Source organism: Lutjanus erythropterus, chromosome 3, assembly GCF_056507025.1.
Source record: "Lutjanus erythropterus isolate fLutEry1 chromosome 3, fLutEry1.hap2, whole genome shotgun sequence".
NCBI classification, from domain to species: domain Eukaryota; kingdom Metazoa; phylum Chordata; class Actinopteri; order Lutjaniformes; family Lutjanidae; genus Lutjanus; species Lutjanus erythropterus.
Window position 1 is genome coordinate 47,816,196 of NC_139319.1, and position 130,327 is coordinate 47,946,522.

Sequence of the window (130,327 nt, forward strand, 5' to 3'; positions counted from 1 at the left end):
AGAGTAACAAAGACAGTCCACTGATCAGGAAGACATGGTGGCTGAGTGATTTAAGCATAGAACTACCACCCTGGTAACTTCTTTTTTTTCCTGGCTTTCAACAGCAAAATTTCTTTGTAGTTCTTTAGTGGAGCTCCAAACTGATATTAGGTTTTTATGTGCACATTGTAGAGAAAGAAAAATGTCACTATTGCAAATCAAATATATAAAATATGGTTGTGAAAAAGCTCACTTTTGAACCAGTTCTGAACGTCTTTTCATTGGTGACATGCTTTCAACTAGAGAAATCCTTGAACATCCATTCTTGAGAACTGAGACAAATCATGTCCTACCAAAGAAAACTGAAAATTATTATATTATAAACTACTAATACCAACACTCTAATTCCATTTTTTAAAGTTATTTTTTAAGGATTTATATATATGAAATATAACAAATTTATAAAATGCATAGTTTGCTTTCATTTATTTAATTTCTAAACTTGCACAACTTCAGACTTTAAAAAATGTGTTTAAAGCCTTCAAAATTGAACAATAATAATATAATGATAATAATCATGGGCGGCACTGTGGTGCAGTGGTTAACACTGCCGCCTCACAGCAAGAAGGTCCTGAGTTCAATCCCCCAGCTCCCCGGCTGGGTCAGGGCCTTTCTGTGTGGAGTTTGCATGTTCTCCCCGTGTCTGCGTGGGTTCTCTTCGGGTTCTCCGGCTTCCTCTCACAGTCCAAAGACATGCATGCTAGGTTAATTGGTGACTCTAAATTGCCCATAGGTGTGAATGTGAGTGTGAGTGGTTGTCTGTCTATGTGTCAGCCCTGCGATGAACTGGCGACTTGTCCAGGGTGAACCCCGCCTCTCGCCCAGTGTCAGCTGGGATAGACTCCAGCAGCCCGCGACCCTTACGGAATAAGCGGTTACAGAAAATGAATGAATGATAATTATCATCATAGTAATAACAACAACAACAACAACAACAACAACAATAATAATAATAATAATAATAAATGATAACATAGATGTAAAAATGTATTATTATAATCATCTTTGTAATTTTTTGATGGAAATGCTGGCTCTTTAACGTTGTGTCCCATTTAATTAGGCATAAAACGTTTAACTAGGGACCCTGTCTTATTTCCTGGTTTACAGTAGGTGGGAATATTGCTCAAACACTGGTAAACTTTCTAATTTTCATCCATCCATCCATCCAGCCATTGTCTTCCGCTTATCCGGGGCCGGGTCGCGGGGGCAGCTGTCTGAGCAGGGACACCCAGACTTCCCTCTCCCTGGACACTTCCTCCAGGTGTTTCGGTGGGACCCCAAGGCATTCCCAAGCCAGCCAAGTGACATAGTCACTCCAGCGTGTCCTGGGTCTTCCCCGGGGCCTCCTCCCAGTGGGGCATGCTTGGAACACCTCCCCAGGGAGGCGCCCGGGAGGCATCTATTTTTCAATAAATTCATTAAATAATATTGCCACTTAAAAAAAATAAAATGGCTACTCACTGTGACTGCTGTCAAATGAAAAAAAAATCAACATTTTGTCAACTCTGTCAGTCTACATTCAAAGAAAAAAAAACAATCACTAAGAAGTTGGCAGTTTAATAGCTAAGAGATTGATCTTTAAAATATATTTCCCCTTCATAATTGAAAAGTAAAAATCAAAACTCCCTCAAAATACAATTTGTACCAGTTCTCAAGAATGAGTGATAAATAATAATAAAATTAAATTTATGGTGGAGTGCTGAGGATTAATTGAAGAGTCTCACAGCCTGAGAAAAGAAGCTATTCAGAAACTGTGGTACGGCAGTGGATACTTCTGTATCTCTTGCCAGATGGCAGCAGGGTGAATAGGCTGCATGTGAGGTGGGTATTCTCTTTCACTATCCTCCCAGGTAGCTTTGCTTCACTTTTCAACAGCCTGTACACTACGCTAAACATTTTGTTTGTGCCAGATGGCTGCTGTCTTCCTGAATCATTTCAGCAGATGCGCAGTAAGATCATGGAATAGTCCAAGTTAGTGAGGAGGCCCTGAGACTTTAAACTTTATTAACTATACATTTATGAGATATTTTATGGGGCTCTCAGGGCTTCAGGCAATTGCTGACCTTTGCCTAATGATAAGTCCTACAGTTTGCAGTACCTTCATTGAACTCTTTTGAGGACAATTTGTTAAGAGCAGTTCTGAGAGAAAGCCCACTATTTTTCAAGCTGTCTATAAAACTGAACGCTCTGAAATAAGTCATCAAGTCACTGCCATTTATAAAGCACATCAAACCCATTAATGAACCAGTCACACCTTCGTGACATCTGATGATACACTGGGTTTATCATCTGTCTCTGCAGGCACATTTTTACCCCACCCCCTCCTTTCATTACTCCTATAACATACAAAGGGCACGCCACTGCTTTTTGCATTTGCTTTTTTGGAGTAGTAGACTGGGAACATTCACAATAACTTTTGTTATTCTGAACAGAAACATGCTAGAGTGATGGCACTCATACTGCACATGCTCAGTTAGACCCTCTTCCCACTTCCCAATATCTGTTGCTGCATCCATTGAATGAAAGGTGGTATGAAAGTATTTTTTTTTTTCATATATAAGCTGTATTTTTGTCAATCTGTCTTAACCTTTTGTGTGAATGAATCAAAACTGTTTCAATCATTGCTTCATTGACTACTAAGTGACATCGTTAGTATGTGTCAAGGTCAGTGTGTCTAGTTAGCACTTGATGTTCTGTCATGGCTGTTAGGGTTGGGATGATTGCAACACATTGCTGAAACTGTCCCCAAGCTAAGCAGCCATAATGTTATTGTGAAATAATACATATTTCCAGATGCTTATTGAGATAAAAAGAAAAAAGTTAATGTATTTTAACATGTTGCAGCTGTCTCCTGATCATGTTGCAGCTGTTCCCAGGGTTGGGGTCAATTGCAACATCTGACTTCTTCCATTCAAATAAATATTATGAACAATATATCACACGCAATCACCTTTAACTCACATAGGTAATTAGCAGCTATGTGTACATTTAATATATAAAGATTTGGTTGGTCTAGTCTATATAGTTTCTGAGTAACCCAGAGGAAGGTGTGTTATGGCTGTCCCCAGTCTACCCTTACAGCAGGAAATACAGTGGTTAAGACTCTGGTCACTCAAGGATTGAAAAAGGAAGAAAAACTTCTTGTCCAGAAGTTAAGTGAATGAAAGAGAAAAATGATTATATTACTTGTCAAACTGAGATTACGTAATAGCCTAAATATGTGATTTGGTTAAAGAGATAGTGCAGAGGCACAGTATCGGGGTGTTTTACTGTTTTTACCACTTTCACAGAGTCAGGAACTAAAAATACCTTTGGATAGACCTTTTTTCTGTATTTGGCATAGTCTCAAGTTATGTAATCAACAATATTAGGCAATCTTGGCACATTTCTTGAATGTCTGTGGGGTCAAATAGCATAATCATGATCCCATAGATATCCAGGAATGGAGAGAAACTAAGTTGTACCAGGTTTTGTCTGAGAGGAGGCCCATAGTCACAGACTTTGAAAACCCCCGTGCTAGTCTGTTGAGATATCAGGAACTGTTGCAAATGCAGATCCGGACTGATCACATAAAAGCAATCTCTATGCAGTTTACATGTGCGAGGAAGTGTGCAAAGGCTAAACACGGTCCTCAGTATGAAAGAAGATGAGTCTAAAGGAAATCACTGATTATGTAGAGAAGCCAGTTTCTCCATAATTTGACTTGACTCCCTTTGAATAGCTCTGATTGCTTCGTGTGTAGTCTATAAAGTGGAGCTAGACTTCATAAACACTCAAAGCACAACAGTCACTAACAAAATTATTTTAATGGTGCTGAATAATTCATTGATTTCAGATTATGCATGGTGTGTTTTGATTGGACAGCACCAAATGATCGTGTAAGAAAAAGAAAAAGTGCATTGCATTACAGAGCTGTGTGGGTGAAAATGGAGAAATGCTTAGAATATTCTCCTGGGTGTCATAAAACAAGCCATAATGGCAAGACTTGGCTCAGTGCTAACCTTGGCTTGACTGTGTACTTGGCAGCATTCAAAGACATTAAAAGACAGCCAATTCTAAGCTGAGGTCAGCATTGGTTAGCAGTATTCAGAGTTCCTTTAGATAGTGTTTTACATAACTTTTTATTGGTGGTTGGCATGGGTGTGGATATGCCAACACACCCACTTATAGTGGAGCTACAGTATGTTCGCAGGAAGACAATAGCTGTTGCTTATCACTGACACAGAAAAGCAAAACTAGTCCCATCAGGTAGACAGTTCCACTTCTTGAAATGAACTTTCCTGAGTCCCACCCCTTCTGAAACCTTGGTCAAACCATTCCTGTTTCCTGTGCTTAGATATGCTTTATCATAGGTCTTCAACAAAGGGTCCATGGTCTCTAGGCGGTCCTCAGTGTTACTGTAGGGGGACTGAAACATTTCTGTTTTTCTGTTTTGTTTTGTTTTTTTGTTTTTGTTTTTTGTATTATTATTATGATGATTATGAAATACATCTGAAATTACACATTAACATGAATCCAACTTATTATTAGCAAAGATAATATCACACCAGGCCAACAAAGGAGGACTCAGATGCAGGACTCAATCACAGGGTTTTTAATTGAAAAAGAGAGCAGGCAAAAACAGGAACAAAAGGCAAAATCTGGTCCAAAAGTAGGAGATCTCTAGAAAACTGGAGAACTTGAGCACACTCACAAACAAAGAGACGAACTGGCACAGACAAAGGGTGGCACAAGGACTAAATACACAAGGGAGGAGGGGTAATGAGGGACAAGTGAAACCAATCAGGGTGGGGCCGGCGATCACACAGGAGGGAAACACACAGGGGCAGGAAGTAAAGTGCCTGAAACTAGAGACAAGCGTGAGTACCAAAATAAAACAGGAAAAACTGACAAAAACTGAAAACAAGGAAAACATGACCTTATAGGAACCTCAGGATGTGACAGTTAATATGGTTTACTTGTAAAGAGAGAAAAAAGAAAGAGAGAAAAAAACATTTAAATTACACAACATTGACAAAAGGCTACCCATGAACTCCTCTGTATACATGTGAACTAGCTAACATACTAAATAACTGCATGGCACCTATTAGAATGCTGAACTACCTCTTATTAAAACTTTGTCCAATTACCTGTTTTAGTATCCCAAATCTACAGACATTCTTGTGTGCCATTAACTGTTTTGTAGCTTCAAAAGCAAGAGACTCTGACATGCCCTCACCGTCAGAAACCACTGCTAATGCATCTAACATCAGCCATGCTACAACTGCTGCTGACTAAGCAGCTATGGGTAAGTGCAAACAAGAGAACCCGAAAATAGTCAATGCAATGTAGTAGGGGTCCCCGCTCCATCTCTATAAGCTAAGCGGTTCATGACTTGAAAAATGTTGAAGACCCCTGTGCTATAATTGCTCGTTTTGGTTTAAAGATGTTGCTGTTCAACATGTAGCACATGTAGAAAGTGACATAAACATCTAAAGATAGCTAATATTTGAAAAAACAAAACCTAGTTGACTAGCTAGCTAATCTGCATTAACTAGATAGCTAGTGTTTTGCTTTGTAGCAAGTAGTTAAGTTTGTAAAATTTGGTTTTAAAATCATGAAAGAATTGAGCAGTTTTTTCTTTGTTGAACTGGGACATGTCTGCTCCACTGTCTCAGTGTCAAACACCACTAGGACCTGAAAATGACCTCAAACATGGACACTCCTGGCAGCTTTGTTTTTTTTTGGACACGCCTAACATGTTTGAGCTGCCAGAGGACAGTGACAGGAATTTTTTCTTCTTCTGTTGGATTTTTGGAACTGAAGTGAGCTGGCTGACTTATCGCAGAGGGTACATTCATAATTCATCATTAGGGAGTCTCAGGGGAGGAAGATGCTGTGTTTTTCACATGTATAATGTCTTTAGCTTTTGTCCTTTACACAGATTTCGACTATCTTCAAAATTTGGTTTTCTTTTGAACACAGACAATCCTAGCAAGGAAATTAAAAAAGGGATGTTACATCACAATAGAACATTCTGTGCTCTGCTTGGTGTCTTTGGCACTAGCTCTACTGAGCCCTTTGGGAGATGCATGGAGACACACACTTTATAACCCAAGTAAAAAATAATGCTTTATAGTGATGTTATTACCCTGCTTGCACAGAGTAAAAAGGGGGCAACATTTAGGAAGGATCAATAGCATGACATTTGTCTGCATTTTCTGACATTCTGTTTGGCTAAACAAAACTGTGTAACATTGGCAGCATCAGTACAAAACTTTGTGTCAATGCTTTAATGACATGGTATATCATGGCATGACAACATGGCAACAGCTGAGAAAATCCAGAGTCATGTTCTTGGTTCTTGTCAGAATGGTGACCCTCCTCCGTCTTTGTCCACTGCTGCATCCTCATCTCCGCCTCCACCTCCACCCCAGCCTCTGCCTTTTGTCTTCTTCTTTTTCTTCCTCTCATCTTCCACCTTGTACTTCAGTCTCCTCACAGGGTCACTCCAGCTGCGCATGGACTTATGCTCAAAGTCCTCGCTGATCATGAAGTTCCTGTCGATGAGCTCTGCTGCCTCCTGCCAGTTGCGGTAGCAGCCTGGGCCCAGGTCGACTATTTCCCCCACCGCATTAGGGATGAGAATAGAGCAGTCGGGCCGCAGCACCACCACTGTGGGCAGCTCCTCCACATTAAACATGGCCTCCAGCTCCCTGTGGACACACACACATACACACTGGTGCACACATCGGCATAGAGCTAATGTATTTACACAGCTAGGTGTATTTACATTACAGTTATCCACCAGCAGGTTGTGCACACAACCAACTGGGCAATCCCATGCACCTCCTGTAGGGGTCCTCGTAGGCCAGGAACAGGCTCTTTTTGGGCAGCTCTTTGAGGAAGCTTTCTTGCTGTTCCTCTGACTGGTCCAAACTGAAGGATGAAAAAAGGAAGATGTTGCTGGGAGATATGGACAGATGAAAAACCTATTCAAGTGTTTATTTTTTGTGTATTACTATCCTTATGAGGACATTTGCTGCTCACAAAAATAGTAATAAATGACTCGGCATTGACTAAGAAAGAGAGATACTATGAAAATCGTCCAATCTGAGGATATTTTACTGATTCTTCCTGTTGCCAAGAGATACTATGAGATTAATATAGGGTTACAGCCTATGCTGCATGGAGGTAAAGGAGAGGAGGTATGGTATGGTTAAAGTCTGTGGAAAGAAAAATGTTTTTTTTTTTCTTCTAATCACATTATATATGTTAGAAACTAGTTGCTGAAAACATGTGAAAAGACTGAGAACTTAGACTGTTAAACTGTTGTTCATGATTTCTGTATTCAGGAGTTTTTGGGCGGACCTGAAATATGGCTTGGACATGTGCTGGAGCCATGGTCCTCCATGAACAACACCAGCCTCCCACCCTTCACCCTTCTTAATGGTCACTTACAAACATACCTATCTCAGTCCACATCAATCCAGCAGTTCACTTCAACTAACTTCAGTTCCAACAACCCAACACAGAAGAAAAAAATACCATCCTCTCACCGTCCTCTGGCTCTGGTGGTTCAAATATACCTGTACATGTCCAGTAAAGCTGATAGATGTTTACTTGGTGTGTGTGTGTGTGTGTGTGCATGTGTGTGTTGTACCTAATATACAGGAGAACCAGCTGAGCCGAACGATCCACGTAGGATTCATCCGTCAAGCGTCTGAAGAAGTCAGCGAGAGTGGGAGCAAACTGCTGGCAGCTCTCACATGCAGCAGATGCAAAGAAGAGCATCAGGATGCGGTTCTGCAGGCGCATGACGATCTCACGTTCTGTGTCCAGCTCATCCTGGTCCCTGTTGTTTTTCACCAGGACCCGGTCGACAAACAGGTCCACCATGATGAAACAGGACAGGAGGGGGGGACTTTTAGGAAGATAGAGGGACAGATAAAAACAAACACTTTTCTTTACATTTAGCAGGGGAAGCATCATTGGACAACATACTGCAGTATAGAGTGAAAGGTACTAGTGAGAGTTTCCACATGTATATCAGTGCCGAACATGAGGAAAGCACACACTGCCATCATACACACAGGCTTGAGGATTATTAGCAGGAATACAGTTTAGAAACACAAAACACTATAGTCTTACACAATACCATGCTGGTCTCAGTGAAACCAGTTATTCTTAATTCATTATCATGGCCTCTAGTGGGAAAAAAAAAGCTTCACTAGGTGGAAATTTCAACATTATTTTGTCTTAAAATTAGAAAAGAGGAACAACATCACAGAACAGTAACAGTTCAGCCTTCAGCTGTGAAAATACTGTCATCATCCAGGAGCTCACCATCTAATTTAAACAAACATTTACTGGTAAGACCAAACATTAACATTAGCTACACAAGCCAACTGCTAATGTTAGCTACACAGACCAACCGCTAACATTAGCTACACAGGGTAATTGCTAAAGTTAGTTACAAATGCCAACTGCTAACATTAGCTACACAAACTAACCACTAATGTTAGCTACACAGACCAACCGCTAACATTCACCTCATGGACCAACTGCTAATTTTAGCTACACTGCTAAAATTAGCTAAATTAAATCCAGTTACCTAAGGTAACTAACCCTGTCTACTACTACTGCTACTAATGAAAAATATTTTGGGGCTGTAGGTGGTGATGCAGGTGACCAGGACAGTGTGTGGATAACAACACATGCCCTTGAATAAGTTAATGGAAGTTTATTTTAAGATTGAGTGTCAAGTGTAACTATCATACTTAACAAAGTACATTTAAACATGTACTGCTATCAATCTAAAGGTACATTTATGCATAGCAAAGGAAATTATAGCTTGACAAACAATGAATAAACTTAACAACAAACTTTAAACTTTATATTACACTAAAGAATTTGAACATATTTGCTATCAAGGTAACCCAAAAGTAATGGAAGGTAATCAAGTTACATTACTATAATACTGTCATACTTGGGTGCTGACTACATTTTTAACAGGTAATATGTAACTGTATTGGAGTACATTTTTAAAGTAACCCTACCAACCCTGCATACACAAGACAATATTTGACAATAGTTTGTAATTTGTAGAGTTTTACTTTTACATATGGTGTGATTTCATGTCTCTGCCCTATAAATTAGACTGTAGTCAGACTAACGAACCTCTCATTAATCATATGAGCCCATCTTGCTTGCTGTTAAATCGGATAATCCTCACAGTTGCTTACCTCTTACAAATATTATCTCCCCTTGAGGCCGCAAATCCGAAAAGAAAACAGCCTTCAAAATATCACTTTTTTTTTTTTTTTATCTTTTCAACTCTTCCTGCCTCGTACTTGAATCGGTTCCCAACCTGTCAGTTCATATCATGTTCACTCATTGACTGTTTCTCCTTCACCTTGATGACTATAACTGCTCACTCCCTCTTCCTTTGTGCCTCTGCGCTCCACCCTCCCCTCCCCTGTCTGGACGGGAGGGATTGAGAGACAAGGTGACAGAGGGACAAGGGACATGAAGTGCTCACAGTAATTGTGTATGTGTGAGTATGTATGTGCGTGAAAGTAGTGACTTAGTGAGAAAGCATGAAAATTACAGAATGAGAGACATGCTTAAAAAAATAAAAAAAGACTTTAATGAAGTGAGCCACAGTGAGACCTTTATTATTCAGTAACTAATGGAAGAGCAGAACCACAGGGAATATGTGGGTAGTGATAGTCTGATTCACTCCACTGGGAACAACACAATATGGCCCCTGATGCCACAGCACAGACATACAGACACAGTCTGTGTGAGTAGAACAGAAAATGTATTGTTTTTTAGATCAATACAACTTTACTATGTAATAAAATAAAAATTATCTCATGAGACACAACAAGGAATTGCAAAATAATGCTAAAATCAAAAAATAATGTATATAGCATTTGAAAAAATATTAATTTCGATTTTAATACACCAGTAGGCACCAGCACCTAAATGTGCTTTATGTGGTTCTATTTTTATTTATTTGTATATTTATTTGGCCAAAAAACACCCCAGACATTACATATCAGTCCCTCCAGGAAGCTGTAATGTTGTGATCACAACAGTTCCGGCAAATTCAACCAATCTCTGTAAATTTTGTACAACCTTGCAATTCTGGCCATTCACCACACCTTTTTGGCAAATTTGACCAATCATCATATGCTTCCTGCAAGTTCCACCAATCATAGCAGTTTTCCATGCGAACATCATACATGCACATCTCAGTGAACCGAATCATTGTTTTATTATTTACTATTCTTTCTTTTTTGTCTTGGTGACATGGTGACTGATAAGAACACAAGACTTGTCATTGTTGTTGGCATTCATCAGTGCTCTGTGCACTTTTATATTTTATGATTTTGTGCTTGCTGTTTTTGAGTTTGAGCTCCAAAAAGACTGTCTCTTTGTGGAAGCCCTCCCAGGAACACTTCGTGTACAAATAAAGCATGTTTTATTACATTTTTTTGTAATCTTGATGCTTTTTTGTAAGGTTACTTAGAACACTCAGAACAGAGTGTTGTTTCATTCTCCCCAGAACAAGTTGTCCTTGATTTTTTAATGAATTATACTTATTTTTAAGTTGCCTTTTTCTTGTTTGCAATTTTTCTTTCTTCCTTTCTTCCTTTCTTTTCTCTTTTCTTTCTTTCTTTTTTTTCCTTTTTTTTCTCAGAAAAGCTGCCATGAAATCAGGCATTTTAGGCCACAACAATCCCAAAAAAGCCTGAGAAATCCTGGAAAGACTGACATATTATCACCATGTATTAAAAACATTTGGTTTTTACCCATTATTAGTAACATTAAATAATAGTAGCATTGTTATTCATATGAAGTAGTGTTTCTGGCCTCCTGATTAATTTAAGTCCAATATTCACTCTGCTTTTAGCTCTGCTCTGGTCTCCACCAACTCTTGAGAACAATATGTAGGTCACTAGCTGCAAGACTGAAAACATGAGGCTAAAAGAGGTGAAAAAAGAGCTGCATGGTTTAGTATGTCAGTAAGACTAACCCTTTCCTTACTACAGTGTAAGCATGTGCAGTATGCACAATATTGTTTTGTGGAACTTTAAATTGGAATTGTCGGGCTCAGTGTTTATATAGGACAAAAAATTATTTGAGGCATGTTTTGTATACATGCACACATTTCTGTTTGAAAACTGTGTGTTTGATGGTTCAAAAATTACAATTAAATTAAATTATGTTACTATTTTACCTTAAAATATACACTGCATGCTGCACTTTCTGGTATTGCAGCTGTATTTTCTTTAGTTTGTCATTGCATCATTCTGTTTTCTGTTGTACCCATGTGCATGTAAACACACAAATTTCAATGTTTTTGTGTGTATTGTCCAGTTGTATGTTTAATTACAGTCGAACAGTTATGGCATCACATAGCAGTACCCTATTGCTGCAGTTGTTTTCACATATGATGCAAACTGTTCCAGAGTACACATAAACTGTACTCGAGACCACTTTTTCGAGTTGACCAAGGTATGGTTTGTTGATCCGTGCCCAGGTATGATAGACAGTGTTCACAGTAATCAGACTAACTGGACTTTGGGGTGCATGTGCATCATCACGGTGGCATTAATGCTACACTTACTTGTAAATAGGGTGAATGGCAGAGCTAGATATGGTTTAAAAAACCCTGACAGTGATTCCAATACCAAAGGAGTACTTCATTCAATACCTTGTTTACTAGCAGTGCGCAAAACCATATAAATAGTCTTTTTTTTTTTTTTTTTGATTGAATGCTTAATGCAAGTTTCAATACTGCTTGGTACTGGATTATTTCAATTGATACCTTAAAGGTATTGAGTACTGATACCCAGCTACAGTGAATGTTGCTACTGTCGTTCACACTCTGCACACCAAATGTCTGTTATCACAGTAAGTTTGGTGTCCTTTGATGTAACTTTGGTGTCCTCCAGCTTCTTCGCCTGAACTCTGATTTACAGAGTTTTCTATTGAACAGTAAAGTAAACACTAACTGCTGCTTAACTTAGCTACCATTAGCTTGTTAGCTCATTTAGCCAGATTGGGAGCTCACTGGGGCACCTGGGGAGTGTTGGTGTTTACCCCTCTAGCACAGGAGCATTGGACCGCCAGGAGGAGGATGTTTTCAGGCCCAGGGAGGGGGTGAATGTTGACAGGGAGTGGCGCTTAAATGGGCGCAACAACTGTAGCTGAGCAAGCGGACACATAACCTGGCTGAGCAGCCTCAGTGGACATCATGGCAGAGGTGAAGAGACTGAAGAGGGCAGTGATCGAGTAGCCAAAATGGTCAAATCAAAGGCTGCAAGACAGACACCGATCTGGCCTTCTTACTGGTGAACTAGTAGTGTGTTAACAAAGTCGTTTACTCTCTAGTTTTTGATCATGAGTAATATAATCATAACAAATGCATAGGTATATGTTCGTGTAAGCTAATTGTACTCTGAAGGTGGAGACACTAAAGCGCAAAAAAATAACAGATTTTACATAATGTTGCCTTAACTTCTTGTACTTGGTTATTTCACTTATTAGTTTACAAAGTAATACAACTAGGGTGGATCATAAATTGTAAATAATAACAATATAATATTTAATACAATATAAGAAAAAGTATAGGTAACAGAAGTAACAGTAGTCATATCATATTATTTCTTAAGATAGAACAACTCTTATTTCTTTCTTTTCAAAGTTTTATGTGATCTGTGCAGGGAGGCACAGTTATGTTACACTACTACATGCCAAGACACTTTACCTCTGCCAACATAACAATAGATTTTTAAAAAATCTACTGTACCTGTTATAGCAGGCAGACAAAATTTTAAGAGCCTGTAAAAAGGCTGCGGCATCAGTAACCATGAATTAAATATCGATGAGGCTGGACGTGCTATAAGACAATCAACACAAAAGGCGTTGCCATTTATATATATGTATATTTATGTATATATTTTAATTTTCATCTCCACCATGTTCCTCCCTCCTTTCTCTTTGTATCCCACATTCCATCTTTCTCCTCCTCTTCTTCATTTCCTTCCTTGCCCTTCCCCCATATCTTCCACCATTTATTTTTCCTCTTGTCATCCTCTGTCTTGTACTTGAGTCTCTTCACGGGGTCAGTGACGGTACGCATATTTAGGTTGTCAAACTCCTCGTTGAGCATGAAGGTCCTCTCAATGAGTTCTGCTGATTCCTGCCAGTCTCGGAAACAGTCAGTACCAAAACGACAGATGTCCTGCACAGCATTTGGAGAAAGGACGGAGCCATCAGGGCGAAGGACCACTACTGTTGGCACGTCCTTCACCTTAAACATGCCCTGCAGTTCTCTGGAAAACAGAAGAACACACACTCAGGTATGGCAATTCCATTCATGTATAATCGGTTATAATGAAATGTCAGGATTTGGAGTTGAGTTTTTATGTATACATTCACATGGCTTTAGAAACATACACTCAAAAAGGTTAAACATACAAATATATTTACAAAAACAAAACATGAATAGACAAACTCTATTTTCTCCATCCACCTACTTCCTGTATGGGTCCTCAAAGGCCAAAAACAGAACCTTTTTGTGGAGCTCTTTGAGGACTCTCTCCTGCTGCTCCTCTGATTGGTCCAAGCTGGAGAGAGAAGATGGAAATGGAAATCTTATGAATGATAAAGCAGTGTGAATGCGAGTTTATGCAATCACATGTGTGCATCAGAGAGATAAAAGAGAGGAAAAGATAGAGACCTGACATAGATGAGTGCGAGCAGTTTGGGGTATTCAATGTACGCTGGATCTTTCAGTCTCTTAAAAAAGTCATTCAGGACAGGCAGGAACTCCTGGCACTTGTCACATTTTGCAGATGCGAAAAACAGCGCAACAATGCGGTTTTCGAGGATCCCGATGATCTCGCGCTCTGTGTTGAGTTCATCCTGGTCCCAGTTGTTCTCCACCAGAACTCGGTTCAGGAACAGGTCCACCATGATGAAGGAAAGGGATAGGAAAGGCCGTCTGTGGAGAGGACATGGTGAAATACAGATATATTTACATATGTGTCACAATGTGCATGTGTGATGCACCATATCATGGCATAGTGCATCTCATTGCATGCAGTGAAAAGCTACTCTTAACACTGCTGGTTGTCATTTAGAGATTGCCTGGGAATGAGAAAGAATGTGAAGTTGTTGCACACAGATGTGATTTACACATACATTTGGGAAGAGAATGTGGCAATAACACTGTTGTAGCACAGATTTTTTTCCTAAACTGTAAAAAATGCACATTGTGGCTGTGTTAAAGTTTGTGTAAAGCAACGATAATGTGTGTTGTGAGAAACACACCACAGAAACATGTGTCAGTAACCACAACCAAGTTGATGGATTACAAAAAGTATATAAAATTAGGTCTAAAAATCATGAAAAAAATTAGCATTTTTCTCAGCTCTGAAACACTATGGGGACATGTCCATTCCACTGTCTCAGTGTCAAACACCACTATGACCTGAAAACCACCTGAATCATGGACGCTCCATCTAGCAGCTTTATTGGACATGTTCAGACATGTTTGAGCCACCAGAACCAGGGGACGGTGACAGGTTGGTATATTTTTCCCTTCCATGTTGGAGAGGTCAGAATTGAAGTAAGCTGAAGTAAACTGCTGGACTGATTTGGACTGAGAGAATCAAAGGTACGTTCATAAATGACTGTTACGGACGGTGAGAAAGGGGGAGGCCATGTTGTTTGTGTGTTGGTTCAGAGGGCTTAGATAGTGTTGGGGGACCATGGCTCCATAAAGTCACAGAGTCATGTTTGAGATCCATACGAAAAAACCTGAACACAGAAATCATACACAACAGCTTAACAGTCTAACGCCATTAGTCAGTCCTCCATAGTTCTCTTGCTTACATGTTTCCTGCAAAACAGGCAGCTAGGCGTTTACAGTAGCCAATAGCACTGTGCGTTATGCCCCTTGTCTTGCAACCAAAGTCATCCATGGGTGTAGCAAGAGGAGCAGTTGCATTACCTGACTCCCAGTGACCACGGCCAGACTGTGACTAAGACAGCCTCAGAGATCAACATAGGCCAGTTAGATGATAGGGAATACACTACAGTACTGAGGTGGTGTTCTTGCTGGGTTAGACTAGAGAAAGTCATGCCTAACCAAACTAATGGCAGTCAGGGCTTAGCTTAAGTACTTTAGCAACAAGTAAAGTTATCTATCCCTCAGAAAACGCAGTAAATGGCTTAGGAAATGTATTTCCTGTTGGTCCTGGAGACTTAGTGAACAGGCTGAGCCTGGTTCTGTTGCCCACTAATGGCAGCTTGTCTACTTTCGCAACAAATAAGCTAAAGCTATCTGTCCATCAGGAAACTCTGCAATTAAAGTTGAAGAGAGTTGAAGCTGAGCAGCCACAGGACATCAGAGGGAAACCAAAAACATTTTCTCCATAAAATAGTTTTGACTTAAATCAGTGACAAAGTTATAAAGTTGCGTTTTTGTACAGTGCCCCCCCCCCAGAAACACTGCAGCCCATTCAGATGAACTGAAATATTCTCCTTCCATGGTACATTGCATCATAAGCAAGAAAATAATTAATTGGATGCAAAGTTAGCATACGCCTCTGAGTGTAGGATGAGTCAACAGTTTTTTTTAAGTGTTTTGCAAGAAAAGAAAAACTCTGAAATACCTTTAAAAAGACCCTAGAGTATGTTTTTGTTATTTTGGGCCATATACTGGTGTATAGGTGAAATATTTTGTAATATATATATAATAAAAACACTTAAACATGTTTTTCTTGAGACTTCATGGGAAATTTAAAGGGCCAGATGCATCACCCTCCCCTTTTGAGTGTATGGCTAGAAACTATGGTGGGCATGAAACCCAGCTGCCCTTTATAGAGCCACTACTGTGGAAACATGGTGTTACAACATGGTAGCCTCTGTGCAAGAGGAGCTGCCCCCCCTGTAGATATAAACGGCTCATTGTAAGATAAGGAACACAGCTATATTTATTTTCATTTGATTATACACTAATGAAAACATACTAGCATTCCATTCTTGCCATATCCTACCAATAAATACATCTAAATCTTACAGACTGGACCTTTAAATTGTGGTCAATTAGCCCTTGAATCATGGTTTAAGATCTTGGGTAGTGCACTCTAGAATTACATGCTTATGTAATAACTGTAGAGCAGCTTCTTCTCTCAGGCTGTGAGCCAAACCACTCAATCAATCAAAGAGGGAACTATGTTGAAATCTCATAACACAGTCTTGTTGTAAATGAAATTTCCTTGTATCTTGTATCCTTATGACTAAATCAAAGGAAAGAATCCAAATAAAACATCTTTGTCTATTACTTATAAGGTTTGGCTTCATCAGGACTGTGTGGGTGCAGTTGGATCAGATATGATTTACAGAGCCAGCACAAGTAAACAAAACCCTTCGACTGTCATGATTGTAATTCAAATGTTGCTTTTAAAAAAACAGTTCTGAAAGATTCTCATGTAGGAGTTCATCACTCAGGACTCAGTCTGTTTTTATCCAGAACAAAGTGCTTTTGTTTTGAAACAGATCATTTTAGGTGCAGCAGAGGAAGCTCTTCATAGATATTCAGAACAAAAGTAGCTTTCATAAACTTGCTGTGAGTTGAATCACTGTTAGTCATTACAGGTAGAATCAGTAGGATTTGTCTGAGCATTTCGAAAATTCACCTGGAAGATACCAGAATGTCAGATACCCAGGTTCTGGGTCGGTAAAGTGTCCTAAGCACAGCAAAATAATGAGAAAAATAAGAAAATGCAGGCAGAGAGCAGGGATACAGACACCACCACACACTAGGTGGTCATAAGTGATGATAGGTTATTAAAGTTCATATGGGAGTGCCCTTGTAGCTCAGTTGGTAGAGCATTCGCCCCATGTACTGAGGCTGTTGGTCCTCTGCAATGGCCACCGGCTCGACTCCCACCTGCAGCCCATTTGCTGCGTGTCATTCCCTCTCTCTCTTCCCTCTTTCCTGTCATATCTTCAGCTGTCTCTATCAAATAAAGGCAAAATTGCCCAAAAAATAATCTTTACATTATTTTTTAGACAAATAATGCATATTATACATTTAACTAGTGATAATATGAAAATACATGACGAGCATTAATTCCATTTAAGAATAAACATCTCTCTGCCACCACCATCTTTGATTACAACACATCAATGCAAAATAGAGACTCTAGAAATTAATCAGTGATCATTTCCTGCAAAGATACAATGTCAAACAATTTACATGTAGCCTGTTGGTTGCTTTGTTTTTTGCCGATGTGTGAACAGATTGTGATGTAGCTTAAAAAATAAGACCACATTTTGATTTTCTCAGTTGTCTAAAACAGCCTGTGGACTGATTTGTATGCAAAAGACTATGGATGATTTTTGCAGGACAATCCAAAGAACGTGTGCGTTCCTGAATGCCTCACCTCTCTGCGGCTCCCTTACAGCACCAACAACACCAGCTGACACTGTCGCCACACAAACGCAGTCCAAGATAAAGTTCATGTAGGTACAAAAAAACCCACCAACATGGCGCTGGTCAGTCACCTTCAGCGTCACGTCTCTGTTTTTGGCTGATGCCGAGGATGCTCACTCATGCCTTTGGCAACAGAGATTAAAACAATGTGCCAAGTTAAAATCCTCTCTTCTCTGCTCTTCTCATTTCTATTACAGCCCATAATTTTTGTTATTGTTTGCCAATTTGACATTAATTAGAGTTCATATTAATCCTGAATGTTCGCCAAAGAGTTAGTGTCGGTTTCTGAGTTCTAACAAATGATTAATGATCTTGTAGAAGGAGTAGATATTTATTACTGTTAAACTGAGCAATATTTTAATGGAGTCTGGCAGGCAGTGAGACAGGCAGTCACTCAACTCAAATTCGAGACTGTGTATTTTATTTTCAGAGCAGTGGGATTATTTTGTTATTATTTTGTTTTCAGGATAACAGGCTGAATTTGGCTTTATTGACAGCCAACTAACAATTATGAACAGCTGATCAACTCACTATGTAGAAGTCATAGTCGCTAATTATTGTCAGATTATAATGTTGCGCTCGTCTTGTGCTCCTGCAGCCTGTCTGAGCTTCCTTGAGTCAACCGAAGACTGTTTATTAAATAGGGACTCAAACTATTTAATAGCATAGTGTCTATGGCTCCAACTTGCTATTTGGACTGCAGTACTCATTTTTGGATGCATAGTTGTCATTGCTCCTTCAAATGGAGGGAAAACATAATTTTAATTCCCCTGCAGATGCAAGTCTGCAAACTATGTAAAATGGTGTCGATGTGGCTGTAATGGTGACATTATTTGGACTCAGTTGTCTACAGAGGGACAAAGTAATCCGCATGCTTTTTAGGCAAACTGATCTGGATACTAGTACACTTGATCCACAGACTGTGCAGACAGATATCTGTCTGTCATATCATTTGTTTTTAATATATGTACCCAGGACTCCTGTACTGATACTGAGAGGATTACCTTGGTGAAATAACGTAAATTGTTGGAGGTGTTATCTAAAGCAACGGTAGAAACGAGTGAGAAAATAGGCCCAAAGGTGTTAAAGGACCAGTCTGTATAATTTAGATGAATCTATTCAGGATTTAACAATATATTGCAATAAAAAAAATGTCTAAATACTGCACTGGACTTTGATACTATCTATCATGCTATTACATGGTTAGTTATTTTTAATTATTTTATTCATTTTATAAAAAACTGCTACTGAATGGTCACTTATTTTGTTATATTAAAGAAGTTCAACAGAAAAGTGAATTTTATGTGACTTGTTTCATGGACTTTTTTATCGTGGTATTATTGGACTGTGCAGTTGCGGTATTATTACATATCTGGCATTTAACAATGATATTGCAGATTGCGACTAACTGAATTCTGGGTGTTTCACCCTCCCCTTCCATGCGCGTAAGAGAAACTATGAAACTTGCAAAAAAAAGTTAAACATCCTATCTTGAGTCAGTTTTTAGGTTGTCCCCTCTGGTCTACTGTAAAAACACAGCAGTTCAACATAGTGAACCAGCTCCCTCTGCAGATATAAACAGCTGATTATACACTAAGGAAAATATGAATATTATGCTCCATTTCTGCCATATTCTGCTAACTGATCTGCCTAAATCTTACACACTGGACCTAAAAAAGTAACAGCGCTTTTGGGTGGTGGTGTTGCTGCTCATTGACTTCCTGATGTTCATTTTTGTGTTGCAGCCTACTTAAGAACATCCAGTCTATAAGCTACACTAGTTTTTCGGGGATGAAAGTCATCATAATCTAAATACAACACAACAGCCCAGCCAGGATCAGCTGGCCAGGATGAATCAGCTGTTTATGGGGCGTTTTCCAAGAGCAGACTTATGGCTCAGAACAAAAAAACCACATAAGAAATAAATTTCAGATATAGAAATAAAGTTCAGGCCTAACAGCTCAGAAATATGCTTTATCTGTCTCGGCCAGCCTGTATTTCACTGTCGCAGCAGTCGCTGCAGGCTGTGAATTGACAGCGATAACCTCACAAATTAGATTTGGCTCTCTGGCTCTGAGCTGTGCCAGATCCATTTGAGACTACAGCTCTGGACTGAAACTTCCAAGGCTGATGTAGAAGAAATATGTTTGAAATTGAGCAGCGTTGCACCTTACCTGGGAAAAAAAAAAGAGGATTTACTTAGACTTAGAAAGGTCAGAGCTTAAATCCTACATTTGGAAAAGGTATTTCACAATCATCCGGTTCCCTTTTTTGAAGCTGATCGATCGCTGCTGATATATACCAGCGACACTGCCTTGTTTTGTTAGTAGCAAATTTAATAGGCCATCAATCTTTGTATGCACTGTGGCAGCTGCATATACCACACGTAATTTACCTCACCTTGAAACTCCTCGACTCCTACAAGGAAAGAAATATATCCAGTTTCTCCCTCCTTTCAAGCCATTGAATTCTTTCTTTGATTTGCTTTCTTTCTGCCTTTAAATCCTGTGAAGTTTGTTATTGTAGTGACACCTCTCAGTGCCTCTTCACCCCTCTGTCTGTAATTTCTCCAGCCTGCACTCTGTGGTCTGCCGAGGAGATTACAGATAGCTGGAGGTGTGGCAGTGCTGTAATTCAGAGTCAGAGGTTGCTTCTGTGTGTGTGTGTGTGTGTGTGTGTGTGTGTGTGTGTGTGTGTGTGTGTGTGTGTGTGTGTGTGTGTGGGCCCTAAAACTCCAGCTCAACAGTAGCAATCTTATTACTTAAAGAGAAGAAGGGAGGGAGGAAAGGAAGGATGAAGAAACAGGACAAATTGGATTACAAGGAGAGAACTGACCTGACGTGGGTTAAATGGTGGACAGAAAGACAGACAGGAAACAAAGTTAAAACAAACAGACATGTTATATTTTGAACTGCTCCACACCTTTGCCTCCTGGCCAAACTGTGCCAGTTGTGATCTTACTTATTACTGATGTCGCTCATTTACAGGCTTGGGGGGTAACAGATGACATGCAATGGGAATACATAATCTGTAAATTAACTGTAAAAGACAGACGCAATCAGATTACAGATACATTTAGTAAAAATGTAAAATGTTTATTAGCAATATAGTATTTTGCACAGGGCACACACAGTTGCCAATTCATTATCATGACCTCTAGTAAATTTTTTGTCTTTAAATCAATCAGTCAATCAATCAATCAATAGATTGCACAAAACAAGGAAGGAAGGAACAGCTGAACAAACAAATAAACCAAACCATGAACAGATAACACTTACAGCTGCAACAATCAATCAATTATTAATCGACTATTAGATTAATCTGTATCTGTTTTGAGTCATTTAAAAATAAATCTGTGATTTTAGCTTCTTAAATGTGAATATTTTCTGTTTTCCTTATTCCTCTTGGACAGTAAAGTGAAAGAGTTTGAACTGTGAACAAAACAAAACACTTCAGGATGTGATCTTGGACTTTGATCGACATTTTTCACCATTTTATGATCAAACAAGTCGTCAGTTAGTTGAGAAAATAGTCAACAGGTTGACCAATAATGAAAATAATCATTATGGGGAAGACTTGAAAAATAGGTCCAAACATGTGGGGGACATGGACGTACCTCCACACAAACCTGTCCGTGTGCTCCACGTTTGGACCTATTTTTTGAGTGACGAGCTTGTGACAGGATTAACCACTCGAGTATTTCTTTTGAGTTACTTTTAATACAAAAAAGTCAAAATTCTCTGATATCAGCTTCTTAAGTGTGAACAGTTTCTGGTTTATTTACTTCTCTCTGGCAGTAAACTGAATATTCTTGAGTTGTGGACAAAACAAGACATCTGAGGACGTTATCTTGAGCTTTGATAAACATTTTCACCATTTTCTGACATTTCATGGACCAAACAACTAATCACTTAATTAAGAAAATAATCGATAAACCGATTAATTGACAGTGTAAACAATCATTAGTGTAGCCCTAAATGCACTATATTAGGCTGAACAATTTCACCATATTTTATATTGAGGTCATTTTCTATTATGATACTTGGATTACATTACTACCTACACTTTTTAACAGGTAATTGGTTACTGTATTGGAATAGATTTTTAAAGTAACCCTCCCACCCCGCTCATTAACCCTTCAGAGCTTCCTGATGATTCTTTAGCATCCTGTTGTCAAGGTGATTTAATAGCCAGGATGTGGAGCATGGAAGAAATTAACTGAAGCAGTCGATAGTTTTGAGTCCAGTCTGGTTCTAGTAAAACCCCAGCAGGTCCTACTGTAAAAAAGTGGCTATTGATCTGCAGAGGCACTTGCAGAAAATACCCGGCTTAATCTCGGAGAGGGGTGAGGTAAATATAGAGGTGGGGAGGGAGAGCGATCTAATAGGATTTGTCTGAGTCACACAGGCGTGTGCCAATGCATGTGCATGCACATCCATGAACACAGGTCCTCCCATGGTATGAGAAACATAAACATACTGCAGACATGTGAGCCAACACACACGCTAATGCTCTTTACCCATGCGAGCTACATGTCGGCCAATACAACTCTTCTGTTGAGACAGAACGTCTGCCTGTGTTCTCCTCTGGAGGAATGTGTTCATTCTAGTCATCTGTTCGCCAGCACTATCATTAGGTTGAAATTTCAATTTGTCTGCCTGAAAAACTAATAACATTCCCATCACCCTCAGCTAGGGTTGCCACCTGTCCTGTAAAATACAGGATTGTCCTGTATTGAAAAATAAAAATGCACCATCCCTTACTGAATCAATGCAGGACACAATTTGTCCCTTATTTTCATGCACACTCTACTCTGATACTGGGGGTATTTTAACGCCACACTGTGAAATTTGTGGTGCCTCTGTATCTGTATCTGTATATGTTTAACCAACAAAGTAATCTGCCATATCTGTATTCAAATAGAAGACCAGAAGTGCTTTATTCCCCTATGACAGTAAAATGAATATATTTGGGTCGTGGACAAAACATGATATTTGAAGATCTCACCTTAGCCTTCTGGAAACACTTACATTTTTCACCATTTTCTGACATTTTAGAGACCACACAATCGACAGGTTAACCAACAATAAAAATAATCAGCAGGTGCAACCCTACATGAAATATATATAATTTTCACCTACCTTTATCTCTATTTTCAGTTTGAGTTTTCTGAACTGTCTGCCCACCACCACCTCCCCTTTAACTGGGGGGTTATGAAAAAGCAGAAATTGTTTTACTCTATTTTTATAAATATAAATATTATAATTATATCCCTCAGTTGAAGGGAATAATGTCGGTACATTAAATCAGTGATTGATGGCCTTTCTTAAGTCTGACGAGGTAATCATGGAGCTGACATTTTCCAGAATGATAATGAGCAACTTCAGACAGAAGGAACATCAGTTTCCATCTCGTTATTCGTGCTTTCCTGAATGACCTATTCATGTACATTCCTAACTTTTGAATGACATCACAGAGGCTCCGTCCAGTGCTTATTATACTGTCTATGGCATAAATAGCGCTTCACAGAGTGGCTTTAGACTTCTGTTCTGTTAAACGGGCCACAGCAGAACTGGTGTCATGTGGACCGCAAGGACATCATGGAAATTAGAAAATCTAGCAGAGAGTCAAAAGCATTTTGCTTACCATTAAACTGTTATCAGACCTTTATTTTGAAAATGGTCAGTGCAGTATTTATTGGTAATGATAATGAACTGTATCTTTATACACTCAGTGCTGCACATCCATGTTGTTTATGTTGTTCTTCTACTACTTTTACTGCTACTAGCATTGCAACCTGTATGCGGCATACATGGTTCACTGTAACACATCATGTTTTGGACATTGCCAACAAAATATTAGCCCACAATTCATCACATGGCAATTCAGAAACGGTACCAACAGTAAGAGCTTCCAATATAGAACACTTCTGACTATTCTGTTATTAGAGATTTGGACATTATTAGGACAGGCAGCCTGATCAATCATGTGCCCCCCCCCCCCCCAATGAAAAAAACACAGTCCTTGTATGCCGTCCTTCCTGTATGGAGAATAAACACACCAGTCATGTTTACTGAAGTCATTTCAAGTGTTAAGCATAATATGTACTGAAATCTTGTTTTTCTGACTTAATAACAACATTTCTGAATTATAGAGAAGCAGTCAGTACAGCAGGGTTGTGCTTCACAGGTTAACAGTAAATGAGGGATCGTCTGTGTAAACACAGTGAGGGTGGAGGAGTAATGGTGGCCTCTGCAGCCCAAACTGACCATTATGGACTGGCAGGGCAGGCAAACACCAGCTGGCACTAATTAAAAGAAATGTCACAACGGTTGTGGGACTTCATGCTGAAATAAAAGTGCCATGTGCCAAAAAAATGAAGGCAGCACAGGCAGCGTTTTGATGTTTCAACCACTGTAGCTTGGACTATAAATGAACCCGCAATTTGTCAGTGCTACCATGTACTTTTAACTGAGCTGAGGGGCCTGATGCTCGAGTATATCTCCTTATAGTCTGAACTAAATTCAGTACGACACAACCAAACGGGCCTTTCATTATTAAAGTTTTTATTCATTCTGGTTTAAAAAAAAGACAATCTGTAAACATAGAGGAGAGACAAAACATGAAAAGTTACTAAAAAAAAAAAGATTCATTCTTTTTTTTTTTTCAATTTTCAACAAACAAAATGCAAAAGCTGCTAATTTTGGTAAAAACTGCAATATGTAGTGAGCGGAAAACACCGAAACACTAAACCAATACATTGTGGCTGTCAAACTAAACTAAAAAGGACTGAAAGCAAACAAAAGAAAACATTCATGATACACTGATCATTGATTGATACATTCATGAGTGAAGAAATGGTAAGGTTATTAACAACCTTTTAAAACTTATTTAAATACAAGAAGAAGAAGAAAAACAGTGGTTCCCAAATTGGGAATCAGTTCTCAAGATAAATGTAAGACATTAAAAGATGATTTCCTCAATGCAAACTTTTGCATCTTTTCTTTGCACTTCATCACAGCCAGTACACAAATGCAACTGGTGACTGAGGGTTATGAGCAGACATTGTTTCTTTTGAAGTGGTCAAAGGCCAAACGGGTTGGGAACCACTGAGAGTACAGCAGGGTATAGCACTGTATAGAAGAAAAAACAAAAACAAAGTAACAATCTTTATTTAGGTTTAAGAGGCTCCCAACATACTGCAGCTTTAATGTGTAATTACTTTAAGTTTTGTGTCAGTGATGCATAGTTGCTAAAATGTTGCTAGATGTCATTTAGAGACATTTTAGAGTTGGGCTACAAACTGCATGTTCTTCCAATTATTTTTGTGTTTCTGCTACACAAAGGGGGAGTTTGGTATTAAAGGGATAGTTTGGATTTATTAAGTGGGGGTGAATGAGGCACTCATCAATAGTCATTGAGTTACCTACAGCAGATGTCAGTCCACACAGCCTAACTTTGGAGAAGTCATTTTACCTCACTGAATATGGGAGTTGCTGGTCCACCGATGCCTCGGTCATTTAGTCTGTTTGTGTTATAGCATGACTTTGATATTTTAAAAGGACAGTTCTGGGTTTTGGTTTTGTGTTTTTTGTGTACCTTTTCTGACCTTTTTATCATTATACCTTGCTAACAGAGAGCATTGGAATACCACCATTATACCACCATTTTATAAGCCAAACCAACCAAACTCCATAGGCGAAATCAGTCATTTCACCTCGCAGAATGGGGGAGTTGTTGGTGTACCACTGCTTTGATCATGTAGTTTGTCTGACTTCAGTGATTTGAAAGGACAGTTTGTATTCACCAAAATCACACAATAGCATAAACAAACTAACTAACTGAGGGAGTGGTTAAACAGCAACATCTGTGCTCTGCGAGGTAATTACTGATTTCGTCAAAGGGGTCTCGTTGAGTGGGAGATAAATATATTTGGCTTACATAATGTCAGTTTCCCATCAGAAGAGTCTGTCTGATTCTAAATATAGTGTCAACTTAAACACCAACCCTGATCTTTTAAGGAGGGCCTGATTTTAAAGTGGCTAAAATACCTGTTGTTGCTGACCCTGTCCAGAGCAGTTCTTTGCTTAGCTCCTGTGCTGGTGCCCCACTCTGCTTCCACATACTGGGGGTGTGCTGACCACCACCTAATGTAACTAAAATACCAATTACCAAAGATAACCTCATACAACCTCCTCTTCAAATAATCCAAACTGTCCCTTTAAATCTGAGCAAACTATTCCTTAAAACATGGAACTATTACAAGACTAGACTGTGGTCAAGGAATGCGTGTTTGATGCAATAAATAAAACAAAAGCTGCTAGCTGACTCTTCAAGAGTTAACTCTACATCTAACCTCCTCTCTTCAGAGAAAGATCAAAGAGTAGGGAGAGAAATGTACAAGGAAAAACATTTGTCACTCATTTACTCTGCCTGTCCTTCTCCTCCTGCGCTGGGTTATGTTCCCTCCATCTTACCCCCTGCCCCCCAACTATCAGAGCTTTGTTCTATCGCCCTCATCCTTATCTCTGTATGCCAGAGTTCTCTCCCATTTCTCCTCCTTGTGCCCACTCCTCTTCATCACAGCTCGTCCCGTGCGCTCCAGTTCTCCAGTTCAGACTGCAGTACGTCAGAGTTCTGGGCCTCAAAGCTCAGCTCCCCCTGCTCCTGGGTTTTCCTCGACTTGGCTCGGTCCCAGTCGGTTTTGACCATCTCATTGTCCCAGACCACCGATGTTTCCGTGTCGCTGATGTAGCCCTGGTCTCCTGTGTAATGGGTTGGATACACCAGAAGCGGCTCAGCAGAAAATGCGCGCAGGTCGCGAGTCTCAAAGTGGTCCATGTAGTCCGAGCTGACGAGTGAGAGGAGCGAGGACATGATTTGATTAACAAGCTCCAAAAGAAGGGACAGGCAAGAGGAACAGACAGGGGATGAAGGGACAGATAAATTGTACTCACATTGGATGTTTGTTGTACATGACAGGGAGGAACTCGTCGACAGGAAGCATCTTTGTCAGAGGTTCGGCCCTGAGGAGCTTCTGGGCTCCCTGTAATGACAACATGTAGCCGAGTGTCCAGTAGGAGTAGTCTGCCTCCACCAGATTGTGGATGTTTGGTACAGACGTCTCAGGATGGTCCACCTGCATTCGCTTCCGCCCGATGTAACTGTGTTTAAGATCAGAGTGACAAAATATATCACAGCACTGAACATGGAGCCCACTTACACTAGCATTTACAATAGAGACATTTCAGACATTAACACAAGAACAGCATTATATATATATATATATATACATATACATATATATATATATATATATATATATATATATATAAATATATACATATACATATATATATATATATATATATATATATATATATATATATATATGTATACATATGTCACACTGACTACACAGAAATTTGCACTCTTATATTATCACCTTTTGTACAAACAAAGATGCATCTTGGTTGCTTATCAACTATCACTGTCTCTGTCAATAAAACTTCACAAATGGTACTTAATTAGACTCAATTAAAAGTAAGTAAGAGACACCAGGAGCGCTTTAACACTTTTTGTCTCGGCACAAATTAAAGCTCTCCAATTTTGAAAACAAAGCACTTATTTCTAACTTTTTTGGTTTTATTTTTGTACTTGTTTCCAGCCTTTTGTCATTGGTTATGATTATTTTTTGTGATGGTTCTAGGTGGAAACTGGTCATTATTCATGTTCAAATAAAATGTTTATAATCTTATACAATAGGTTTGTTTCTCGCTCTGAGTAATTCTAGATTAATCTAAACTTTAAATCAGATCACTGATGGTTATCATCCTACAGAAAAATTAATGCATTAATCTTGCAGTTTATCATAAGAGATAATAGAGTGTGGAAGTCAAGGGTCAAAATGACCACTTAAAGATTACCATTCTAGTGCTTATGGAATTCTGGCATGTGTCTGAGTGAGTAATGGGGCCAGAAATTTTTGGAATTGATTCAGTTTGGAGAGCGCTGCAGCTGGTTGAAGTGAAACTAAGGGTGTTTTCACATTGGTACCATGTCTGATTACAACTCCCCTGCTGTTAAACTTTCACATTAGCAGTGTTGTTTTGTAACAAAGGGCACTTGCATCATCATCTACACAGCATTAGTTTATGTTGTTGCTGTGGTGTAGAAAAGCTGGTGTAGCTTTCACACCTAAATGTACTTGAATACACATGAACCATACTTAAACCACCAATGTCAAGGACTTTACCCTACAAAAAAAATTAATTTTGTTTTATGAAAGAATTCTACAGAAGGGAGACAAATAAATGATAAACACAAAAAAGTTTTATGTTTCTAAATGTGTCGCCTGTCTGTAAGTAGACTTCATCCTACATAACCCGGCTGAGCTGATGAAAAACAATCACTCAGATAATCACTAGACGAGTGACTTCAATTTCAAGAAAATCCTGTCTTTTTCCTTTTTTCGTTTTTCGCTCATTGAAACAGCACCCTCCCGGCGTGTTGTCATCTGTTAGCCTCCCACTCACTGTTCAATCAGAGGGCGCACATCAGCAAAGACCGACAGATCACACTAAGTGGCACATGCAGAGTGGCAAGCGAGACTCAAGTGGAGTTGTCTTCATTTTGTGTGAAAGGCAAAGGCAACTAGGCTCTCTGACTTATTTTATTTCTTTATCTCAAAAGCAAACTATTGAGTCAGAGAGAGATTTATTGTTAAAGTAATGCAATTACAATTTCAAGCAGTTTCATTGATTTACATTATCCAAAAACCAAGCACTTTTCAAACCTTGTAAACACTACATTAAAATTCAAGTGTTTTTAAGGATCTCAAGCACCAATAATAACCTTGTATGTTAAATATATGTTAAACTATGGTCCAGCTAGTAACCATCACCATCAGAGCTGTTGTCCTCTAATCCAGTTATTACAGTTACAATGTGAGAGGAAATTATTCAATATAGAAACACCGGAGTCCTGTGGATGACGTTAGGATACTATAAGGTTAGGTTATGGCCATTTTGTTTTTGTCTTTTAATTCAGTTTGGTACGTTGGATATAATTTCCATGAGCCTTCACTACTGTCCTGTTGCCATGGAAAAGATGCAAAGAGGAAAATCGCTCATACAGTCACACACACTTCAGCTGGGAACAAAACACAGGGCCATGGTTGATGAATTCATACAACTTTTTACTTAAAACCCTAAAGTGGACTGACTTAAACTTGAATATTTTAAGCTCAGTGATTGGGCGTTTCACATGTTTATGTACCTTTATATGAAAAAAACATAGGTAACAGTTTATAGTAAGGGTACATGAATTATCGTGAATTTGTGACTTTTTATGCATGAAAAAGCAGGAATTAATTTGTATAGTATTTCAAAACTATCATGAATGTACAAGGATTAACAGTATCTCATGCAAGACTTAACAGAAGAAAAATGCAACAAATACAAAGGATTTCAATCATCATGATTTCTGAGTTATTAATGATGGTCCTGTCTTCTTCACGCGCAAGTCTCTAGTTAAAGGGACAAAGCAGAAAACAGTGACTATTCACAGCAGTGCACTACATTATTCATTAAATGTTTGTGGCCCTTTAGATAAAGTGGCGACCTGTCTATCTTTAACACTGAAGAATAACATAATGATACATATAACTAATGAAGAAGTAGATGTATGAATTCATGATAATTCATCTGCTCTTACTACTGTGTACAGTGTTACCAGAACACATTTTCCACTGCAGGTAGTCTCATTTTTGTATAAACGACTCAGCTGTGAGAGTTTCATGCCCACACAAGCCCTGGAGGTGCTGTCAGTTACCTGATGTTGTCTATGCAGAAAATTAACGGTACTTTTATTTTTGGAAATAACTCATCCCAGTTTGCTACTGAATGACACTGATCGATGTCTGTCAGTGTGAAAATGCTGGAGCAGCTCAGCAGTGTGACACTACGATACATTATTCCCACAAGTGTTCTCTGCATCTGATCACTGGTGTCTGAGATATCATGTGTGACAGATGGGCGGATTTCACTGTAGGGGGACGATAATCCTCTCTGTTTACTACATCATGCTTTCCTTCTGCTCGCTGAAGCGTCACTTACATGAGGTCCCAGTCCAGCTTGTGTGTCGTCACCTCCTGCAGCAGCGTCTGCAGACGCCGCTTGAAGAACACCTCGAAGCGGAGGTCGTCCTCAATGACCAGGGACGTCCGCAGGCCGCGATCTATGATCTGTGCACGAATACACACACATATACATAACTTTAGAGCAGTAAAGTGATGCTGAGATGATGGTGAGCTGGAATTAACATTACTGTAAAGTTTATTAAATCCTTTAATGGTATAAATATGGGGTTGCTGCAGTGAACATTAACACTTTTTAAGAGCATTATGAAAGCAATTTCACAACCATAATGGAAAAAATACAAATCAGAATTCAACATTCAGCTGAACATGACTACACGTGTACAAATAATGTTAAATTATAGTTTTGAATAGAAGAATCTGAAAATAAATAGAAGAATCCAAAATGGATTTAAAAACACCTCTTACGCAGTATCTTCCTACAGTAAGTAACATTTATTTTCTGATATGATGTTGAACTGTGGATATGATGGGGATGGGAAACTCTCTTTATTCCAATTCAGAGGGCTCCGATGTGATGATAAAACGATTACTGATGCATCTTAAAGCATCAGAAATCTTCTGCTTTTAACTCAGGGGTTTGCCGGTCAGATTATATCCATCTGCAGCTGCTCACCAAACCTCAAGACATAACCCAGTTTAGAAGTAAACACAACGCACAGGTCACATTTAATCTTTTTGTCTGATTTGACACAACTTTCAGTCTCTTGCTCCAGTTTCGCTGAAATACAATATGATACTGGCAGTCAACTGGCAATGAAATGTTCTGCCCCCTTTTTATTTTAAAAAGTTAACAATTTGAAAGCATCCTACAATCTCCCATCTTTAGTGGAACAATGCTGTGTTGTTATTAAAGTCGTGTTTCCAACGGTGGAGAGCAGCCTCTCTGCTGCACCAGAGCGGGCACAGTGACTTCTGAGGTGAAACCATAGGTGTAAAATAAAGAACTAGATAGTTTACGCAAGATGGTGCACATTCAGTCCAATGAGAGTTGCTTGCCTGGTGCATAAGCCAAAAAGGTTTTCTAACTTCTGGGTTGGCTTCCTGGTTATATGTCCCACTGAACATGCACAGACGTGTTTCCCCACTTGCCCCTGGCTGCAAGTTTCCACCCTGCCAATAGACTTTATATTCTGGAGATGTCACAGATTTTTAATAGCTAAAAGATAAGTTTACAAATATAAAAACTCCACGGGTAAAAAAAAAAGTTTTACAGACATCTCTTTTCCTATGGCGGAAAATGCTGTTTGTGTCAGTGTGGAATTGTTCGCTGCAATACTGCAAGTGGCCACTGGGAAACGTTAGTGGCAATGACAGGGCATCACCACTAACAAGCAGACCCTTTTACAGTTTGTAAACAATGAGCAAGCTGCGTGCACAGTTTGGCAACGGAAGTATGGCAGACCACAACAGCTTATCAATGGGTGCTGCAGTCTCAAGCAGTTTGGATCGTGTCCTCAGTCCAGCTGACACATTTAATAGCTTGCAGCCGTAGACGCTGCAGATCACTCTGAAACCGTTGTGATCCTGTCAGAATGTAGAGCTGTACAGCTTAAGTCAGCCAGTGGAATATTGATTCTGACGTATTGTATGTGTAACAACCAGGCATTTTGATGATTGATTCAACATTTGCAGCTTGATAACTTGTGACTGGGGGAGACCACTACTTCTGTTGCTGAAATACAGCTTTTCGATGATGTAGGCTGTAAAAGGTTCTGTTCTATTACAAGTCTATGAGTGAAACAGACTGAGCAGAGGGTGATTTTCCTCTCCACAGATTTGGCTGAAGTTTAATACTGCATTGTGTATCATTCAGCTGTTCTTATTTGTTACAGCTGATTGCTGCTTCCCTCTGTTAACGTCTTCTGAAGGTAACACGTATTTCCAATCCTCTTCATGTTCATCTAACAAAATACAATTTATCACTATCATTATTATTTTTAAAACATGATAGCAATCCCTGCCTGTTGTGAATATGAGGTTAATCTCACTGTTACAACATAACTCTGGCGTGTGCTCACTGTCGACTGTCCGGTGCTGCATCGCCCTCGCAGCTGAGTTCCAGCTTTTTCGCTCCGATGACATCACATTGTTAACTAACATTTAGAAAATCTATTTTTGACATTTATGAATCGAATCCAAATCTTTCCCATCCACATCGGAATGCATAGAAGAATCAAGTATTTCCGCCACTCCTAGGATATGAAAACATATAAACCATTGACAGGTTTTGACAAGTAGCTCATAAACCTTAAATCATAAAGGCAGTATGTTTATAGAAACATAAATCAAACAAACTTATTATTCCTGCCAAGCTGCCTTTCCTTACATAAACTGAGTTACTCGGTCTTACAGTAATTAATGTTATCTACCATGTGCAGACAGGCCCAGAGGCCTGAGGCCTGTCCGAGCATCTCACCTCCTTCCAGATGTTGTAATGAGAGAGGAAGCAGCCCAGTTCCCCCTTGGTGAGAGGTCGACCGTGATAAGGGTCTTTGTATCCCGGCAGCATCTTAATCCCCATAGATTCTACATCAGTCTTGTTCAGAGCTCTGAGAGAAAGAGAGATAAACAAAGAGATTAGACATGGAAAAAATTGAATAAAAATGCACAATATAATTATAAGAAAAGTAGTGCAGGTATTATGACATGTTTTAATAGCAGAAACAAATACATAAAAGATGAAGCATCCTCATGACTGGGCAGTCTAAGTGAAAATTACAGCTATATTTACCTCACAGACGAGCTAAAACAGTGTTCAGAGAATCTTTAAATGTCAGCATGCACCCACTTCTCTTCACCTGGTTGTTTGTCTCAGCACAGCTTCCCTACATCAATCTACACTGCATGTTGCAGAGGCACAAATCAGGAACACAGTGGCAGTGGGGGAAGAAGAAGATGAGAAACGTACTTGCCATCCACAGCAGCAACAACCTTACAGCTGAGCTCCTGCTCGTACAGAGTTCTTAGCATTCGCTCACGACGGTCAGATCGCCGCACCAGATTTATCATAAACACCTGGGTGCACACAGATGCAGAGCCTCACACACATGCATAGACTATTGTGTGGGTGTTTGTGTGTGTGTGTGTGTGTGTGTGGTTGAGTGTGTGTACCTCATCAAAGCCCATCTTGTTAGGCTGCTTGGGAGGAAGAGACAGGAAGCTGGAGGGCTCCACAGGAGGATTTTTCACTTTCAAAGAGAAAAAGTAGGGGGGTAGGTTACAAAGAGAATGAGTAATGTGTTCAAACAGGGGTTTCCCAAACTGTGGTCCAGGGATGCTCGGGGGATTTTCAAGGAGCTCCCACAACGCAATCACAGTTTAACTTTTGCTTTGATTTTACACACTAGAATTTAGCACAACATGTATATGTATGATGATTACTGTTTTATTATTGGTAGTTTTCATTATGTAGCTTTCACAGCCCATCATTTTTTGGAAGACAGGTCTGGACTGCAGTCAGGCTGCACTTTTACTACGAAGCCACGCTGTTCTAACACATCTCTGAAAGAGACATGTCTGGATGGCAGCATATGTTGCTCCAAAACCTGTATGTACCCTTCAGCATTAATGGGGCCTTCACAAATGTGACAGTTACCCATGATGCTATGCCATACCATCGCAAAAAGTGGCTTTTGAAGTTAGCACTGGTAACAACCTGGCTGGTCCTTTTCCTCTTTGGAGGCCAGGATGTCCATGATTTCTGAAAACAATCTGAAATTTGGACTTGTCAGACCACAGCACACATTTCCACTTTGCATCAGTCTTAGATGAGCTCAGACTTTCACTTTGTGTCTTACCTTGCATTTGGAGATGCAGCAACAAGGCAGTTTTCTGAAGTGTTCCAGAGCCCATGTAGTATCCTTTATACAATTATGTTGGTTTCTAATGCAGTATTTGATGCAGTGCTGCCTGAGGGGTCAAAGGTCACAGGCATTCAATGTTGGTTTTTGGTCTTGCCACTTATGTGCAGAGATTTGTCTGGATTCTCTGAATCTTTTGATGCTATTATCGATTGTAGATGCTGAAGTTTTTTTAAACTGTGTTGAGAAACATTGTTCTTGACTGTTGGACTATTTGCCTTTGCAGTTTTTCACAAAACGGTCAACCTCACCCCATCTGACTGAGGCTTTTGAGGATGCTCCTTTAACCCAGTCATGATACTGTCATCTGTTACCAAGTAACCCGTTTACCTGTGGAATGATCCAAACAGGTGTTTTTGTACTGTATTCAATCAAATAAAAGTAGAAAACAATTTGCAAATCACTGCATTCTGTTTTTATTGAGGTTTTACACAGCCTCCCAACTTTAGCATAGAATATGAACTATGATGTTGTTTCAGTAAGACCCACCCTTATTTCTGATACCATGGGATCTATTTTGGGAGTCTGTGAATCATAGGGACTTATGCTATCACTGTACTTCCTTTGCATTTTAAATGGGCTTATTAGCGCACATTCTGTTTCCTCTCCTGCTGTACTGAATCATCTGAACAGCTGTCCACACATCACTGCCAATGTCTTACACAGAAAAAAAAACTGGCTGCAGATACATTTTTAACCGGAAAAAATTCTCATGTGTGAAAAGGCAGACTAATTCTAACAAAGGATGCAGTTTTTAGGCAGAAGCATACAGTATATTGAACTGTATGGTCACTCTATAACTCAATAGGTTTGGTGACTGGACAAATATATTGGCTGAGTCGTGTTTTTATGGTTTTTTTGTTTGTTTTTTTGTCATCTTGGTTTGCTAATTTATTGGCCTGGTTCTGAAGAACGAGCGAGAGCCGCTGCAGGCAGACTCTAATTCAGCAGCACAGCACACAACCACTGAGCAAGAGAGAAGTGAGAGGACAACAACCTGTAGCACCAGAATATTTACACAATTAAGGATTTATTTTAACTAAGGCTACAAGTAAAAACAAAATTATACTGCAATTATTTTGTCAGATATAGCAATTGCAATATGATGCGTGATTAGAGGGAATGATCATTTTTGCATTACTTTTTTTTCACTAAAAATCTATTAACATCATGATAATGTGACAAACCAGTTTTCTACATCCAGAGAGTAACAGTTATAGGTCAAGGCATCTCTGCAGCACCACAGAGCTTCATTATAATGCTGATTTCTCACATATTTTTCCTTCCCTCTATCAAATATTTGCTGCTTCATCAAACTGGCAATTTTGATAACATTTTAAGCAACTGTGGATCCCTAACTTTAACCAAACCAAAGCTGGTGGTTGTTTGAACAGTGAAAAGACTGACCAAAACCATTTTAGTGAGTTTGAATGTCACAGTGGTAAAAGAGAGAAACGTTGATTAAGAGGGCAGCAAACGTGTGAAACATACTTAACACAACAAACTCGCCAGTTGTACATATGACATACCTGCACAAATATATTGGCAATGGCTGACTGCTGGGCTGACGGCAGCCATTAGGACTGAGTATCATTTAAAAACCAATACCAGTACATTTAAAGTGATGCACTTAATTTGGTAGCCTTTTCTTCTGCTTCATTTGGCACCCATTATGTGAATAAATTCCTGAAACAATCCTTTTTATTTTTATCAAATGCCTAAGGTGTGTAGTATAGCCATACTTTACAATGTTTTGGTGGCAGCTCGATGGACAGTTTGGGTTGTAGCTAATAGATGAACTACTTGGAACTACTTACTAGACTACTTGGTATTAATACCTTATAGATATTGAGTACTGATACTCAGACCTTAGAAAATTTTACCACATCGCCCAACTCTGTAACTCAGTATAACTTTTTGCTGCTTCCACAAAACTGGCTTGCTTTTTGACAATGGGTACAGCAAAAAAAGACAGGACAAACAACATGACATTGCAAATGAAAGGTAAGTTTGGAGTAGCACCAGGTCAGTTCATTTGAAACCAACACACTCACCCATGACCTCAAGCTGGGTATGCAAAAAGCTCTCGGCCTCATCCTGCAAGGTCGCATGGGAACGCATTGGGACCGGGAAATACCCGTAGGTTTCCTTGTTGCACACGTACATTTGTACATCTGAGAAGGTAAAAGAGAGGATAAACATGCTTACAAATATGTTTACAACGTGCCTGGAAAGGCCATTTAACCAGGCCTCTGTTGCATGTGTCTCACCTGCCATACGAGCGGAGTAGGCAAAGACAATGACATCATCCAGGGCCCAGCTGTACTCTGGGTGTGGTGGATAAAAAGCCAGCTGACGGGAGGCCTCTTTTTGTAGGTCGACTAGGTAGGTAGAGTGGACCATCGGCACAGCAAAGCAGCCACGCCGTTCCTGCTTGCGAATAGGCATGTAGGCTGGTGTACGCTTGTAGTAACCCTGCAGGAAGTGCACACAAATACTGTACTGTGACACTGAATTTACTGCATCCATCTTGTTTCCTCATGAAATAAAAAGCAGAGGAAGACAGAAAATGTCAGGGGAAACCTCATCTAAAACTGAGACTTGACTGAGAAAATTGGCTGCCTACAGTCTGTGAGTTACATCTACGTGACAGCTGAAAAAACTTAAGTAAAAAAAGAAAAAAAACAAAGACATGTTACCAAAAAACCAAAGTGAAACTCTAGCATGGACTAGAAAAAACATGAAACGTATTTTAGCCACTTAAACAAGTCCACCTAAAACTAAAAAAAATAAATAAAAATCAATATCAGTTCAAGTGTATACTATATTTGGAATATTCACCCCTTTACCTTGCAGTTAGATAGCTTTTTCTTGCAGAAAATCACCCTTATATCAGCTAAAAATCACTCTCTCCAAACCAACCAAACTCCATTGGTAAAATCACTCATTTTATCTTGCAGAAAAAAAAAGAGTTGCTGCTTCAGTCAGTCTGTCTCATTATATGACTTTTGTCAGGATAGTTCAGATTCACTGAAGTCACACAACACATGAACAACGTAAGGGATTGAGGCAGCAGTAGACCAGCAACTCCCATGCTCTGTGAGATAAAATTACAGATTTTGCCTGTGGATTTTTTTTTCTTGGTTTGGAGACAGTGATATTTTGTTTATATAACAGCAGTTTCATATCAGACAGCCTTTTCTCCATGAAAATATTCTAAATATAGCATACAACTGAACTGATATTGATTTTGTTTTATGTGGACTTTTTAAAGTGGCTAAAATATGTTTTGCTGCTGACCCTCTCCACAGCAATTCATTGCTTAGCCTCCATGCTGGTGCCTCCTTATGTTTTTCCTAACTGGAGGCCTGCCTACCACCATCTACTGTAGCTAATACACTGTCTATCCATAAGTACCTCATACAACCCCAGTTCAAATAATCCAAACTATCTCTTTAAGGGACTGAGTAATGTATTAGACTAATACTGACTTATAGGAGAAGACACTGACAGACATGCTTAATGCCTTTTGGCTACGGGCCCATTAACTGTTGTGGAAAAAAATGTTCTCAGGAGGAATGAGCGAGGCAGAGTCTTGGTATGAGTTGGTTGAGTTTGTGCTGGAGGATAGACAATGCCCATATGTCTACTCGGATTTGAAGACAAGCAAAGATGAGTACTTAAAGGCATCCTGTCTAGACAGAAATAGATCACAGACAGAACTGTATCCACGGCAAGCAGATACATAATGCCTGATGCATGAGATGTGCAGGTTTGTCAAAATCACGATGCGAGTGTCTGCATTTAATAAAAAATAAAAAAACTTTTTTCACTTCCACGCTGTCAAATGATTAAAACAACAACTTTTAATGAGGTATGAGACAAACATCATTTAAAAGAGATCTACAGTTTTGCGTAAGCCTAATCAGCAGAGCGAACAGCAGATGATTCTGGTAACAGACTGAGAAGGTGGAACAATTTCTCATAATGAGTTGTGCAGGTTGTCTGCATACCAGCCATGTACTCTGCTGATATCACAACCCTTCATCAGAGCTAAATATTATGTTATATTATCAGATCAGCCAAGTTCTGTACACTTTTAGTTTGAGGGGAAATGCTACAGCAGGTACAAGTGACTCCTTTATGGTGTCCCTCAAGTAAGTTATTCACACAAATTTGATTTCCTTGTGCATAAGAAAAAAAAATAAAATGTAAAATTCCCCCTGGATCATATTTCTGTGTTATGAAGTTGTCAGGAGAAGTGCTCTATTACTCAGCAGGACTGCATGAAAAGTGACATTTTACTCGCAATCAATAACCCACAGAGTTAACAGCAGACATTTCTCTGGATTGCATTATTCATCAAGATGCTTAAAAAAAAAAAATCATAGAGGCATTATCTGAGGGATAATGTACAGTCTGCTTCATATTGGGGTTCTACATCATCCTGTCGGGATTTATTTCACAATAACGACCTGCTCACAGTACATTATCCTGCATATTACATGATTACTTACCAGAATGACATTTATTATCCTGCTTATTACATGGTTATGTATAAAGATATTAATTAATAATGATTTAACAATTATTTTATTGCTCCCCCAGAGTCTGTGATCAAAACTGTGTCCATAACAACGGTCTGTTCTTGGTTGAAACTTTATAATGTGTGTGTGTGATGTAACAATATAAAGGAAAAAGAAACATCAAACATTCATTTTTGTTTTGTTTTTTTCAAACCACTGTGCTAACATGAAGCTCATTTTTTCGTGCCCATGCATAATATTTACATAATCGTCTTATAGGGACTCCATTATTGGGTGTGCTAACTCTAAAGGCAAACTAGGGCTGGGCAATATGGCTTGTAAATAATATGAATGGGCAAAAGCAAATAATAGAACAGCTAGAACAGTCTGGTAAGTTCAGAAAATTACATCACTTTACTGTAATACAGCCTTTAAAACCACACCACAATAAAACAATATAATACTCACAATCAATATGTTTTCTAGCCCTCTGCAATCTATGCAGGATTCTCCCCAAAAACAATGATGCGCCTGCATCTGCAAAGACCCCACCCTTAGTCCATACCTTCTTATTTTCTTATTATTTTGCTGTGCTCAGGATGCTTTACCTACTGAAAACATCAGTATTTGACAATCTTGGAACCGGGGATGTACGCAATGATTTTTCCCCCTTTTTTATTTTTCTAAAAATAAATTAAATAAATTTTTAGATTCTCACCAATCAGAATTGTTGAATCGAATTAGCCAAATAAATGATTAGACATCACCACAAATATCGTTAAACTGTTTCTGAATATTTTATTCATGTACAACACTATTAAACTTTTGCCTCTAAGACATTATGCAGCCACTTGACAGATGGCATCTCATAAAACCAGCTTATATATATGTATATATATATATATATGTGTATATATATATATATATATATATATATATATATATATATATATATATTTATATATATATATATATATATATATATTTATGTATATATATATATATATATATATATATATATATTTATGTATATATATATATATATATATATATATATATATATATATATATATATATATACACACACATATATACAGAATTCAGTTATTGAAGAATATGTTTAATGGCTTCAATTGGCTTTTAATATATGCAATATTTTTCAGGCTATATTTAACGTTATAAATAATAAATGCTACTCAATTTGAACTGTTCTCTGAGGATTTTCTTGTCTTCTTCAGGCTAGCTGACTAGTCTAAATCAAAATTTTGAAATTAGTCACCAGGAACATCCCTGCTAGGAATGAAACTCAGCAAGCGGCTATCTCTCTGGTGAATTTACAAGCAACAGCTGACAAATCCTACTTATTCTACATTTAAAGTGACCTCAGCTACTTTAATCTGATTTAGGGTGCCATTACATGATTTTAAAAGATTGTTTTAGGTGTTAATATGTTGCTCTAATATACAAAATTGCCAGCAGAATGTTTATACCACACTCACAACAGACAGTATCCAATGTTAAAATCTTATGCAAAGGATGTGCACAAAGTGTGAGGTGTAGCTGGACCTGTTATACAGGTGTGAGGTTAACAGCACACAAACAAAACATCTGCAGTACCTGTGAAGTCATGCCGCACCAGAAGTTAGAGTATGCGGCTCTAGACTCCAGCATGGGCGCTACAATTGTCTTGTTCTCGCTCATCAGCTTCCATAACAGCTTGGGATTGGTGAGCATATTGTCACAGTCGGCCACCTGCAGACAGAAGAGAAGGGCACATTATTGACAACAGTCATGCACATGCAAGCACACACAAAATGTCACCTGCTGCCACTAAATGACTGATTGGGCCACAGCAACACGGTTCGATCACACAGTACTGTGAGCATAAGCTGCTGCTCCTTAACCAGCTTCATATCGCAGACCAGAATTTTAAACAAGGCCGTCCAACAGAGTGGACTTGCATTTGCTGCAGGCTGTTCTGATCTCCGGTGTGTTAATAACAAATACTGTTCCTTGTCCAGAAAAGAACCCTTTTTCAAAGCTAAAACTCAACTTTTACCTCCTGTGTGTTTCATGTGTCAAAAACAGTATACAGTAATAATACTTATACACATGTATTTCATACTGCCAGATCCAAACTACACTTCTCCAATATGACTAAAATCAAAATCCACTGTAGATGAATCCAATGGGGGTGATTGAGATGCTTTGGCTTTGATTTTAGGGAGTTCTGATGTTGTCCATTTATACATACATACATACATATTTATATATATTATAATATTATAAGTAAGTGTAAATGTGTTTCAAAATATTCAGTATCCATTATTTATAGTATCAAACACTACAAAAAAAGTACAGAAGCTATAGAAAGCTCAGTTCAAGACCTTAGTTTGTATTAAAATTCTGGTATCATGAAAACTCTAGCTGAGGGCACTGACAAACTTATTTTCCAACTGTACACATCTTGGTCATATTTATTCAAAAAAAAGATTAAAGGAAGATTTTATTTATGCTAGCTGTGACTGTGAAAAAAATAAGGTTAGCATCAGCCACAAATATTCTCTTTTGCCCATGACAGCCATGGAAAAAGATCATGGCTGGCTGGCTGACCGACAGGTGTTATAAGACATCTCTACACTGATAAAATTATTTAAAATTTTAACTTCACATCAAAGTTCAGTATTGACCTCAGAAACAGTCAAATCACAGCTCAAGGTCTATTTCTAGCCATTTCTGGGGCTTAAAAGCTTGAGGAAATATTTGAATGATCTCTAAATCAATTCACATTATATTAAAATGCTGGTAACCATTGGCAACAATATTTGAGCTTCATTGTACATTACCATTTAACTCTTACTGGCAAAAAATAATCTAATCATGGGTTCAACTGAATAAAAAACAAACATTTGAACTCATCTCCTTCAAATTGTGGTGTCCATTGCCTCCACATTCTCCATTATCTTATTATTCCAGATAAATCTTTTTGCATTACTTTGTAATACTTTAAATCTGCTGTAGGAAATTGGCAATTCATAAATACATTTCTTTATATTGAATTTTAATACTTCATAGAAATTAAAACATTTAATTAGTGACAAGTCAATGAAAATGTCTAAAACACTGCATTATATATTAGTCATTGATTTTGTAACTTAAATGTATTTCTTTTCTTTTCTCTAAAAGACTGAACTTTGCTTTCTCATCCACATTTTTGATTTTCACTCTTTTGATCTGAACAGGTGTAAGCAGGTGCAGACGAAGGATGAGTCAGCCTCCTCGCTCACACACACACACACACACGACACCGCTCAGAGACACCGCTGAGAGCGCAAAATAAGAAGAGGCTCATGAAGCTGTTGGGTGGATGATAACATACCAGGAGGTAGTCAGCCCAGATCTCGCGGGCCGTCTCCAGCGCTGCCTGACGGAGCTTCATTACATGTTCATAACGGAGATTATTCCAGTGCTTAGGCCCCCCCTCGTCTTCAAAGGCACTGAGACATGTACAGACAGACCCATTAAGTAATCTACTTATGTTACACACACAGACTAGTGCACAGTGGCTGGGTTCATCAATTACACATACACACATGCATGCACACACACACACACACACACACACACACACACACACACACACACACACACACACACACACAAACACACAGTACCTGGATTCATCGTCAGGTCTCCACTCCACATAGTGATAGTAATTCTGCACTTTGATGAGCCAGTCTCTCAGGATGGCTGTTGTGTTATCTATGTTGTGATCTGTTGCCACCCTGTGGGAGGATAAGAGACAGAAGACAGAGAGAGATCAAGAGAGAGACAGACAGAGAGAGAGAATATGAGTAAGGACTGCACCTTAATTAGCAGCAGCACCAACTGTGAAACATATTCTTCTCAATGATCCAGCACCACTTTGGTTTAAGGGTAGATATATGGATACAATATTCTACCACTGTGTGTTCAGTTTAATATTACAGGAGTGATGTATTAGGAATGCACTCATCTGATACGCTAGAACATGATTGGTCCTGATATGTACCTTATTAAGACGTGACTAGGGCTGAAATGACTCTTTGAGAAATGTGACTAATTCGATTACTAAAAATCACTGTTGGAAATTCTTCACACTGAAGTGCAGTTGTGGTGCACAGAACATAGTCGGTCCTGATAACACCCAGGCTTCAGCATATCAGATTATATTTAACCATCATAGTGTGAAATACAGTTTTATTGCTGCTGTTACTATTTAAAGTAAAAATTCTCTACATGTTGATGGTGATTTGCCTTGACAAGACATGCTGTGTTTTAGACTGTAGGCACAATAGTGTGTGGCACTCAGGTGACACTTTTTGGCAATTTGGGCAGCAGAACAAGCTGAAATTAGGGGTGAACGATGTGGTTAAAAAACATATTGTGAATATTTTGACTGAAACTGTGATATGTGATACAATTAGTGGGAATGATCATTTTTACATTACAATTTTCATTTTTACCAGGGAAAAAAATTTAATTAAAATCATGATAATGTGACATTTGTTTGGGTTTCTACCAAACAAACATGTTTTCTTGCATCTGGAGAATAAGATTTTAGGCCAGGGCATCTCTGAAGCACTACAGTATTTTATTACAATGTAATTTTCACACACATATTCTCCTTTTTGAAAAAAAAAAAGAAAAAGAAAAATGGTATAGAAGCCAAAATGCTTCCATGCGGTAGCTTTTAAACCAGGTGGTGCTGGTCAGATTGCATCTTTCTGCAGTTGGACTAAGACTCAAGATGTAGTCTAGTTCAGAATGTAAACACAAGGCACTTGTTTATGTCCGTCTCGTTTCGCCATACACTTGGTTAAGCCATGATGAAGATACAGCCTCAGTGTTTAAACTTTAATCGTTGATCAAGAACACATTTTATTTCTTCAGCTATGAACGTGGTCTGCAAACTACAGGTAACCAACAGGTGATCTACCAGGATGTTAGTGTCTCTTCAGGTTTATTCTCTGAAGTCTCTTGTAAACTGTCAGACTTGACTGGAGCCTTTTGTCACCACCTCCTTCTGCGGCCGCCTGATCTCATCTACTCTCCAGGCAAGGTGCAGTTGATCCCAAACAAGCCTACTGATTGAACAATCAATTTTTCCCACAAGCTCATGTTTCTACAGTATCTCAGAGAGAACAAACCAAGCACTGGCTTTAGATTCACCTTTCACATTTTTGCAAGTTTCTCAGCCACTGCAGGTTCTTCCTATATGCTTGTAGGGGGATTTATTATCAGTCTCTACTTTTGGCTCTTCATCCTCTGAGGGTCTTGTTGTCATTAGAGCAGAATTGCACTTCACTAATGTCATCGTGGACAAAGAAGAACAAAGACAGACAATAGGGGTTAAGAAGGGGAGGAGCAGCATTCGTCTGCTGTCTGTGTTATCATAACAAATCTCAGTGCATGTCAGTGAGGGGCACAGACAAAAGCCACAGAGACAGAGACAGGGGGGAAGGAATGTGTAAATATGAGAGAAATGGATTTACTCCCAGCCCTGTCATGTACTGAGTGACAGTCGGCATGCTGCAGGTGTTAGTTTCCCATCTGTCTGTGGCGTTTTAACACCCCAGTGCTATCCCAGCACCTACATGTGACCGACTCAGCGATCCATCTTCCTCTCCCACTGTATCATCTACCTCTGGCTCTCTGACTGCTGTGGGTTTGCTCAATGAGTAGAGGCTGTGAATAAAAAGGGGTTTATGGAGAGTAAATATTTGAGATTGCTTGCATGCCAGCAATAGAACCATGGCTAAAGGATAAGAGAGCTGAGAAAGAGGCAGGGAGATGAAAACGGATGATTTATGGATTGATAATATCCATCCTGCATGTCCCTGCAGAACACACACACACACACACACACACACACACGCACACACACAAACACACACACACACCATGAGGCAGTATTCATGCATGTGTGACCATGCTGCCGCTTGCCAAGTACTCCATCTCAACCTGTCAGGCTGATAACTGCAGGTATCGACAGGTGGCCGGCTAGCAGCTCAGTTTATGTCTTTCATGCTACATTTCAAAACTTTTTATATCTGGTCTTCGACTGAGGGAAGAGATACGTTGTAGATCAAAGCAACCATGCAGAAAACTGAGCTCAGGCTCGCATATGGGCATAGTTAGACTGAGGAACAGAGGCAGAATTTCTGGCTCGGATACCAGGAGAAAAACTCAACAACATCCCTGCTGGTTTGTTTTAAGAGACGAACAGACACTTCATTCTAGCTCCCCCTGAAAAAGTTGAATTCAACATTCACTCTTAGAGGTTGCACAGCACCCTTTTGAATCAAACAGTAAACTCCTACCAGTGAGCATCAACATCAACTTGCCACAAAACACAAATTTATTAAAACATTTTATGATTTTGCTCAGTTGGATGTTGAAAGAGAGACGATATTGATTAGTGCGAAGGCATTTCTCCAAAGTCATATTTCACTGGTAGGTGAAATGCAGTCTACACAAAGGCATAATTTTAATGCATGCAATGTTTCATATAACATGTCATAAATACAGAATTATAGAGGCTGTGTGCTGCCAACAAGAAGCTTTCCAGGACATTGTAATTGGAGAAGTTCTTCGTGTAAAATACAGACACTGCACTTACTGCTGTAGCCTGACATGCATGTGCATGTGGAAGTACTTACTGTTACTGGTAACAGCACAGACTGCTCTAAAAGCTATATACATTCTTTTTCGCCACTGTCCCGGAAAAAAAAACAAGTCATCAGATTTACTTGCCTGACATAGTATTTAAATTGCCCTAAGCAAACAGGCTAGCATAATTGGTAAGACCGTTTTAAAAAGGTGAAAAATGTCACTGTTGCAAATGCTGGTGAACTACAGTCTAAATGTGAGCATTCAATGAAGTCTTCAACAATTGGTGAGAAAACATTCACTTTTCAAACAATTCAAACATCTTCCCTTTAACCAGCAACCATAGTCGTTCTTTAAATGTCTTTTCAAACAGAAAAAAGCTCACTGGTCAGAGTGTTCACAATAATATAATTATTATCTTTTATATCATAAAAAGAAAATCATGTTATGATAATGGTGGTATTAGGATTTGACGGAATAACGCCAGCCCATGACATCAAGCATGGTCGAAAGCAAAACTAGCATTAGAAGTTAGTTCCACAAAGAGGAACGACTTCAATAGCGTGGAAGTGGTTTGATTACAAAAGATCATAAGTGCAAGGAGACTGTAACCATAAAAGGGGGCTATACAACAAATTAATGTCACCACCTCAAGCAAAAGCACCCATTGAGTACGCAGAAAGATGAAAATCAATCAATCAAAACAGTTATTATGAGTTCAAAACTAAAAATATTTATCAGTATTTTGCCATTAAATCAAGAATAACATTATCACAGAATACCCATGAAATATTGTAATGTTATTTTAGGGCCACATCACCCACCCCTACTCACTGAATGAAGTCTTAACTTCACTCCAAATTCACATAGTGACATTAAACTCTGCTTGAGGCTATGGTCTTTATTTATCATATGGTGGTTTGCCAAGAAATGTAATCTGATCTGGCAGGTCTGAATGCTGATGAATAGATTGGCTTAATCTTTAAAAACAGATCTACTGGAATGGGATCAACATAAGAAGAGGAAGTGAGCTGCGCCGGAGACAAGAATAATGTGCACGGCTGTGGTTTTGATGACAGAACAGACTGAGGTTAAGACAAGCAAATCCTGCGGAGAGAGGTTAATAGACAGCTTACAGACAGTTTGATATACGCGGATTTAAAACACCTCATCACAACAGTACTTGTTTTGTTTTTCCAGTCGAGTCTGGAAGATGTGGAAGGAAAAGAGGGAGGGGAAAGACGAGGGGAAGGGGGAGGGGTGGTAGAAAGGGGGTAGGGGGAAAACCAGAGGGGCGATGAGAGAGAAGATCTGTGACTGAATGGAACTTTTCATGGGCACGACTCTGCTGGTACAACCCGCTCTCACCGCTACGCTGCTGTGGCCAAGTCCATACAAGACCCCGGCGAGTCTAGAGCCACTCTACTTTACCTGTCACTCATTTCACCGCCAATTTGATTTGTTGAGTCTGATGTATGATAAACTGCCTGGGTTTTACCTACATCTTAATAATAACACAACAGCCCCACCTAGCCAAAACTCAAAAGCGCTCACAAAGTTTTCCTCTATGCAAGGGCTTGATGTGAATGTTTCTACATGGGAACCCCAGACCTGCGAAAGATCTCGCGAGAATTATCATTTCAACCCAAGCCATTATATTTTCTTAACCATAACTGAGTGATTTTATCCATAGACCGAATAATAACTTAGCCACATATCTGTCACGTTATACACCGTAATTGGTTTATTAATGTGTACATTTCAAAAGCAACGTATGAAAATCTCGCGAGAGTTTCGCAAATCAAAGAGTCCCTTCTAGACACGAGCATTTGACGTGGTGCTCCCTTGAGCTCCCGCTGACGCTGAATTACACTCGTATTTTAGTGCCATGTTCCTAATATTTTTCTGAAAGTTTATTATATGATGTAGTCTGGCGTTATTCTTCTAAAAAAAAGTGTTGACACTCACCACAGCGCAATGCGGTCCTTCGGGTAGTCGAGACGCTCTATGGTTCCAAGGAACAGCGGCAGAGAGTGCGCCGAGTTGCGGCAGACCAGCGCGATGACGACCCGGGGGGCGAGGAGCGGAGACTCGGGGCTCCAGCGCTCCTCGGGGAAATATCCCCGGCTCGAGCCCGGCAGGAGAACGAACAGCAGGGCAGGCAGCAGCGAGGTGACCCGGTGCATGGCAGGGGAGAGAAACTCGCAAGTAACGCGGCGGCGGACAGAGAAGGACACCGAGGATGTGGAAAGATGTGAGGGTCCCGCTGTTGTGTTATGCCGACAATGGATACATGGCGGAGGAGCTGGCTGAATTAAAGGGCGGGTTTGCACCAGTTTAAGGGGAACCCGGTGTTCTCAAAAGAAAGCCGAGGGCCCATCTGTTTGTGTCTCCTGTAGGTCAACGTGGTGAAAATAAATCAATTCATATCCCATAAGGATTAGGGTCTGGATTACGTCTATTTAATACTAATAACTTCTTGTATCCTAAAAGGCAAAGGAGACTGTTAGGCTTCCTTCGAAAATGTGTTGTCCTCCCCTTTAAGAACAGATCCAGCTGCAGGAAGCACATAAAAAGAGATATGGGCGTGTCCATGTGTTCAGGGCCTGGAGGATTACTTAAGAACAGGGTACAAATTCTCTATTTTTCCTCAGCTGAGGACCTCTCACATGATAGAAAATACACCGTGGTCGCACTTTTGTGTCATGTATATCGCGTGGAATAATTTCATACAGCCTCTTTTATATTTCCACACCACACAAGAATAATGTATTATAAAGATACTTGTTGATACTTGAGTTGAGTAGTTAAATCAAAGATTTTTTTAAATTCTCAGGTTGTTTCATGTACCGTATCTTAAAGGCCAGTATGCAGTATTTTGCAAGAAAAAACTTGACACTAAGAAAAGAAATGTTGGATTTCAGTAGGCTCTTTTTTTAACACGTTACAATAAGGATACAGATCATATACTAGAGTAATGCATAACCAATGCATGAACTTTATGTCAGCAGTCAGAGGAATAATCCTGAATAAGTTAATTGACAGTTATATAATAATTGATATACATCAAGTTAGCCGGAGAACGGTAACATAAAGGTTTATTTATGTAATTGTATTTGTGTTTTTGTTTTATGTAAATATTAGTATCTAATGACCAGTTTGAGCAAATACATGGGTGATTAAATGTTCCTGAACTGATATATTAAGTGTGAACTAATCACATAAAGTCATAGTGACTTGATCTTTTGTTTGAGGTGAGCAACAGGAATTCATGATACAACCTGCCTTAATTCATGCATTAAATCATCACGAGTCATGCATTATAAGTACATGATTTGTACCCTTATTGTAAAGTGTGACATTGTCTCGCCCTTTAATCATATTGCGACCCCTTCAGGAGGTCCCCTGCTTTGACGCCTCTTTGAAGTGAAATGGATGATTCATGCATATGAAATATGTATAAAAGCTTTTCAAACTTGATTTCATACAGCTAATGTTATTTATTCAACCTGAGCCAAAAAGTAAGATTACAAAATCAAAAATATGTATAATACAACACAAACCAAAAACATAAAAGCTGTTTGTTACAACACAGTGATGTAGCTCAAACCAGCACAGCTGGCTACTGTGTATACTTTCATGAGCAATGATGGGATTGCTACTTAGGATCACCTTTGTTGTTGGTCTCTGGCCTTTTTTCCCACATAAGTGATTAAACATTTAGTCTAAAATATCAGAAAATGATCTCAGTTTCAGGGCTTAAGTGTTCAAATAGCTTGTTTTGTTTGACAAACAATCAAAAATCCAAAGATATTTCTCTATGTTGTCAAGCAGAGAAAATAAAGCTTATGTTTGGCATTTTTGCTTACTTTACATACTTAGTACTGACTATGAAAATAGTTGCTCATTCATTTTCTGACCAATTGTGGTATAAATCTATTGGACCTAAAGGGATGTCTCATTTATGCTCCAACAACAGTGAACTATAGAAAAAATATAGAGTCTCTGGTTCCCTGAGTTAAAGATAAGATGGGACCTTGGAGATGTTCCAGACTCCCCTGATAATACTGAATTAGAGCAACATTTGCTGAGGGTTACACGCATTGTTTTGTCTCCTTCCAGGTCGAGTGCTTATACATGATACTGCATGACATGAGACGTACTATATGGGAGATCAGGGACGGTTGCAACACTTTTTGCATTTCTTCTGAGACTATTTGGACCAGACCAACCAAATCTTGATACATTAAACATATATCTATCTGCTAATTATCCATATCATTTAAAGATGATTATATATGACATATTCACAATGTTCTTTTGAATGGAAGAAAATACTAATAGTAATTGAGTAAAGATGCCCTGAATCTGAGTAAGTTATTTGAGAAAGCACAAATGACACAATGGAAACAGGTATTTCTTCTATCTGATGTTGCTAATTATTATTTTGAAAAGTCAGCTTCATGTTTACCCCAGCATACTTAAAAAAAAATGTAACTTTATTGTTTAATACATTCTAGGGTTTAAATTTCACCATGTATCTGTCAGTTTGCTGTGTTTCTGCTTTGTTTCTGCTTTCTGAGATTAACATATTCTCCTGCATCAGGCATCGAGGGCATGTGGTTTTCAGACTTTTCTGCGCTGGCCAAAGTGTCACCCCCGTCAGACGCGGTGCTTGGTGTGTGTGTGTCAGATGCTGATGTAGAGCCATCAGAGGTTTGTCAGACGTTCTGCAGACATGTGCAGTCACCAGGAGTTAGCAGATTGTGGTACACTGGCTCAGAGAAACCAGAGCTGGAGCTGCAAGTGTTGCTGGGACTGTCAGGTTGTTAGAATGTTGGATTTACATTAGAAAAAGCTGCTGTAACATCTTGGGAATGTTAAGGAACCTTAAGGAGAAAGGAGTGTTTAGTGAACTGGAGATCTTCACCCATCCTCACATCAGCACAGGGGGAGTAGATATTGAGTGAAATTTCATTTCTGGGTGAACTATCGCTTTAATCAACCCTCTCAGAACCTTATGGAAACATAGACAGAATGTTTGTTTTGCACCATAAAAACTTGCTCCTGATACCTTAAAGAATGTTAAGCGGGAATGTTCAAGTAACCTTCTTGGAATATTCCTCTCAGAACATTTTAAGAACGTAGCTATAAAGTTAACCCTTTATCAGGAAAAGTCTCCTTTTAACATCCAGGGAATCTTAAAGGGGAACGTTTCAGTAACCTTTCTCAAACAGTCAATTAACATTCCTGGAACCTTCTGGAAATGTTAGTTTTATGTAAGGTAAGCTCACCATTTTATCAAGTAGGGAACTTTAACGTGGAAACATTTAAGTAAGCTTCCTTGAACATTCAACTGACTTTCACAGAAAATTTGGGAACTAATAATAGCATTAGATTTATATTATAAAAACTTGACATTTTAATATCCAGAGAATATTAAAGGTCAAGTGCAAGTGACCTTCCTGGAACTTTCAACCACTCTTCCCAGAAACTGTACCTGACTGGATATAAGAGGTCAGGTTGTCTCTCAGGATGGAGTGGAAGATGGTGTCAGGGTGGATGAAGAGGGCTTGTTCTGAGTTCACCATGGCAACATAACGAGACAGATCCTGAAATCAAGAGGAGTTACCATTAAAATGAGAACCGAAATAAAAAAGATAAACATACAGTACACTCTTAAAAACACTTACCTGCTCACCCACACCATGTGTAAATGCTGGGAGTGTAATCTGCAGGGTCGTCTCCAGAATCAGCTGAGACTGAAGAGCCAGCAGTTCTGTATTCAGGTGCTGTGTTTGTTTGTATTATATGTATGTGAGACAGAGAATTTGGTTTTGCAATTCAAGCGTGTTTTTCCCAAGCCTCCAATCTGCGACACACCTTTGCCACTCTCTCTTTGACCTTGCACAGCACTGCCGTGAGCTGGGAACAGTCAGAAGACAAACATGAATATCGAGAGACCGACTTCGAGAACATCACAGCACACGTATCGACCACCTGGAGGAGATAAAAGATGAACGAAGGCACATGTGAGACAGCATGGTACAGTTTTTAAAATACTATTCTTTACATTTATTTGCTGGATACACTAACTGTTAAATTACTTTGTAGAGTGCCCTGAGCTTTGAGCGACAAAGGTCTCCAGGTTCCACTGTGGACTCCCCATGTCTCCTGGCATATCTGCCCCTCAGAGCTCAACTCCAGCCTGTCCAGGCACTGCCACATCCTGGCACCATCCAGTCTGAGGCCACTCAGAGGTGACAGCACCTAAGATGGAAACATGTCATGTACAGTGCCATCAGAAAGTGTTAAACCATTCTTGAAATTTTCGGCACAATGTGTTTGTGTTGTGTATCAGCTCACATTAGACTGTAGCTTTGGATTTTGTGTGAAAATGTGGAACAGATGACATATTCGACAGGTTTACCAGCAGAGGTGGGTAGTGACTACCTACAAATACTTACTGTATTTAAGTTGAATTTTCAGGTATCTGTACTCTACTAGACTTTTTACTTTTACTCCCTACATTTTACACAAACATCTGTAATTTCTACTCTATACATTTTCAAAACAGACTCGTTACTTTAGTTTTAATGGATGGAACAATAACACATAGAAAAGACAATTCTGTGGTGTGTCCAACGCTGTAAATCATAACAGAGTTAATGAGACGTAAGTGCCGTAAAAGACGTAACAAGACCAAACTGATGCAAAAAGACGTAACAATGTAACAAGATGTAACAAGATGTGACAAAAAAGATGTATCAAGACAAAAAAAACAAAACAATATGAAAAAGACATAAAAGAAAGATGTAAAAACATATAAAAAAGACAAAAACAATGTAAAAGTTGTAACAAGACAAAAAGGACATAAGATGTAACAACATGTAAAAGACAAAAAAATATAACAACATGAAAAAGACATAAATACACAAAAACAACATAAAAGATGTGACAAGACAAAAAAAATATAAGAACATGAAAAAGACATTAAGGACAAAGATTTAAAAAAAAACAGATGTAATAAAATGTAACAAGACAAGACATAAAAGACAATGATATAATGAGATGAAAATAATGTAAAAGACAAAACAAGACAAAAAAGACAAGAGGGAGACTCGACTACGGAGAAAAGGTGAGGTTCAGTTAGCTTTGCGCAGAACCTGCTGATAGAAAAGTCCTTCAGAGAACAACTTTTTACTTTTATAAGTATTATTTACTACTACTCTATATCATTCTACTTGTATCAGTCTTGTCTAATCTGTCACAAGTATCAATACTTGAGTAAAGAATGTGTGTACTTTTGCCACCTCTGTTCAACAGAAGATGGTTAATTAGGTATCCATGTGTATTTTCATACAATACTCTTGATGATTAGTACTGTAAAAGAAACATGAGATGGGCTTCCTTTAAAATATTTCCTGCCTCAGGCCTTGTAAACTTCTACATTCCATCACATAATTATACAATTTCATTGCTGCTAGTCAAATAATGAAGAGGTCTAAAGAAACTATAAAAGTGCCTCTCCTGTCGCCTGAGGCACATTCTGATTAAAGAATCTCCCTCTGCTGTTATTTTAGACAAACAAAATCTTCAGCTACCATGTTTAATCTAGATCTGTGATTGACACATTTTTGGCTTGTGACCATTTAAAGTGAAGAAATGCTATTTGCGACCCCTGATCACTGATTATGGCCTCAGTGCCTTATGTGTGAACAAGAGTTGTCAGTAGGGATGGGAGGATTGATTCTGCAGGATCGAAACATTCATATAAAATGTGTAATAAAATGTGTGGTTGCATCCCTTCCAAATATTTTCTGAACTTTTCTATATTATTTATGCCAATATACAGCCCCAATGTTTTAATTTAGTGGTGTCTGAGACACAAGAACCAAATGTGCAGCTGCAGACAGTCTTGCATACTTTATTCTTGCAATATTTAACTATAATTTTTAGTATAGTATCCTGCAAAGTAGTCTAGTCTACTTTTTACACTTTTTAGCACAAACATTTTAATTGAATTACTCATATTTACTTTTTGGTTGCAATTTATTTTAAATTACACACATAAGATATAACAAGCTGTTCTTTGTCTTAAATTAGACAAAAACTAGAAATAATATGTTCCTTATTAGACAACATTAGACCCTTTATTATATCCTTATTAGAATTTATTGGATAAATAATTGGATAACTGGAGACACTTGACAACAGATCTGTAACTGTAAACTGAGATGTATAATTTCTCACCGTAAGACCCTTATTACATTAAACATTGTCGGAGGATAGTTGGAGACTCTTTGTCACAGAACTGTACTACTTGAGATGCACCTTCTTTAGCAGGTCCTGTACAATTAGCAGAGTAGCCACGACCGATGGCAAGTGTTCTGACCAATTCACTTTATCTGCCTGTAGTATTACAATAAATCAGCACAGTTACCCATAAACAAAATATTCTTGTACCTCTATCATTTTGGCATTTACTTGGTAGATCTGATTCGTACATTATTTTGAAATGGGGAAGTAGCAGATATGTTTCTCTACTATAGTCTGACAGTAAGGAACACATTTCTAGTTTTTGTCTACTTTGATAAAAAAAAAAAAAGTATGGCTTGTCGTCTTATTAATGTAATGTTGGGGCTAGCATATAGCTGTGTTTGTTTAATGTCTAATAAAGTTCAGATTATTTCTAGTTTTTGTCTAATTAGTGTACTTTAAAATAAAGTACCACCTGTTTTTCTAATAAATTTGTTATCATCAGTATGTGTTGTATGATTTTCCCGATCTGTCCTTAGTGCTGAAAGATTAGGTACATTTGAAAAATTATCAGTACTGATATCCATATTGGTAAAAAATTATTATTATTATTTTTTAAGTATTAAAACGTACTAATTGGCAGCAGTTCAATCAAAGAGTAATTTTACCTTTTCACATATTTTTAAAGCATTTAAGAGCCCGAATAGCTAAAAGTGTAAGGTATTTCAAAGGGAAAATGCAAAATCACAGTAATTTTCATAACTTTTTTGTCTTTCCTTTTTCTTTAATCGTCTTGAGATCCTCAGATTTTAGGTTCAGCGCTGCTTCCTGGTGTCCAGGAACTGGTTTCACGTTTAGAACTAAAGTCGGTGCTTGCCAAATGAGTTAGTGTCTGTTTATGAGTCATAAGAAGAATCATTAAGGAGCAGATATTTGTAACGGTTCAATTAAGCAACATGTTAATGTGGTCTGGCAGGCAGACTTACTTTAACAGTATTTTGAATTTGGACTGTAGTGCCTGTTTGAAACACTAACTATCAGTGTTACATACTTCACTTTTAAAGGTTATTGTGGAACTTTTGCCAAATAATATCAAAAATAAACTGCCTACCCCAACTTAGATTATATAACTGCCCAATTCACCTCTTTATTGAATTCTTTGACTGATTTGCTCTTTGATTCCAGGTCTATGATGTCATCTCATGTCTCCAGGAAGTATTGCCACATAGAAGCAAATACATTATAGGTGGGAGCGGCCACTTCCTGCAGCGTACAGTCCAGCCTCGGGATGATGGCGTGTAGGAGAGACTGTAACATCGGCTCACACATGTCGTCTGAGGTGAAAAGAAACAGATCAGCATGAAGGACGCAGTCTCATTTTACATTCTCTGACTTAACAGACACAAACACAGACCTGTGATGGTGTGAGCAATATTGTCTTGCAGCAGACTAGCCTGTTGCAGTCCCGCAGAGATCAATTTCTCCACATCAAAACGATAAAGTGACAACTCCTCCCTCAGAGCAGCCATGGCAGCTTTTACCTGACATTTTGCTGTCCTATAGACCTCAGAGAGCAACTAACAGGCGTGCATAAATACACATAAACTAGAGGTTAGGACAAAAACATGTACAATAAGATGCATTTGTCCATTGGAATGCTTGACTCAATATATTTTTTATAATATTTGTCCTTTTCACTCACTCTGATCCAGGCTTTCCTCCTCCTGCTGTGATGTACAATAATCCTGGAAAATAGTCGCACCTTGAGGTAAGACATCACTTCTTCCATCACCATGGTCACCACCACCTGCAGGGCAAAGAGAGACAGAAGAAGAAGACATAGAAAGATGAAAGATGGGAAATATAAGAGAGGCAAAAAGGCTCAGATGATCAGAAAAGAAGGCAGCAAACAACAATATACGGACACAAAATACAACACAAACCTTCTGTCTGATGATAGAAGAGTGTAAGATGAATATTAGAGCTAACAGAAAGTAGCGTGGTTTAAAATGGACGGAGAGAAGAGAGTAGGGGGATTTATAGGAGGAGATGGGATTTTTTTGTCAAAATAGATGTGATTTTGAATGATGGGTTTGCCTTTAATTGGGAGGGGTGGCAAGTATATACAAAACAATTAGTGGGCTAATAATCTGTTCATCTTTAGCTAGCTAGTTGCTGCTGATAGCTAATGTTAGCAAAATGCAAGCCAATTACCACACTAATCTACATCAGTCAATAACTAGTTAAAACTGAAAGCTAACATTAGCAAGACGCTAGCCAACTAGCATGCTAATTTACATAAATCGTTACCTAGTTACAGCTGATAATTAATGTTAGAAGTTTACAGCGGTCATTAGCTAGCTACATCTGATAGTGTTCGCAGCATGTTAGCTAAAACACCAGCTATTCTACAGCACAATTCTAAAAATGTTCAGATGCTGTGTTAAATGTAATTAATCACAGAATCCAGTGATTTGTAGATGCTTTTCAGCAGCTTATCAGTTGAATACAGTTTTGATGTTCAAATGGATAAAGTACAATCATTCTGAATTGTTATTTACTACTGTGTTAAGTGTTTGAGAACTGAGGACAGTAAACTGTTGAAGTTTTGAAAGTGGAATTTTTTCCCATTCTTGCTTGATATACAACATAAGGTACTCAACAGTCCGGGGCCTCAAATGTTGTATTTTGTGCTTCATAATGCACCACACATAAATGGGAGACAGGTCTGGACTGCAGGCAGGTCAGTCTAGTGCTTTAAGTCTTACTATGAAGAGACACTGTTGTAACACATGCAGAATGTGTCTTGGCATTGTCTTGCTGGAATAAGCAGGGACGTCTGAAAAAGACATGTCTGGATGGCTCTAAAACCTGTATATACCTTTCAGCATTAATGGCACCTTCACAGATGTGAAAGTTACCCATGATGCCATGGGCACTAACATACTCCCATAAGGACAAAGTTAATCAGTTTGAATATCTTAGCAGAGGTCAACTGAAAGGGAAGAAAGACACAAAGATATCTCAGAACAACAGTTCAGAAATAACCAAGCACTGGTAAAAGAGACTACACATACTATAAAGAACCTAAACTTAAATTTCAGGGTCACTGGGAATGTGGTTTTGAACTCAGGCCAGTATACAGACTGATGGTAGGTCTGTGTTTTTCTAGGCATGCAGTGTTTTCTTTGGTTTTATTGGATGACTTCTTGACTGATGATTGCTCACCTCTTCCTCATCGCCTATTAGATGTACCTCTGTTTGACAGCTTCCTCTGAGCTTCTTCAAGGAAGACACAGCATCTAAGAAGGCCCTGGACTCTGGTGAATCTTCACACCAGAGCGCTAACAGATAATGCACAATCAAGGGAATGGACGATTAAAAGAATAACTTTAAAAGAGGCATTGAAGCATGTGGAAATGTTGTATGCCTCATGATTGGGCACAGTGATTAGAGAACTATACCAGAGCTGTGATGTTGTGTTGCAGCTCGCAGTATGTTGGCCCACCGTGTCTGTTCCTGGTATGATCCAGTGGCCAGACACACTGGGGCACTGTAAGGGTGCTGTATGAAGACAGGAAATGCTGTGGGGCAATCCCAACATGCCAGTTTACCACCTGATTTACCTGTAGCGTGCATACACAGAGAGGCGCAGACATGCACGTATGTTAAAGTGTGTACGTTAGAATGTGTGCATTCAGGTTGCCTACAGACGATACAAAGCAGCATACCTTTGATGTGTCTGCACATGTCATCCACTATCTCACGATGCTGTTGTACGGAGGTGCAGATATGACAGCCAGACAGCACCAGCTCCGTCATACAGCCCCAACCACCTTCAAATACCTGCGGCATTCAATGTCACATCCACCCAGACACACATGGACACAATGTGCAGATCAGGCTCCAGTGGGAGAACCAGATGTAGGTCAGGGAGCAGATGTTTTGTACCTGTTTGGACTCATGACTCTCGACTGTAAAACTGTTGGTGACCTGTAGGTGGCGATGTGTCCAGATCCCATCCAGGTAGTGAGGCAAAGTACCCTCCAACACAATCCCAGCATGTACAACAACATCCTGAAGAGTCAGAGGGTAGAGGATGTTTGTGAAAAAAATACTTGCATGTAAATGCATGTTTAAGCTTATCACCTTTAAAGGGACAGTTCACCCCAACATCAAAAATTCATATCTTTCCTCCTACCTCAGATATCAGGTGGAGAGATGTCTGCCTTCTCTCCAATATAATGGGACTAAATGGCACTCAGCTTGTAGTGCTCACAGTGCCCCAAAAATTCATTTGAAAAACTCAACTGCTGTCTCTTTCCAGAAATCATGTCCCAGTTACAGAAGATAATCCACAGACCTTGTTGTGAGCAGTTGCATGTAAGAACTATTTTCTTTCTACCAGAGAGAAAGTAGTTTCTCCATGAAACTCCTCACAACAAGTTCTGTGGATTATCTCGAGTAAGTTAATCATGATTTCTGAAAATAGACACTGCTGTGGGGTAGCACTACAGGCCAGAGGAAAATTATGTATTTGTGATTTTGTGGGGACCAATAATGTTTTGGGGGGCATATGCCGATACGGATATTAGAGAGTTTAAAAAAATCCTTTATCAATATGTTGGCCAATATTCTTTATTTATCTATATAAAATTCAAAATGACATGACGGCAATGAAACAGTAAACTTTCATTGGTATTTTTGATAATTATTAATAAACTTTAAATTAAAGGACCAGTGTGTAGAATTTTGTGGTATCTGGTGGTGAGTTGCAAACACCTTGTCGCTCCCTCCTACTCCAAGTGTGTAGGAGAAACTATGGTGGGTGCAAATGTGCAAGATGCAAAAGGCTGAATGTAGAGCCAGTGTTTGGTTTGTTTGTTCTGGGCTACTGTAGAAACATGGCAATGCAGTGTGGCGAACTTTGTGGAAGAGGACCTGCGCCATCTGTTGACATAACATCTCATTGTAAGGTGACAAAAACACAACAATTGATATTTCTAGGTGATTACACACTAATGAAAATGTATAAATATTATATTTCATTTCTGCCAAATTCTGCTCATAGATTTCTGTAAATTGTACACACTAGACCTTTAAAAAGCACAAATAGAAGAACTTAAATTAAGAAAATACATATAACACTGCCTATAAACTAAATAGCTTTGGTATTTGCTAGGCCACTATCAGATTCTCACCGGATGCTGAATCAGAGGGTGGGGTTCAGTGGGCTCTGTGTGTTTAATCCTCATGTTGGTCAGTAGGTTTGAAGTGAGGTGATGCTGATAGAGAGGAGCCAACGTCTCCATGATGTCAGCAACGTGCTCTGTGCATGCACAGAAGGAAAGACTTCAACAAAGTGAAGGTGAAACATTAAAGGCAAAACCTGAATAAATGAATGGAGAAATTAGGCTTCCACACAGCGCACAGGGGGTCACTGAATATTTTTGATGAGCATGAATCTGATTTGGCCATCACAGTCACTTGATCTCCACAATAATTAAAACACAGATTACAAGAATATGTTAATTTCCTTCATGTGTCGCCAAAGTTGATGTGCTTAAAGGGACAGTTCACACCAAAATCAAAAATACATATTTTATCTTTTGGCCTGTAGTGCTATTTATCTATCTATATTGTTTTGGTGTAAGTTGCCATAGTTGTCGGCCATAGTGATTTCTGCCTTCTCTCCAGTATAATGGAACCAGATGGCATTAGTCCTGTGGTGCTCAAGGTGCTGAAAAAATAATGTGAAAAACTCAACAGCAATGTCTTTTTACAGAAATCATGACCTGGTTGTCATTTGGTCAAAATAATTCACAGACCTTGTTGTGAGCAGTTTCATGCAGGAACTACTTTATTTCTAGTAGAATCTACTGGAACTACCTTTTTTAATGGAAAGCAATTGATTCTAACATGAAACTCAGAACAAGGTCTGTGGATTATCTTGAGTAACCAGGTCATGATTTCTGGAAATAGACACTAGTTTTGAATTTTCCAAATGTGCTTTTTTTTTCTTTTTGGCACTTTGAGCACCATAAGCCAAGTGCCATTTAGTTCCATTATATTGGAGAGAAAACAGACATCTCTATGGGATTTTGGGATGACTTGTCCCCTTTAAGCGAGAGATAGTGTATTCATTTTCAGATTGAATCTGTGTGTATGTGTCAGTAGGCACTTGAGAGGGTGTTTAGTAAATAGTGGCATTGCCTGCTACTGAGCATGAGTGACAGGGAGAGTGAGGTTAAAGGTGCACGGGCCACAAAGACGGAATATAACAATTAGATTATTATATATTGTTGTGTGACAAATAATACATGATTATAATATTCAAGTTATGAAACAGGGATAGACTTTTCCAGATGTTTTTATAGCATCTCAATGTCTTTCAGTGATCACAAGTCTTATGAAATAGCCTGTTTACACCTGGTATTAACATGCGTAATTGGTGATCAAGCAGGTAAGTTCACACCTGCCATTGCAAGCCTACAAACACAGTACATTGCAGTAACGTCATGATTGTGATGCATCATTTGACATTGTAACAAGGTTACTGTAACATTACAAATACAAAGTTACCATTAGTTACATTGCTGCTACTTTGCTGATGTATTACAACAGAACAAGTATTTTTGCTGCATCTGTTCATTGTCCTTGGCAAGATGTTTCTTGCAGCACTGCTAAAACATCACAACATCTTCAAAAAGTGGTGGGAACATATCGTCTGCAGCTATGTTCCTACAAAGACTTTGTGTTTGTAGGGAATGCATCTCCAGAAGTGTCTCGAGTGACTACTTGTGATCAAATCTCACCTCCCAGCGCTATGTGCAAGTAAACACAAGCCTGGCAGTACAGATTCAAATAAAAGTGAATAAGTTGAATGAATGTATTGTACTGAATTCAATCAGTATTTGTAATTAAATTAAAAGCTGATTAATCTACTAATTAAGTTTCTAAAGAAACCTTTGCAGACTCCCAGCATGCATTGACTAGGAGGTTGAACTCTCCTGAGACCCTTTTTTTATAGAAAGAAAATGTATATGCTAAAAACTTGCTGTGTGTCTCTAATATACTTAAACACTGTGAACTATGATGAAAGGTTGTTACATTCAAAATTTAACAAAGACCAGTTTTACATATTGTCTTTGTGCTGATGCTGGAACAAAATAGCTCCAACAAGAGTGGCTGCAGCTGTAGGTTTTTTGTGTGTGACTTTTAAAACTGAGAAAATGCAAAAGAAAATCAAATTTCTTTGTTAAGTTCATCAGTGTAACAAGTTGTTGGTTCATCTTAACATCTTAAGCTTATTGAACGTGTTTTCTTAAGTACAACTAAATTTATATCATGTTTATTTGACTTGAAAAGTTTATTTGTTTTGAATCATTACAAAATATCCTCAAGCTGTCTATTCATATTCAGTCAACTTAAAATTTTAAAGCAGTCTGGCCCCTTTTTTAAGTTTAAATAGTTTATTTTTACAATGCAGATTTTACTGTATTTTGTCACTTCTGAGTTACTTTAGAAACATCGCGAAGCAACATGGCAACTTCCATGGAATAGGATCCCCACCCTCTGTAAATATACATGGCTCATTCTAAGGTAACAAAAACACAATAATTATTATTTTCAGGTGTTTATACACTCATGAAAACATATTTAGGAATATTATATTCCATTTCTGAAAACTGGTGATGGAGCTGAACAGTTAAGAAGGAAAGTTATGCACTGTGAACCTCTTTTAGGAGCAATTTTGTGAAGCCTTTAACTTCACCAAACACCATCATTGTCATCACCTTCACAATCTTTAACACTCTTCATGTCAGAGGAGACAGAGGAAACACTCAGCTGTCAGGATTATTGAAGCAGAAACAGAGGGGAGACAGCAGGAACGTGGAACAGAAAGCTCTACAAAAACATTACAGAAAAATACATGCAAACACACATGCAGAGACAGCTGCCGTCCTGCTGTCGTGGACTTCATCTGGTCTCAGCCAGTGTGCGAGAACCTGTTGCTCAGGTGCCCAGGTGCAGAAATCGTGTCTGATAATGGAGGTTTGCACATGCAGACAATTGTGCATGTGTAGGAGCAGCCATATAGAGTGTAGGCATGGATAAGTCCATACATGTTAACAGTTAATCCTGCATGCAGCTGTAAAAGAAAGCTTTGAAGCCACATTCACAGCTATCAGTATCAGTATACATTTGGTTATGTCTGTTACTGCTTTGATCACTAACATCAACATTTTTTGTTGTTTTTTTTCTAACTAACCACATAGTTTTTAAATTATGAATATCTGCTAAGTGGAAGAGATGTCCATGAACAGTAAAAGTACATTTTCAACAATCTGTGTGATTTCTAAAGTGTTACAAATCTTTATTTATTTATTTATTTTTTACAGACAAGAACAATGTGTGCAACCCCTGAAATGAAACATTTAGTCTAAAACATAAACATGAAAAAAGAGAGTGCTACCTGTATAATTAAAGGACATTTCTATCTATTCTGTTCTATCTCTAGTCAGTAGAGGGGCATGTTTTTGTCTAATGCCAGTCATCAGATTTTTTCGGAGGTCATTAATTTTTAAAATTCTGTTAAGTCAAACCTCTAAAACTTGGCTTTTTTTTTTTTTTTTTTTTTTTTTTTCTTACAATGTAATTATATGTGAACTTCAAACAGCATACATTCTATGGGTGGATTTTTCTGCAAGTAACACAATGAAATGAAGCCACAGGTTAAATAAGCCACCTTAAGTTTAAAACTTAAGTTTAAAACTTCAGCAGAATACTTTTCTAAGCTAAGAAGTCCACTCATCCCTAAGTGCTTAGACAAGGGCTTTCACAGCAGTAACTGTCAGAGTACAATACATGTGCACCTTAGTTACTATGGTTTCACTTCACTCAAATCATTCTTTGATTTTATTTCACAGCATTATTGTCAGTTGTTAGCTACCTTAGCTGGCACACTTAGCTAGTTCCCCCCAAAATGGACAACAAAGAGAAGGCAAAGAAAAAAATAAGAATGTTGTTTAGGAAAGAACAAGTACATACTCCAAAGTAAATGTGACCTAGCCATAAGAAACTACTTTCTTTTCTACTGGAAAAGAAATAAGTTTAAGTGGATTCTACTGCAGGAAGAAATTAGTTCCTGCATGAAATAGCTCACACCAAGGTCTGTTGATTATCTTGAGTAATAACGTCATGATTTTTACAAAGAGACACTTATTTTGAATTTTTCAAATGTATTTTCTTCAGTGCTTTGGGCAGCCGAATGCCATTAAGTGCCATTATACTGGAGGGAAGCCAGACATCTTTACAGCAAAAGTCAAACCAAAACACACCAAAAAAAGATGGATAAATAGCACCACAGGTAAGAGGAAAAATATGTAGTTTTCATTTTCGGGTGAACTGTCCCTTTAAAGGATTAATGGTGCATGGACACATACTTAAGTTAATGTCTGTTTTTAGATTTGAAATATATGTGGGAATATTTTATTATTAGCGGCACCACAGTAACACCACAGTCATTCTCTCTGCTATCTGTTACATGTGTTAGTCTGACACGTTGAACCACCTGACCTGCTGAAAATTGAGATATACAGATTATATGTCATTCATTTCACTTCAGAGCATGACTCAATGTCATATGAGTCACCTGTCAGAGTTGATCTGTTCTACATGTGCTCTGATCTGAGCAGCTCAGAATGTTAAAGGCCAGTGACACTGGATAACATATTTAACATAACTCAGGCCTGACACATACAGTACATGAAGTACTACTGTATGTCTACATTAGAATAAACATACAATCATTTAAAAACTAAAGTGAAAGTGTAAGTTTTGCAAAAATTACAAAAATTCACACAAACTGACTTCAGATCAATTGCATCTCATTTTTGCTTGCAAAATGTGCCACTGAATGAAAAGAAAGTACTACACCTCAAGGGGGTGAAATAGGTGAAGTAGTAAAAATAACAAGCAAAGGCATGAATTTGGCCTTGGGATGTGTAAGAATACACCATAAATCACAGGGTCGTGAAAGTCAAACTGACACTAAAGTGTGATGTATGCCTGGCTTCATCTGGTGTAGGCATGTTGGCCGAGCTTCAAGTCTGAGGAGAAGAGTGTGTAAGCAGATCCAGCATGAATCCAGACTGATGTATGGCAACTGCACATACTGTACAACACTGATATTAACACACGATGATGCTGCACTCCTCCTTCTTTTTTTTTCGTCTGTCCACCTGTGTTCCCACTTTTCACCCATCTCGTGCAAGTTCACCGCTTCATTTTGACACAAAACCAAGATGGCTTCAGATCTGGAGACTCTGACCACCAGCAGCTCCCCCATGAGCTGCCAATCCCTTCTCCCCGTCTCCTTCACCAGAGCAGAGGTAGAAGAGGAAGGCCTTGCCTCGCCGCCCTGGTCAGTCAACTGTCCAGAGTGGTGTGAAGAACATGGATTGAGGCTGTCTTTGTTCTGTTTGGATGATCTGGAGCCCTTATGTCAACAGTGTGCAGCTGTGAGCCATGCAGAACACAGAGTTTACCTCCTGACTGACGCTGCAGCTGACTGTAAGGTAGGAATCAGCCTCTGCACCTCAGCCCCAAAAACTTTTGAAGTGCATTGAAAGCATACATTCTACAACTGACTGATTTATTTGAAGCATTATTATCATAATGCTGGAGGAGAAAGGAGATGTGTCTCACTTTATTCACTCTTGATAGTCAAACTGGACGTGGAGGTAAAATAATGTGTAGTTCACAGGAGAATAGCCACTGTGGCTGTTTATATCCACATGGCAAAGATAAACTGTGATTCTTTTTTGGAAAAAAAAAAAAAATGGAAAGATTACTACTGGATGCAGTCCAGGGGCCCCCTGGGCCAGACTAGTAACTATTCACATTTCCTTGCAAAAGTACCTCAAAGAGACAAGAAACTACCCCAAAGAGACACAAAACTATCAGAAAGAGAAACAAAACTAACAGAAAGAGGCACAAAACTACCACAAAGAGAGACAGAACGACTATAAAGACACTCTTATAAAGGAGGGGTGGGGGGCCTTTTACATTTATGTGCCTAGGGGTCTGTTGTCACAATCCTGAACCTACCCAATTTAGGTTTGTCACCTAAACAGCGACTGAAAGATGAAAATGTTAATTTAAAAAAAAACACAGTGTCACATTTGACTTCTGGGTAAAGGTTTGACCTTTTCAACCACCACTACCTCCTCTCTGCATTGACTATGTCACTCTTTATAGCTGTAGCTGGGTGTAACTAGCCCAATACACAAATAAACACATGGACACTCTGAGGAATTGTACTTGCAATATTTTACATTGTTGTGTTGTTATTTTTATGACTAATAAAACACTGTCTCCGAACCTTGCTGGCGTCTGTCCCCTTGCAACAAAGTAGCTTCCTCATGTAGCCACCTGTCATTTGTTTGTTCAGTAGCAGTTCAACCAAAATGATTTTCCTTCCTCAAAATGTTTTATTCAAATATGCTTAGAGGCCACAACCACTAAAACTATCCTGCACTTCACACAAAAAATATTAGAAAATAGTCAGGACAAGTTAACATATTTTTGTGTAGATGAATACATAAATTTTTTTATCACATTAATCACTTTGTGAAGCTTGAGATTTATCTCACAACTGCTTTGAGGGAACCACTTAAGAAAAGTATCCAAAACAGGCCTATTTGTTCCTCCACTGGATGCAATACAGCGCCATGCTGAAGGATTGGAGACAGAGCAGCTGGCAGGAGCTCACTTTTTCCTCAAGGACACTTCAGCAGGGCAGATGATTGCCAACAAGAGGGCTTGAAAGCTGGTTTTCCAGTTACAGCCGCCCCGCTGCCACAAAGCCAAACTAAACAGGAGCACAAAGACATCAAATAACAGTCCATGCACTCAACAAAATAGGCTCGTCCACATTTTTTTCCACTGAGCCTAAGGGGCCCATCTCACAACTGTCTCGTAGTTTTTCATTAACATGCTTCCTGCGACCACAACAAGCGGATATTTAAACAGGGATGCAGTCGGGCATTTTTTCATCCCATGTAAATATTCATTTTCCGGCCCAAACAGATGCCGCCTTGTGTTAATCTGAGATTAGTTTATACAGGCGGAATTTAGAGTGACTTTTAAAGAGGCACCCAGCTGAAAACTAAGCTGGTAATTACTGGTGCGATCATCATGTCACAGACGCACGTTTAGATCTCATAATACGTGAAATTTGACCCATGCGCGCGCACACACACACACACACACACACACGAAAATGCTAAGAATAATCTGACGACCTGGTGAGTTATATTAAGTTCATGTGAATGCTCTATATGAATATGGCTCTTATAATGATTTTAGTCTGATAACTGTTATTATTATATAATTATTAACTATTACTATGATTTAGTCAGTGATGAAAAAAGTACTCAGATGTTTAAAACCAAGCTTAATGTAAAAATACTCAACTACAAGTCCTGCAAAAAAGCCAACATCTGTGATGGTATGGGGGTGTGTTACTGCCAGTGGCATCATAGGTAACATGCATGCGGGTTTTGGAGCGATATATGCTGCCATCCAGATGACATCTTTTTCAGAGACTCCGTTGCTTATTGCATCAAGATTATGTCACGACACATTCTGCACATGTTACAGCAGCGTGGCTTTGTAGTAAAAGAGTTCAGGTACCAGACTGACCTGCCTGCAGTCCAGACCTGTCTCTCATTGAAAATCTGAGGTGCATTATTAAGCGTAAAATACAACAACAGAGATCCCGGACTGTTGAGCACCTGAAATTAGATATCAAGCAAGAACTTCAAAACTTAAACAATAGGTGTCCTCAGTTTCCAAACTCTTACTGAATGATGCATCACAGTGGTAAACATGCTTCTGCCGCATCTTTTTTGGGCACGTGTTGCAGGCATGAAATTAAGAATGAGTGCATACTTACAAAAAGCAAGCAAGCTTGTCTGTATTCAATTGAATATAGGTTGAAAAGTATGTGGCAAATCATGCATTCTCTTTTTATTTACGTTTTACCCAACTTCTCTGGAACAGGGAATGTAGAAGTAGACAGTAACTTAACATGGGAATGCTCAATATAAGTATACCACTGCTTATACTTTAATTTAGCTTGTAAAGAATTGTAAATACTACACTATACACATACTGTTGGGCAGTTTAATTTGTAATAATGTACCTATTTTTATGAACTCATTATAGGTTTTGTGAATAAAAAATTAATTTGCAAAGTAACTAATAACTCTAACTGCCAAGTAACTGTACTCAATTTAACTACTAGTACTTCAAAACAGTAAGGAGAGTACTCAATAACCTCAACAGCTACTAATAAAGCTTTGTTTCAGAGTAATCCTCCTTTTGGCCACTAGGAGGAGCTCAGAACTTCACTAAATGGACTGAAGAAGAGGATGGGTCCTTATGAGGAAGCCATACATACCTGTGTACATGCATTCAGACATAACAGGGTAGGACTCTAACATAACCCAACAAAAAATTCACTCATGCATTTCTAAATGCTTGTTTGGTTCTCTGCTCTTCCTTCCTCATGTGCTCCTTGCTTTTTCTCCTCTTCTCCTCCCTCCAGGTAGAGGCCAAACTCACAGAGGAGCACATGAAAAAGGAATTTGAGAGTCTTCACCAGTTTTTGAGGGAGGAGGAAGCAGCGAGGCTACTTGCACTCAGGGAGAAAAAGGAGGAGAAGAAGAGACAGGCAGAAGACCGGATAAACAGAATGAACGAGGTGATAAAGTCTCTGGAGGAGAAGATCCAGCTGGTTGAGGAGGAGCTAGATGCAGGAGGAGACGGGGTGGAATTCTTAGAGGTAATATAACAACCCACTGCAGTACTTGCGCCAAGGTCCGCTGTTGCTGCACTGTTGCTTCTGTGGGTGCAGTTTGTTGTCACACGTAGCCTTTGCTTGATGGCTGGTTTCAGGCTGCAAACTAGGTTAACATCGATCTTCAGCCTTTACAGAAGTCCAACTCTGCCTTCAGTGGGGGAGGGGGGCTTAGCCTGCAGGTTAGAAAACACACAGAATGAGAGAAAGCAGTAGCAGTAAAGCAGCAGCCTGCAGCTTAAATACCCCCAGGGAGTGAGGCACCTAATTCACACCTGTCCTAACTACACCATAGCCATTGGCTCACAGCAGTGAAGTCCCTACACCCCCCCACACACACACAACACCACTTCACACCCAAACCACACCCAACCAATTACAGGTCAGGTAAAATGCAGGTGTTGATACACACTACCCTGTTACTGTAACACCAATCAAATGCAGAGGTGACAAAAGTACACACATTCTGTACTCAAGTAGAAGTACAGATGCTTGTGTAAAAAAATGGTTAAAATGGAAGCACTAATTCAACTTCTTTACTGTAGTGAAAGTGAAAAAGTACAGGCTCTGAAATGTGTTCAAAGTATAAAAGTAAAAGGTCACCACCTAAAGAACATTTCTACCAGCTGTTTCTGGGCAAAGCTAACTGAACCTCACCTTTTCTCCATGTTCAAAGTCTCCTAGTCCCCCTGTTTCATCTTGTTATGTCTTTTATGTTGTATTTATCTTGTTACATTTGGCTACATCTTTTATCTTGTTTTGTCTTGTTATATCTATTACTTTTTGTCTTGTCACCTCTTATGTCATTTTTGTCTTGTTACGTCTTTTACATTATTTTCATTTTGTTATGTATTGTTTTGTTGCTTTTGTCCTGTTATGTCATTTAGGGAATTTCCCTCAGTTATGTATTGTTACTTTGTTTTTGTCTTGTTACATCTCTAACATCATTTTTGTCTTGTTATGTCTTTTTTGTATTGTAACATCTTTTACATTATTTTTGTAATATTATGGGGGGGGGGGGGGGGGGTTGTTGCTTTTTTCTTATTACGTCACTTTGTCATTAACGGTATTTTTGTCTTGTTATATCTTTCCCATAATTTTCGTCTTGTCACGTATGGTTATGTTGTTTTTGTCTTATGTCATTTAAGGAATTTCCCTTAGTTATGTATTTTGACTTTGTTTTTGTCGTGTTACACCTTTTGTTGACGGAGTAGGGCTATACAGCAGCACAGCACTGTGCACCCAAAAGTTAGAAGATCAAGCACCGAATACAAAGATGAAAGAATATACTGAAAGTTGCTGCTGTTTCCCAGGTCACCTACACACAACTGAACTCAGCTGCGGGTGCAAGGCTTTTATTAAAGACGGCCACAATGGATATCAGACAGCTGGCCTGTCAGTCAATCAATCAGTCCTCAATCAACTCAAACAATCAATCAATAAACATAACATAACATAACATTAGGTTTGCCCATCATAAACACGAAATAACAAATGAACAAAATAATTGGGAGCACCAACTCAACACTTTTTACAGCATTTTTGTCATTACGTCTTTTAGTCATTTTCTTCTTGTTACATGTGTACTTCGTTGCTTCCCAACTCTGATCAAGTGTTACAAACTCTTTTTTTTTTTTTTTGTAGCAATATCAGGACACGATGAATAGGTATGTGACACTTCTGTGTGTTTTTCACACACAAGCACATATACATCTAAGTGTAGCTGTCTAACTGTCTGCATGTTGCTATGTATCTGCTGCAGTACATGGACAGATAGCAGGGAGCCACAGAAGGTGTGCAGACCTCTAATAGATGTGGCCAAACACCTGGGTAACCTCCAGTATGCTGTGTGGGAGAAGATGAAGCACATCGCCCCGTACAGTCAGTGTCTTTCACTTCTTCTTCCCTTCCTCTGTCCCTGCTCCTTCCTTCAGTCCCTCTGACCACGTTTACATCTTCCAGCTCCAGTGACCCTGGACCCCAGGACGGCTGGCCAGTCTCTGAGGGTGTGTCCCGGGTTAAACAGTGTCAGTATCACCCCTGGACTCTCAGAATGGCTGGAACACAGTCTGGATGTCCCTGTCCCAGCCAACCCTGAATGCTTCTACCCTTATTCCTCCATCCTGGCGAGAGAGGGCTTTGACTCAGGAGAGCACTGTTGGGATATTGAGGTATTTACATACTGTGTGTAGTATAGGGCCCGAGCTGAGCAATGTAACAATGAGCTATAACACAACATAAACAAATATTCTCTACATCCTCACTAAATTTTGAGTTTTGACTCAAAGTGGAACTTTTTTAAATAAACTTTTTTTAATAAGTGTTGCTGACCTATAATCTTTTGTTGAGTTTATTAACTTTTCTGATAAAAGTTTTTATCTTTGAGTTTTAGAACAAAAAATTTCAAAGAATTGTAGCATAAACACATTAAGCAAAAGTGAATAATGTTTAAGAATTTAATATTTTCAGTTGAAACCATTTAATTTTCATGAAAACATACTTGTGAATATGATGCGCGCACAGTCTCTTTCTCTTTTGATTTCAAAAGGTTGGTGACGCCAATAATTGGACAGTCGGTGTGGCTACTCAGTCAGTATGCAGAAGGACAAAGTTTAAGGCCTGTCCAGAGGCAGGACTCTGGTGTATCAGCCTGCGAGACGGCGAGTACCAAGCTCTGACCAACCCCCCTCAAGACCTAAATCTCGACAGCTCACATCACCTCAGCAGAGTTCATGTGAGGCTGCACTGGGATGAAGGGATGCTGGTGTTCATGAATGCTGACACCGACACACATCTTTTCACATTTACACATCCCTTTACCGAAAAGGTATACCCATACTTTGAGAGTATATCATTGTGTGGGGGCCTTGCTGTGTCAGCACAGAGTGTGGACATCAGTGTGGAGCCAGATTACGTCCCTGTGGAAGACACTGAAGAGGATCAGTTCATAAAGAGTGAATCTGGCACCAAGGAAAGCATTAACACTGCTGCATCAACTGATGGTAACAGCAAGATTTCAGAGTGCAGACGTCTGACTGAAGACAAAAATTCAGCAATTTGTTTCATGAAAGAGGAGAAGAAAATCAAACCTCAGAGATGCACCATGAAGGAGCGGCTCATTAAAACAAAACCTGGTGGAAAGGAAAAGGCGAGAGGCAATAAACAGACCAGCAAGCCCAGGTTCAGTGAGACCTACCATGTCTCACTGAATAAAGCTAAACACCATCAACAATCAGTCTGTCAATCACAAACAAATCCAGATGAATCATGTAGATCATCTGGTTTATTATATTTGTCATAGCTAACAAGTGCTTGCAGCCATAATGAATTATAATGCCGTTTTTTCAAGTATACAAGTATTGCTCTCCAGGGATGGCAGTCTGTCAGTTGGTCTGTCTACCACCACCAATGTTGGTCCAGATTGAAATATCTCATCAACTATGAGATAGACTGTCATGAAATCTTTACAGACATTCATGGTCTCCAGATGATAAATCCTGATGGCTTTGGTGAGATTATTGAATGGACTGGCATGACATTTGGTACAGTCATTCGTGGCTATCCCTTCACTTTTCAATGGCATCATGTGGTCAAAATTTTGATTCATCAAACACTTTATAACTAATGATGTTTGCATCATAGGGTAACTAGACATCCCCTTTTTCCATGGACAGTCCTCATTTTTGGTGGCCTGTCCCTGGCTGGAGCTGTCCTCAGTTTTTAACTGTGTGTTAAAAACACTGCAAAGTGAAATAATATTTTACATGACAAGAAACACCGGAGCAGTAGAGCCTACCAATTGACCTCTGAATCACATTGTGCTTATTTTAGCCAGCAGGGGGGCTATACCTTCTTTGCATCACTTCTACTTGCTCATGCTAGTTTAAGAGAAAATTGCTGAGGAAAATACTGCTAAGCTAAAAGAAAAAAAAAATCCCCAGTCATTTCAGAAATCTGGTAACCTTAATCCCATCAGCCTCAGTTGTACTTATGTTTAGTGCCAATTAGCAAATGTTAGCCTGCTAACACAAAAAGCTAAGAAGTGAACATAGTAAATATTACTGGCTAAGCATTGGTATGTAGATTGTGAGCATATTAGCATGCTAATGTAGTTTAAAGCACTGCTGTGCCTAAATATAGCGTTGTAAAGCTGTTAGACGTGGTGGTAAAAAAAGAAATAAATAAATCCTAAACTGAATTATATCTGCTTAAGATATAATTCACATTTTAAAAATTTTATTGTGAGCATGTTTAGCGTGCTTATGTTAGCTCGTAACTCAAAACACCACTGTCTTAGTCCACTAGCATAGATTCACTGTCTTGTTTAAAACTGATTAATTGTTGCAAATGAATGTTGCTTCTAGCAAGTGTGATGAAAATATGTATTTGCAATGTGCTCATTTAAAAGGCAGTGTACATCCTCTGAAACTGTACTATATCCTAACAACAGCTTGAGTTTTACTTTAAATTAAAAGCTTTTTGCGCTCCATTTGTCCTGTTTTTTCTTGTTCTTTTATAGATGTTGGATATCTAACTCTTTAAGTTGTCTTCTATTCAAATGTCACAACTGTTACAGGGTTATATTTTTTATTAAAAGTATTTTATTGGGTATGGAATAACACTGATACAATGTAAAATGCATTAAATTTGGTTAAAAACATAGGTGAGTTAATAAATGAGAAAAACAGCAACATAATCATATTTCAGTATTTACAGGAATGAAGTTGTTACTAAGTTTTTTTTCTCTCCCTTTCCTCTTTGACGTATCTCAGCCTCCTCCGGTCTCATAGACACACTCTTTCCTCAATGATGGCAGTATATAGTTGATCAGTAACAGCCTCGTAACACCCAGCACGACTGTTCAGAAAATAAATCTTTTCACTCGAGTCTTGTGGTTTAAATCCTTCCCTCTGCAGCCGTGTCTTCTGGATTTTGAAGGTACCTGAGGACAAAAGTAGAAAATGAATTTCATGTGTGACTTTTTCAATGTGTGTGTAGGTGTGTGTGTTTTGCGTGTCCTTGCATCAGTGTCTCACCTGTCATGTCAACAGATGGCATGAGTCGGAGGAAGACGGGGCGTGCGTAGGAAGGCAGGGCTTTCTGTATAGCGATCAAGAACGCATTGAGGTCAAACTGGCCTCCTGTGTGAGCTACTGCTGCCATGCCGGCCTTTCCCTCTACACCTGTGCACACACAGACAGGTAAAGTCATGAATAAAAGACTATGTAACATCCACATTAAGCCCTTAAAGTTTGAAGGCAAAATCAATATTTAAGTGTTTTTATCATGTATGTATCGCACTATATGTCAACTATACACAATGTCTAGTCCAATAAGGACAAAAAAGCTGTTTTGTAGATATCCTCTGATATTTTATATGGTATTTCAGATTTTTGTATATTCCTTGAAAAGGATTAAAAGCTGTTGATGAATCATCTGGGACTCCGGAGCGTACACTAAATTTGTATCCAATTCAATTCTTGCTTATGTCACAGCAGAGCATGGAAGGAGAATACAATACATCCACTCACACGACATTAACACAACTTCATTCTCTGATTTGGATGAAACTGGATGTGGGAATATTTCCTGTTTTCCCCTCTGATGTCTTCCAGCAACACAACTTCGGCTCTCTGTGATTTAATTACTGAGATTCTTTATGGACAGATAGCTTACTTGTTGCTAAAGTACGTAAACTGTTAGCTGCTGTTAGCGGTTAACAGAACCAGGCTCAGCGGCCTCTCACTGAACTCAGCTGGTCACTGGGACAAACACAGCCTAGAAATACAGTATTGAGGTCATTTATGGAATTTCCTGCTTTGCTTGCAGCTGAAGTAAGTTAACTAACTGCTAACTGCTGTTAGCTCAGTTAGCCATGACTCGGCCACAGGGTGCTGGCCGGGGAACCCTTGAAATCTGATTGGCCGCCCCAAATGCCACCTCATTATTGTAAAGTATGGTGGCTATCTGTCCAGTTAGAAGCAGAACCTTAATTTGAACCATGTTTGATGAGTGTTTTTGTTTGTGCATGGTTTTTATTTGTATGTAGCCTATGTTAAAACTTTTACAAAGTTAATTTACTTTATGGATCATCATTTAACACACAGGTATAATGAAATGTTAGTTGTAGATCCCTTTATGCTATTCACTAAAACAAAAAACATACACAAAAAATAGCAGATGGGTACATATATAATAAATACAGAACAATAAATCATTAAATGAGAACAATTTTTCGAGATGGGAGGCTGACAATGAATTAAAGAGTCTCACAGCCTGAGGATAGAGGTAGAAAGGAGGCACAATTTCTTTTTAAGGACTTAAAGAACAAGGAATTGTGTGGTGCCACTCTGTTGTGTTGGATAGTTGGACTATTTATCTTTTAAAGAAAATCTCAAACAGAAACTGTGAGGCACTGTAATGTTAATACATGCTGACATGCATGTGTGTGCCTGTGTGGCCACCCCTCCATAAGTCACTGCCCCCCCCCCCCCCCACCTTGTTAAAAAAGTCTGGACACGCCCCTGCCCTGCGTCAAGTCCCGCCGTAGCTGCCTGTTTTACAGGAAACATAAGCAATAAACACTCTGCCAGCTGTTTCATGGGATGGGCTTTCCTTGTCCTGACTGCCTCGTCTCATCTCTACCTGGTACAGAAACTCCATAGACTGCTACATCAGTGTGTCCCAGCAAGCCGCTGAGGACTCCCTCCACCTCTGTGGTGGAAACGTTCTCCCCTCGCCAACGGAACGTGTCGCCACTGCGGTCCCTGAAGTATATGTAACCATATTCATCCATCACCAGCACGTCACCTGAGAAACAGACAGACAGATGGAAATAATAACAATCATCATCATCATCATCATCATCATCACTGGAGGGGATCATAGAGTAGAAAGTCACGTCTGTAGTGATGACTCACCAGCACAGATTTGACTTTGATATAAAATGATGGTGAGTCACCGTGCCGTCTAGTAGACAAAACAGTGTATCAAGACTTTTGGAGAAGTCATAACTATGGACTTAATTAAAGATTTCTCATGATGACTTCTCGTCATGTAGTGAAACACAATGTCTCCTGTCCAAACTCTCTGTGGGTATTCATATCTTTTCCTGTTTCCTGTTTATCTGTTGTGTCTCTGTGGGGCAGCAAGTTCACGTCAGGGATTAAATAAAGTCTCAGTGTTTTTTGCATACACTGGGTGGAAGAAGTGAAACAGCATGGACAGGCCCAGTCCATCATGTGCAGTTTAAAGCTAAAATATACATTAAAATGTCTAACACTGGATCTTTTTTATATTTTGTCAAGTTCTGTACTGTACTAATGTTTTGAACAAGGTCAACCACCAGAGAAATACATAATTTATTCAAGGTTTTCTGCTAGCTGATACCTGCTATAACTTTAATACTTTATATTGTCTGTGAACATGATTTCTGCTTGAATGATGTCAGATAGATCTTCATGTGAAGACTCATTATCCCATGTCACTTAATGTCATCAAACTAGTTCTCTCTTATTGTTTTGATGTGAGAGTGACCCCTAGTGGCAAAAATTACATATTGTGTTTTTAAAGTCTCCAATCCATCCATCCTATTTTCAAACATACCAAGAATAAGAGCCCAGGACCTGATAAAATCTGTGACAAGGTACTAAAAACCTGTGCGTATCAGCTCTGCAGCATCTTCCAGTATATTTTTACACAGTCTTTAAAGCTGCAGAGGGTCCCCATGGTTTGGAAACATTCTATTATTGTCCCAGTAGCCAAGAGTAACTCACCGAAAGAGTTAAATGATTTCAGGCCAGTAGCTTTGACTTCTTAAGTTATGAAGTCTTTTGAGAGGCTTGTCAAGAAAGACGTTTTAAAACAGGGGGAGGATCAACTTGATCTTTTTCAATTTGCCAACAGGCCTGGCAGAGGTGCGGAGGACGATGTAGTCACACTGTTACACTTTCTGTATCAGCACCTGGAGGCCCCCATGACTCATGCCAGACTCTTATGTATTGATTTCTCTTCAGCATTCAACACCATACAGCCATTCCTCCTTGCAGAGAGGCTCATCTGCCATTTTAATCTTGCTCTTAACCTGACTGGTTGGATAACAGATTTTTTAACTAATAGGCCACAGTGTGTGAGAGGTAACGGCGTTCTCTCTAACCAGCTATACTCTTCCACTGGTTCCCCCCAGGGTTGCTGTCTCTCCCTTCTCCTTTACATCACGTACAGCAACGAGTGCAGAAGCAGTTATAACAGACACATCTTAAAGTTTGCTGATGATTTTGTTATTGTTAGCCTTCTTGAAGTGGATGAAAAGGATCATGGGCCAGTTGTGGATGATTTTGTGGTTTGGTGTGATGAGTCATTCCTCCATCTAAATTTGTCTAAGAGACAGAACGAGAAATACCTGAGACATAAGCAGAGTCTCCCATCTTGAAGACATTGTGAGCTACTTTCTTTACAGTGGCGTCTTGATCAATGTAGCCGTCGAATCTCCTGAGCGGATCAGTGAGGTTGATTCGTCCCACTAACATACCCGGCTCACCTGCAGAGACAAAGAGAGATGAGAGAATAAAATAAAGAACATTTTGATACATTCAGAACATTGTGTGTGTGTGTGTGCGTGTGTGTGTGTGTGTGTGTGTGTGTGTGTGTGTGTGTGTGTGTGCGTGTGTGTATCAAATGGCATGCTCCAGGGGGTGAAAAATGAAGACAGTGCAGACATGCCAAAACTGTAGTTCCAACCAACTTGAGGCTGGCTCCAAAAGCAAATCAATCCCCACAGAACCCCCATATTAAAATTACAGCAGTTACTGCACCGCACTGTCGCCTTTACAGTGGCTCCTCAGAAACCTACTGGTGCCGTCACAGAGGGATACATGTGTGGGTGTGGATGTGTGTCCTCACCAGGCAGACAGGGTGTACAGAGTCCCTGTGAGTCCCTGAGCAGCTCTCCAGTCTCCTCCTGCACCCTGACCAGTCTGATGGGGTAAAAGCTGGGCAGGATACGACTGTTGAAGCCACACGCTCCGACCTGGACTTGTCAGACACATATATGAGACAGAGCAACATGTAAGACCCAAGTGTTTAAAAACGAGCACAGCAGTCCAAATAGAGAATTTGAGCAATACAATATTGATATTAAATACACTGTTAAAAAAAAAGTTGAAAAAACTCAAATATTTTGAAAGTTTTGAAACAAACTAAAATAAAAATAAAAGTTCCGCAACCTATAATGTTTTGTTGAGATAATTTACTTTTTCTCCCAAAAAAGCATCAAATCTTTGACTTTTGGAAACAAAAGACAAAACTTGGATTTCAATTATTGAGTAAACTTGAGTGAAAAATGGTTAATAATTTAATATTTTCAATTGCAACCATTTAATTTTCAAGTACCCAAATAATGACAAATCAATTCCACAGGTGAACAGTTTTTGAAAAAACAGAATTTTGAGGTTTCTAAAACTCAAGATTCAAGTTTATCTAAGTAAGAAAAGCAAATTATCTCAACAAAACATTGCAGGTTGGCAAGACTTGTTTTAGTTTATTTGAAAACGCAAAAAATTAGTGAAGCCAGTTGCACTGAAATTCTTAGTTTTCTTCACTTTTTTTCAGTGTAGATTAAATCCTAGGTGAGCATAAGACAAGCAGAGCATTATACTTGATAATGACAAGTGACTTACACTGTAAGTTGATTAACTGTTAATAACTGTCAATTATCAGTCAATGTGAAGCTAAGCCTGTTATCCTCAAAACAAAAGCCCACAGCTCTGAAAATGCACACTTCAGTGGCTGCCTGCTAGACTCCATTAACATATTGCTCAATTTAACTGTCTAAAAGATTAAAAGATTAAGTGTGTGCTGGCTTGAGCAAGTTTCATTAATCTATGATGACATATAATGGTCATTTTATGATTTAGTACAGTGAATATAGTACAGATTTCTCCTTTAAAATAACACGCACCTTTCCATCTATGTTGATCAGGCTGCAGTTGCACTCGGTGGCGCCATAAAATTCCCCGATTCGTCGTATTCTGAATCTTCGGACAAACTCCTCCCACACAGAAGGACGGAGGCCATTACCAAAGGCAACACGCACAAGGTGATGTGCCTCAGACGGACGGACCGGCTGGGCCAACAGGTAACGGCAAATCTCACCTATGTATAGAATTACCTGGACACGCACACACACACACAAACAGACACTGATGGGACAAAACAATATATCTTTTTTCTCCTTTTAACTCAGTACTGGCTGAATGAAGAGCATCAGTGGGGCAACTGGCCTGCAGCTGCTCATTTTTAATTAAATTTGGTGGCAGTGTGTACTCACAGTGCAGTTGTGTTTGACACAATCATCCCAAAAGCAACTGGCTGAGAACTTCCTCCTGACCACAACAGTCACACCAAACAGCAAACACTGGCCTACACCCATGATGGTCCCTGTAAACATCCATCAATTGTTTTTGAAAATGGGGACAAAACTATGTATTTTACTCTTTAATGATGCTGATAGAAGATCAAACTCTTGGCTATTAAACCAGACCAACCTTAAATCTGGCAGAGTATGGAAGTCTGGGACACAACATTTTGATCCAAATCATCTATTCTAAAGCAAAGCTGATTCTAATGGCACATTTTTACACCTGTGTTATCAGTGGGTAATAGTTTTAGGTTTTGAAGGATTTTAACACATTTTTAAATTGTTTGAAGTTGTGAATTCTTGTCTGGAGACGAGGTGTTTTCTGGCACAGAGCAAGTTTAGAAATTAAGAAAATAAAAGCAAACCAAAACATTATATAAATTACATATATTTCACATATATATAAATTCTTAAATAATCAGTTTCACCAAAAATTGAAATTACAGAATTTTTGATTTTTTTTTTCTTTAGTAGAATATGATTTTGTCCCAGTTCTCAAGAAAGGCTTTATTTTTTATTTATTTATTCATTTTTATTGTTATTATTCTTTTACTTCATGTTTTCTGTTGACTGTATATTGTATTATTGAGGTTTTCTTGGGGGGAAATAAAGTGTGCTGAGACCCCCGAACCCCACTAAAGGACATGACTGATCGAGGGACGCCCACCTGCAGAATGATACAGAGGAAGGCAGTTGTACATGATGTCATCAGGACGCAAGCCGAAGGAGTGAAAACCAAAAGAGGCGATGCGATAATACCTGTCAAGAAAGATCCATCACCAACAGACATCAGCTCATCAAAAGACACCGACCTGAAATCCTTGTCATCCTGAGTTTAATTGAAATGCTTGTAACTGCAAATTGATATCAACATTTTAACCGCTTTTAATGATCCTTCATTTCTAAATTTTCCTAGAACGCCCTGAGCCATCATTTCACAATGAAAAATGAGATACAGGGTTGTAAAAATAGTCAGATCTTTATAGGCAAATCATCAGAGTTGTCCTGCGGCGTTTCCCTAAAAGTTGCTACTGTGAGAATCATTTAAAACATTTCTGTCAAGACTTTTTTTTTACTTCCTCAAAGTTTCCTCTATAAACTGAGCTACACATCAGATGAGATCACAGACAAACTCACCGACTGTGCACCACTACAGCCGCCTTTGGCATTCCTGTTGTACCTGAAGTGTAGATGTAGAAAAGTCTGTCTGTATGGAGAGAAGTAGAGACGAGAAGACAGAAGGAACTGAATTTTCATGAGGAATGTTCAGTATTATTTTCACCTTCATGCTTTCTCTGTTGTTTATTTGTATGTGTGTGTCAGGTGTGTGGTATGCACCCCAACACCCACATCAGTCCGTGACATGTTTCTGTCTCTCCTTCCATATCATCCACAATGTCTGACAGGCTGTGCAAGCGAAGACTTGAAGAGTATTAACTGAGGAATGTCATGTGATAACAAAGGTAAAAACAATACAGATCAGTAAATCAATAAGAGAAAAATTACAGCATAAATATAACTCAGTACTTCAAAAAGAAATTTAAATGTAGTCTATCAAATTTTACAGCGCACTTAAAGGAAATCCTATTTATTATACAATCAATGGTTGAAGTGGATTGTCTCCCCCTGCCCCCTCCTCATCAGACACAAGGAGGCTCAGGCAGGCTGCAGGAACACTGCAGGAGCTCAAGACGAGCACATTATTTCAATTTGTCAATAACAACCGATGAATCCAGCACTGTAAGTTGATCAGCTGTTTATAATAGTGCATTGCCCGTTCGCTAAGCCCCTCCTGTGTACAGCAACTGTCCAATCATAGCTTAGCAACCGTAACTAAGGTGATGCGGGCCTGTCAAGCTTTGCATTTCTCTCTTTTTTGTGGTCTTTCAAAAATGTAAAACACATTAGCACACGTGGGGATTGGATTGAGCTTTGTCTTTATCTTCTCTAAAGTGTGCTGCAAAAGTTAGCTTGTGCAGTGAACTCTAACACTAGCTTACTAGCTGCAATAAGCTAGCATCTCCAGCAAAAATTTGAGTTAGATATCTCTGCATGTATTTGGGGGGTTTGAGGAGGAAGATGTGGGCTGGTACAAAATCAAAGTTGGCAGACAGTGACACATATATATGTGTACATATACATATGCATGTTGGATTTCACTGTCCAATCATCATTGGCTGTGATGTAGCGTTAGCCTCAGTCTGTTAGCATTAATGTTATATAATGTAAATAGCTGTTGACATATTCGGCATGGTTATTGTTTTAAAATGGTGGAAACTGACAGCTGACTCAGGAAATTCAAGCATTAGCATTAGCTTACATTAGCTAGCTACACTTATGAAATATGCATGTTAGAGTCATTGATTTAGTTGACAAAATCCACAGTTGTTAGCTAAAGCAGCAGCTTTTGTTTACTTCTCTGAAGAATCAAAGACCTTGTGTTTCAACAATTACTCCAAATTTTGATATTAAATTTTCCAGCCTGTGTTATCACACTAAACGGTTTATGTGCAGTGCAAGAAACAGAAAGCTTAACAGGCATAGCAACAGTAACTAAGAAAGGCGGGGCTTAGCTTAATCCTGAAAACTAAAGCCCACTGCTCCAAAAATACACACTCTGGAGCTGAAGTGGTTGCCTGTCTCTATTAACATACTGCTCAGTTTTAATCGTTATAAACATCTACTCCTTATAAAACATTACTCATGATTTCTTATGACTCATAATCAGACACTTACTCATTAGGTGAACAACCTTTAAAGTAGAAGTGAGTTGATGATTTGTTTGACAGTGTGTGTGCGTATGCACATGCATTATTGAGTGGATTAATAAGATTCAGAAGAAGACCAGAGAGAATAAAATCTGGCAGCTAGCCATTTACTCAGGCAGGCAAAGACTTGCTGGGAAAAAGATGGTGTTGCAATCAAAACTTTGTGATATGTAACATACAGATGGCAACACACTCATTCCTGTACCCCCATGCACAAACATTCATCTTAGCCTCACCATTGAATTCTTTCCTGGGTGTGTAGGGTGGTGGGTGTTTGGGCGAACGATCCAGCAGGGTGTCCAGGCTCTGAACTTGGAGGCCGCAGAGCTTCTCGTCATTATCCCACTTGCCACTGACGAACAAAACCATGTCGGGCTGCAGAGAGCCACTCACCTCTGACACCGCTGAGAAAAAATCAGAGGAGTTAGAAGTGTACAACAAGAATACACGTTTGCATCAGCAGAGCATTAAACTTTAAAGGACCAGTGTGTAGAATTTTATGGCATCTAGTGGTGAGCTTGCAGATTGGAAACACCTAGTGTCACTCTCACCACCTAAGTGCGTAGACGAGCCGATGGTGTCTGTGAAACTGTCATAAAACATGAAAGGGTGCATCTAGAGCTAGCAGTAGAAACATGGTGGTGCAACATGGCAGACTCTCTGAAAGCGGACCCTGTGCCCTCTTGAGATATCAACCAGGACCTAACTGACACTACATTTTTTGGGACTGATGCCGACACCAATATTAGAGAGTAAAAAAAATTCTCATATTGATATATCAGCCAATATTCTTCACACAAAATATGATTTACAGAATATATCAGTCGACCAGTCCGATATTGACCTATCATAGCTATATCAGTTTGTACTAGTATCACCATATATGTTGTGTCACATTTATATTTGTTAGCTTTATAAGCAGCATTTTATTTATATTTGATCATTTTTCTTAACTCAGGTTTAATATATACATATATTTTGCTCTATTTGTGTTTTTTTATTTATAGTTCCCTATGGTTCCAGTGGAAGTTTATCATTTTGAACAATGAAATTTATTATTAAACTATAAAATATACTGACTCCATTACATATCTTTGTCACAAGTTAGCCACTTTCGCGAGATCATTGAAAAAAAATATGTTTTTGTACATGTTGTGTATGTATTCTACATTATGTATATTACATTCTGTATAGAGAATACTGGCTGATATATCAATATTGGAAGTTTTTTACTCTCTAATATCAGTAACAGCATCAGCCACAAAAATCCAGTAACATTAGGCTTAATAGAATATACACATATTTTGCAATGACACTGCAATGACACCTGTGACAAAGATTTGTAATGGAGGCAGGATATTTTAGTTTAATAAGAAATTTTATTGTCCAAAATTACATCAGACCACAGAAACAGTAAAGTCTCACTGTAACTATAAATAATAAAACATATAAAATGAATAAATATATGTATATAAAGAAAAGAAAACACAGATATACACTGCATGCATCTGCATGTTATGTCAAAAAACAATTTTCACAGGTGCTTACAACACACAGCGTATATGCCGATACTGATACAGACCAATATATCTGTGGCAGGCCAGTATCGGGCTGATAACATAGGTCAACCAATATATTGGTCAGACTTTAATATCAACAGCTCATTCTAAGATAACAAAAACACCATGCTTCTTACTTTCAGGTGATTTATACACTAATGATAACATATTTATGAATATTATACTCAACTTTTGCCATATTTTACCAATAGATCACTATAAATCTTACCCACTGGACCTTTAATTATCTGTCAATATGTCCAGCTGTGTAACTGTATCCACGATATCTATATTCTATAGTATGTTCCTACCTTCTCTCATCTCTGTCCCAAACACCATTGCCCGAGCATCAGACACACTGACACAGTGCAGTAATGATTGCTGTCGAAGGTTGTAGTTAATGAGAGCAGCCTCTACGCCGACCATAGCCAGGCCCAACCACAGAGACACCACTAATGGCTGGCTCTCCATGTACACAGCCACCACATCTCCCTCAGCCCATCCCTGTGCCAGTGCCCAGTGAGCCACAGCATGGCATCGCTCCTGCAGCTCCCTGAAACTCCACACCTGGAGGAGAATGAATATGGAAATACAGTAAGTTTTAACAACAACATGACTGGTATATTTTTTTAATCCTCGACGAGACCCCACCTCTCCTGTAGTCTCATAGATTAAAGCAGATTTGTCTGGATGTTTCTTCACCATCTGGGCAAACACGGCAGGGATGGTACTTTTATTACGCAGATTAAGGTACATGGAAACCCTCACTCGCACGATAACAGCCAGACACCTTTTAGATAGGGAAGAGTGGAAAAAGAAAGAATGAAAATTTAAAAAAAAAATGGAAATGAGGATAGGAGCTGGCAACATGGAAAATAAGTACATGTCAAATATGACAATGGAGAAACTTGTGCATTCCATGGAAGCCCATTTCTTCCACTAAAAGAAAAAATATCCCTGTGGTTAGTCATAATTATGAGCTAAAAAGTCAAAATTCTAAGGTTAAAAAGTCAACATTATGAGTTGAAATAATAACTATGGGATAAAAGTTGAAATTATGAGAAAAATAAATAAATATGAGATGAAAAGGCTTTGAGACTAAAAAGTCATAATTAGAAGTTCAAAAATTCTTTTTAGCTCATAAATTCAACTATTTAACCCATAAATTTGACTTTTTATCTTGTAATTGACTTTTTATGACCCTTTATCTCATAATTCCAAGTTTCATCTTATGATTTCAACTTAATCTCACAATTATTACCTTTGTCCCATAATTATGACCCTTTATCTCATAATTCCGACTTTTTATCTCAAAATTGCAACTTTTATCTTATAATTTCAACTTTTAGCTCATTATTATGACCGTTTGTAATTTTTTTTCATAATTTCTCAATTTCATAATTTTAACCTTTAATTTTTTTTATTTTGCCTTTTTATCTTGTAATTTTATCTAATAGTTTCAACTTTTAGCTCACAGTATTTACTTTTTATTTCGCGATTGACTTTTCATCTCACAATTATGACCCGTTATCATGATTTTATCTTTTTATCTTTTGATTTTATCTTATAATTTCGCCTTTTTATCTTATATCTCACATGTATGACTTTTAGTCTCCAATTTACGACCCTTCATCTCACAACTGCGACATTCTAGCTTATTTTACTTTATAGCTCATACTTTATTTTAACATTTTGACTTTTTAAAAATCTGATAATTTTATCTTACCATCGACGTTTTTTGTTTGTTTGTTTGTTTGTTTGTTTGTTTGTTTGTTTGTTTTTTTCTGGCGGAAATGAACTTGCACATACATTCACTCAGACCACTTACATTAGGTCTCTTTTGATGGTGCGTAAAGCGACATATATAAACCTCCAGGAACCAGTCCAGACCACGCAGAGCCCCAGTCCTGCCAACAGGCTGCAGAACCAGGGGAGGCAGAGCAGCCTCACAGCCCCAAACACACCGAGGCACACTAACACACTACTCAGCAGATTCATAGTATTATCTGTGGAGACACACACAGTGACTTCATGCACAAGAACTCTAACAAGTACATAGATTATGGTTTGTTGAGAGGAAGCTTACCTGCCCGGGAATTTCTATCCTGCTCCACTGAGAGGTAAAGGAAGGAGTTCACAACAGCAGTGGGCTCTGAAGCGCTCCTCCACAGTCCAGAGAGGTGTCAGTAAAGTTTGTAGTGGAGCCACAGTGTGAGCAGCAGTGTGAACAGCACGTAGTCAGCACGTAGAGTAGCTGAGAGCAGCGCAGGTTACAACTCATAAACTCCTGCGTCACTGCAGCGCTGCGTGTGATTCATCAGCCCGCGAGGACGACAAGTCACGTCTGATTTATAAATGCACGAATGTCCGATTTGATAGGGGAAAATTGTATTTCATGAGAAACATAAAAAACCCAATGACACATTATCTTAAAGGGCTGTGGTGAATGCCATAATTTACTTGTTATTGTAAAATTACTGCATTCCAAAGAATATTAGTGGGGGGGACCTGGGGCAATTGTAACATTTTTGAGATTTTCATTCATTACTCACAGACCAACCTACTTTAGATACACATTTCATACACCTTGTCATCTTTTGGTGTAACACACCAATTAGTAATACAACTGATATTTTCACTATAGGGCTGGGTCCTGATAGTCAACTAAACTGTTAGTTGGTTAGAAGACTCTTAGTCGACCGTGTGTTCATCAATGTGTTGTCATCCCAAATCACACATACCAAGGTTTTGTCACCGCCCCTCAGTGTTTAATATATTGAAGCACAAGGTACCCTTTAACGGCTGTATCAGAAGCAGCCACAAAGACTTCTAACACGTGGTTAACGCTGGGAAACTGCTTTTGAAACATGGAAACAGCTGTAAAATGCTCTCTGTTGGGTAGGTTTAGGCACAACTACTTCTTGGTTAGGTTTAAGACCATGTTTGGGGTTACAATCAGTGGCGGACACAGGCTGTTGGAGAGGCAGGGGCAAAAAATATTAAAAAAGGCACCAGCTGTATGCAGAGGGGCACTTGCACAGTCAAGATACAAGTGCAGAGGCGATACAATCATTTTCAGAATTCGATATATATTGTGATTCTTAAGTATTGCAAGCTGTTCTTACTATTTATCTGTACTTATTTCTGTTTTTATGTTGCTGTAACAATTTCCCCTCTCTTATTCCCTTAAATTTTTCCAAGGGATTGTAGCTTTCATAATCCTCATACCAGTGAGGTTGAACAGTTCTTGATCATTCATCACCTCTTGATGTATCTTTTTTAGATGCAACAGTAAGTGGGCGAGTCCTTGTAAATTTTTAGCAGTTTCACAACTTAATGGCAAGTCCAGGTTGACTCAGTGTGACAGGGACATTTCCAGAGGGTGAACCTGCCCCACAGGTCATATCACCCTGAATTGGCTATCTGTCCAGTGAGGGGCTGGACCTCACTATCAACCAATTGTCTGATTACAGTTTTTAAATGTGCATTTTAATTTTTTACAAGGTTCATTTCATGGAATGCTGAGGATGAATTTACGATTCTAGGATCTATCTGTCTGCCTACCCACCCAATAAACCACACTTTCTTCACATAAAAGTAGAAGCTTTAATAAAAATTTGTGGTGCATAGTCTTTAAAGAAAACAGTACCAAACAACATAAACAAAGTATAAAAATAAGTTCATATACCTTCAAAGTTGAACAAATATAGTATATTCTAACAATAATATTCTTACATTCACAAAATGCTGCATACTGCATATAGCTTTTTCACATAAAAATACATTTTGCAATGCATGAATAAAAGGTATCGATGGTCACAAAAAAAAGTGCAGCTACGTGTAAGAACCAAAGAACAGTTTAGGTGTTAAAACTAACACACAGGTGGTCTTAAATATAAGAAATTTAAATATAAACAAACAGCCTGAGGCAAAAACATTCACATAAAAAGATTGATTTAAAATTCAAAAATATCTTTTTTTTTTTCAGGAGATCAATAACATGATCTGATTCATTTCTATAAAGTAGAAACGTGTAATGGATAGCTTTATTACAACACGTCAGCTGTTCAGGTTCTATAAGTGAGGCTGGTTCTCAAGTCTTCTAGAATCTCCCATACACCATGTGAGTGATACTGGATTATCTTTTTTTTTTACAGGAGAAAAGTGCAATAAAATGAACAAACAGGTCTGTACAGCTCCCATTAGATTTCATCAAAATGACTTAAGTTTCTCATTTCAGGGATATGATGAGATACCTTACAGTCACTACCAACATGTGGAGGCAAAGCGAACAGCAACAATAAGAAAACAAAAGTGAATTTTATTCCATAAACACAGTTTGATGGCAGGAAGCTGCAGGCTTATCAGAAGGGTGGGTCTGTTTCGTGAATTGCCCAAGCAACTATTTTAGTCTGGATTTGTTATCTCATTTGATTATTTCAAGAAAAAAATGTAATACACTGGTGACAAAAGGCATAGCTCAACTGCAAACTAAAATATATTTTTTAAAAATAGCCACAAGTGATAAAACATCACTTATTTTGTTTAGAATTAATAAACAGACCTAAGAATCCTTGCAGAAGCCCACATGGGATTTGCAGGAGCCTGAAGGAAACATCGGAGGCACTTCATGGACCATTGGCATCATCAGGCTTTTTTTTTTTTTTTAAACATGAAACATTTATAAAACACAGCACACACTTCTTTCTCATGCCTCAAATATGAAGAACATCTCTCATATTTTCTTGTAGCCTACACAATGTAGACTTTACTACATAGTCTGCACTTGAAAATAAATAGCACTGTAGCACAATATCACTTTTAATCACTCCAAGGGGAATACAGCTTATATTATGATTGTGATATGTTTTGGATGAAGCGATAAGCTACTGACATATCTTAACTTGCACTTCTAGAAGCTGGCTTCTTCCTGCCTGCTTTTAATGACAAGTTTATATGATTCATTCACACTAAAATAAAAAAAATTCTGGTATATTCTACTTGATCCACCATTAAAGAAATGTAAAACATTATCAGTGTGGGACAAAAAGCAAAATGTTGAGGTGAATGGCCTTTCTGACCCATAATGCACTTGATTGGACACTCATATTGGTTTGGCTATTTATGGTTTCTAAGTTGTAAAAACTTTGGTCCCGTTAACTTTATTAGGCTCTGAAATGAGATTTAACTACCTAGAAAAGTTAAGAAAACTCAAGGCAACTGTCTTTGCTACTTTTTTTTTTTTACAGTTTAAGGACAAACTCAGACTCTTAACTTTTGAAATTAACTTGAACATTTTTTGCCAACTTGTAATGTTTTATTGCGATAATCTACTTTTTGTCTAAAGATAAACTTGAATCTTTGAGTTTTAGAGCCTCAAAAGAAAAACTGTTTAAGAAAATGTTGACTGTGAGCTGTGAACCTGATTTCTCATTTTTAAAATTAAGTGGCTAAAACTGAAAATGTTACCTAATTTTATTTAATAAAATTTTTTGTCTCTAAAATGTAGATTCAATTTTTACTAAGAGGACAACTAAATTATCTTAACAAAACATTATAGTTTGGCAAAACATTTTTATAGTTTGCCTGTGAATATTCTCATTCATCCAGGTCATAGTTATCTTAAGGGATTAAATCGATCGCAACTGGACTGGTAAAATTTTTATAGTTTAATTCAAATCATAAAGCTACTATAAGGAACTTTAATATTAAGTTGATTATGGATGCACCTGTGGAAAAAATAAAATAATTAAAATAAAAATCTCCTCCTGCTTCTTTTTAACTGGCTAACATAATACTCACTGTAACTGTCTGTTACACAGGCTCTGATTTCAAGGAAAATCTGATGCAGTGGCAGCCATTCCTTTTTGTCAAAAAAAAAAAAGTCATTGAGTTTGATTCAAAACTCTAAAAAATCTGTGAAGGTAATTGCCTTAAAAATTATGAGTTTTCTCAACTTTCTTTTTTCTTTTTACAGCAGCTGCAAACCTATTTGGCATGTGACCATATAGCCCTATTTACAACCTCTGCTTCATGTCTATGAGCTATGAGGAGTTCGCCTAAAGAATGATGTTTCTTTCTTTTGTCGTTTAATTTCAAGATTTAGATTCTTCTGATTTTGTGAAAACTCAGGAAAAGATTTACATCACTCAGTGGGTCTCTTCTTTTTTCTCTCTTTCTCATAATCATAAAAATAAAAATAATAAAAATCATATCATAAGACCCCTCAGATTCATTGTTCCATTAAACACTTGGTGTAAAGCTACAACAAGACTAAAATGGAGATTCAGTTGACATCAAGGTGCGTCAATAACGTCTGAATTTTATGTGGAGTGATCCAGACCTTTAAAATCAGGACTCACTTCGCTCAGATAGGTGTTAGATTCTGTTTTGGGGGGAAAATAAAAAATAGAGCCCTTCATATTTGTGATTCTCCGGTGTGCTGCCCACTTCGAGAACCCTGAAGAACAGAAACAGGACAAGTTCAGAAACAATGTAAGACGACAACACTGTATGTAATATGTTTGCAGTGATAGAAGAAATATACTTTAAGTAAAAGTAGCAATATCACAATATAAAAATACTCCATAACAAGCAAAAGCCCAGCATTCAAACTTAGACTATTTATATAAGTTCGTACTACCAACAAAATGTATTAAAGTATCAAATGTTATGATGTATGATGCTTCACTGAAATATAAGCTGAGACTCTTTGTAAAATCTAAATAAAATTAGAATGTACTTATTTTAAAATCAAGTTGTTTGCAAACTGTTGTTACCAATTAACCTGTCTATCTGTAGAAAGTTCTAAACAGGTGTTTTCTGAGCATTACACAACTCTCCCAGTCTATTGTTTCCACAACTTTGTGTTGTGGCATCAAATTCAGGATAAGTGTATAGTTTAAAAAAAAACAATACATTTATATCAGTTCGAACATTAAATATCTTGTCTTTGTGCTGTATTCAGCTGAATACAAGTCAAAAAGGATTTGCAGATCATTTCATTCTGATCTTATTGATGTTAAATATGAATCAGCAAAGTAACCTTTTACTGTAAATGTCAAATATTTGGTGCATTTCCTTCTAAAGGGTTGGGTTTAAGTACTAGGTAGTATAAAAAAGGAAATGCCCAAGTAAAATACTTCAAAAGTACCACTCCAGCACAGTAGTTGAGTACATGTTGCATTACTTTATACTTATGTTATGACCCAGGTCGTTACATCAATGTTTTTCCCCTCCTTGCCAAAGGGTGGTGTTATGTTACTATTTGTGCTCTTTCCTCAGCATGGGCGTCGGATGATGATTGGCTCTGAGGCTGAGGCTGCCTACTTGAAAATGGCACCTGCCGGCGTCAAAGCGTCTCTCCTCTGTCTCCCGACTCCCAACCTGACCGTGCCACGTCGTCCTTTTGTGCCGTGCAGCCTGGAGAAGGCTGATAGTGTGGTTTATGTGTTGCCTGATGCAGATGTGAAAATACTGAACAGAGAGCAGTCTTGGTAGCGGTAGGGGTGAGAAGCCCGTTTATTTTGTAAATACCTTTTTCTCCTGTTTATGTTAGGGAGGCAGGTAAGATACCTGTATTTCGGTTATTTTACTTTGTGGGTAGGTAAGTTAGTTCATTTAACCCCTGATCGTTTTGTTTGTTGTTTTGGGCCATGCTCACCCTGACGTCTTTCTACCATGTTTTTCTGATGTGAGTGATAAATAAATCATTCCTTGTCGGACTGCACCTGCCGTGGCACTGGTCATCCTTAGGAGTGGGGAAAGAGGGGAGACGCTTTTGTGTTGTGCTCAGGTTTTCCCCCGAACCGGGCATAACACTTACTTGTGACTGACTACTGGAGGGATTGGTACTGCTGAAGTCGGAATATCTCTTCTTCTGTGGTGTGCAGATACAGGAGAGGAAATGGGCGTACTCATCTCTCACCTGCAGAGGGCAGCAGAACATCAGGAAAAAAAAATATTTCAATGCAATGTAATGTCTTTGTTATTACACTAATCTTCATGCATACAGGCCCAGTTACACACACACACACACACACGGACACACTCATCTGTGCTGTATCTTGCCTGTTTGGACAGTAGGCAGTGCATGATGAAGACCAGCGCTCCCTGTAGGCTGTTGAGGATAGTGAAGATATATACTATTGCTGTAGGGCCCCCTTCAAACATGAAGGCACCAAACACCCACATCAGACCCAGTATGCACATCTGGGCGATTGCTGTCACTGTGAAAGCTCTACAGAGGAAAAGGAGAGGATGGGGGTTTAGAGAAAAGGACAACAGATAGAGAATGAAAGAAAAAAGATTAGCATGAGGCCAAACACACGGGATGACTCAGAGAGCACTGCAGTATGTGGAAAACCCCTGACCAGTTGAAAGGAAGACAAAGGGGACGGGTCCTCAGCAAAGGGAAACTGAGACAAGTTTATGTTGTATTTCATGTTTTATCTGCAAATTAGCTACGGCTAGATGTCCTATATGCACTGCATTTTTTATTTAAATGTAACAATGCCGACATGTATCATCCCTATTAAATAAATAAATAAATAAAACTAAAATGAAAAGCAAAAGGCAACTGTACTCTCTATGGGCCCTTTCTTTTATTTGGTGGTGTATCCCTCTTCTTCCCATGAATAACTACATTCACAACTGAGATACAGAGGAAAATAAGAGTTCATAAAAGTTTAACCATCTGAAACACAAGTGGAGACCTGGGGGCCATGTTACAGAAACTCCCTAACTTGCAGATCCTATTTTAAGTGTTGGGTAACCATGGTAATTAGGGTTAGGACCGGATTTAGGGCAAAAAAAAAGTTATTACAGATGAACAGTTCTTAAGTCAGTGTTCCTATCCTAATTTAAAGATAGAATTTGCTCCTGTTATACCAAATTGGGAAAATTCCTATCTGCAACTCTTAATGTCTGAACTCATCTGTAATATGGCCCCAGGTCTCTCAGAATCAGACAGCATTTCTTTCCCCGACTTCACCAAAAGATCATCGATCAGGGGAGGAGAAATCCTCCTGAAGCGTGGATGAGACAAACTTTTTTCACTGACAGAAACCACAGAAACCTTTTGATTATAATCTAATACTTTCTGAGTTTAACTGAAAAACTAATCCCTTGACTTTACATTCCCTTCCTTCCCTGGACTAAACCGAATAAAGCTAATATGTGTTTTGCAGCTGCACATATTTATACAGCGTTGTCTACAACGAGTGAGTGGAGTGAAAAATGGGCACACATAGATGAAGTTGAGAGGAAAAGTTTCTCAGTAGCACCCCATTAGAGAGCAGCGCTATGAAAACATTCTCTACATTTTCCCGCACAAAACACTCACATTCTTTCCATCTGGTTCCCAAAGCTGTCCCATTCGATCAACTTGAGTGTTATCTCAGTGTTTGCTTGTGGAGTGCGATTGTGCAGTTTTGGGTTATGTATTACTAAAGACAGAGCAGAAACAGAGCAAACAAACAAGCACACAGACTGACTGACTTGATTTTATGTAGTTTGGAGAGGTCTGGGTTGAGGCTGGTGAACTTCTGGGCGAGCTTCCAGACTGTGATGATGAAAAAGAAGACGTTGAGGATGATGATGAGGCACACGGGGGCGAAGAAACTCCAGATGAGGCCGTCCTCCAGGGACAGCCAACAGCTGGTTAAGAGCAAAGAAACACGTGTGTGACGTGATTGTCCTCACATCACCAAGATAGATAACAGCAGGTCTGTGTAATCCAATGATGTAAGTGCTATCACACATCAGGCACGCAAGCACACACATTCTGCAAGACTTACTGCTGATCAGTGCCGTATCGGTGTGGTCTAATGATGGCAGATATAATGACGATGGCGAGGGGCGTCCCATAACCAGCGACATATAAGTAGAGGGGCCGAATGGTGGCATTGAACACCAGCACCACCATACGGTACAGCTGCACCCCTTCCAACAGCATCCAGGTAAACACACTCAAGAAGAAGAAATGAAGCATCGCTGCAATGAACCTGCAGCCACCCTGTTATGTAATGAGACAACATTAAGAAAAAAAATCAGAAAAGAGGAAAGGAAATATCTCTGTCACTGCATTGTCATGGTTTGAGGGTTTTCTGGTTCACGTCTCCCATTGTGTGTCTTTACTTCCTGTCTTTGTCTGTTTTCTCGCCTTTTTTGATGTCTGATTGTTTTCACCTGTTCTTGATTGCCCTCACCTGTGTCTTGTTACCCCCACCCCGAGTGTATTTACCCTTGTGTCTGTTCCATCCTCAGTTGCTAGTTCATCCTCATCTTTATTCCCCTCCCTGTTTTATTTTTCATCCTCACATTTTGGATTTATTGTTTGTTTTTACCTTGCTTTGGTCGATGATCCTCCCTTCCTGAACATTTACTTAAGGCTAAGCAAATCATTAAAAACACTGAACAGCTCCTGTCTGCCTCTAATATCTGCATTTGAGTCTTAATCTGCATTGAATTAACAGCAGTAATCTGATTAAGATAAAACTTTGAAGAAGAAAAAGCTACTTTTGATTATCATAATTTAGATTATTAGATTGCAGTAATTAAATTACAGACATTTGTAGTTAGATCATCTTTAAAACAAATCATGTAAAACTTCCAATTCTCTGGTGAAAATATATTCTTTTAGGATTTATGAAATATATGTATAACTTTATTTTTTAAATTTCTAAACTTGCCCTGTGCCAGAAAACACTTTTGTCCCAGACAAGAATTCACTATTTCAAACAATTTAAAAAATTTTTAAAAAAATTTAAAATTTAAAAAAACAGGAATACTGTTCAAACACTGGTGAGCTTTCTATTTTTTGACAAATTCATTAAATAATATTGCTATATAACAATAACATGTCAACACCATAGCACTTCTCAATCAAGGATTAATAAGAACTGTGATTTAAAAATACGTATGTGTAATGAAAAAATGAAACATTTCATCAACTCTGCAAGATGTCACTCCATCAGATTTTCCATCTGACAAAGCTGACGTCTACATTTAATCAAAAATTTATCAGTAAGAGGTTGGTCCGTTACAAGGTTTAATAACCACAAGTTAGATCTTTGATGTCCCAACATAACTGAAGAAAAAATCAAAACCCCCTCAAAACCATTTTGTCACAGTTCTCAAGATTGAGTGACTCATTTAATATTATCCAAAACTAAAACATCATTAACTGTGTCATATTATTACATTATTTAGAAAATTATTGTAACAGAAGAAACAGGAGAAAGTGGTGCTGAATTTCACTAACTTCATAAAGCCTATGTTAGATGGTTTAATCCAAACTCACTTGTAAATCAAAGTTTCTTGGATTAGTAACTAATTTAATAACTGTTAAGAAACAATGTTATTCACACTACTTATTACCGGGTAGAGTAATAATATTACATTAATTCTGAGTAATACAATACTGAAAAACACTGGTTCCTGTTATATTTTCTATCTTGTAAACTTTACAAGATAGAAAATATAATTACAATGTAAAGGGTCCTTGGCTGAGAAAAAAACTGAGAATCTCTGGTTAAATCTTTGAACAACGTAGCATAAAATGATCATGTTTTGTGTGTAAAATCCTAATCTATAAAGTAATTACAGTGGTGGTAGCTGTTCAAAAAATTGTAGCTGAGTAAAAAAAATACAGATACCTCTGAAATCTTATTGTGTAAATGTGTCAAGTTGCATAAAATGGAAATGGAAGGCAAAGTGCAAGTTCCTGAAAACTTTACTAAATACAGTTACTTTAGTTCACTTAGGACTTGCCCTCTACTACTAATGAGTACAAGGAAACTTCCTGTTTGGTTATTTCTCAAGTTTTCCCAAGTGCAGTGTTCTCTTTTTTGGCTTGAGATAACTACACAGATATTCCACTGTAATGAGGCACAGAGATGGGCCTGAGGTTTAGGAATATTAATGAGAAGAAGGGTGTCTTTTCATTTTTTAACTGGGCTCTGCTTTGTAGCAACATGAGCTGAATAGTTCGAGTTGTAAACATTTTAATCAAATTACTTTCTTAATACAATGACAAGACAATGCAAAACATGACATGATTACATTCTAACTGAAGTTATCTGCTTTCACAAACTTACCACAGGTTTAAGTTGCGAAATGCCGGCCAGAAAAAAGATGTCGGCCATGAAGAGGCAGATGCAGAGGTGCAGGTGGATGGTGGTGCGGGTCCCTTGGATGGAGCGGCAGAACTTGAACGTCAGGATGCACAGGCTGAGACACAGCAGGGAGATGGCCAGTCCTATCTTGGTCACTACCTGGAGGCCAAATGTGTGCTGTAAGAGAAAACACAACAGGCCTCAAGTTGTTTAACTGGGGTTATGGTCATCATTTACAGCATAACGTGGCAGTGAACTCAGGCCGTCTGAGGGGCAAGGACAAAAAGAATGAAAAGGACACCAGCTGTAAGTGATGGGGCACCAGCGTGGCTCAAATAGTTACACATTTAAGGTGAAACAGGTCTAGTTCCTGGTTTAAATTGAAATTGTGTTGTACAACAACTCTGTAAGAAAACACCCAGGGAACTATTTAACTATTTAAAGGCGCATCAAGTCCAAATAAATTAAATAGCACTGCATTATATTTTTTCAACTAGAAGGGCACCATAGACGTCACTTTACCACATTTTGTCCACTGCATGGCTTTATGTGTGTCTTTACACTGACAGCTGAGTGAGGAAGGAAAGAAAGAAACAAATTTATTGTTCATCTTACTTTGCTTGGTAAAACAATAACTAAGCTTTTGGCCACTTGGGATATTACTTAAATAATATAAGGCTGATTTTACATTACTTGTTAGAAAACAGCTGCCTCAAGTTGATACATCAGCATTCATTTGAAGTTGACTTACTAGTGACCTGACATTTCCTGAGGGAAATTATATATATGTATATATATATATATATATATATACATATATATATATATATATATATATATACATATATACATACATATATGTGTATATATGTATGTATGTATGTATATTATATTTGCCATTTGTTGCAGGGCAAGTAGATCATTCAGTAGAGCTTCTGCCAAAATGAAGTTGATGAGTGTAACGAGACTATAAAGTCACAGAACAGTGTGACTAATTGTTAATATAAAAATACTGATTAGTGCAGCTTTAAAGTACATGAATATGGACCACCACACTGTTCACTTGTATATAAATAAATAATTATGAAATAAGCAAATTAAGAAATTTTGGCATGTTATATAGATATATATCTAGCTGCTTGTGTAAATAAACACAGAAACTACCTAGCTAGCTAGCTAGCTAGTTGGCTAACTAGCCAAGCTGTGAGCTTGATTTCTTCAGCTTCAAAGCGAAGAGACAGTGTTATCAGCAGCTGTTAATTAGCTGGTTAATTTAGCATTATCTGAAAAGTTTTCATTCTGAATATGTTCCCAAGAGACACACAACTCAAAAAGACAGACTTTTTCTGTGTTTGCTGAAGTCAACAGGAACTAGACATAAATGCTAACACAGACTCCTCACTTTGATGCTAAGCTCACTAACTGACATAGCTTGCTAGATAGCATGAGTTTCTTTTATAACCCACAGAAGTTTCGTTACCGTATGTATGTTCATTTACAGCGACAGCCTCTAGCAGGTTGATTCAAAATAAAGTTAGCAATGTTGTTTCTCCTGCTGATTCCCATTCAGCCCATAGACTTTACATTGTGTGTTACAGGTTTTCAAATCGCTTTTCTCTTTCTCTTTGCTCTAGGAAAATTTTACAAATATAAAAATTCCATGGATCAAAAACTTCATAATACAAAGAGTCGTAATTGGCCTTGTTTGCAGTTTGAGGTGTCCTGTCAACATTTTTACAGTAATTTCTTTTATAATGGCAGCTTAAGGGGAAACTGCTTTTTGGGATGTGGGGGGATTTTATTTAGCTGTCATACCACAAGTGCCCACTGGAAAAAAAAACAGATAGCAAGGCTGAGCTATGATGTCCTATCTAGATTCAGATAATACATCTATGGAACTCACTGGCTAAACTTGGTAGCAGCTGTAGTGCTTGGAAGGCAGGGTGTATGTGGTTCCGAAGGTGGTGACAGCACCACTGTCATGAAAAGTGACATGAAACAAAAACTTTTGAAGTTTTGAAGTTTTTCCAGTGAGTAACAGTTTGGTCCAACAATATCTTCAGACTTAAAAGCTATTTTCTTGGTGGAGTTTTACACAATTTTACTTTTAAAGGAAACATGCAAATAATATTCCAAACTAAATACCTTACTAAGATTTTCATTTAACGTTTCCTTTAATTAAAAAAATTTTGGTGTGTGTGTGTGTGTGTGTGTGTGTGTGTGTGTGTGCATGTGTGTGTGTGTGTGTGTGTGTGTGTGTGTGTGTGTGTGTGTGTGTATGCTTCTTACCTCCATAGGGTAGAGTGCCATAAGCACAGCAAAGCTGCTCAGATGTTTCCATGTACACATAGTGTGTGTGTCGTTGGATTCCTGTTGATGGCAGCCATCTGTGGACCAGGTCCCTTCATCAGTCCAGTATGCACAAATATATCTCACTTCAAAGGACTCATCTGTGTCCTATAGGCACAACACAAAACCAGTATGTCAAAAACAGGCTGTGTTTAATTTTTTACCTTCATATTTCAGTATTCTTGTACTTTTTTTATGTAATTTATTTATTTATAAGGACAATGCACCATACTATAAATGTGCCAGTGTTTGCCAGCTTGCAAACAGGAGTCCTTCAGTGAGCTATTTTGAAACCAATGACTAATCAAAAGAGGTAACACAGTGCTACAAGTAGGACAATAAAAAGATTGTGTGACTACCTGTTGGTCCAGATGTCTGAGGGTGATGTTGACAGGGTGACTCAGATTCTGTGTAGACGGGTTGGAGACTACAACAGACACAACTTTAGAGGAGATCTTAAAAGAAGGAACTGAACCATTGTTTTCTTCATCCACAAGCTCCTCAAAGGACCGGTTAACATAGCTCTCAAGATTCTTGTAGCTCAACAACGCAGCCAATGCAAAACCTGTAAAGGACGATAATAAAGATAAGATCATAGTATTTGATAGAGAAGAGAAGAGAAGAGAAGAGAAGAGAAGAGAAGAGAAGAGAAGAGAAGAGAAGAGAAGAGAAGAGAAGTTTACCGTGGTATGGTCCTTCCCCAGCTGCTGTTGTCCAGTCAGTGACGAGTGCAGCATTCTCACTGGTCAGATGGATTGGTCCAGTGGGTGGAGTCTGTCCCCTCTGCACTGCAATCTCTGCATCTACTTCAACAGAAAGCTGATTTCAAATGGCGCTGTTCACATTACATTTCCCACTTTTATTCATTGAATTTTGCATACATCTTTGTCCATGGAAAAGGCCTATAAACTTACAGTTTTTCAGCTCCATTTTATTTGAAGGGGTGTGCATAAGACTGTCATTACAATGTCATAACACTGACACTGACATGAACATGAAGGAGTCTTTATGAATGCTTATGATTGCTATCAAGTGTCATTCAGTGATTTATGTTATTTTTAATGCAAAGTTGAACATTTGGGGATGTTATGACAATTTGACATTAATCAAGCCAATTATGTATTTTGTTATAACAACTTGACATTAGCTATGGCAACATAAGCATTACATAATACTGTCATATGGTTGGTTTTGACACTGGCCATCATGAGACCTTGAGTAAAGTGGTTGACTTTCGACATATCAAATAATGTTATTAAGTTTACACTTACACATTCTCATGAATAATATCCTGGACATGGACCTGAAGTGGTACTATCTGGACTTGTCATACAGATGTAATAGGGTGAACTGCTGTCTGCAGTTATCTGTATCTGGCATTAGCTAGTTAGTTTGGTTAGCTGTTGAGCTAGCCGCCTAAATTGCTGATTCAGCCCCGGGTTGCCAGGAGGCAAACCTAGCAAGAAAGACATTTTTGTCTTGGTTGCTGTCAAGTTGTCATAACAAAGACAAATGTCAACTTTGCATTAATAATTATATAATTGACAGGATGACAACAGTCATAAACATTGTTAAAGACGTTATGGTTATGGTTATGACAGTGTAATGACAGTCTTATGCACACCCCTAAAAAAAAAAGTGTTACCCATTTTCAAATCATGACTGAGCTTGTGAACAGTGTTACCTGTCTTAGTGGTCTCTAGCTTGGTGTGATTGTGTTTGAGCTGTGGGCCAATGAGTATGATAGCATTCTCCACCGTATTGAGTAGTCCGTTGACATCTTCACTGCTGGTCAGGTGACCGGGGGACAGGATGGTCTCAGTCGCTGTGAAAAGTTTCTGTCCAAGTTGCAGGTACAAGAGGGGGAAATGAGAATACTGTATGTGTTTGTATGCATAAGACTGGGTGTTTTTGCGTTTAGTATCTGCTGAACTGACCTCCAGTAGCACCTCTCCATTAGCTTTCACTTCACTGGCAACGCTTGGATCAGACAGAGCCACACAGCTGTTTCTCATCATGAACAAAATGTCTGCCAGGCCTCCAAGCATCTGAGAGACAGAGACAGAGACTATTCAGTTTGACCTATTAAAAAGTTCATATTAAACTCAACAGGACTGCAGGGTGGTTTAGAAACTTAAATAAAGGAAATGCTGCTTGAGGAAGTAGCATAGAATCATAGGAGTTATATGCCCTTTTAAACAACTACCAAAGCTATTCATCCATCTGAAAGTACAATGTGTTGGCCAGTTTTACATCGTTCTGAAGACACGAGAACACAAAATTCAAGCTATACAATCATACACATTCATGAAAGCAGTCATCACGTCCCTGTCTCGAGAACAGTCACACCCCCTTTGGGGTGAAAGCACCGTAACAGTGCCGCTGGTGCCAGCGCCACTATGCCTAAAAGCTACTATGCTGCATTTTTTTCTTCACACAATTAACAAAACACAGTTTACATTTTTCTTTATTTCCCCAAAAAAGCAAAGGACAGTAAAAGAAGAGATCTGTGGCTTCAGGCCAACCACAGAGAAGATGAAAATGTAAAGATGAAATGGCTAGGGCTGAACGATTTAAGGAAAATATCTAATTGCGATTTTTCTGGCAGATATTGCGATTTCAATTCGATTCGTGATTTTTTCCTCAAATCAAGCTTCAGTGCAATATTCACAATGTATAGTAACATTTACAATCATTATTAATTATTCAAACTAGGTATTTGTGAGGGCTTCAAAGAAACATAACATTAAGAGAAAAACTACCTACTATACTGAAGACAATTCGCACACATCATCACATTAAATCTGTATAAATAAATAAATTAATAAACAAACACACACACACACACACACACACACACACACACACACACACACACACACACAGGTCTGGTCCATTCATTAAGTTCCATATGACGTTTGCTGCATTGTTGGTTATGATGCACGTCAGAGGGGTGTAACTACGAAGCGAGATAAATGTGTTAGCGAGCTATGTTGAGTCTAAAGCCACGGTTTTCAGTGTCACGAAAGTGGCTCTCTTTTAACCTGCTAGATCACCGTGGTAATTTATGCTAAACTCATGACCTGGTCGGGAGCAGGTTATGTTAAGAGTTTCAGATTAAATCATCTGTAAAACGCGCCGTTCTTTAACTTATAATTGTCCTAACAAGGTTGTTTATGAGCGATATAGCTTTTAAACTGAGGGAAGACATTAACAATTAAAAGCTGCTGAGCTGTATGTTCATAATATCACCGAACGAATCCATATAATTTAAAAATGAAACAGCGGCACAAACTGTCTGCATCGTGCTGTCATGGTAACCTCCGTTTGGTGATGCAAAGTCATTTTTCCCGTTTGCTCCAGATCATATTAACACTTTAAATTGACATCGTATATAATCCACACAGTAAAATAATGATGAAGCAACTACAGACACTTTGAATACTTTTTACTGTTATCTGTTTTGTCTTGGTGATATTGCAGCTCAGATCACTGATTAGAAAATTCATCATCATTTATCACGGACAATCAAATCAAATCAGTAACACTCATTTTACGTTCGTTTAGCCAAAAACTTAAGTGATCTCCACGTCTCTGTCATCAAAGGACAGTGTCAGACAGACTTCATCATGTTTACATCTGCTGTATGGAGTTTTATTGTTTAATGTGCAGTTTTCATGTTAGAATAAACGGCAGCATTAAGACCGCATTTAGTCGATCAGTAATTTTCTGACAGCATTCTTCTTCTCCTGCTTTATTTGCAGCAACAATGTTGCTTTTTGCCATAATGTATTTAGTATACTTTCCACAGCTCATAATTATAACAACTTGATCATTTTGACTTAAGTGGCTTGCGATCGCTTCACTTCATGTGGAAGAAGAGTCAAATGACGCAACAAATGCCCCTTTTATGTGAGCGCGCACAGAGTCTGAAGACGAAAGCCTGGATTAACAAAGTGAGTTGATAACCACCGTCGTGATACCCGTTATCTCTGATTGCGGTTTTAGGCTTTGTCGATCCAGATCATGCAAAGAAAGCCTGGCTGTGTTGAGCTTGCTTCGTAGTACAGCCCTCAGGAGCACTGCAAAAAACCGCAGCTTTGGCGATCACGTGATCGCGTTTCGATCAGAAAACAATAAATCGTTCAGCCCTACCTGTGGCAGGTACTTAATCATAGCAATACGGTATTTGATTTTTGCTCCAGCGACATTACTGCATGCATGGAAACGAAACTGAAAGCAATCTCTCTGATCATTAAATTGTCTTTTAAATGATGTGGTGAAATTCAAGCTTTCCAGGTGATTTCTTTATTGTGTTGTATTGATGTCTGTGTGCTTTCTTTCATTAGTACAGAGGAAGCTACAGGAAAGGGCCTTGAAAGAGTGTCTGCAGTGTAGTTTTCTGCTTTTTCTGCTTAAAAAAATCTTGTGGTGGGTTACCAGGTCACCTGAGAACCATCAGTGGGCGAAACTGCCTTAACGGCTGGGCAATCAGAGCAATCGAAGACACTAAGGAGTGGAACTGGCAATCCCATTCCCTTTGCTTGTCTCTCGATGGGCAGTCCTCTCACTCAAAATTGGGGGGTCAAAATGTGTCTCTACCCCATTCCTGTTATCTCCGGCTCACACAGAAGGTTCTATGTTACCAAACAGCGCCGCAATCTTGCTAACCTCCGGTCGTTAAAGCAAACCTCCCTCACAGGCTCTACCCTCTCTGTACGACTGTGGAACTGCCAGTCTGCAGTGAACAAAGCAGACTTTATTGCTGGTTATACTAACCACCTAGCACTTGACATCCTGGCTCTCACTGAGACCTGGATTAAACCTGAAAACAATGCTACCCTGGCTGCACTTTCAACCAATTACACTGTCTCCCATACCTCTTGCTCATCTGGGCGAGGAGGTGGGACAGGCCTGTTACTTTCCAGCAAATGGAAATATAATCAACTGGTGCCCTTGGTCAAATACAACTCTTTTGAATACCATGCCATACTGGTAACTGCCCCAGTCAAAATCTATGTGATCATTATTTATCGCCCACCAGGGCAAATGGGTGACTTTCTAGATGAACTAGATATTTTACTCTCGTCAATCCCAGAGCATGACTGTCCCATGCTTGTCCTCGGGGACATGAATATACAAGCTCCTCAGACTTCCTATCATTAATACACTCATTTGAGCTACAGCGGGTTCACAGTCCTCCTACTCACAAAGCTGGCAAAGACCTTGATCTTATCCTCATCCGAAATTGTGCCATAGATACACTGGTTGTTACGCCTCTACATCTCTCTGACCACTACTTCATTCAATTCAAGGTCTGCTTCCCTGAACCAACCCCTACCCCAACTCCCATGGTATCCTTCCGCCGTAACCTCCGCAACCTCTCTCCCACCCACTTCTCCTCCCTTGTAGCCTCCGCCCTTCCACATCCCAGCACTTTTTCCTCTCTGAAGGTTAATGATGCCACTGAGTCCTTGTGCTCTACACTGAGCTCTTGTCTGGATAGGCTGTGTCCCCTATCCACCAGACCCGCTCGATCCTCCCAGTCCCACCCTTGGCTCAATGATACCCTCCGGTCGCTGCGCACCAACCTCAGAGCCGCTGAGAGAAAATGGCACAAAACATCCTGCTTGATCTATCAGCAGCATTTGACACAGTCAATCACAGTATCTTACTAACTATACTCTCAAACATGGGCGTCACCGGTAAAGCGCACTCCTGGTTTGAATCCTACCTCACAGGGCGGTCAAAGTGTCCTGGCTAGGTCACACATCTGCACAACACCACCTTGTCACAGGGGTGCCCCAAGGATCCGTGCTAGGCCCTCTCCTGTTCACCATATATACCACCTCGCTGGACCAAATCATCCACTCACATGGCTTCTCATATTACTGGTATGCTGATGACTCCCAGCTCTATTTATCGTTTCCACCTGGTGACTCAACTGTCTCGGCACGAATTTCAGATTGTCTCTCTGACATATCTGCATGGATGAGAGCCCATCATCTCCAGCTTAACCTCTCAAGAACCGAATTGCTGGTTTTCCCTGCCAAGCCAACCATACATCATAACATCTGCATCAAAATTGACTCCCTATCCCTTGCTCCTACCAAAGTAGCAAGAAATCTAGGTGTCATGATTGATGACCAGCTGACCTTTAAGGATCACATTGCCTCTGTCACCCGGTCCTGCCACTTTGCTTTATTCAATATCAGGAAGGTCAGACCATACCTAACCCAACAAGCTGCCCAACTGCTAATACAAACCATGGTTATCTCTCGCCTCGACTACTGCAGTGCACTTCTAACAGGCCTCCCGGCCTCCCGGCCTGCCCATGGTTATCTCTCGCCTGTGAAACCGCTACAGATGATCCAGAATGCGGCGGCGCGTCTGGTCTACAATCAGCCCAAAAGGGCACATGTCACCCCTCTGTTCATTGAGCTACATTGGCTACCCCTGGCTGCCCGCATCAAGTTCAAATCACTAATGCTAGTCTACAAAGTACTCAAAGGTTCTGCACCTACCTACTTAAATGCTCTCATTAAAGCTCATGTTACCCCTCTGCAACTCCGGTCATCAAAGGAAAGCCGCCTGGCTGTCCCAGCACCTCGCACAAGACAATCCAGACTCTTTTCATGCGTTGTGCCACGCTGGTGGAATGACCTACCAAGCGCTACCAGAGCAGGGGCGTCCCTCTCTGCCTTCAAAAAGCTCCTGAAGACCCAGCTCTTCAGAGAGCATCTCCTGTCCTGATCTAGCGATACTCTTCTAGGGCCTCTTCTATGTAGCTTGATTGTTAATCCTCTTTTTGTAAGTCGCTTTGGATAAAGGCGTCTGCTAAATGCATAAATGTAAAATGTAAATGTAGTACTTCAATGGTTAGAGAGGCTGCTTTCAGTAATTAATGTTGTTACACTTCCATGTGTGCTACAGTGTCACAGCAGTCATGTGTCAAGTGCAAACACATTTAAACATTAATGCGTCAGAGGCAGGCGTATCTGGCTCTTAAAGGGAATGAAAGATGACACTGTTTGGTTTTATTCATGTTATACCCAAAACACTTAGAGACTAACTACAACCAACAAGTGGAGTTTGACATACCCTAAATACACACGCACGATTGCACTTTAGACCATGTCCTACACATCATCTAAATAGGACCCAAAGTCTTTGAGTTGAGAATTAGGCTTTTGAGCTTTCTATGTCTTTTTTTATTATTACTGTCTCAGTGTTCAGAATTATGCCTTAAATTTTGTATCTAGACATGCAGCTTACCGGTGCAGTCTCACTGTCAGCATTGAAGGTGTCACAGTCGAGTTCTAGAAAGAACAGAGCGAAACCTCAGGATAAAATCTCACCTGTTGATACTTCACTGTGCATTTTAAACAGAGGAGTGTGATAAAAAATCTACACAGCACAGCAGCAGCATTGAAAAGAAACTCATCCACATTATCTTGTGAGATGTACACCACAGATGATCTAAAATCAGATGAGTCGACACAGAAATGAGGAAGAAGAGGAGGGTGAGAAAACAAGGGCCTAGAATATACAGATAGCTACACCACAAAGATTAAGTGTACAACAAGTGGTGTATTTTGTGCTTCAAGGACGGTGGGAACAACTAGAGATTTAATATGAGGAAATGAAAGCCATGACATGCATCTTTAATATGAAGTACGTAATAGTGATGGAGCAGAATTAACTCACTTGAGCATGGGATCCTTTCGTTGCCATAATTAGTGTATCCTTTTGGACATTTGCACCAATAACTCCCGTTAATGTTTTTACAGGTCCCACTCGCTCCACAGAGGTGTTCTCCTTTCTTTTCAGCATTGTTGCATTCATTTATGTCTGTGTAAGAGAGATGGGGCAGAGGCAGAAGTGATCACTGACATTCCTAAATGGCTAATCTGTAACAGTTATTGCAAACAGATCAAACATGCCTGCAATGTAACCAGGGTCACGGTTGTTGTGACTCTTTCATTGTTGGCAAATGGATCTGAACTTTCCCGGCAACTACTGTAGTGTTGTGAGCTGTCGTCTTGCCAAAAGTTAGTTAAAAGCTGCAATTTGAAGTCGTGGGAGGCAGGAGACGTCTTTGTGGTTTAGGTCAGAGTACAGGGAGTTATAATAGTTGACTTAGGGTAAAACACAAGCATGTATGACCTTTTTTGAGATCAGTTCACGACAGGCAGTTTCTGGAAATGTTGGTTAGGTTAAACTTTGAGCTACTTTATTCTTCATAATTATACAGAGTTTTATGTGACTGTGAGAAATGTGCCTGTATTCACAAAAAATACACACTACTCACCAACGCAGCGTTGATGGCTAATGCTGTCGTTGGTGTACCCAAAATGGCAGTCACACCTGAAGCTCCCAATCAGGTTACGACAATTACCAGTGCGACCGCAGATGTTGGGATCCTGGTTATCAATGCACTCGTTGATATCTGACAGAAAAACAAGTGAAGCTGGTTTAGACGAGACAGAGACACTGGCGGCACACACGCTCTCAGACACTCTCTCACAAACACACGCACTTACCTTTGCACTGTCCATCTACCCCTGTGAAGTTAACCTTCCCTCTGTTTGTGTACCCAGACAGGCAGTTACAGTAGTAGCTGCCATTCGTGTTCAAGCACACTGTGTTTTCCCCACAAGGATCTGAGTATTCTTCGCATTCATTCATATCTGTTGATTTGGAAAGATAAAATGATTATGGTGATACATTTCACAGATTGATACATAACATACACGTTTTTGAAACATTTCATTTGAAGGGGAGTGCATATGATTGGCACGGCCATAATAACTATGATATGACACCTATCCAGAAGATGTGGAAATCTTTATGAGTGTTTATAATTATTGTCATGAAGTGATTCACTGAACTGGGTCATTTGCAATGCCATTGCTATGGCAACTTGATACAACAACATTACCTGTCAAAAACATGCCATAGTAACTCTATTTATCAAACTTACCGTTAACCGTTAACATTACATTAAACTGTCATATGAGTTTATGGCTATCATGAGACCAGAATGTGTCATGGATATTTCCTTGCCGTCAACAACAGCCATACACTTGGACATTTGGTCATAAAGATGTCATTAAAGGCACAGTTCACCCCAAAATCAAACATACACATTTTTTCCTTTGGCCTGTTTTCGTCCATCTAGTTTTTTGTTTTTTTTTCTGTGAGTTGCAGAGTTTTGGAGATATCAGTCATCAAGATGTTCTGTGTTGTTCCGAGCACCAAAAAAAATACATTTGGAAAATTAAACACCAGTTTCTCTTTCTAAAAATCAACACCCAGTTACTCAAGATAATCCACAGACCTTGTTGTGAGCAGTTTCAGGTAGGAACTATTTTCTTAAAGAAAAGTAAGAAAGTAGTTCTGGTAGATTCTACTTTTTTTTTCTTGGCGCTTGGAGAAACACCAGACTTGTGCTACTTAGTCCCTTTAGATTTGATAACAGACCGACATATTCACAGCCAATATCTCCAAAACTAGACAACTCAGACCAAAACAGTATAGATGAATAAACAGCATCACGGGTCAGAAGAAAAATATGTATTTTTGATTGTGTCTCTTTAAATATTATAAGGCCTGTTTGACGACACAGAGCCAGATAGAAAGATGCCATAGCTAGCTTGTTGCTGCTTGTTGCTAAAGTAGGCCAACTGCAAATGGCTGTGAACTGTTGCAGGCTAATTAGCTGGTTATCTTAGTTAGCCATGGAACTAGCAAGGTGCCAGGAGCAAAACCACCCCAAAAGCCACCTTGGTACTGTATTCCCTATCAAACTAGCTAACAGCCATCTCTGAGGCTGTGTTCGGCCTGACAAAGACATCTGAAACAACATCAACCTTTTCAGCCCTTAAAATGACACAACTGACCAAATGACTTTAATGGCTTAGCGAAAACAGTCATAAACATTCATAAAGGCTCATTCATGTTCATCTCAGATAGCATGTCAGTTTTATGCACACCCATTCAGTAAAGTGTTACCCATGTTTTCACTGTGTCTCATTGTATGCTTTTGTCAGTAAATAGTAAACTTGACAGTTTGATTTTGAACAATATTTCTTATCAGTATCACCATGATCACCATAAGTCTGAGGTTACAGCTCAGAATTTTAATTTCTTGCTATTTTTTGATGGTTGCTTGAAATTGGAGTAATCTGAGAATTTAAACTTCCTCTAGTGTTGTTTTCATTGTAATCTATTCTGGATGTGAGCATTGCTTAAATGCCTAAAATGGAAAACCAAAGTGGAATGTGATGAAAAAAGGCTTTTCTTCGTCAACTCCAGTTAGACGTAATAGAAACAGCACTTCTCTCTGAGAGTTCTTCTCTTAAAGAGACAATTCACCCCAAATTAACAAATAGATATTTTTCCCCTGGCCTGTAGTGTTATTTATCCCTCAGATATTTTGGTGTGAGTTGCAGAGTGTTGGAGATATTGGCCATAGAGATGTCTGCCTTCTATCCAATATAATGGGACTAAATGATAAATGATAAAAGATTACTCAAGAATATTTACATGCCTTGTTGTGAGCAGTTTCATGTAGGAACTACTTACTTTCTGCAGTAGAATCTACAGGAGTACTTCAGAATCTACCAGAACCACCTTAATTCTGTTAAAAAGAAAATAGTTCCTACAAGAAACTGCTCACAACAAGGTTTATAGATTATTTTGAGTAACCAGATTATGACTGTTGAAAAGATAAACTGTTTTTTAATTTTTCAAATGTGTTTTGTGGGTGTTTTGAGAAGCACACGTAAAGTGCCATTGGATTGGAGAGAAGGCAGACATCTCTGGATAAATACCCCTGCAGGCCAGGGGGAAAGATCTTTAATTTTAGGGTGAAAATGTCCCTTTTAGTAGAAGCCACAATAAAATATTGGTGGACAGAAGCATGACAGTGGAGAGGGATGGTTAAAAATAAAGGTCAGATAGCTGATTATTACCAACACAACGGCCTCTTTGCTTTTGGAAGCCCCGCTTACAGTCTTCGGCACATGTCCCCAGCATACACAATAAGCCTGCGGAGAAACAGAAAGAGGCAACTTATTTTCGAGTCACAGTTAAGGCTTAAAATAACAAGGAAGATAAAATGAAGCAGATCACAATGCCTGCCTTGCCCCTTTTTTATGCTTTCTTCTTTTGACTTTTGCCCAGAAAGAACATTTAAATAGCCTAAGTCACCCTTACACTGGCTCCTAGAGGTGATGCTGCAAGAGTTCAACAAAAATGAAACCTTAAGTGTAACAGTGCACACCTTAGTGCTGCCCCAATTTGTATTATGGCCCCCACCCCTTACCAAATTTGAGCATATTTTTTTTTTAAAAATCCCCAGATGTAAAAGTTGAGAATTGAAATAGCCTCTAAGCTATTTCTAGTAAAGATGCTTTTAATTTACATGTTGAAATGTATGTACAGCGTTCCTCTTTTCTTAGGGACCCTGTAGAGGAAGCAGCTGCAGTCTGTTTAGATTCAACAGTGACCCAGAGTCATGACAAAACAAAAGTATTAAAATATCAGCAGAAACTTCTCAACCCCCATCAGAGCTCCTTATGCCCAGTGTGTTACAAACCCTCATAGTTTGTGTAACTAAGTTCATCCCCTCTGTGTTATATTGTCTCCTCATAACTCCAAAACTCCTCTGGAAGCAAGATATTTATTGATTTATTGGTGAGATGACATGTATCTGGAACAAATGCTAGCAGCACGGCCCTGGGAACAGTCGAATAGAAAGTCCCTCCTTTCTGGTGAGCCCCGTGGGACATTACTTTGTAAAAATTATGAATATTAGTCAGTGGTGAGAGACATAATTTTTTGATCCTGTTTGAATTGTGCCATGAATTATGGACGAATCTGGTCACCACTTTGTGTTCCGCCATTTAGCAGCGCCACTATTACCCACAAGTCATGTCTTTCACTGTCAGGGTCTATTGGTGGTGTCTAGAAGGGAATGTCAAAATGTTCACGCTAGCGAGATCTTGCAACTCTGGGGTTCTCTTCTAGGCACCGTGTCTGCTGTTGCCTGGTGACAGTGACAGTGATAACTGGATTGATCAGGCACCTTTGAGGATAGCGAAGAAGTTGAAATTTTACATGACTGCACAGGTTCTTGCCAACTTCCCGGACATTGTTGTCAAAAGTAACATTAAATAAAAAGTGAGCGTAAAAGTAGAAAACTGTAAACTTGCTTAACGGCTTGCATTCATTCACGCTCATACTGTAGAGAGATGCCACCGCAGCAATGGCAGCTTGTTAACTTCCAGTACATAGCTGGATTTGTCCATGCATACATTGTCAGTCATTTTACAAACATAAACATATTTTTGCAAGAAAAGGTCGCAATTTGTGGTAGGGTTAAGTTGTTCATAGTTTATTTTTGTGTGAAGCCACTCAATGAACTACATGTCTCGTCTCACAATATACATCATCAACACCAATCTCATTTAGTTTAGTTTAGTTTACTTTATTTGCACATTATATATATATACAAAGACAATAAAATAACAAAAAAGGCTTATAAAGATACCTTCCCTATATAATTAACATGGACAACTTCAAGGTGTCAAGACTAAATAGATATAAAACTGCTATACAGAAATGAAAGTATACAGGGTGCGATGCACCCTATATGCTTGTAATGTTATCTAAAGACTCCCAGACCTTTATCAGCCGTGAAGATTTAGAATGAGACCTGTTGTTTTGTGACTACATACACAGGCATCGTAGCTTCAGTGGCTAACAACTTTTGGATGGAGAAAGTCATGACATCATTTACACAACCTCTGGGTGTGTAGTCTTTCTGGTTATGTATCAAACTTCAACAGTTTTACAATAAACAGCGACTTTTTTTGACTTGTAAATTATCTTTTAATTTGAGAAGCATCATATGTGTGATTTTCGGTACAATTCAAACAGAATAACAAAAAATTTACTCTCGCCATCGACCACAATTCATATTTTTTCACAAGTTAGGTGGTCTCCATAAGGGTCGTGATTTTGCCTCTCTATTGGATGGATTGTCATGAACTCTGGTGCAGAAACTCCCATCAGGATGAAATGCAACAATTCTAGTGACCTTAACTTTTCATTTATTATCAGGTCTAAATTTGTTTTTTTAGTCCTACTTGACAATCTTTAGCAGGTATAATGCAGACCTCTTTGTTAGTCTTGTTATACATTTGCATATTGGCATTGCTTTTATATAAAACACCACCACTCTGCCTACAAACATTGTCTGCCATCCATCAGTGTAGTATTTTCATTAAAGCTACAGGGAATTGTGTTTATTTTGGCCCCTGTGGACAAAAGTAGTATTTCCACCACCATAACTGCAAAGTCTAACATAAAAAATTAAATTATCTGAATAAAAATCTCCTCCTGCTTCTTTAAACTGGTTAATGTATGACACTACTACTAACTTTGTCTGAGAAAACTGCTTCATCTGATTTCAAGCAGAATCTGACCCAGTGACAGCCATTAAGACCAACTATACAAATAGCCAATCATCTCTCTAATGGTTTTGTTTGCTTATGTAAGTCAGATAGAGACATCAGTAATAAGGTGAAACTCTTTCATAACCAGTTTAAAAGTCCTTGTAGTGGGTTTAACTTGCTGGGTTTAGTGTTCAGGTGAGCTTGCTATGTGTTGCTACCATCTGGGTAACGTGTACATGACTCACATGCTTTTCTCACTCTCTTGTGTAACAACTGTTGCAACCGTCTTCTCCTGTGGCTCTGAGAACAAGGACATTTTTTTTTTTTTTTAAAGTGCTGCTTGTTGTCTACACGTGGTACCTGCATACCACAACAGACACATGTCAGTCACATTTTTTGACTCATGAGCACAGACTGTATGCCTCAGCCCTAAACTGGCCTCCACACACACCCACTCAGAGACAAGCATGACTGGAGTCACACTCATGGCTGTAGAGGGTCACTTAAATAAGGGGGAGGGTGTAAATGCACTGGTGAACTTTGGGAGACCCATGCCTTCCTCTGACAGAAACAGGAACACTCATCATGTGGGAGTCTGTGATTGAACCAATTTAAAACAATAATCTAATAGGGGGCCACATCTCTGTTGTGTTGACCTTTTTTTTCATCACATCATTTTGTGAAGTGTGCACAAAAAATGTCTGTTTGAAGTAAAGTAAGCCTCACTGTTGGAGGGCTTGATAGCCTGCTCACCTCTCATGCTGACTGGTTTGGGATGACGCTCAAGCTGACATCTCACTGGCTACATGCAGTTCTTTTGTACAGTCTTTGCTGAGGTTGTCAAAGTTTCGAGTCTTAATGAAAAATGGATTAATGTGAGATTAATCAAAAATGGATCAAAGGGAGGATCTGCGATTCTCACAGTTTTTTTTCTCTCACGCCCACCTTCTTGTGTGCATCTGGTGCCTGTCTGACAGAAAAAATAAAAGACCGCTTCAAGGACAACATAGCCAGTAGCCTGCAGCTGCATTTTTCTGTGACTGAGTTGAAAGTGGATCAGATTCTGTGGTTGACCCTCACTGTCCATCGTCGTAACAGTTATCTAGCAGTTTGCTCAGTATTTCCACTGATAATATAAATCCGTGGTAACAATTTACATAATGGCACAAAACTTTGCATAACTGTACATTGTGGTAAAAAAAAAAAAACAAAAAAAAAACATGGCAGAATAGGTTGACTGTCAGTTACTCCCAAAATGACATATATTACTGATGGAGAGTACTGGCAGCCACAGGCTTACTGGACCTTAAAGGGATAGTTCACTCAAAAATGAAAATTTAGTTATTATTTACTCTCTCATGCTGATTGAGGGCCAGGTTTATTTTGTTAGCCCACAAAACACTGCTGGAGTTTCACAGGAAAACAGTGTTGCAGAATGTCCTAAACAGTGGAAGTGAATGGTGACCTGTTTTCAAATGTTCAAAAAAAACATAAAATGCCTTCATACTGCTCAACCAGTTCAATCCAAGTCTCCTAAAGTCCCAACATGCCGTGTGCACACTGTCACACCACACACACCCAATTCAGACAGTGTGCATGTGAACATTCCTCCAGGCTAAGGCTCTACAGTGAGGATTCAGGTTAAAAACATGGTGTAAATAACATTTTCTTTTAGTCAAGTTGGCATGTTGGGCGAGCAGTATGGGCAATTTTTTCATGGCCATGTTTTTCAGTTGGTCTTTTTATGTTTGAAAACTGTTTCCTGGGAAACTCCAGAAGTGTTCTGTGGACTAAAAAACTAAACCTGACCTTCAATTGGCATGAAGGTGAGTAGATACTGACTGAGCTTTCATTTTTGTGTGAATTATCCCTTTAACTACTGCTGTGTTCAGCCATACAACACGTTTATTAAAACAGAAATGGTGCTGCGCTGAACACCCTGTTGTGCAGGCAAGTGCACGGCACCACAACACCTTTTTTAATACAGCAGTTTCCACACCAAATGAAAGAAAACATCTCAAACTCTGCTGCACACTGTTGCGCACCATTTTGAAGAAACATCCTATTCAATCTGTAAACTATAGCAAACGTTGCTCACCATTTTCAGATTGAATGTGCCCTAAGTTACGTAGATCATGTGAAGTTGTAAAATAGTCGCAGTTATGCTAGAAAAAGACCAGCGTGTGGGAGAAATAACGACAATTTTAAGTTACTCAAAACTTTGATAACTCTACACTTACTTTTTATCCTGTGCTTGTTTGACCCATGCAAATATGTCACTCCTTATACTGTCATACTTACTAAATCAACTAGGGGGCGATGCCTAACAGTAAACTGACATACTGATCAGAATAAGCTGCTTCCGCATGTGACCAACACGCACATTTTTACTGGTGAGGACAAGCTGGTCATATCTCATGTGACACCATGTAGTTTATCTTTTAAAATAAGAATTTGCCGGAATCTTTACCAGTCAAGGCTCACAGTGCTGAAAAAAACTGAACTGAACATTGGATTGACCTAAAAATTCAAAGTCAAATGAAATAATGGATTTTTTAGAATCATGACACCACCTGTCTATGCTCATTTGTCACTGGAAAGGCAAGAAACAGCACCCCCTCGAATGATGTAAGTAAAAAAATATTCCACATCGCTCTGCCTCTGTGTTTCCCTCCCTCGATAACAATGAGCCCTCTGTTGTTCTCTGATGAAGCTGGAGCTCCCACAGTAATACCACTTTAGGAGAAGCAGGCAGAGTTTGTCAGTGACAGTGAGTGTGTGTGAAACAGTGTGACTGAGTCTAACTATATGACTAAATAACTGTGGACAGAAATAAAGCCTGAAGATATACAAAGAATGACTTTGTGCTCTGCTCGCAGCTGACTTTCATTCACCAGTAAGCACAGCAGTGAATGAGAATAGTTGTCTGTCACATAAAATATCCTCTCTGTATGTCTCCTCTGTCTCACATTTCTTTATAAACTGTACGCTGCATTTTTTTTTGCCCGTCTGTCTCTCGTCGTGTTGCTGTAAATCTGGGCTCGATACAAAGTGGAAGTTGTAAACACAACCAAAGCATCACCGTCACTGACTGGTTTCTGTTCTGCAGACACTGGTGGTTGGCTCTATCTCTGTGTGGGTTATGCCATAGAGGCACACATGAGGCAAAAGTGAGCATGCATATGAAAGAAACTCTGAGTATTTATAACACAGAGCCCTTATTTTACCCCAGTAAAAAGTTAACATAAAATGCTGTTTAGCCACATGTTTATGATTTAAAACATATTTCAAAATTAAAGAGAAGACATTTCTGCTGACCTTTGAAAGACAGAACTGAGAAAAACTATTTTTGCTTCAGTAACTTGGTGCTCAGTAAACATATAAAATCACAAGGAAGATGTTATTGATTACCAATAAAACAAAACCTGGACCTGCTGTAGTTTGTGTTCAGTACACTAATAGCAAGAAAGTAAGAAAAAATGCATTGATCATGAGCAGCTGTTCCATAGTCAAACAGTTATTGAACACCGTGACGTTTTTAAGGTCATAAATCATGGAATAGCTCCTCTGAAGAAGAAAAATCTATAGCGTCTGATATTGTATTCCCTTAGAAACACACAAACATAAATTATAGTTTTTTTGAGGAAGTGCTGAACTATTTTTTAATGCAAATTTAATTACTAACACAATAGCTCAAACAGGGGCTTTGTTTAACTTTTTAAATTCAGATATCCATTATGCATTACTTCATTTCTTTTTTCTTTTTAATTTTTTGACCACGTAGGAGCAGCTAACGTCAGTTAACATTACTTGTTATGGATAATAAGTGAGCAAGTGTTTGGTCTCCACCTACGTCTGAGGGAAATACTTGACTCTTTAGCTGCTAAAATGTTCTACTACATTCACAAGTTAGTCACTGACTTTGTTGTTGTGCTGTTTGGTAAGCAAACAGTGAGTCTGCCGGAGCGATTCTGTAGAAAACAGCTGCCTGGAGGAAACAAGTCTGATGAGAACCGCATTGCGGCAGAAATGTGGGCCAGAAAAGCCAAAAGAATGAGCTGAAAGAAGCTAAAACAGAAGGAGACTGTAGTGTTGGATGATGATTCTTGATAGGTTTATCATTACGTATAACCCATTTCACACCACATATGGTCCACTGTTAATATGATACTGATCAGAGCAGCATTAACAACTTGTGTTGCTATATTGAGTGCTTCTGCTTCTGCAAATACAAACCAGCACTGTGGCAAGGAAGCAACGCTGGCCAAATTACCAAATTATGGAATGACTTTTCCCAGCTGGCAAAAAGCTGTTCCCCCTATAAAATATTACAAAAGTTACTTAAAAAGTCAGTGAACTGCTGTTTTTTTAAAATGCTTCTCTCCGTGCATTTTTTATCCATGTTTTATTTGTTTTACTCATACTCATGTGTGTTTTACTATTGCTCAGGGGTCAATTACTTTTGTGTTTTCAATAACCTTGTGAAATTTTTATTTTCATTTAGGTGGAGGCTTCAAATAAGCCTACACTGTATATAATTTACTATCTTTATCTTACCCTTTTCATTTTGTCATACCTTTGGCATGACATTAAAAAATATATAATGTATACAAAGTTACACACTGCAGTCCTCACTAGAAATACAGTGACATGTAGGGAGCTTCAGAGATCTGCCTGGCACAGATGTTTAGACCACAAATATCACCAGGTTTGTGGTTTGCTCAAACAAAGCTCATAGATCCTTCCTGTCATGATTCGCTGGCTGAGTCTTTCACTCTGGTTTATTTTACTCTGACAGCCATCCTAACTGACCACAGTCCAGTGGCAGTCTCTTACTACACATTGAGCAGCCGGCCTGACGTCTGTCCGCACATCACAGCAGCAAACACAGCTGGGCGGCTGCACAGGGGTTCACTGTCTGACATTACTGATATGATCAGGAATTAAAAACTTCTACTGCCAAAAGTCACAAGTTGACACCATGGTAGGTAGATTATATTAGTGGTTGAGCTTGTTCACAAGTGAGAGATTCAAAAATAGAGGCTAATATACTAATAAAGAAATTTAGTTAACATGTTTCTATGGTTACCACATATGAACAACATATGTCCCACTGAAACAAAAAGTGGAAGTATGCTATCGTAACTCTTACATTTCTCAACTTCCCCGTACTTTTGTGGCTTCTTTGCTTTATCTCAACCTTCACAAACACACACACACACACACACACACACACACACACACACTCATTGTGCTCTCATTGATAGACTTACCCAGAATAAGTATCTCCTTCCCAACCCCCATGTCAAAGGCAGACCGGTATTCCCACACAGATGATGACTTTATCAGAACTAAAATGTGTCCTGTAATAAAAGTTTAGATCCTTTTGTAAAGTTCAAGAAAGATTTAAGTACTTTTCAGATTCTTCTGTAGTCCAAGGTCCACAAAAACCACAAAGTATGAGACTGAAAAAACAAAAAGTGAACTTTAAAAAGAATAAATCCTTTCCATAGAGGATAAAAGTGAGATGTGTGGCAGAAAAAAACAACAGTCAATCTTCACCAGCTTTCTTTTTCTCTCTGATTCAGACTTTTGGTCTGAGCACGCCACACTCCCCGTTCCTGATTCCCCACCCCTCTCTGTCACTCCCTCCCTCTCTGTCTCTCTCTTTCTTCTCCCTCCACTTACTTTACTCTGTGCGGCCTTGTCCCTCTTTCGTGCGCTTTTCTTTCACTATATCTTTGCATGTGAACACATTTCTCACACGGACACCGTATCGCATTGCTTTGCACAAACCCCCCTCTGTCCACACCGCTTTTCACATTTCCCTTCACGCCCCAGTGGGCTCTATTTCAGGAGCTATTCACAACACTCTCATGAGAGACAGAAAAAGAGAGGAGGGGGTGCAACAGAGACCAGGCTGATGACTAACACTCAATCTAAACAGCTGCTGCTCTACTTGAGTTTTGCCAGTAAGTAATATTATATCCGTTCCAATTCTCCCCAACTCCTACTATTCATCTCCTCCTACTTTTCTTCCTTTCCCCTACAAATGTTCAGCCCTTCACCCAATTCCAGTGAAAAGCCTTCTGCATTTTCTCAACCCCCCAGACAGCAAGAAAACAGACTGGAAACAAATGCAGAATGACCTCTATTAAAGTGAAAATCCTCTACAAGACCAAACTGATGTTCTAAAGAGAAAACAGGGTAGTAACATGATACCATTAAAAAGAACTCCATCATCTAATGGCATGAAATCTCTGAGCTGCAGCAATGCACACACATTGAAATATATTTTATCACTACGTCAAGATAAGGTTTCATGATGACTCAGCAAGTACAACCCATTGAAAGAAGCTTGATAATACTTAATAACATGTGAGGAGGACATTTTGGTCAGAGTGTTGGGTTACTTTGGTTTGTTGAGCGCTGGGAGTCTTCAACTTTCACTGGTGCGCCCCATCACATAACTACAACATAATTCTCAGAAATTTTAATGAACAATGAGACAAAATCAGGCCTTTAAGTTTTGCTGGGTGACATGACAACTGTCACTGGCAGATTTCATTAGCTGTAGCTGGCTAGCTAATTAAGTTAGCTCCATGAGCATGTCAAACGTGCTATATTCAGCTGACTTTTTAAAGTGTGTGTAAAGGAAAAAGGGATTTTTTCCATAAAAGAACATACAGAACATACGGGGGGGGGGGGGGGGGGTTCTGGTGAGCACAGTGAAGCCATGGTCCACCAACACCACGATCTGACACATGCCGCCACCTCCCCCTTCCTAAAGATTAGTCATGAGCCTACCATCAGCGACTTTCTCAGTGAGGCAGCAGACACACCCACAGCCTTTCATTTTGTCATGACTTTGTGGCCTAATTTCGTATATTTAGCAATGTTTTAATCATTCAAATTGGCTGGGTGGTTAATAACACATCTTTCTGAGGTATGACAAACTCAGACACACATTTACACGATCTTTAATATTTTAAAATGTAAATCTTGCTAAAGAAATTTCACAATGACCATACAACATGATGTGCTAAAACAACAGGCTTGGGCAATAATGGATTACATGTAACAGGATTATATAATTAAGATACAAAAACGGTAACTGTATTCCATTACAGTTACAGAAAAAAATATGTAATTGGATTACTGATACATTTAGTAAAAAGGGGGATTTTTTTTTAGCAGGATTACAATTTTGAAATACACTTCAAATTTAAGAATGACATACTCCCACTTGCAGTGAGCACACACTCCAACACTTAATCTTACAGTTACCAAGTCATGATCATTCTTTCAATGGGTGGAAATCTCACAGTATTTTGCAATTAAATCAGAAAAGGGGAACAACATCACCACAGTACAGTGAAATTTAGCCCTTATATCTGTGAAAATGCCATCATCATTCAAAGACTAGATACCTATTTTATACAGGTAAGACCAACCACTAATGTCAGCTACACAGAAATCCAGTTAGCTAGCTAACCTGTTAACACTAATTCTACTACTACTAGCTAAAACTACAACTGAAAAATATGGGAAACTGAAATTTAGGACTTACACCAGTGACTGAGACGGTATGTCAGTAAAACCACAAGCCCCAGACCAGAATAAATTCATCTTAATGACTAAACTTTGCTGGCCAAAAAAATGAATAAATAAACAATGAACATAAAACATCATAGTGAACTAAACAATGTTACCATATCTGGTTCTGAGGTCATCCAAAAGTAATCAAGTTACCGTATTTCAATATTGTGATACTTGGATTAGGTTACTGACTGGATAATTAGTAATTTTACCTTCCCAACCCTGATAAAACTTTAATGCCATATCTGCACATTCAAGGCAAAAATCAGCATCTTGACTTGCTCGTGGTCCACAAAGAAGACATGCTTAACACAGAATGAGTGCTGTTTTGGTATCAGATTGTAGAGCAAGTTTGTTCTAATCTTTTTTTGTCTGTTTAGCTGTACGTGTATTTTCAAACTATTCCATTTTACATGCACTTTGCAAAAGTAATGGCTTTTAAAATGAGGACTAATGGGCAATACTTAATAAACGCCTGCCTACACGTTAAGCATTTCAGACACATTTTCCACTCGATTCAATTCAAGAATCAATTCAGATTTCTACGGCATGATGGCTGGTATTTTAAGCATGCTAGAAGCATGTAAACACACCTTGAAGGGTATTTTTTCGCTTTCTTAGCTTGGGCTTGACAGGCCTGCCATACTTAGGAAGCTATCATTGAACAAATGCCATTCAGCTGAGGAGTTAAGCAAAAAGTTGACTGAATTTTGCTCTACTTCTGACGCAAGAAGACACAAAAACAAAAGATGCAAAACACAGCAGCTATGAAGAAGAGGGAAAATACCCAGATGGGAGGAGGGAAAAGACTTGAGCTTATTAGGTAACTGAGAGTGAGAAGAGAGTGGAGTAAGAACATAACACACTTAAAGTATGTGTGGAAATAGACTGATATTATTTGCAGGTGTATGAGATGATTTCCGTCATCATGGTTACCATACAGGATATGAGAATGACTTCTATCTATATCTTTGATTAATGTACAACTCTTGAGCGCATGACAGATAATATGTTTAGATAATTATAAGTTATCTGTGCATGTTGCAAGCAGCACTGGCGGATAGACAACAAGTGGTCAACAGCTTCTGTTTCCAGCAGGCAAAACTTACACAACTGTTGCACAGGATGCTGTACAGAGCTGTAGCTGTTGCACACAGTGTCAGCAGTTTCCACAACAAGCTGGTTGTGTATTGGCTGTTCGTCCTCAGTGAGTGAACAGCTAGCTGATATGAACACTTTTCCTCCCATCAGTCTCTGATCGCCTCTCTCCGTCTCAGCCTTCTCAAGCATTATCTTGACTCCCTGACATCATTTGTCATCATATTCACGCAGACAGAGGACCAGACATATGGAGACAAATGAGCAGACGCATGGAGACAGACAAACCATCCACACGTGTGAAATGTGCGAGGGAAATGATGAGAGAATGCAAGTTCATGTCCCCTCAGCATCTCTTGTAAACAAAAGGCTAAATAAAAGCAGGCACATCTTGCTAGCAAAGTGTGTGTGCATGAGTTGTGTGCTCTTAGAAAGAAGGTTTCAAATGGTTCTTCCTGATGGGATGAGAACCATTCGCTTATGAAGAACCCTTTTTGAAGAAGGGGTTTGTCCAAGGTTCTTTGGGTTCCATTAAGAACCCTTTTCATCCAAAGAACTGCTTTTGGAAGAAGAGTTCCCTCAAGCAGCACAGTACTAAAAACTCACAGAAATTGTAGAAAGGATACAATATGGGTTCAGGAAAACTTTGGAAAACCGTTGTCAGTCAACACAGTTTGTCTCTGCATCTGCAAATGCAAGTTAAGGCTCTACCATGCAAAGAGAAAGACATATGTCAACAGATCTCTGGGCCCGACATCTGAGATGGACTGATGCAAAGTGCAAACGTGTGCTGTGGTCTAAAAAGTCCACCTTTCAGATTGCTTTTGGAAATCATGAACGTTGTGTCCTCTGGGCTAAAGAGGAAGAGGACCATCCAGATTGTTGCCAGCTTCAAAAGCAGCATCTGTGATGGCATGGGGTTGTGTTAGTGCCCATTAGTTAATCAGTTTGAACATTAAATATCTTGTCTTTGTGCTGTATTCAATTGAATATTGGTGGGAAAGTTCTTGCAAATCACTGCAATTTGTTTAATATTTTACGCAACGCCCCAACTTTTTTAGAATTGGGGTTGTATATCATTCTGTCCTTGTTTGTTTATGTCTGTCTCAGCGAGTGTCAGGCGGTGAACAAAAATTGTGACCTCATCTGTAACTGCATGATTACACACTTCAGTGTTTCCATATGGAAACATCCAGTCCATGTGTGTGTGAGTGTGTGTGCAGCAGCCAGTGAATATCAATCCCATATGCAGTTAATGTGTGTCTGTCCATTGTGACCATCAGTCATCCAAAAGGAGAAACTGAATGGGAAAATGTCATCTGTCAGAGGGGGAATGTTATTTATATGAGACTAACAAGTAGCAGTGATCAGACAGTTATGAGAAAACTACACGTGTTTAAGCCTCGACTTTACTTTCTTGTTGTGAACTGCGTGTGACCATGGTGTGCAACACACTTGATTAATTCGCGTGATTAAAATAGCCAAACCAAATCGCCTCCTGACCTCATTTCTACACTGATAGAGAGCTGCATGTATGTAATTACATAACATGGTGATCAGTGTGCTCATTTAAATGTACCGCATCTGTCGGCAGCTGCAAAACCACACACGTGGGATGCAACACATGTTGCGCAGGTTTGTCTTTGAGAAATATCATGTAACTGTGTCCATGACTCCTTATGTGCAAGCTTTTGTTCACGAATAAGCTTTGGAAACTACGTAAATGAAAGATCCATGTGTTTTGTGTGCATCTTTATCACTCATGGCTACACTATGATGCTGAAAAATGTGTGATCATGAGATACTGTATATGTGAGGTTGCATCGAGTGGACAGCTCCAGGCATGGGAATACTTTGACTTGACCACTTCTCACTAATCCTGTAAAAGGGGAACTTTGCATTGAAAGTGCTTCTTTTTAACCATCTTACACATAAGGTTTAGTTTATTATACAAGTAGTCAGCCTGTGAAAACAAATAGTATAATTTCCTACATGGCTTTATTAAATACTCCATTCTGATTGGTCAATTACAGCATTCTAAGATCTGTTATTTCTGTATAGCAGACCGTTGCATTGTATAACAGACCGTTGTTGTGAAGAACAGACCATTGCTATGGACATAGTTCTGATCATAGTCTCTGGAGGATCAATAAAATCATTGTTAAATCACTAAAATCGTTTTAAAATTAATATTTTGTGTCAAATTGTTGTTTTTTGGCACATAACCATGTAAAAGGCATGATAATGTACAGCAAGTTCATCACTATTATGAGCTGTAAAATCATTTTAAAAATAATATTTTGTGTTACACAAATGTTTCCCAATTCTTTTTTTTTTTTTTTTTTTTCCTGGTAAGTAACCGTGTAACAAGCAGGATAATGAACAACTCAGGAGCACCTGGAGGGAATTTCTTCACTTGGATTCAGGGATGAACCACTTAGGTTTTGATGGTCAAACATCAAGGTCACTGTGACCTCACAAAAACATGTTTTTGGCCTCATTTGAACTCAAGAATTCATACTCTGTTAATGCCAAAATTTCACACAATTGTTGAATAGGACACTAGCAGTGCTGGAGAGTAACTACTTCCATGTAACTAGTTAAATGTAATTACATTACAAAACAAATTTCACTCTAATTTGCTCCAGCTAATGAGAAAAAAATATGTAATTAAATTACAGTTTCTAATAAAATGTTAGTGATTACAAAGGGGTTACATCTTTTTGCATTGTTGGCAGAGCTCTGCACTCTCCTGCATCTCCTTCTGGATAACTAGATGTAGCAACATGACGATCTCCAGGGCATCAACAATTCAAGATAAATAAAGCAACCTTCTTTTTATCCTGATTAAATCACGTTTCTTGTTTTATCTGCTTTTTTGAGGGTGGCACACGGCATAATTCAGATCAAATCTGACTGAGCTGAAAATATGATGTGCCCACAGCGCAACAGCAATATTTATGACCCATAGCTACTAATCTAAAAACACATACATGAGGAAAATGGCTGGATTGGTTTACAATGTAATAACTTTTGGGTTTTTGTGACATACATATCACTATAAACAGGCTATTATAGGCAGAAACCACACTGTGTGCGTTTCCAAAGCTCGTGTTACTCATGTTGTGTGGACCAGCCTTTCTTATGGGGACCAATCGGAAGTCCCCTTAATGTAAATCACTAAATTTCAGGGTGAAGATTTAGGATTAGGAGTTGGGATTATGAGGTTAGAGTTAGGGGGTCATGGTGTTAGGGTTACATAGGAAGGGTTAGGGTTAGAGTTACCAGATCAAGGGTTAGGGAGGGTTAGGCTTAGGTTTTGTGGGTGTTAAAGGGCTTAGGGTTATGTAGGTAGGGGTTTGGGGTCAGGGCATTAGTGTTATGGGGTTTGGGGTGAGGATTAGGCATGGTATGGTTTAGTAATGATCAGCTCATCATCCAGCCTCTGCAGAAGCCTGACAACAACTTGATCATTTGAATCAGGTGTGTTGGAGCAGGGAAACATCTAAATATGCAGGGCAGGGGGTCCCTGAGGACCAGGGTTAGTAAACACTGGTTTAGAGTAAGTCTCCAGGAAAGTGAATCTAAGTCCGTTTTTGTGTGTGTGTGTGTGTGTGTGTGTGTGTGTGTTGTCCTATCTGCTTCATATAATATGCTTCAGATCAGTTTTCTGCTTCCCTGCAGATTTCATTTAAAAAATAAACCTCATAAGCAACTACATTCCTGCGCTAAATTAATTTCATAATTACTGATTAAGTTCAATCTAGAGGCTGTGCTCTGGAACAGACCGTTTTGTTTTCTCTTTAAGCCTGACAGATTACAAAGAGAAGTTTGAAAGATGCACAAACAACGTGCATGCTTTACAGCCAAAGAGAAAAGTATTTTAAATCAAATGTTCAGGTCACAGCTCAGCCATGGGTCATGAGAGAGTTTGAACGGCTCTCCGCAGGGGTCGCCAATAAATGAAATATTCATCTGCTGTTATCAACTGCAGACGTCACTCAGTAAAATATAAAGTATTTTGTGAAATCCCCAGCTGCCCACAGATTTGGTGCTACTTTGAAAGAAAGATTCTTCAGTCATTCCTTGAGCTGCTGTGGCTGTCAATAAAAGCAGAAGTCAGAATATTTCAAGTACTTCTTGTTTTATAACAGTAGTATGGTGGAACGTTTCTGTATAATGTTACAAATGTGGAATAAAACTAATAATAATAATGACAGATGACTACATGTTAGTGCCCAGAGCAGCTGCCACACACACGCACACACACACACACACACACACACACACACACACACACACACATGCACACACACACACACACACACACACACACACACACACACACACACACACACACACACACACATTGGATCTTTCCATATGGAAACAGACGAGAGTAAATGGATCATAATCACACAGTTGCAGTTGCTGTTTACATGCCGAGGCTCATTCAGGCACAGAAACAGACAAACGCAAGCTTTGGAAAAGAGCTTTTCACTGGTTTTTCACCAGTTCTGGGATGATATTATTTCATTTTCCACTGACTGAATTTACAGTTAAGACTTTTGACTAAGAGATGAACTTTATCTTTTCACTCAGCTGCCACAAAATCCCCACACCCTACCCCCACATCCCTCTCAAGCTTTTCTTCTCTCTTTTTCTTTCATCTAATGTTTTTCTCAAGTGTCACTCAGTTGACTCTGTCTTACCCTTTTATTCACACTTATACACGCACAGTAACAGGCTACAGTTTCATGCAATTAGAGTCAGGACAACTGTGACCAAAAATAGCACATTACTGGATATGGTAAGGTTGTGTAAGTGATTGCTCATAGTGAAAATGTACAGAATTTACTGGGAATCACTTGTTTGTTTGTTTTTCCTGTAAATGGCCCCCTGTGAGAAAAATAATAAGTCTGTTTTCTTATGTCATTATTATTAATGGAAGGTCACCACAAGATATTTGTTTAAAGGTTTATATCCCAATTATAGCAACAACAATAATTACAAAGAAAATAACTGCTTTTATTCTATTTTCATTTTAGTTTGGGTTTATCAACACAGTTACAGAAAAGAAATGTGTTTTTGTAAAGATATTATTTCTCTTTTCAGTCTAAACAATCAAAAACTTGTGTTGTTGGGTTTGACAAATAGAAGTTGTGAAATATGAGGTGCACTGTACATGTACAAAACACGCTGTCTGTGACTTTCGATCCGTCTGCATGCTGCCCTCGTTCTTCTCCTTTTATACCGCATATTTTTAACTACAAATGCTCAAACCTCATGTGGCTTCCTTCTGACACCACAAACACCAATGACGGAGGCAAGGTATACACACAAACACACACACCCCTGTGTTTCTATACCTGTGAGGACCCTCTCTCATATAATGCCTTCCCTCACCCTAACCCTAACCTAAAGCTTAAACACACAGTATGTATTTTTGGACACGATAGGGATCACTCTCACATGATAACAATAGCGAAAGACGTAGTTTGATGATGTTGTGAAGTAGGGGGATCATGACTTATGCTGAAGTCATGTTCACAAAAAATGTATTAAAATTTTATTCAAGTTACATTTAGTCATGTTTGCCGACTTCCTTCCTCACACTCTGATATATCCTGTTTTTTCCCCGAAGTTAAAGTAACTAGCAGCTAGTGAGAAACACACCGTTAACTTAAAACTTAACTTGACATAAAACTAACTAGATTTCTCTGGGTTTGACCCAATGACTGTAAATGAAAATGGCCCAAATCTCTTCACTTCCTCCCACAGAGCAAAAATTAACAAGAGTTAAGCCAAAATGTCCTGGATATGGGCATTGATGTTTTGCGTGAGTCTGCGCAGCAGTGACTGGTGTCGGAACCGCTGTATCGGTCCTCGCCCATACAACCAGACATCTCAATCATGAGCAGAACTCAGATGTCAATCATTGCATGAGACCTTGATTTTATATAATTAAATAAATATTTTTTAAAATCAAACTGATCAGAAACATGAACACTTGAACACACATCACAGTGATAAGCACTACCTAAAATGACAGAAACCATCTTTAAGAAAAATGTATTTGAAATGTACTTTGATGTTTTAGTTTGGTCCCTGTGTTATTTATTACGACTGGGGAGGTAGGATTTATGACTTGTACTGCAGTCAGCCACCAGGGGGTGACCAAGATGCTTTTGCTTTACTTTTGGGGAGCTGTGAGTCTGTCCATTTCTAATAAATCTTTTTGGTTTGACCATCAAAACATTTTTATAGAGATAGGAAGTAACTAAATACAAATACTTTGATTTTTCAGGTATCTGTAGTTAAGTATTTGTTTTTCTGTTAACTTTTTATTTTCCTCCCTTCATTTGAATACAAATATCTATACTTTCTACTCCTTACATTTTCAAAACAGGCTTCTTACTTCAGTTTTAATGCAAGACAAAAAACAACAGAAAAAGATGTTAAAAAACATAAGACGAATATACTGTAACAAAATAAAAATAATGTAAAAGATGAAATGGCGTAACAATACACAACAAGATGACAAAGACATAACAAGATGCAACAAAACAAAAATTATGTAAGAGACATAGCAAGATGAAAATGACAGAACAAGACGAACAATACATAACAAGAAGAAAATTATATAAAACAAAACAAAGCAGAAGGGGGAACTTGACCATAGAAAAAAAGGTCCAGTTAGGTTTTGCGCAGAAAGAGGTAGACATGTAGACATTTCAGCTCTTAAAAATATCCTTCAGAGGGCGATTTTTTACTTTATACTTTTAGTTTATTTCAGACCCTGTACTTTTTCACTTTTACTTGATTAAAGTAGTGGAATCAGCACTTCTACTTTTACCTGAAAGTACTTCTACTTAAGTACAGAATGTGTATACTTTTGCCACCTCTGCAAGTGGGATGATGAATGTATACAAGTCAACAAAAAATTTAACATAGGTCTAGCATTTTTAGACATTTTAATTTGGAAGTGTTACATATCAAAAACAAAGTGTCAACCCTCAAACAGCCCTTTTAAGATTTGTTCAGAAGCAATGACCAGCCAAAATGTCCTCACTTTCCAAAAATGTCCTCACTCTTACAGATTTTTTCAATCTGTGATGGTTTTGAGAGATGTAGCAGCAACAAGTTTGTGCAATGCAGGAAAGAGAGTGGGGTGAAATGAAAGTGTGTGTGCACAATGTGCAGATGACTTATTATGTGGTTTGAGTTTCGAGTGAAGAGGAGAAGGCCACGATCACAGGATGTACCGCCACTGGTTTATTTTTATGGTGCTCAGCAACAAGCAGCAGCAGCAGCGTGTTTGCAGCCAGATGGAACTGGCTGTGTTTTAATGTCAACTACTGCTGAGCTGTTATTATGTTTTATCCCCACCTACAACCACCCTACCATTAGGTATAATACAGACAAATATAAACAGAAAAATGTTTTTAATGGGGATCAAATTCAATTTACAGAGCACATCAAACTAAGACAAACGTGTTTCTGTGGTGTTATTGTGTGGTATCTGCTGAAGTCAGCCTGTGGCGTATCTGTGGTAGAGGAAGTGAGCCCAGACTGAATCTCAGAATTCAGGTTTTCACAGTTTGTCCCAGGAAAGTAAAAGTTATAAGGTAATTTCATAATTGATAAAGTAATGATAATGAAGGTTAAGATTTAGAATTAATGCCCCTACATGGTATACTGTAACTATAATTATTTGTAGGTGATTGAATTTTATGTAACTAGAGAGAGAACAATCCTAGATTTTTGAGGACTACACTACACAACACCACCTTGACACTTTCACCCAAATCTATAGAATGTACAGAATATTTTAGACTTGCTTTCTAAATCTCTCTGCAAGAGGGTTCCTTCTTTGGGTGAAAGTCCCAAGGTGGCATTGTTTGCATTAACTTGTAATGCAAATCAGTCATAGTCCTCTCTCTGGACTCACAACTTGGTTACACTTTTCCTGGCATTGTCGGCAAGCTCGCCTTAGTCATCGCCATAAATGGTTTTGTGTTATTTTATTTTACTTTTTCCTTTCTTTTTTAAAGAGCATTGTATACTAAGCAGAGCAAAGATAGAGGCTTGGGTAGAGCAATAGCAGTCTAACCTCTAGCAACACCACTGCCTAGCTGGACATGATAAGGTAAAGTGAGGCACCAGTGGTCCACTAGAATAAAAAGAAACAGCTCATGAGGCTAGTGTTCCTCTACAGATATGCACACTTCACATTCAAGCAATCAAAATATATGATCAAAAATATTACATTAATACTATAATGAAATGAACTGATTATATTGCCGTATCTAACCTTCTGCAACCTACATAATAACAGAGAAACTTGCAGTATCAATGGTGGTTACCTGGCTCTTTTATCTCCAGATCACAAGTTTCTCATTATTTCTCATTATTTTAACATAGTAATTCAGTATTTTGAGATACTGAGTCATTATTTTCAGATAATAACTCATTACTTTAAGAAACTTACTCATTATTTTGAAGTACAAAGTCATTATCTTAAGATACTAACTTATAATTTTGAGAAAGGTTCTCATTATTTTTAGATAATAAGCCATTACCTTATTTGAGAAAGGTTCTCAGTATATTGACTTATAGGATCCTTTCTTTTTTTCATACACCTCCAGGTTTAGTACCATTATCAAAGGGGAATATTAGCTTCATCACTGTGTCATATGTCATGGCCACCATTCTCTTCAATTGTACTGGATTTGGCTGCAACACTGTTTTCCACTGAAGCTCCAGGAGTGTTTTGTGAATTGGAGATCTTCACCCATCCTCACATCAGCACAGGGGGGAGTAGATATTGAGTGAAATTTAGTTTTTGGGTGACCTATCACTTTAAGGATCTTCATATATTCTGCATCCTGATCAGGGAGTAGGCAAGAAAAATGATGGTTTAATGGAATAATACCCAACATATTTGCTCCTCCGTAGAGAACCATTCAGCTCAGGGCATGGCCCTTCCTGACAGCAGTTAAACAGACAGATTACTGACCCTTCCTCTTTCTGTGCTTGAAGACATTTCAGCTGATTTATGTGAAGCTATTTGTTAAGATCAGCGGCCGTCCAGGACAAATTGTTGTGGCTTCCTGTTGCACCAGTTGGAAACAGAAACACTTTACCATTGACACAATGTGAGATCAGATTGAAGGCAGTGTGTAATGTTATGCACTCTGGAAGTCAACTTTCCTCTGCAGCCAGCACAGTGCAGGAACACTCTCCCCATCGGTTTGCCTTCCTACATCCTAAAGAAGTTGTTTCTACAAACCGCTGCCCTGCCGCAGCTTATCAGACTCCACCATGTGGAAACCATAGCAACAGACTGGACAGGCGCCCTCCTCCCACCTATGACTTCCTGGGGAAGCTCTCACCTCATTGGTTCCTTCCTGAATGATCTGGTTTTCCACATTATTACTGCAGGGACATCACGCTGGTCTTTATACAAAAACTGCAACACTTTTTGATTGTTAGAGGAATACATGGTGCAGAGGAAAATGAATATTTGGGAAGACTTAACTCTCCTCGTGTGCAGATACAAGACTGATTGACTGTTTTTTTTTTTTCTGTCCTCACCTCTTAAGGCTAACATAAACAGTGTGGTCCAGAGTAAATGTAACATTGTTGTGTACTCCTACTGTGATATAAACTAATCTGAAATTGTGACAAACTATCTAAGTGAGTGTGTGCGCACATCCTTTTTCTGGGATGTCATCTGCTCTCCACTGTTTACATCAGACTCCATTAGAGACCATACGTCCATGTCTAGTTAATATGTATACAAAGGCGTCCACACAGCAAAAGTGGGGGATCAGATTTAAGGAATTAGAGTTTCCTCTCCGTCACTGAGACATTTTTCCCCCTCTGCTCCAGCTCAATAGCTCTTTATCATTCTAAATTAAATATGCATGTTGATTTCCCTTCTCTTGTATCCTCTGTAGTGTGTTTATGTCATCTCCTTCATCTCCCTTCCCTCAGTCTGTCTGTGAAGTGAGGGGGTGGAGGGAGGTGACAGAGGGCAGATGTTTCCTCCCCAGCTTTGAAGATGATTATAAAGATGCAGGGAGGACTAGTGGAAAGGGTAAAGCCTGTTTCTCCACAGAGGTTGGACGATTTTTTTTTTGTTGTTGTTGTTGCGAGGGAGGCCACAATCACAAGCAGCAGATACGCAGCCGTGTTCTGGCAGCAGCTTTGGAAATGGGAGCTCTCTGTCCAACCCTCCACTGCAGCCACAAAACCCTAAATGTCAAGCTAACACATCATTTAGTGGAAGCTGCTTTAAAGGTTCTCTTTCTTCTTTAAAAACAGCGCAGCCATTGGTGGGAAATTTTGCAACAGGTTTGTCTGATCAAACTGAACTTTGCCTGTTCAAGAGGAGTTTCCAGGAGTCCGTGTTTACACAGAAAGCTGCAATGATCAGCCAAAAGTGTTTGCTTTTTTTTTAACTTTAGGGGTGACATGGAGTCACTGGGTAACAACAGCTTGTGTGTGAACTGCATCTGTCCCTCCAGTTGTTGAGGCTGTGAGTGCTCAGACTGTTCTTCTTTGGCCTGAAGGCAATGTGAGTGTGCCTTACAGCTACACATTGCCACCATGTGGTATAAGAAAATACACTGTGAAGTACAGCTCAGATTTGACACCAGTCGTATACATGGACATGGGAAGTATGGAAGCTGAAGGGGCTGCACCACCTCCCAAAATTAGACATAGTAGAAACTTTTCTCAGTAACACTTTATATTAAGGTGCTTGTAATATATACAAGTTATCAGGTAAGATTTTATGTGTTAATAACAGCATAATAAACATGTTTATTTTTAGATTATATGACATTTCTAAGCAGTCTTATAAGAAACTTGTTAACAGTTTGTAGACTGAATAAGAATATTAATGAAAGCCTTGCGAGGTTGTTTATAACAGCAATACAAATACATTTATTGAATTTAACTAACTTATCTTCTTTGTCATTGTTTGACATTTACTAAGGTTTTGTTTATTAAGATTTCTACATACTCCATTATGTATTTATTAGCAGTTCTTAAAGGAAGAAAAATAATAATAATTTTAAAAAAAGTCATGGGTAACTTTTAACTAGTGCAAATAAAGGACTAATTGACCTAATTTAGCATTGTTCACATTTCAGATATGGTGCCTCCAAACCCCATAGCTGACTGTTCAAAAGAGCATAATAAAGGATTAATTAACTTTAATAAGCATCGTTCATACATTACACTTTTAGAGCCGATACTCCCAAAATGCATTGTTAACCAGTAATAAGTGCATAACAAAGGATTAATTGACCTTAATAAGCACAGTTCTCTTTTAAATTCCGGTACCTCCAAAGTCTTAATAAATGCATAATAAAGGACCAATTAATTTTAATAAGCACTGTTCATACTTACCAGTATGCCCAATATTCATGGTTGACTGTTACTAAGTACGTAGTTAACTGCTAATAAATGCATAATGAAGTATGTAGAAATCTTAATAAAGCCACAACAAAAGCTTAGCAAAGGTTTATATAATAGGTTAAGTTAGTTGACCTAAATAAATAAACGCTGTTATAAAGAATCATAAGAATCTTATTTTGTTATCTTGTTAATATTGTTGTTAAGTTTCTTATAAGATTGCTGTCATATAATCTCACTATAACCATGTTAAATAGGCTATTATTAATACTTATACAGTCTTATTAACTCATATTAATATTAATAAGCTGCTAATCTTCTAAGGGCCTTATTACCTATTAACTCACACTTATTATCATGACTTTTTTTATTTTGTTTTTCATGTGCTGTTTATCATTAATATGTAGATAATAACAAACTCATTTCCAAACGCAATTAGAGAAAGGTAAGGCAGGTCGGATCTGTCACGGCCTTGGCTGTGTCACTAGTTTCTCTGTGTTTTTCCCTGTGTTCTGTTTCCCCGTCCCCCTGTCTGTCTCTGTGTGTCTGTGCTGTGGGCATGGCAACTCCCTCACTCTCCTGGATTCCTGATCACATTCATTCAACTCACCTGCTCCCTGCTGCTCACCTGTGATCCATCCAGTAATCAACCCTGCAGTATAAAACACA

General features: G+C 38.8%; 5 protein-coding genes and 2 pseudogenes across 6 annotated transcripts; 1 reads left to right on the top strand and 6 right to left on the bottom strand.

Annotated features, from left to right (window-relative positions):
• Positions 1–5,868: 5,868 nt before the first annotated feature.
• On the bottom strand, positions 5,869–7,933 carry LOC146330948 (nucleoredoxin-like protein 1). Its single transcript, XM_084714396.1, has 3 exons — positions 7,682–7,933; positions 6,868–6,957; positions 5,869–6,734 (listed from the first exon to the last, which is right to left on the bottom strand). Exons 1-3 carry the CDS (start codon positions 7,915–7,917, stop codon positions 6,386–6,388), a joined length of 675 nt encoding a protein of 224 aa, XP_084570522.1. The 5' UTR covers positions 7,918–7,933; the 3' UTR covers positions 5,869–6,385.
• Positions 7,934–12,518: 4,585 nt separating this feature from the next.
• LOC146330949 (nucleoredoxin-like protein 1) lies at positions 12,519–20,118 on the bottom strand. Its single transcript, XM_084714397.1, has 4 exons — positions 19,940–20,118; positions 13,775–14,038; positions 13,572–13,661; positions 12,519–13,367 (listed from the first exon to the last, which is right to left on the bottom strand). Exons 2-4 carry the CDS (start codon positions 14,008–14,010, stop codon positions 13,001–13,003), a joined length of 693 nt encoding a protein of 230 aa, XP_084570523.1. The 5' UTR covers positions 14,011–14,038; positions 19,940–20,118; the 3' UTR covers positions 12,519–13,000.
• Positions 20,119–25,518: 5,400 nt separating this feature from the next.
• On the bottom strand, positions 25,519–47,268 carry LOC146330950 (procollagen galactosyltransferase 1-like). Its single transcript, XM_084711240.1, has 12 exons — positions 46,705–47,268; positions 41,760–41,870; positions 41,465–41,582; positions 39,703–39,837; positions 35,830–36,034; positions 35,614–35,733; positions 32,811–32,887; positions 32,608–32,714; positions 32,116–32,248; positions 29,656–29,783; positions 26,497–26,703; positions 25,519–26,390 (listed from the first exon to the last, which is right to left on the bottom strand). The coding sequence occupies exons 1-12, from the start codon at positions 46,920–46,922 to the stop codon at positions 26,120–26,122; spliced, it is 1,830 nt and encodes a 609-aa protein (XP_084567366.1). The 5' UTR covers positions 46,923–47,268; the 3' UTR covers positions 25,519–26,119.
• Positions 47,269–49,236: 1,968 nt separating this feature from the next.
• On the bottom strand, positions 49,237–59,515 carry LOC146330951 (protein Niban 1-like; annotated as a pseudogene).
• A 2,867-nt stretch (positions 59,516–62,382) lies between these two features.
• Positions 62,383–70,167, top strand: LOC146330952 (nuclear factor 7, brain-like; annotated as a pseudogene). The gene is made up of 7 exons (XR_014769042.1): positions 62,383–63,575; positions 66,396–66,491; positions 66,611–66,847; positions 68,507–68,529; positions 68,625–68,743; positions 68,825–69,033; positions 69,411–70,167. The product of XR_014769042.1 is annotated as a nuclear factor 7, brain-like (transcript).
• A 936-nt stretch (positions 70,168–71,103) lies between these two features.
• LOC146330953 (long-chain fatty acid transport protein 1-like) lies at positions 71,104–83,832 on the bottom strand. Its single transcript, XM_084711251.1, has 14 exons — positions 83,693–83,832; positions 83,435–83,612; positions 82,258–82,396; positions 81,918–82,173; positions 80,284–80,451; positions 78,417–78,486; positions 77,947–78,038; positions 77,190–77,299; positions 76,821–77,030; positions 75,764–75,890; positions 75,264–75,401; positions 73,508–73,672; positions 71,899–72,045; positions 71,104–71,804 (listed from the first exon to the last, which is right to left on the bottom strand). The coding sequence occupies exons 2-14, from the start codon at positions 83,602–83,604 to the stop codon at positions 71,647–71,649; spliced, it is 1,950 nt and encodes a 649-aa protein (XP_084567377.1). The 5' UTR covers positions 83,605–83,612; positions 83,693–83,832; the 3' UTR covers positions 71,104–71,646.
• A 4,091-nt stretch (positions 83,833–87,923) lies between these two features.
• adgre5b.1 (adhesion G protein-coupled receptor E5b, duplicate 1) lies at positions 87,924–110,621 on the bottom strand. Its single transcript, XM_084711916.1, has 17 exons — positions 110,615–110,621; positions 107,048–107,122; positions 104,615–104,761; positions 104,383–104,520; positions 103,779–103,922; positions 103,347–103,390; positions 98,009–98,119; positions 97,756–97,909; positions 96,755–96,874; positions 96,431–96,636; positions 96,012–96,179; positions 93,705–93,899; positions 91,404–91,621; positions 91,105–91,263; positions 89,677–89,845; positions 89,432–89,533; positions 87,924–88,066 (listed from the first exon to the last, which is right to left on the bottom strand). The coding sequence occupies exons 1-17, from the start codon at positions 110,619–110,621 to the stop codon at positions 88,025–88,027; spliced, it is 2,199 nt and encodes a 732-aa protein (XP_084568042.1). The 3' UTR covers positions 87,924–88,024.
• Between the last annotated feature and the right edge of the window lie 19,706 nt (positions 110,622–130,327).

What these genes read in the sequence shown, in the direction of transcription:
- adgre5b.1 (XM_084711916.1), bottom strand. An exon ending in ATGGAGAGGTGCTACTGGAG is followed by an intron (nt 97,910 to 98,008) that starts GTCAGTTCAGCA and finishes CAACTTGGACAG; the next exon opens with AAACTTTTCACAGCGACTGA. An exon ending in CGATACGGCACTGATCAGCA is followed by an intron (nt 91,264 to 91,403) that starts GTAAGTCTTGCA and finishes GCTCTTAACCAG; the next exon opens with CTGTTGGCTGTCCCTGGAGG.
- LOC146330949 (XM_084714397.1), bottom strand. Translation starts at nt 14,010, where the DNA reads ATGGTGGACCTGTTCCTGAACCGAGTTCTGGTGGAGAACAACTGGGAC. An exon ending in CTCGCACTCATCTATGTCAG is followed by an intron (nt 13,662 to 13,774) that starts GTCTCTATCTTT and finishes TTCTCTCTCCAG; the next exon opens with CTTGGACCAATCAGAGGAGC. An exon ending in TTTGAGGACCCATACAGGAA is followed by an intron (nt 13,368 to 13,571) that starts GTAGGTGGATGG and finishes TCTGTTTTCCAG; the next exon opens with AGAACTGCAGGGCATGTTTA.
- LOC146330953 (XM_084711251.1), bottom strand. Translation starts at nt 83,604, where the DNA reads ATGAATCTGCTGAGTAGTGTGTTAGTGTGCCTCGGTGTGTTTGGGGCT. An exon ending in GCTGTAGTGGTGCACAGTCG is followed by an intron (nt 78,039 to 78,416) that starts GTGAGTTTGTCT and finishes CTTTCTTGACAG; the next exon opens with GTATTATCGCATCGCCTCTT. An exon ending in TCCTCTGTATCATTCTGCAG is followed by an intron (nt 77,300 to 77,946) that starts GTGGGCGTCCCT and finishes GGATGTTTACAG; the next exon opens with GGACCATCATGGGTGTAGGC.
- LOC146330948 (XM_084714396.1), bottom strand. Translation starts at nt 7,917, where the DNA reads ATGGTGGACCTGTTTGTCGACCGGGTCCTGGTGAAAAACAACAGGGAC. An exon ending in CTGGTTCTCCTGTATATTAG is followed by an intron (nt 6,958 to 7,681) that starts GTACAACACACA and finishes TTCATCCTTCAG; the next exon opens with TTTGGACCAGTCAGAGGAAC. An exon ending in TACGAGGACCCCTACAGGAG is followed by an intron (nt 6,735 to 6,867) that starts GTGCATGGGATT and finishes GTGTGTCCACAG; the next exon opens with GGAGCTGGAGGCCATGTTTA.
- LOC146330950 (XM_084711240.1), bottom strand. Translation starts at nt 46,922, where the DNA reads ATGCACCGGGTCACCTCGCTGCTGCCTGCCCTGCTGTTCGTTCTCCTG. An exon ending in ACAAGATGGGCTTTGATGAG is followed by an intron (nt 32,715 to 32,810) that starts GTACACACACTC and finishes GTGTGCACCCAG; the next exon opens with GTGTTTATGATAAATCTGGT. An exon ending in ATTACAACATCTGGAAGGAG is followed by an intron (nt 29,784 to 32,115) that starts GTGAGATGCTCG and finishes ATTCGTGCACAG; the next exon opens with ATCATAGATCGCGGCCTGCG.